Source organism: Ceratotherium simum, chromosome 2, assembly GCF_057802395.1.
Source record: "Ceratotherium simum simum isolate JZ-2026a chromosome 2, ASM5780239v1, whole genome shotgun sequence".
NCBI classification, from domain to species: domain Eukaryota; kingdom Metazoa; phylum Chordata; class Mammalia; order Perissodactyla; family Rhinocerotidae; genus Ceratotherium; species Ceratotherium simum.
The window spans coordinates 17,909,047-18,052,248 of NC_141901.1; the positions used below are offsets into that span (position 1 = coordinate 17,909,047).

The 143,202-nt window shown below is 38.2% G+C and overlaps 2 protein-coding genes across 3 annotated transcripts; one reads left to right on the forward strand and one right to left on the reverse strand.

The window, feature by feature from the left end:
- Nucleotides 1-18,286: 18,286 nt before the first annotated feature.
- Nucleotides 18,287-77,478, forward strand: DHX9 (DExH-box helicase 9). 2 transcript variants are annotated; one of them, XM_004424951.3, is made up of 28 exons: nucleotides 18,287-18,430; nucleotides 21,137-21,269; nucleotides 21,931-22,071; nucleotides 37,408-37,522; nucleotides 38,391-38,503; nucleotides 39,099-39,247; nucleotides 41,616-41,662; nucleotides 43,790-43,926; nucleotides 44,227-44,316; nucleotides 44,413-44,574; nucleotides 44,717-44,794; nucleotides 45,351-45,542; nucleotides 48,501-48,642; nucleotides 49,090-49,172; nucleotides 53,144-53,300; nucleotides 55,430-55,530; nucleotides 56,849-57,062; nucleotides 57,511-57,605; nucleotides 64,661-64,734; nucleotides 66,203-66,355; nucleotides 68,307-68,467; nucleotides 69,290-69,401; nucleotides 70,010-70,171; nucleotides 70,286-70,413; nucleotides 72,939-73,168; nucleotides 73,330-73,445; nucleotides 74,180-74,380; nucleotides 76,851-77,478. In XM_004424951.3, the coding sequence occupies exons 2-28, from the start codon at nucleotides 21,159-21,161 to the stop codon at nucleotides 77,227-77,229; spliced, it is 3,843 nt and encodes a 1,280-aa protein (XP_004425008.1). In that variant the 5' UTR covers nucleotides 18,287-18,430; nucleotides 21,137-21,158; the 3' UTR covers nucleotides 77,230-77,478. The 2 variants fall into 2 exon arrangements, with proteins under 2 accessions (XP_004425008.1, XP_004425009.1); XM_004424952.3 differs by lacking the exons at nucleotides 18,287-18,430; nucleotides 21,137-21,269; nucleotides 21,931-22,071; ... (1 more) ...; nucleotides 38,391-38,503; nucleotides 39,099-39,247 and adding an exon at nucleotides 40,642-40,777.
- A 7,306-nt stretch (nucleotides 77,479-84,784) lies between these two features.
- Nucleotides 84,785-131,653, reverse strand: SHCBP1L (SHC binding and spindle associated 1 like). The gene is made up of 10 exons (XM_004424950.2): nucleotides 131,218-131,653; nucleotides 129,256-129,405; nucleotides 117,241-117,455; nucleotides 115,886-115,972; nucleotides 115,589-115,807; nucleotides 105,800-105,905; nucleotides 88,395-88,548; nucleotides 86,739-86,989; nucleotides 85,908-86,030; nucleotides 84,785-85,036 (listed from the first exon to the last, which is right to left on the reverse strand). Exons 1-10 carry the CDS (start codon nucleotides 131,623-131,625, stop codon nucleotides 84,785-84,787), a joined length of 1,965 nt encoding a protein of 654 aa, XP_004425007.2. The 5' UTR covers nucleotides 131,626-131,653.
- Between the last annotated feature and the right edge of the window lie 11,549 nt (nucleotides 131,654-143,202).

Genomic DNA, 143,202 nt, shown 5'->3' on the forward strand with positions numbered 1-143,202 from the left:
GGAATTCCCTTCATAAATGCCAGGGTCCCAGGTTTGAGCCACATGTTGGGTAAGGCCCTGTTGGCACAGCAGTGTTTGCAAATGCCAACCTTTGGTGTGAGGAACACCCCTCCTCCCACCCATTAGCAAGCAACAAACATTATCTTAGAGGTGCTGGAAGTGGGCTCCCACTAGTGGGCAAGCACATCAGCATCTCAGAGTGATCTATAGTCCAAGTTCAATTTGGCCCCTTTATAGGTTACCCTGCATCAGGTAGAAGGAGGTGGTACAATTACCACGTACAACATCCCTGGGAATCCTTGGACTGGGCTGAATCGAAGTGATCAACCTCAGGGCTTGAGTGAACAGGCACATCTAAAGCATCTCTCACTGAGAGCTGCAAATAATACTCGTAAGCCTAGGTAGTCTTCAGGTTGCAGTTGCTATCTGGACTCCCCGGAACGTTGGTCCAATTAGTATTGTCCTTTTCCTAAGGAAATAGCCTCAACCAGCTTTGATGTCTGAATTTGAGCAGCCCTCCAGAATCATTCCACCGAGTATCCTTCACCTTTTGGTCTTGCAGTTGTCTATACAGAACTGCACCTGTCTGTAGGTCTTCCACTGGGATCATTCGGTATGGTCAGAAGAAAGTGATGAAGGATGGGGGTGCAAGAGAAGAGAGACCAACTTCCATGAGGTAGTAAGGGAGGGCTTCTCTGAGCCCATTAGAGTTAATCTGAGATTAGAAAGCTGAGAAGGAGTCAGGCAGGTGAAGAGTGGCAGAGGATGCATTCCAGGTAGGATGCACAGATTTGACAATTTCAAGGCACAGAAGAGTCTGGAGTTTGAAGAACTGAACAGGAGCCAGTGGACCAGAGTTCAGACACCAAGGAAAGAATAGGAAGGAAAGAGTTTAAAGGGTTTGAAAGGAGACAGGTCCTATAAGGCCTTGTAAGTCAGAGGAGCATTAAACTAAAGGTGTTTTTCTGGCTATAACTTTATTTTTAGTGTAAAATAACTATAAGCCCCACAAAAGACTGAAAAATTGGTAAAGGAAATGGTGCAGAAGGAAGAAAAGAAAGTTTACAATAAGGCTTTATAGCATTATAGTTCATGTACAAACTATATTGTTACAAATTGTTGTTTATTATTTATATAAACTTGTTTTGTGGAAAAATTGATATATTTTTCTATCTGAAATTTTTAGTTTTCTTGAGGTTGGATAATATGCATCATAATTTTTCTGCTTAAAATTAAGGAAAATATTTTTTACTTTAGTTGCTTTTCATTTAGCAGTAGGGTTTTCAGGAGTGAATTAAACATATTATTTAAGGATAGGTATACTTATATTCTGCACCAGATAATTCTAGTATCTAAAACATTTACAGGTATGATTCTGCTGTCTTTTTTTTTTATGCTGGTTCTCAATCCTGGTACTTTACTTTGGATCCTCACATTTTGTGATTTTTAAATTTGAGATTATGTTCAATGGAACCTTATCTGTTGGAATTATTTGAAGTCTGGATGGAAGATGCATTCTACCAAGGAGGATATGGTTTTAATTCATCCAAGTGATTTATCCCTGCTAACTAGTGACCACTTGAAAGTAATTGACTTGGGATTTTGGGGGGTATCACAGGAAGTGAATCTTTTTTTCCCTCTACCCAGCATCTAGTTTGTAACAGACAAGTTTTGCTAATATGCTCTTCTTCTGGGTTTGTTTTCTGTTGTTGTTATTTTTGGTTTGTTTTTCTTGTTGTTTTATTGTTGCTATTGTTCACTTTTCACTGAAGATGTAAGGCATTCTGGCTGTATGTGTGGGTCGTCTCAGCGCCTGCATTCTGGGCACCCTCCAGGCTTTGTCTCCTCTCTTCTAAGCCCCATGCAGCTTTTAGTAAAAGGAAGCTCAAGTTCATCAGGGATCAGCAGACTCTTTCAGGGTAAGTGCTTAAATCAGGGTTCCCTTGCCCCTTTGGATGCATTTATTCACTTCACGTTTGTCTACCTTTAAGGCATTTTCTTTCTTGGCAGCACAGCAATGCATTTTTTTATTGTATTCAACATTTTTATTATTTTTAAGTGGCATTATTTAGGGCATCACCATTTTTTTTCAAGCTTTTGGAATCTTTTGCTTTAGATGCCTCTTTTAAATACAGCAAATTTATATTTTGCTGTGTGTTCCAATCTGACAGTCATTTTCTCTTAATAGGTAAGTGTATCCCATTTACCTTTATTAAAAGTTTTTCTAAAGTAGTTCGTGAAAATACAGTACATTCTATACTAGTATCCAATAGAAAATTACAAATTCTGAATATGTGAGACTATTTAATTAACACTGAAAAAAGGCAAAATCCCATTACCTTATAGAAATGTATTAGTATCAGTGAGAGCTGGTATAAAGCAGGCAACAAAATGCTCAAATATACAAATGCATGGGGAAATAAAGCCCCACACCATAACACGGGAACCATAACAGAAATGTAAATATCATGTTTCAACGACTCTATAAGTAAGAAGCAAGCCAAATTGTGACGTTAAACCAATTCCTATAGAATAAAGGCAGAGAAAGCAAATATAACTGTAAAAGTAGAACAAAGCAAGTAGTAAAATCCAATGAACTTGAATAAATTTCTATACAGGTAGCCATAGAACTTGCAGATAAACAAATGATTTAATAGAAACTGGTACAATGGATGTAGAAAAATAATACATGTGAATGACTTCCAATGTCATGCTTGCTTGTGAAAAAAAAAAAGCAAATATTCACTGATATATATGCACAGCAAGCCATAAAAAAAAGTAAGAATTCTATTAGAAATGGCATTTCAGTGAATACCATAACTATATAACAAGGAAGAAAATAATTTTAGAGGTATCAGATATGTTTTATTCTTCATCCTCAAAATCTAGACAATCATTTCTGCTGGGATCCGGGTTATATGCTTCATCTGTGACATTCATCACATTAAGAGTCATCAGTCCTTTAAATCTAAGCCATTATCAGTATAATTATTAATTCTACTTTTTAGAAATGGTTTAACTTTTCTGCTGTTTTAAAGTATTGTATTTGGTGTGTCTAGGTACTTTTAGGCCCCTTCCTTATTTTCTCCATCTCTCTATTGTTTGCTCAGTTAGTGGGCACCCACAATTCCACTCAACAGCATCTTTCTCTGGGTCTACAGCAGTAATTGTGAACTTAACGTTAGATCAAAGCCTCCCTGGCTTTTGAGCCGTGGGTTACTGTCGTAACACATTTAAAACTAAATCTTGGAAGAATAATCCCAATTCTATCTCTGATCAGCTTTGTGTTTTGTGGCTTGTTCTTTTGTAAACAAAATTATGCCTAGTGGGTGAAATGTGTATTCTTACTGGGGTGTTCTGGGTTGGTACCTTTTGTCCCTAAAGGGTGGCACATCACACTTTGTGCTCTAGGACATACTGATCAGTGCAGCTCACCCTGGATCCCTTATCTATATACTTCTTGCCACTTTGGGGGAGGAAGACAAATCCTCTACCCACTCTAGGTCCTTCTGGCTGGTCTATGAATTAAATTGACATGAGACAGAATAACAGGAGAAAATCAAACAAAGCTTTATAACATGTATACATAGGAGAGACCCAGGAAAAACTGGGTAACTCAGCAAAATGGCTGAGGTTGTCAGCTTAAATAGCATCTTCAGCTAAAGACAAAGGAGGGTGTTGGAGGTAATGGTTTGGGAATTCATAGGGGAGGAAGGCAATTCACATGGAAATGGAAAAGCAAATGTTTGGTAAACAGAACTTTGATAAGAATGGGCTTAGCCAGGACCCTCCCAGTCTATCGATACCCAGAGGTATCTATGGTGATGGCCTGTCCTGGGGACAAGCCTTGTATCTTAAATTTCTTTTAGGCAGTTAGGGGGGAGATCAAAGTTTCTTTCAGAATCTTTTGTTCTTGAAAATAAGGCAAAGAGATATTTTGGGGTGGCCAGTTGTGATCCCCCATACCACTCTTGCTCTTGGTGGGGTCTCAGCCTTTCAACCATAGATGAACACAACGTAATTTTCAGGTGCTGTGGGGTTTTTTATTTTTTTAGAAAAAAAGTTTTAAATATGGTGTATGCTGGGTATTGAACTTTACATGCTTATTTATTTATTCTTTATAATTGCTTTCTGATGTAGGTAATGATATTTCATCCAGTCTAAGATGCTATTGATTGTAAGACATCATTATTTTATATACCTCTGAGAAAGAAACAAAAAACACTGATAAAGTATGACATGCCATCTCATTCCAGAGATATAAAAAGTTTCTAAAAATGTCTTTTAGAAGTGATACAATACAGCATCTACCCATTTTTAAAATGAAGTAACTGCAGCAAAGAGAAGTTAAATATCTTAATCAAGGTCACACATGGTCTGTGGCAGAGCCAGAGTATGAATCTTTTTTTTAATTTTATTTATTATTTTGTGTGTGTGTGTGAGGAAGATTAGCCCTGAGCTAACATCCATGCCAATCCTCCTCTTTTTTTGCTGAGGAAGATTGGCCCTGGGCTAACATCCGTGCCCATCTTCCTCCACTTTACATGGGACACTGCCGCAGCATGGCCCGACAAACGGTGCATGGGTGCACGCCCAGGATCTGAACCCGGGCCGCCAACAGAGGAGTGTGCACACTTAACTGCTACGCCACGAGGCAAGCCCCAGAGTATGCATCTTAACTGGATGACACCAGACTATATTTTACATCGAGAATCTTAAAACCATATCTCCACTTTTAACAATACCTCTTAGCCAGTGTTATCCCTAAGATTCAAGCCCAAGGACCTACTGATGTAGTGGAGAGTTGGGTTCAGTAGAGTATGAAATGGCGAACAGTATAACATGGTTGTATGGGAGGCAGGGCTGCCTTGTGGTTATAAGGATGACCTCAGATCCAGGCTGTGTGGGTTCAAGTCCCAGCTCCACCATTTACCAGCTGTGTGACCTACAGTACGTTATTTAACTTCTCAACTCTTCAGTTATCTTATCTATAACATGAAAATTATGTCTACCTCCTGGGGTTATTGTGAGGATTACACAAAGTAATACATATAAAGTTTGTAGAAGAGTGGCACATCATAAGCACAGTGAATATTACTTATTAGTTTTTGTAGCTATCCAAGGCATTCAGTATGTGTTCTTTATACAACAGAGAGAAACATTATATCACTGCTAAACCTTATAACTGAGAGCTGACAAAATAAAGTTGGAAATGATACTAAACCTAAGGCAAGAACTGAAATGGAAATTTTCATTTATTACTACCAGCGTGGTAATAATAAATGGCACTCCAGGTTAGAGTGTCACCCTTATATTTTTCCCTAGGTTGGGAATTTTTGATTCTGCTTCCATCTAACAGTAGAGGGTAGGGAATGAAAAATATCTGTGGGCTCTTGAATGACCCATGTGTGATTATTTGGAATAGTAACTAATATGAGAGAATGATACCGGCCCTAATATCAGTTCACCTACATTTTTTTTTTATAATTTTATTATTTTTCCCCCAAAGCCCCAGTAGATAGTTGTATGTCATAGTTGCATAGCCTTCTAGTTGCTGTATGTGGGACGCGGCCTCAGCATGGCCGGAGAAGCGGTGCGTCGGTGCACGCCCGGGATCCGAACCCGGGCCGCCAGCAGCAGAGCGCGTGCACTTAACCGCTAAGCCACGGGGCCGGCCCTCAGTTCCCCTACGTTAAACTCAGCATATATGGGGTTAAAACCAAAAGCAACCATTCCCTTTCCCTGCTTACTCCTCACCTTCCTGGTACCAGCATCCACCATCCATTATGGAGGCAGACAACCAAGGACACACACCTGTGGATTCCCTTATGTCACCATCCCCCTCCCTGCAAGCAGCCTCACAAGGCTGAACACAGGCTGGTGGGAAGGTACCAACCAGCAAGGCCACATGCTCCCCCTCCCTACAAGCAGCTGCATTCCTCACAACCTTTAAAAACCCTTGCCTCCCTTCTTTTGAGAAGAATTTGAGGGCTTGCTCTCATCTCCCCGCTGACATAACCTGAAATAAACCCATTTCCTTGCCACAAGCCTGGCAATCCAGTTTTTACTTTGGCCCCTCTTGTGTGATGGGTAAAGAGAACCTGTGTTTGTGGCCAGTAACAAGAATGCTTTTTGCTAAGTGATTTTAGAGGAACAGCAGGTCAAAGAGGCATAGATAAGATAAGGGAAAACAGTGAGTCACCATCATTGAAAGATTTGGAGTATTTATGTGTATATGGGGTAGGGAGGTTTGTGATGTGACTTTTTGTACTAAAAATGTTACTCTTGAAGTAGTGTGATGAGTAGATTGGAAGACAGAGACTAGGAACAGGCAAACCATTTGGTGGTCTATTGCAATAGGTAGCCAATGGTGAAGCTCTAAACTAAGTAAGTGGCAGCAGGATGGAGAGGAGAGAATGAAATGAAAGATACTTAAAAAGAAGAATTGACAGAATCCAGATATAGAGGATACTTGTATTTGTCATTTATTCTGTGTAACAAATCACCCCCAAATTTAGCAGCTTAAAACTGCAAACATTTGTTAACTCACACAATTTCTGAGGGTGAGGAATCCAGGAGCAGCATAACTGGGTGGTTCTGGCTCAAGGTTGCAGTCAAGCTTCACTCACTTCAAGGTCCAACTGGGGCTGGAGAATCTGCTTCTAGGTTCCCTTACACAGTTGTGGGCAGGCCTCAGTTCCTTGTGGCTGTTGGCCAGAGGCTTCAGTTTTTTGGCACACCATGGCACCTTGCTTCCCCTGGAAAGAAAGATCCAAGAAAGTGAGCGAGAGAGAGACAGAGAGAGCATGAGCGAGCCAGAGCCCAAAATAGAAGCCACAGTCTTTTAAAGCAATCTCAGAAATGACCTGCCATCCCCTTCTGTATGCTATTAATTAGTCAAAAAGATCAACTCTAGTACTATGTAGGATGGGACTACACAGGGTATGAATTTTAGATAGCAGAGATCATTGTTGGCTATCTGAAAGGTTGCCTACCACAATAATGAAGGAATCAGGATTGAAACGCAAGAATCAAAGCCTGTGGGACATCATGTAGGGAGGGCCACCAAGCATTTACACATGTTGGTCTGAAGCGCAAAAGAAGGTTTGGGTAGGAGATAGAGGTTTAGGAGATATCAACATATAGATGGTAGTTGAAACCATGGGAAGAATAAGATTGTCCAGTAGAGTGTATATAGAGTGCTAAGAAGGGAACCTGGGCATGACTGGCATTTGGAGTACATAAAAAGGAAGTTGCATAGGCATTTGGAGTGCGTGTGGAGGAAGTTGGGTGGGAGTCTGAGATGAAGTATTCAGAGACATGGGAGCAGAGCTGTGCTCAGAGGAACTCCAAAAGCCTCAAATGTGAGGGCCAATGGTGCTCTGAGAGCATTTGCTTCGGGAGTCTCATCCTTGAAGGACAATTTAAAGCTCAGAGGGAAACAGGCAGTTGTCAAGGGTCCCCAGCCTCAAAGGACCAAGGGTCTTCTAACTACCACTGAAGGCCTCTTTGAAGTGTGGAAAGCCCTGAAACTGATACCGGCTCAAAACAAGGTTGACATAAGGGAAGCCATGTTGTAGAAAAGAAACCATATTGTAACTTTGAATGACCTCTGATTAACTAGCACAGACATGCTCTGTGGATTTTATGGCCCCTCCCAGCTGCAATAAGTCTATAACTTTGTTCTTTTGAGTTCCTTAGGAATGTGATGACCCCTGGGCAGAGAATCTATGCTGATAGCCATCATCAAGGGCAACTGAAAGATAGGGCATTGCTCCGGTCTCTGATGCATATCCAGTAAAACAAAAGACTATCAGGAAGTAAGACCACATGTCTGCCTCCACTGGGAGATCAGATGGATGCCCCCACCCGGAGACCAGCCCCCTATATAACTAGCCTGTAGTCTTTGTTCTGTAAGATGGTTCTTTCTTACATGACTTGGCCATCTTCCCTCTTGCTAGCAAGCTGTAATAAAAAGTCCTTTCTCTCCTGCCACTTTGCCTCTTGACTGTTGGCATGTCTTGCGGCAGGCAGGTGAACCCCCTTTGAGTGGTAAAGAACCTCAGCAGTGGGGTACCACATGAGGTGCCACTCCCAACCACCCCACCACAGGCTGAGCCCCAGGCTCAGGAGGCAGGCTCAAGGCAGCTCAGAAGCAGCACAACTCACCATCAGGCTTCCCAGGCTTCAGGGCAGGATGCTGGAAGACCAGTATCCATCCACCCCTGATTTAGGGGAAGGAATGACTCAACCCAAAGGAGCTGAAGGACCTGCCCAGACCAAGGCCAGTGGTGAGCTGGTAAATGGTTAACAGCCGGCTCTGGCAGAGGATGGGGGAAGAAGGCCCAGATTTATAGCATTTATAGCATTTAGACCAGTTTCCATGGTCTAAATATTCCCACCATGATGATTTCAAACTACAACATGACATCAGCTGGCTCACAAACTTCCTGGAAATTGAACAGTTGGCTCTCAGGAGTGTGACACTAATATTTTTCTTTATATATTATTGTATCATTTAAATTTTTTGCAATCATATTTATGCATTGTTAACTTAAAAATAAGTAAATTATTTTTTAAATAAAAAGGCATATTAGCCAACCAATCACACCCTATGACCCAGGCTGACTCTCCCTAGGGAGGTGACATCTGATTCATCTGGACCAATAGGAGTGACCATACTGTTCAGTAGCAGATACCCAAAGTCTTGCACCCTAGGACTGGGGTTACATTCCTGATAAAGCACAGTTCCTGGGCTGTCAAACAGTGGTACCTGCCACATTCCAGGCAGTAGGCCCACTGAGAGACCACTTTCAGGAATCACAGCCTGTGTCCCTTCTCCTAATCCCTTTCTGCAAGTGTCTTCATGCACTCCTGTCCTCACCCTTTTTAGCCTTCCAACAGGAAAACCATCATTTGCTCTCTGGTCAATGGACCATTAACTAGCCACTTAAAACTTAGCATTGTAAAATTTGTTTACTCTTCTTAAGAGCAAATAGGACCACAGTCTTTTTAACTTTTTTTTTCCCCCAAAGCTCCAGTAGATAGTTCTGTGTCATAGTTGCACATCCTTCTAGTTACTGTATGTGGGACGCGGCCTCAGCATGGCCGGAGAAGCGGTGTGTCAGTGCGTGCCCGGGATCCGAACCCGGGCCTCCAGTAGCGGAGCGTGCACTCTTAACCGCTAAGCCGCGGGGCCGGCCCAGGACCACAGTCTTTTTAATGTTCTACCATTCTCGCAAGAATGTGACCTACAGAAATGTGAGATAAACTGGTGTTGTGTTAAGGCACTAAGTTTGTAGTAATTTGTTATGTAGCAATAGAAAACTAATATAGCCACTTAGAGACTATTTTGTGGAAATGGTGCATTCAATCTACATTTTGTTTTTCTTCAGTCTTTGAATTTCTTCTTCAAAAGGTTGCCCAAGGTCTTTTAGGTTCTTTCAAATCATGATCAGGAGACTCAACTATCTCTAAGCCCTCCTCATTGATGATAGAATTAAGGGCCACAGAGCTGGGATCCTTTTTTAATAAAATTATTGAATATTGCTTTGATGGAATCCCAATACTGCAAGCAATTCAAAGGGCTGTGGCTTCCCCCATTGCAAAAACAAAAGCCAAAAAAACAAAAAACAGAGGGACCAAAGACCTAACCAAGAATGTTCGTATCAGCTCTATTCATATTAGCCAAAACTAGAAACAACTCAAATGTCCATCAACAGGAGAATGGATAAACAAATTGTGGAATATTCATAAAATGGAGTACTATATAGCAGTGAAAAAAAGTATTGCTACATTTAACAACATCTCAAAAATACTGTTGAGGGCCCGCCCTGTGGCTTAGCAGTTAAGTGCGCACGCTCCACTACTGGCGGCCCGGGTTCGGATCCTGGGCACGCACTAGCGTACCGCTTCTCCAGCCATGCTGAGGCCACGTCCCATGTACAGCAGCTAGAAGGATGTGCAACTATGACATACAACTATCTACTGGGGCTTTAGGGAAAAAAAAAAAGACGAAGATTGGTAATAGATGTTAGCTCAGAGCTAGTCTTCCTCAGCAAAAACAGGAGGATTAGCACGGATGCTAGCTCAGGGCTGATCTTCCTCACACACACACACACAAAAAAACACTCTTGAGTGAAATAAGCCAGATACAAGACAGTACATACTACACAATTCTGCTTTTATGAAGTTCAAGAACAGGCAAAAGTAATCTATTGTGATACAAGTCAGAATAGTAGTTACCTCTGGGAAGGGACACAAGATAACTTTCTGGATGACGGAAATGGTCAATATCTGGATCTGGGTGGAAGTTCCATTGGTGTACACATAGGAACAAAATTGGAGGGCTGGACACTTAAGGGTTCATCTTTACATATGTCAATTCTACTTCAATTAAAAAAATATAGAAGAGACTAGAATTAATTGAATCAATTACATGTGAAAATTTTGAGGTAGTTCCTTCAGTTTAATCTGCATAGAGTTGAAAACATGGTGATCTGCCCCAACAAGTTTACCCCCTCAAGGGAGGTCCGGAAAGACCCATGCTTGTGCCCCGCAGTCAGGAGAATCAAGACCTTTCTTACAGGGCCCTGACTGAAAATGGATCAGAAGGAATGAAATCAACTGTGGCCACCAGCTCTGCTTCCATTGGAGGAGTTAGGATCACATGGAGAAATAATAGCCATTTATCCCCCACCATCACTTCCTCCCAAATATCCAGTTATTTGGGCCCCAGACCTTTCCCTATTAAGAGCTTAGGCTTGTTGAAATAAATTTCTAGGCCCATGGAGCCCCTCCTGTCCAGGGTGCCATGTCAGCAAACCAAAACTCAAACCAAAACTTAGATAACTTTCGCTTCCCTGTAAATGCTCAGCTTGACCAGAATCAAAGTATAGCCAGTCAGCTAATCCCAAGTGGCAAGCTGACTCTGGCCTCTACACTTACTTCCTTGTTCCTTATTTTTTTTATGTGAGGAAGATCAACCCTGAGCTAACATCCGTGCTAATCCTCCTCTTTTTGCTGAGGAAGACTGGCTCTGATCTAACAGCTATTGCCAATCCTCCTCCTTTTTTCTTTCCCCAAAGCCCCAGTAGATAGTTGTATGTCATAGTTGCACATCCTTCTAGTTGCTGTATGTGGGACGCAGCCTCAGCATGGCCGGAGAAGTGGTGCATCGGTGCGTGCCCGGGATCCGAACCCTGGGGTGCCAGTAGCAGAGCGCATGCACTTAACCGCTAAGCCACGGGGCCGGCCCCTTTGTTCCTTATTCTTTATCCTATAAAAGCTTCCTGCCTTCCACCCCATTTTGCAGTTCTCCGAGTAGAGACTGTTCACTTCATGAAGTGTTAAAGTTTATCACCTAAATTCTCTCCTTTAATCACTTTCTTAACAGGCTTTTATCACAGAGATTTGCTTTGGCCTTTGTAGGGTTTCCCTTGGAGCTGTCATCTTTAATTGATAATATTTGGACCAGCTTCTTGATCTACTCTGCTGGGAAGGTCATGGTGCTAAAAGGCACCTTGAGAACAGACACACTGTTCCTTTTCAAGCTTTATCCCGCCCTACATGACTTGTTACCATTTTTCCTCCTTACACAGGGAAGTAAGAGCCTGGAATGCTCCTCTTCTGATGTTCACATGGCTGGCTTCTTGTCTGCCATTCAGATCTTCGCTTAAATATTACCTTCTCAGAGAGGATTTCCGTGACCATCTAGTGTAAAACAGCCACCCAAATTCTGTCCCAGCATTATATTTAATCCTCTGCATAGCACTTATTACCAGTGAATATTTTACTTGCTTCTTTGTTATTGTTTGTCTTCCTACTAACATGCAAGCTCTTTTTGAATCTGTGGCTTTATGTCTTCCATAAGTTTTGCAAAATATCTCTTCAAATATTGCTTTTGCTCCCTTCAATCTCTCTTCTACTTCTGAAACTCTAATTACATGGACATTAGACCTTTTCACCATGTTTCAGTCATGTTTTGGTTCTTTTATGTACTTATCATTTGTTTTTCTCTGCAAGGTCAATCTGGATCTTTTCTATTGATCTATTTCTGATACCAGCTCAGGACAAGGTTGACATGAGGGAAGCCATTGTAGAAAAGAAACCCTAGGGCCAGCCCCATGGCTTAGCGGTTAAGTGCGAGTGCTCCGCTACTGGCGGCCCGGGTTCAGATCCCGGGCACACACCGATGCACCGCTTCTCCAGCCATGCTGAGGCCTCGTCCCACATACAGCAACTAGAAAGGTGTGCAACTATGACATGCCACTATCCACTGGGGCTTGGGGGGACAAAGAAGGAGGAGGATTGGCAATGGATGTTAGCTCAGGGCCAGTCTTCCTCAGCAAAAAGAGGAGGATTAGCATGGATGTTAGCTCAGGGCTGATCTTCCTCACTCACAAAAAAAAAAAAAAGAAAGGAAACCCTATTGTAACTTTGAATGACCTCTGACAAACTAGCCCAGCTAGATCTGCACCCTCCAGGAGATCTAACTGCTATGTAGATTTTACGACCTCTGCTTGTGCACGTACCTCCCAGCTGCGATAAGGTGATAACTTTGTTCTTTTGAGTTCCTTAGGAATATGATAACCCCCAGGCAGAGAGTCTATGCTGATAGCCATCATCAATGACAACTGAAAGATCAGGGTATATGGCTTTACTCCAGTCTCTGATGCATATCCAGTAAAACAAAAGACTATCAGGAACTAAGACCAGATGTCTGCCTCCACCCCACCCGGAGACCAGCCCCCTATATAACTAGCCTGTAGTCTTTGTTCTGTAAGATGGTTCTTTCGGACATGAGTTGGCCATCTTCCCTCTCGCTAGCAAGCTGTAATAAGAAGTCCTTTTTCTCCTACCACCTTGCTTGCCTCTTGACTATCGGCATGTGTTGCAATGGGCAGACGAACGCCCTTTCTGGGCGGTAACATTTCCAATTGACTAATCCTCTTTTCTGCTATGTACAATCTACTAGTAAACTCATTAATTGAGTTTTGAATTTCAGTTATTGTATTTTCACTTCTAAAGTTTCTATTTGATTTTTTCATTTATTCCAGCTCTCTGTAAAATATCTCCAATGTTTTCATCTATTTTCTTGAACATATTAATCATAATTCTTATAAAGTCTGATCAGTTCAATGTCTCAATCATTTATGGGTCTTTTTCTGTTATATTTTTTCCTCTTGGTTTTCAGTCATTTGGCCTGTCTCCTGGCTTGCCTGGAGATTTTTTTAAATGAATGTGGGAGATTCTATAAATAAATTGAGAGGTTGTAGATCATTTTATCTTCCTTTTCTGGCAGGAAGAGTAAGGTAGAGCACTTTGATCCAATCAGGAAATGAGATGATTCAAGGCTGGGGTTCATTTTCCTGACTTTGTCCTTCTCCTTAGAATGTAGCTCTCAGGCCGGCCCCGTGGCTTAGCAGTTAAGTGCGTGCGCTCCGCTGCTGGCAGCGTGGGTTCGGATCCCGGGCGCGCACCGATGTGCTGCTTCTCTGGCCATGCTGAGGCCGCGTCCCACAGACAGCAACTAGAAGGATGTGCAGCTATGACATACAACTATATACTGGGGTTTGGGGGAATGAATGAATGAATGAATGAATGAATAAATAAATAAATAAATAAAATTATAGAATGTAGCTCTGCCGGGAGGAGGGGGGCGGGCGGGTCTCGGCTGAAAGCCTGCAGTGTTTGCCACTCCTCTCTTCCTTGGTGGACTCCAGGTTTGTCTCTCCAGTACCATGAGACTGCTGAGAGCTCTGCTTTTCAGCCTCTCAGCCGTTGTTTTCTACTTGGCGTCTTGATCTCTTGGCCCAGGCAACTTGGGAATCAGCAAATGCTTCCAAGTGAGAAGTGACACAAAATCTCTGCTGCTGCTGCTTCCTCAGGATTTTGGCCCCTCACATATATTAGCTTCCATGATTGCTTTCTAATGCTTCAAACAGCTGTTTTCTTTTGATTTTTTTCTTCCTTCAGAGTGTTTGATAAAAGCTACTCTATCACGGAAGTCTCTAAGAGCAATCTCCATGAGAAAAGGATCTCATCTGTCTTGTTTACGGCTGTTTCCTCTAGAACAGTGCCTAGTACAAAAAAAATGCTTTCAATAAATATTTCTTTTAATTAATGTAAGTAGGAATTAGACCATATGTCTGTCCTTGACATCCTTATCATTTACAATCTTCCACATCTATCTGAGGGAGTCTAGAATTGTTGAAATCTCCTTTTTTAAATAATTCCTCAGTCCCATTCCTCTCCCCCTGTGATAGACATCCATTCTGATGTGTTTAATGTGATCTTTTACAATTTTTTATGCAAAATATGTATTGCTGTTTTTTATTTATATAAATGCTGTTATATAACTTATTTTGTTCCTTATTCTTTTCATTTATCCCTGTGTCTTTAAGGTTTGTGTATATCTAATTCATTTCTTCTGCTGCATTGGATTCCATGGTTAACATCCACTACATTTTATCTGTCTAGGGAGGAGCACCCAAATTGCTGCTCCCTGCCAACTCAAGCAATGCTGTAATAAACATATCTTACTGTTCTCTTTTGGACTTACATGAGAATTTCTTTGATATAGATCTCAATAATATATATATAGGTGTATATATATATCTCCAAGAGCAGACTTGTTTGATTTTACCCACCCACACAATTTGTTTGACTAGTATCAGATTTCTCTCCAGAATGGCTGTACCAGTCTACTTTTTTACCAGCTGCGTGTGGTGAATCTTATATCCCCACATCACCACCAACATTTGACATTATTCACTTTTCTAATTTTTGCCAATCTAATGGGCATGTGGTGATATCTGACTGCTGTTTTAAATGCATTTCTCTTGTTACTAATGCTTCTGAGCACCTTGAATATGCTTAGTGACTTTTTGGTTTCCCTCTTCTGAAAACTGCTGCTTCATGGCCTTTGCCCATTTTTCTGTGAGGATTGCTACATTTTTCTTGTTGATTTGAAGGAGTTCCTTGAATAGTTTAGAATAGTTAATCATCTCTTGACAACCTTAAACATCATGAATATCTTCCCCAACTCTTTCAACTATCTATTAACTTCATTCATGGTGTCTTTTATTGAGCTGATAGCCTTAATTTTTTTGTTTTTGTTTTTTTATGACGAAGATTAGCCCTGTGCTAACATCTGCCAATCCTCCTGTTTTTTTTGCTGAGGAAGACTGACCCTGGGCTAACATCCATGCCCATCTTCCTCCACTTTATATGGGAGGCCGCCACAGCATGGCTTGCCAAGTGGTGCGTCGGTGCACGCCTGGGATCCGAACTGGTGAACCCCGGGCCACCGCAGCGGAGCGCACGCACTTAATGGCTTGCGCCACCAGGCCGGCCCCTAGCCTTAATTTTAATATAATCCATGCCTTTAGTTTTTTTGCCTTACAGTTTGTACCTTTGAACTTTCCTTTAAGGGGATATTTTTTTTTTTTTTTTTTTTAAAGATTTTATTTATTTTATTTTTTCCCCCCAAAGCCCCAGTGGATATTTGTATGTCGTAGCTGCACATCCTTCTAGTTGCTGTATGCGGGACTCGGCCTCAGGATGAACGGAGAAGTGGTGCCTCGATGCGCACCCGGGATCCGAACCCGGGCCACCAGCATCGCAGCGCGCGCACTTAACCACCAAGCCACAGGGCCGGCCCTAAGGGGATATTTTTTATAGATATTTCCCATCATCCTGTCTGACATCCAGGTTCCGTGGATGCACTGGTAAGAGCACCAGAAGAGTCTGGCCCACAGGATCACTTGGACTGGATACCTTCCTGGAATGCAAAGAGCACCCACCTTCTCTCTGTCTCTAAATTTTACCTTTCTCTCTACCCTGAAATTTCACTTCTTTTGTCTTTTTATATCTTCTTAATGTAAACCTACCAATTTTAACCTAATTTATTCTGGGTTTGGAAGTGAAAAGAATGTAATGATTCAAGAAGAATCCTGAATACGTGGACTTCAGCCTATTCAGCAGTATAGGCAACTTCCTAAGAGTCTGAAGTCAAGCCATCCAAGCTGTCAGGAAGTCTCTGTGAATCTTTTTTAAAAAGAAAAAACTTCATCCCTGCCTGGGTACAACATTGTATATGCTAGTACAAGAGTGATGAAGGGCACAAGTGTCATTGGTGTTCACAAGCCTCTGAGTGGGCTCAAACTTCACCAGCACTGGCCTCCTCAAGACATCATGACCTTGCTTACAGCCTAGTTCTGGCATCAGGTTTTCTTAATCCATTCCTCCTCTCCAACTCTTTGTGTATTTGAGAAACAGAGGAAGAGTGATGAGTCAAAACATTCTCTTTCATTTCTCATCATCCATTTCAACCATAAGTGTCGGTTATAACCATCCCATCCTCCTTGCCAGAAACTTGGCCTCAGTCTGTTGGATTGGCAGAAGTAAGAAATGACATGAGAAACTTTGCCAGTTTTTTTCCCCATACAATCTACAGATTAAGATATATCTTTATAACCTTTATTTTCTACCAAACTCAGGAACTAAGTCATTTCTAGCCAAGAAGGTAAATGTGAAATGTTAAGTAACCCATTTGAAACAGACCTTTCATTATTTGATCTTTATGAGTGATCTGTAGCCTCAGTTCCACATTCTCAGGTAGGAAGAATGTTACTTATTTCCTTATCAAGCTTAAAAAAATTCCCACACTGCTCTGTCTTGCTTTACTAACCTCTGTAGTTTTCTAGATAGTCATATACTAGGAACAGTTAATAGTTGGATTGAAATCTGTCAACTTTCTGTATTTCTGGAGCATGTTTTGAAGCTTCATCTGCAAATGTTAAGGAAGATCTTAGAGGTGCTAGTTGCCTGGGGCAACCTACAAAGGTAATGCCAATCCCCTGGGGACTGTAGGTCTCAGGTGCAAGGCCTAAATTAAGAACCAAATCGGGCCAGCCCGGTGGCGCAAGCCGTTAAGTGCTCGCCCTCTGCTGTGGGGGGCCCGGGGTTCGCTGGTTTGGATCCCGGGTGTGCACCAACGCACTACCTGGCAAGCCATGCTGTGGCGGCCTCCCATATAAAGTGGAGGAAGATGGGCACGGATGTTAGCCCAGGGCCAGTCTTCCTCAGCAAAACAAAAAAGAGGAGGATTGGCAGATGTTAGCACAGGGCTGATCTTCCTAACACACAAAAAAGAACCAAATCAATAATAAAATTTTCCTTAATCCTTGGAAGGTAAAGATCCACCTCTGAATATTTTATTTACACTTAATATGCTGACACTTTTGCTGTGTTCATTACCTACTACAAAACACTTGCAATCCATTTATGCTAGTTGAGTGTCTCTTATCATAAATAACTCAGGTATCTGCTGCTTTGATTACCCTGGTAGGTACGAAATAAATAAAAGATAAAGGTCTTTCCCTCAAATGATTTTACTTTTAATTGAAGAGAGCAAACACATAAAGAAAATAAAAGAATGGGTAAATTATAAACTGTTTGATTGTAAGAGCAACCAAGTTAAAGGGATTGATTACTGTGAGCAAGAGTTAAGAAAAAACGTAATGAAAGAGGTGAAAAATAAGGATGGATAGTATGATGGGCCCACATAATGGGACAACCAGTATCTGGAACAAACCCAACTTGAACTATTTTGTATTGTTGCCTTCATGGGAAGAACTAGAGTTAAAAAATTTAACAGTGACTGCTATATAATAGTTAAGGATACAAAGTATTCCAAAGACTGAAGACAAAAAGCTATCCAATTTAAGCAAAAACAACCCTGCAGGTTTTACCCATTTATTAAACTAGTTTTTCCCAGGCACTTAGGATGTGCCAAGCACTGCGGTGAGTGGCCCGAGCTAGCCAGTCAGGGTTCCTGCCTTCACTGAGCTTATTTCTCTTTCAGGAGACTTTCGCGTTGGAGTATCTCAGTCACTACAATAACAATACCTATTGAACGCCAATCATGTGCCACGTCTTGCGCTAAGCCCCCTTCATATGCCGACTCATTTAATCATCTCAACAACCCTGTGAAGATAGCACCTAAGATTTCCAGTTCTGGCTTCAAAGGACCTCATCTACCAGAGGCCCCCTTAAGCGAAACATTTTGCAGCATCAAAATGCTACAGGTCCCCAACTCCCCAAAATGTTTAAAGGCAGCTAGCTCACTACAAGAAGAAGCGGGACTGGGGCGCGGCGGGCTAAGCTCCGCGGACCTCCCAGGCGACGGGACGCGACCCGCGGTGAGGTTGCTGCGGCCCCGCCCCTCCCTCCGGGCGCCCTCTGGCCCAGCCTCGCGCTCTGCGCATGCGTACGTGCACTGACCCCGCCCCTCTGGCGCCGCCATCGGAGCCATTTCGCCGCCGCTTCCATGCAAGTTGCGGTGCGCGTGCTGGGTGTTGGTGAGGAAGGCCGGCGTCACGGGCGGTCGTGAGAGAGCTGTGTTCTCCGGCACCGGGAAGCGGAGGTCGGTAGGAGAAAGACGTCTTTGCCACCCGTTGGGGCGGCGTGGAGCCTCGCGGCTCTGCAGCCGGGCTTTGTTGCGGAGCACGGGCGGCGGCGGCGGCGGCGGCGGCGGCGGCGGGTGGGGGAAGGGGGAGCCGCCCGGCCGGTTCCCGGATTGCGGGTCGTGTGCTGCTCGCCGCGCCGCTGGGGGCCGCGTTGTGGCCCCCAGTCCTTCGCCCGGCGATTCCCAGTCCTGTCTCCGAAGCAGCCCGACCCTACTTCCTCCTGCGGCCAGCGCGCGGCGGTGGCGCTGTCGCCGTCGCCGCTGAGTGAAAGGGGGTGAATGGTCTGGTGGTGAGCCCGCCGTGACGCCGACGCGCCCAGGGCCCTTCATTCATTCATTCAGGCCGTAAATACTGGGCGCTGCCCCGCAGGCGCTGTGGGAAGAGCAGTGCACACGTTAGGCGGGGGCCCTGCCCTTCCCTCGCCGAGGTTGTGGTCGTGGTGGGGGTGGGGGCTGTAGGAGAACAAATGTCTGCAGGTTTCGGTGAAGAGAGAGGAATTACGGCGTGTAAAGGGAGAGAGCTACTTTAGGTGGGATGGAAAGGGAAGGCGTTTTGGAAGAGGTCGACCTTTGAGCTGGTATCTCGGCCTTGAGACCGAGAATGGCGTCAGCCGTAAAGATGCGGAGGAAAAGGTGAACTGCAGGGGCAGAAGGGATTAGTTAGCGCTTAAAGGCAGGGATTGGAAAGAAGCTGAAAGAAGGCCATGTGACTGGAGTGTGGTGAGGATTTAAGAGAAGAACGGATTTTAGGGTGGCTAGAGTAGAAACGGGGGCGTCATTTAGGACGTGATTGCAGTACTCCGGTGTGCAGTAGCGGTGGCAGGGGAGATGGAGAGAAGCGAATGGATTAGAGATATGTTTTGGAGGCAGAATTGCGTAGTAGATCAGGAGTCGGATTATCTGGTTTGGAATTCTGGGTCCCCCACTTAGAGCTCTGTCTTTTGGGCAAGTTATTCTTTGTCTCAGTTTACCTGTCTGTAAAAAGGGGATGATGATAATGCGTATCTATACACTTGTTGTAAGGGTTAAGTAAAATAGTTCATGTAGATGATCCTCAGGATTCTTACTGTCTGGTACACAGAAAGGGCTCCACAAGGGATAGCTATGGAGGATCTTGAAGGAGTGGATGACTTCCAGATTGTGACATGAGTGGATGGTCGTGCCATTTAAGGAGATGGGAACACTGGGATTAGGGGGAGGAAGAACAGGTTTGGGAGGAAATTTAAAATTCTGTTTTGACTGAGATGCCAAATTAGCATTCAACTGGGTATGTTAGTGCTGCAGTTGGATGAACTTGATTTTTTAAAAAATGTTTTTGCTGAGAAAGATAAGCCCTGAGCTAACATCTGTTGCCAGTCTTCCTTTTTTTGTTTGTTTTTGTTTTATTTTGGTGAAGAAGATTGGCCTTGAGCTAACATCTGCTGCCAGTCTTCCTCTTTTTGCTTGAGGAAGATTGTCCCTGAACTGACATCTGTGCCAGTCTTCCTCTGTTTTGTATATGGGACACTACCACAGTAGGTCCACGCCAGGGACCTGAACCACTGAACTATGCCATGGGCCAGCGCCTAGATAAACTTGATTTTGAAATTTGAAGAGAAAAGACTGAATTTTCAATATATATCAGTTTGGGCATCATTAGCATATACTTGATACTGAATATTACAGAGTTAGATGAAACTACCTAGGGAGGAAGGAATTAGATAGTGTAGTCCTTCATATTTCATGTTACTCATTCACCCTGAGGGCTTGTTTTTTGAATTAATTATTCAGGAGTGGAGTTTATAGATAGGCATCTTCAGCTTTCCATAGCTTTTCAGTTAATAGGATGTCCCCAGGATTAGCCTCTGGCTGCAGAATAAACTTATTAACAAGTTTATACTAGGGTCCAGGTTGATGACATTAGACTTTGGTGCTAACAAAATACACTAAACATTAACAGAAGACCAAAGTTTAATGTTAGTAATGGGGTTTCTTCTCACAGCAAACCAAATTCATAGCATATTTTCATTGGTTCTAAATTTGGTCTCAGGTATCTTGTAAATTAGACTCAGATTTTAGATTCATAGGCACCATGTCTTTTGGTATCTAATAAACTGGAGTAGAGGGAGAGTGCCAACTTGGCACTCTGAATTTGAATTTAGGCCTCCACAGTGAGTGACTTGGAAAAGTTACTTAAACTTTCTATGCCCTAGTTTCTACCTCTGTAAAAGATGATGATAGTATCTACCATGTAATGTTGTCTTCCATCTTTGTGAGAATTAAGTGAATTAAGACACGTAAGATGCCTATTGTAAAAAAAAATATATATATATATGGGGGAGTACATTACGTCAAATATTTTTTAAGAAAAGATAAAAATCACTCATAGTCACCCAAAGATAACCATTTTGGGGCATATTTCTTTCCAGTCTTGATTTATGCATATATACTTGTTACATAGTTCAGATCTTACAGTTTTGTAGCCTGCTCCTCCTTGTAATGTGTCATGAACTTTCCAATCATGTCTTTAAAATTTCCTCATAGGTGATTTTAATAGCAGCACGATAGAATATCCTGTACTTAACCTGGATTTTCAGTAAATCTCACTTATTGTTTATTTCCAGATTGGTAATTTCCAATATTTGCTCTTATAAATAATGCTGTTTTTAACTATTGTTTTCTTAGGTCTGAAGAAGATATTTGAAACATGGGTGATGTTAAAAATTTTCTGTATGCCTGGTGTGGCAAAAGGAAGATGACCCCATCCTATGAAATTAGAGCAGTGGGGAACAAAAACAGGCAGAAATTCATGTGTGAGGTACTAAAGAATACAGTTTACATTTATGTGATTTTTGAGGCTTATTTTGGTGTTAAAAGAACAATGTTTTCTATTTGGAAATGTTAATGCGTTGCATGTTGGAGAATGTTCTTTATTGTGACTTGCCTGCTATTCTGGTTCATTATAAATCATTTTCATGTGAGCATTACTTTTAGAACAATCTGATAGGTGGATTATTCTAATTAGAACATGCATCTTCCTCAGCTTCTATGGTACCAGTAGTGCATGGTAGAAAAGTTGGATCAGCTGTTTGCTGTTTTACTAACTCCTGTAGAAAGTGGAGCAGTTCTTGATTGCTTCAAGTCAAAGTGTTTAAAATAAATACAGATGGAGAGCTTGTTCTTGGATCTTATAAAATTCCATTTTAATGTGGAACATTCTGTTACATGAGAAGAGACTATCTGAGCCACATAAGTTAATGCTCTTGTTTTTGGATTAGTTTATCAATGGACAACACAATTCAAGCATTTTCATAAGAAAGCCCATGAATTCTCTTAGGTGTGTTATTTTCAGCCTGTTTATAGAGTCTGTCTGCAACAGTTAACTGTTATCCCTTAATGGACTGTTGAATTATGAGGTTTTTAAATCCCAGGATTACCCAGATCGATCTCTTAATACATGTTTTTCTTGACTGTTAAAGGTTCGAGTGGAAGGATATAATTACACTGGCATGGGCAATTCCACCAATAAAAAAGATGCACAGAGCAATGCTGCCAGAGACTTTGTTAACTATTTGGTTCGAATAAATGAAGTAAAGAGTGAAGAAGTCCCAGCTGTTGGGGTAAGTACTTATGGCCAAGCACTTGAGATGTATGTTATAAAGTTATCCCAACCCACTATGTATGGAGACCCAGGGTAATAATTTTTCAGTGTTGTTATCAAATATATTAATGTGTTGCTTAGTGAACCTTGGCATCTTGTTTTCTTGGAGCACTAGGATGAGTTCCTGAAGATTTGGATTTCATTCTTATAATGTAGTGGACTTGTAGGCTTGGGAAATACCTTTAATCTGTGTGTCTCATGGTTTTGTATGTTTCATTCATTCATAAACTGATTTTTCAGAGTCTGTTGTGTTCTGTGTACTTCCAAAGATAACATTTTAAGTAGAGTATAAAAGTCAGTAACATTTTAAGACACAGTGTTTGCTCCCACTGACACATATATCAGAGAGAAAATAGTACTTCGTGCAGTGGAACATCATTATTGTGTTTTTGATATCCTGATTATTTTAATTATATTATGTAAGTATGCAACAAAGACCCCTCTCTAGTACTGTTTTTAAGAAATAAGTTTTGTTTCTCATTTAATTAAAAAATGAAAATTTGAATTTTCAGAAAAATAGAAGGATTGTCATTATAAAAAAAGATTTACATTATGATTTAAGTAAATCCCCTAGGTAACTTAAATGAAAGATTCAGTTTTTATAAAACCCTTAGGAAGAATATCTCTGTCAATTTTAACAATTTATTTTCACTGAGTTTTTGTATTCTGACTTGTTTATAAAGGTAAAAATATGTTTTATGGGCATACATTGGAAATATTGCAGGTTCAGTTCCAGACCACCCCAAGAAAGCGAATATCAAAATAAAGCAAGTCACTGGGGTCAGCCCAGTGGTGTAGTTTTCAGGTTCACACACTCGACTTTGGTGGGCCAGCGTTTGTGGGTTCGGATCCCAGGCACGGACCTACACAAGACTTATCAAGCCATGCTGTGGTGGTGTCCCACATACAAAAAATAGAGGAAGATGGGCACAGATGTTAGCTGCATGGCAAGAGGAAGATTGGCAACAGGTGTTAGCTCAAGGCCAATCTTCCTCACCAAAAAAAAAAAGTCACACGAATTTTTTGGTTTCTCAGTGCATATAAATGTTACGTGTACACTGTACTATAGTCTAAGTGTGCAATAGCATTATGTCTTTAAAAACAATGTAAATACCTTAATTAGAAAAAACTTTATTGCTAACAAATGCTAACCATCATCTGAGCCTTCAGCAAGTCATAATCTTTTTGCTGGTGGAGGGTCTTGTGGAAAAAAAAAAAGCAGTATCTGTGAAGTGCAATAGAATAAGGTACGCCTATATTTTCTTCCGTTGCTTTGACCCAGAAGTCAAAAGACTTACTTTCTAGTATATTGTACCACTAGAAAATTATAGGATTTTAATTATGTTGGTTTGCCCATCTATAAAGTGAAAGGATTGGACAAGATGATCTTAAGATTCTTTCTGGCTATGAAAAGAATGTTGCAAATATCTTTCAAATATTTGAAACCATTGGCATTTGCCCTGTCTGTTATGACCTATTCAGTATTTTTTAGCCTCTTCCTCTCTCTTGTAGTATAGGTCTGCTGTTGGCAAATTCTCTTTCATTTTCTTTTGTGTGAAAATGTTTTTATTTTACCTTTTTTTTTTTTGAATATTTTCACTGGGTATAGAATTCTGGGTTGCCAGTTTCCTTCTCAGCACTTTAAAGGTAGTGTTCCATTATTACTTCCATTATTGTCTGATGAGAAGTCAACTGTAATCAAATCATATTCAGCTGTAAGTGATGTGGTGTTTTCTTTGGTTGCTTTTGTTTTTTTCTTGTCTTTGGGGGCCAGCCCTGTGGCTTGGTGGTTAAGTGTGCGCGCTGCGATGCTGGTGGCCCGGGTTCGGATCCCGGGTGCGCATCGAGGCACCGCTTCTCCGTTCATCCTGAGGCCGAGTCCCACATACAGCAACTAGAAGGATGTGCAGCTACGACATACAACTATCCACTGGGGCTTTGGGGGGGAAAAATAAATAAAATCTTGTCTTTGGTTTCCAGCAGTTTGGCTATAATGTGACTACGTGTGGTTTTCTTTATTTTCTTTCTGCTTGGAGTTTGCTAAGATTCTTGAATCTGTAAATTTATGTCTTTCACAGATTTGGGAAACTTAGGCTATTTTTTCAGCCTTATTTTTTCTCTTCTCATTCTGGGATTTGTGTGTTAACATATATGTTAAACCTCTTGATATTATCCCAAAGGTCCCTGAGGCTCTCTTCTTTTTTTCCTGCTTTCTCTCTGTTCTTCAGATTTGGTGATTTCTATTGATTATCTTCAAGTTCACTGATTGTTTTCTCTGTCAACTCCATTTGCTGTTAAGTCTATCCAGTGAATTTTTTATTTCAGATTCTGTGTTTTTCATTTCTAGAATTTTTAGCTTTTTTTTTTCCAGATTTTATCTCTCTGGTGGCATTTCTTACCTTTCATTCATTGTAAGCATGTGCTCACAATGTGAATGTGAATTTCCTATGTTATTGATCATAGTTATAATAGCTGCTTTAAAATCCTTGACTACCAGTTCTAACATTTGGGCCATCTCAGGGTTAGGCTCTATTGATTGTATTTTCTCTTGAGATTAGAGCACCTTTTCCTCTGTGTGTAAAGTAATTTTGGTTTATATCCTGAGCATTGTAGAGCATTTATATCCTGTATCTTGTAGAGACTCTAAATAATGTTATATTTCTTCAAAAAGTATTGCTTTTGTTGTTGTGTTGTCTAGCAATTAATTTGGTTGGACTCAAACTGCAAACACTATCTTTTGAGTAACAGCTCATATCTCACTTCTGTTTTCTGATCCTTTGCTAGCTGGCTTGGAGTCTGTGCTGTATACGTGTAGTTCAGGGGTTAGCCAGAGATTTGGGCAGAGTTTATACATAGAACTTGAGGTTCCTCCTTTCCTTTACAGGATTCCCTCCTCACTTTCGTGCAGCTTTGGTTTTCCCAAACTCATACTCTCTGATTCTTCAGGCCAGAAAGACTGGGTTTTCTGTTGGAGATTTACCTACCTCACGTGGTTTCCCTCAAGCTAAAAGCCATGATAAACAGGAATTACACTCTTGCTATTCCTTGCTTTCTCGTTTCAAGTTCCCTCCAGAATCTGCCAGCTTTTGTTTACTTTTTAGTGCCTGCGTATAGTTGTGGGGGTCTTCGGGGGGTGGGGTTTGTATTTTTTTCCCTAGAGTTCATGTTGTTATTTGCAGGAGCATCGTCTAGTAGGAGCTTGCTTGGCCATGCCAGAAACAATACCGTATTGTCTTTTTCTTATTAGCATTTTAACATGTTCAGATCTTTCCCATTAAATGCTGTACCTATGCATTTCCTCACTTCCTCTATTCCAGCTACACTGACCTCCTTACAGTTCCTCAAATATGCCAGCACCTTTCTGCCTCAAGATTTTTGTACTTAACTATTTTTTTTGCCTTGAGTGCTCTCCCACAGACATCCTATCTATCTGTCTATATCTGTATATATCTCTCTATCTCTATCTCTTATCTCTATCTATCTATTTTGTGAGGAAGATCAGCCCTAAGCTAACATCCGTTGCCAGTCCTCCGCTTTTTCCTGAGGAAGATTGGCCCTGGGCTAACATCCCTGCCCACTTTCCTCTAGTTTATACGGGACGCCACCACAGTATGGCTTGACAAGCAGTGTGTCCGTCCGCACCTGGGATCTGAACCTGCGAACCCGGGTGCACCGAAGCAGAGCACACTAACTTAACCGCTTCGCCACCAGGCCGGCCCAAGACATCCTATTTAAAATTGCATATCCACTGCTACCCTCACCCTGGTACTTCTTATTTCCTTTACTGTTTCATTTTTCTCCATAGCACTAATTAACTTCTAATCCAGTGCTTCTCAGTTGGAGATGATTGTGTCCACCAGGGATGTTTGGCAGTGTGTGGAGACGTTTTTGTTGTTAAAACTGGAAGAGGTGGGGGGCCGGCCCCGTGGCTTAGTGGTTAAGTGCGCACGCTCCGCTGCTGGCGGCCCGGGTTTGGATCCCGGGCCTGCATCGACACACCGCTTCTCTGGCCATGCTGAGGCCGCATCCCACATACAGCAACTAGAAGGATGTGCAGCTATGACATACAACTATCTACTGGGGCTTTGAGGGGAAAAATAAATAAATAAATAAAATCTAAAAAAAAAAAAAAAAAACTGGAAGAGGTGGTGGTGACACTGACATCTAGTAGGTAGAGGCTAGGATGCTGCTAAACATCCTACAATGCACAAGACAGCTTCTTACAACAAAGAATTATCCAGCCCAAGGTGTCAGTTGTATTGAGATTGAAAAACCCTCTTCTAACCTAATTTTTTCCCCTTGATCCTCATATTTCATGAGAGCAGGGATTTTTGTCTTTTTTTAGTTCATTGCTGTGTCCCCAGCATCTAGACTAGATCCTGGTTTATATAGCAGGCACTTAAATGTTTTTTGGTTGAATGAATGAACAATAAATGGATGTATTTGGGAAGAAATATTACAAGCCAATCTCTATTTTTAGCTACCATCTTTATCTCACCTCTCCATCTCTGCCAAACTCTTCCTCATATCACTTACTTCATCTAGCACTTGGCCTTTCACTCCACAAATTGCACCTGCCATAAGTGACCTGCTTCTAAATGCAGAGGATACTTTTAAAAATTTTTATGGTGGATAATTTTAAATGTGTATAAAAGTAAGAATACTATCATGAACCCCAATGTTCCTGTAGTCTGATTGTAACACTTTTCAACATGACCAATTATGATGATTCATCTCTAGTCTCTATCTACCTTCTTCCTTCTAGATTATTTTGAAGCAAATCCCAGACACCCTATCATTTATCTGTTTCTATGTCAGTTAGTTCTCTAAAAGATAACCCTTTTTAAAAGCATAGTAATTCCATTATCAAACCTAAAAAAAATTAAGAATACTTAATGTCCTCAACTATCTCTCAGGGAGAGAGAAATTTCCCCTCCTACCACTCGTGAGTTCTTGTGGCTAGACTAATAATGAAATTGACGTATGACCAGATTAGCAAGAGAAAAGCCAGTATAATGTGCACGTATGGGAGATCATAAAAAGGATGTTCCAAGAGTGAACAAAGCAGGCAGTTTATATGTCTTCTTACACAGAGAAACAATAAATTTGTGAGGAATTGACAGGACAAAGAAACTTAGGTTTAGGGTATGTAATTAGTGAGGAAATTAAGCAGTTTTAGGCTTGCAGTAGTAAATTAGTAAAAGTAACCCAAAGTTTGTTTATATAGGCTTCTTGGCCCTGAATTCCCTAGCTCTGGTGATAAGGAGGTAGGTGGGATGCAGGGAGAGCACCTTTAACATGGGAGATTTATTTCCTGTATTCAGAGAGACAGAGAAGGGTCAGAGTGCCCTTCTTGTACTGGCTATTTCTCAAGTGACTTTAATTCGAAATAATCAATATGCCATTGTGGAATATTTTGGGGTGGCCAGTTCTGGGCTTGGCTCCAACATATCCAATTAGTATTCAGATTTTCCTGTTTGTTTCACAAATGCATTTTTTAGTTTGTTTAAATCATGCTCCAAGTGATGTCCGTATACTGCAATTGATTGATCTCTTATCTTTTAATTACTAGATTCCCTCTCCCTCTTTCTTTCTCTCTCATTTTTCTTTACAGTTTGTTGATGAAAGCACATCATTTATTCTTTGGTTTCCCACAGTTTGGATTTTACAGATTATATCACTATGGCATCATAAAACATGTTTCTCTGCCTCTCTATTTCCCATAATTGGTAGTTAGATCTAGGGTCTTGATCAGATTCAGATTTGATTGGAGTGCAGGAGCAGGAACAAGAAATCTCACCAAAGGTGGTGTTCTGTACTTCCATTAGGAGGAGGCACATAATTTTGTGATGTTAGCAGCCATTGATGATCACTGTGTAGATTTATTATTTCATTAGCAGATTCCTTTGATTTTTAGCTGGAATACTTTTATCACATTAAACCTTTCCATATCAATAATTTAGTCACCCTGAGGTATACTTTATACAGGAAAAGCAAGATAAGTCTTTGATTCTTTCCCTTTATTTAACAATTTAAAAAAATAATAAATTGGTTCCTAGCACCCTCCCAAGGTCATCAACTAGTTTTTTTTTTTTTTTCAGAATCATTAGGAACTCATTGATTCAAATATGTAATGTATTTTAATTCATTCATTATTTTCTTATTGATGTTTAAGTTGTCTCAGTTTTGGCTAGAGCTTTAAGTTGTCTCATTTTGGCTTCAGATTGATTCCTGAGTTTTTTTAACTTTACCCCATGGTCTTTGATCACTTTCTTGCTTTCTGGTATACCGTGTATTTGGCTTAGCTTGAATTTTCCTATCTCAGACCTGGAATCAGCCATTTCTTGGGAGGCCTTGTTCTTTTCACTGGGGTTGGTTTTTAGAGGCCACAGACTGAGTCTTAGGAGTTAACTGCTGAATTGGTCATTGTTTTAGCCTTTTCAGTATACAGAGCTCTGGAAAAATTTTTCCTTGACGAGATATGTTTTGAGTTCAAACTGATGCTTCCAGTTTAAATTCTGGAGTATGGAACTTTTGCTTAACTTCAGTGTACATCTGTATGTCCTTTTTTCCTCAAACCAAAAACCGTGGTTCCTTCCAGTGCCCCAACATAATTACTTTGTTGCTTTATTCAACAACATAGACATAGCAGTCTCACACTATAAATTCCAGTACTACTATCAATAATATGTTTACTGAAAAGTTTAAAAATTTTTTGCAATTTTTTTCATATTTAGGGTATATTCCACTGCAGACATACAATTAAATTACTGCGCTTTAAAGTTTAAGATAATTCCTCTTTGTGATTACACCATGATCTCTATACTCAGGTTCATTTGTTTATTTTGCTTTTGATTTTTTAGGAGTCACCTTTTTAAAATTGGATAATTATATAAAATATTTACTTAATTTTGACATTAAATCTACAAAATAAGTATATTTAGAAAAGTCTGGCCTCTATCCCTGCCTCCTCCATCTTTTTCCCCATCTTCCAGTTTTTTGTTTTTTAATTTTTGCTCAACCTTCCTTTTTCTAATTATAAGCAAATAATATATATGTATTAATATCCTTTACCCCAACTCTCATTTATTATACTAACACTATCTTATTATACACCTTTTTCTTTTTCTCCACCTGCCTGTTTTTCACTTCCGTAGTACCATAGTTTATTCAGCTAGCTTCTATTGGACATTTGTTTCTTTGTTTTTTTCCTATCTTTTTACTATTACAAATAGTGCTGAAATGAATAGCCTTATGCATATGTATTTTTGTTTGTCTTTGGGAGAGATTGCTTGAAATAGGATTGCTGGGTCAAAGGATACATGCATAGGTGATTTTGCAAGCTATTAGCATTTCTCTCTCCATAGGAGTTGTATTGTTTTTCGTTTTCACCAACAGTGGTTCTCAACAGGGGTGATTTTGCCTTCCCAGGGGCATTTGGCAATGTATGGATGTGTTTTTGATTCTCAGGACTTGAGAGGGAGGAGGTGTGCTGCTGGCATCTAGTGGGTAGAAGCCAGGGTTGCTGCTAAACAGCTAGGATGTTCAGAACAGTCCTCCACAACAATTAACTGGCCAAAATGTCAGTAGTGTCAAAGTAGAGAAACCTTGGTCTACAACCTCACCACGGGTGTATTTTTGTCAATCTGTGGGAGATATCTTAGTGTACCTTTAATTCGCCTTTTTTTTTTTTTTTTAAAGATTTTATTTATTTATTTATTTTCCCCCCAAAGCCCCAGTAGATAGTTGTATGTCATAGCTGCACATCCTTCTAGTTGCTGTATGTGGGACGCGGCCTCAGCATGGCTGGTGCGTCAGTGCGCGCCCGGGATCCGAACCCGGGCCGCCAGCAGCGGAGACCGCTAAGCCACAGGGCCCTTGCCTTTCTTTTATTATGAGTGAAGTTGAAGATCTTTTGGCATTTAAGGACCATTTGCATTTTTTTTTCAATGAACTGATTCCTTTATCTTACCCATTTTTCTGTTGGATTCTTAGTTGTTTTCAAGTTATTTGCATATTAGTGTGATATTAACCATTTTTCTGTGTGATATGTTACAAATATTTTTTTTCCCAATTTGTCCTTCTTTATATCTTTATTTTTGTTTGTGATGTTTTCTACCATACCAAAAAAATGTTCTTAATGTAAATTGAACACCCTCCCTTTTTATTTTTTTCACCTAATCCGTGTTCCAGCTTTATTGTTCACATCCTCCATCTCAAGACACTCTTCCTTTGTTTTTTCTAGCACCCAATTTTTTGATTATCTTCCTGTCTCTCTGACTGTTCCTTAATTTTGTTTTTCATCTTCCCTTCACTTAGTAGGGTTTGGTCCTATACCCTTAAGTATAAGTTTTCCATAGCATAATTATCCCATCCTTTGTTCAGACTACTCTGTGAACTTGGCATTCTATCAGGTATTCGTACTTGTATCCTTTCTATAATAAATGCATCAGTTCTGGACTTTTACTTAGACTAAACCATAATTAATCTTTTATTATTACTTGATGGGGAGCTGTATATTTCTTCATCTTGAACAAGACCTTTGGTCTCAATAGATCTACTTTAAACAAACTAACAGGCATTCAAAAAAAGTGACTACAGTGAGAAATCATGACACTTCCCTATACAACTTTTCTCCTTTTTTAAACTTAGATTTTTAAATTATGTATAGTAAGCTGTTTTTCTGGCCTTGCTTCCTTCTATTAGATGAAAACATTTTTGGTTTTTGATGGAGATTTTGTTTGATTGATTCATAGGAACAATATGCCCTTTGAAACAGGGAACCTATTTTGTCACCTGTGTTGGGCGGGGGGGTTGGTCACATCATTCTGTCAGTAAGTGTATGTTGAATACTACGAATTCTTAATGTAATATTGCAAGATTACCAGGATACTTGAGCCATTTTAGATTTAGTGTATCACTATATCAACAGATTTACCAGTTTTGGTAGTCTTTTTAAAAAAATTATTTGGTAATTTAAGAGATAAAAAGTGATTGTTTTAAAATGCATTTCTTTTTTTTGTGAGGAAGATTAGCCCTGGGCTACCATCCGTGCCCATCTTCCTCTACTTTATATGGGTTGCTGCCACAGTGTGGCTTGATAAGTGATGCGTCAGTCTGTGCCTGGGATCCGAACCTGCAAACCTCAGGCCATTGAAGCGGAGTGCACGAACTTTACTACTACGCCACTGTGCTGGCCCCTAATATGCATTTCTTTAGTTAATAATTGAAACACTTGTAAATGTTAACTATTTCTAATTTCCTCCTTTGAATTGTCTATTCTTCACTTACCAGTAGTTCGTGTTGTACTATGTATATCTAGAATTAAAAGAACATCAATTTTACAGCATTTAATATATGTTCATTGCAGAAATTTTGGGAAACATAAAGATTATAAAGAAGACAACATAAATGAACTGTAATATTGCCAGTGTTACTAAAATCTATTATTATTATTTAAATGTTTAAATATTTAAATGTGTATATTTTTTTTAATTTTATTTATTTATTTATTTTTCCCCCGAAGCCCCAGTAGATAGTTGTATGTCATAGCTCCACATCCTTCTGGTTGCTGTATGTGGGACACGGCCTCAGCATGGCCAGAGGAGCAGTGCGTCGGTGCGCGCCCGGGATCTGAACCTGGGCCGCCAGCAGCGGAGCGTGTGCACTTAACCGCTAAGCCACGGGGCTGGCCCTAAATGTGTATTTTAATGTGGTAGAATGCATATTACATATATGTTTGGTAACCTGCTTTTTTTTAAACATAAAATTTTCTCATGTCATTATACTTTCTTCCTTAGGCAAAGGCAAGGGTATGCACTATGACACACTTGTTTTTTTGCTGAGGAAGATTCACCTTGAGCTAACATCTGTGCCAGTCTTCCTCTGCTTTGTATGTGGGTCGCTGCTACAGCATGGCTGACAAGTGGTGTAGGTCTGCTCCCAGGATCCAAACTCATGAACCTGGGCTCCCGAGGCAGAGTGCATGGAACTTTGACCACTCGGCCACGGGGCCAGCCCCCAGTGACACAATTTTGATACCCTCTTTCCCTCCACCTTAATCTTAATTGATCAAGAAATGTAAAAAAAGAAGTCCTCCCTGTCTTGGTCAGTTTGGGCTGGTGTAACAAAGCACTGTAGACTGGGTGACGTATAAACAACAGAAACTTATTTCTCATACTTCTGGAGGCTAGGAAGTATAGGATCAACGTTCTGGCAAATTCTGTGTCTGGTGAGGGCCTGCTTCCTACTTCATACAGGCTGTCTTCTCACTATATCCTCACATGGCAGGAAAATCCAGAGAGCTCTCTGTGGTCTTTTTTTATAAGGGCACTAATCCTACTCATGAAGCCTCTACCCTCATGACCTAATCACCTCCCAAAGGCCTCACCTCCTAATCGTATCACATTGGAGGTTAGGATTTCAATATATGAATTTTGGGGAGACATAAGTATTCAATTCGTAGCACTTCTCATCACAGGAAAATAGAAAGTTGCCTACTTCCTCAAGTCTTGAGGAAGAAATTTTTTCTTAAGTTGACGTAGATAGAGAGTGAGGTAGAGCGGAATTGTGGCCCTAGGGTGGGCAAAGTGGTGGAAAGAGGAAAAGTAAGCATTGTGGTACCAGTGCTGCCCACTGTTTTTTTCCTGGGACCTGGCTATTAGGGCTCTCCCCAGCGTAGGCTGTACTTTGCCTCCACAGCCCTACCCTTGGAGGAGCACTATGCCTCAAGCTATCTGCTATCTGTATAAAACAAAGAAAGACTGAAAATAAAGACATGAATAAAGCTATACCAGGCAGATGAAGTACAAAAAAAAAGTAGTAGTAGGAATATTAATATCAAAATAAACTTTAAGGAAGAAAGCAGAAAAGACATCAGTTTGCAATGTACCAATCCACCTAGCATTAGCAATACTAATGTATATATTGGCAACCCTAAAATGGTAATGTGAGAAAGTAGCACAGGGACCAAAAAATCCTAAACATTTGGAATTTTGAACACTTGGTTCCAAATGAAAATTAAAAATTAGAATTACAGGGGCCGGCCCCGTGGCTTAGCGGTTAAGTGCGTGCGCTCCGCTGCCGGCGGCCCGGGTTCGGATCCCGGGTGCGCACTGAGGCACCACTCCTCCAGCCATGCTGAGGCCGCGTCCCACATACAGCAACTAGAAGGATGTGCAGCTATGACAGACAACTATGTACTGGGGCTTTGGGGGAAAAATAAATAAATAAAATCTTAAAAAAAAAAAAAAAAAAAAAAATTAGAATTACAGACTATTAAGATAACAGTGTCAGTCAAAACTTGGGAGGGCTGGAGGAATAGTCATTTATTCAAAGGCCTGTCAAACGCCTTTGTTATTACACAAGAAATAGTTTTTTAAATGAGTGAATTGGTAAGTTTCAACTCAGGAAAATAGAACAGATAAGACAGGAAGAAATTAATAAAGATAAAATCAGAAATTGCTGAATTAGGAGAAAAAGTAAAAGTGATAAGTAAAAATTTTTGTGTGTGTGAGGAAGATCAGCCTTGAGCTAACATCCGTGCCAACCCTCCTCTTTTTGCTGAGGAAGACTGGCCCTGGGCTAACATCTGTGCCCATCTTCCTCTACTTTATATGGGACGCCGCCACAGCATGGCTTGACAAGCAGTGCGTCGCGGCGCGTCTGGGATCCGAACCTGGGCCGCCAGCAGCGGAACGCATGCACTTAACTGCTACACCACGGGGCCAGCCCAATAAGTAAAAATTTTAAATGCTCTTTGTAAAAGATAAACAAAATGGTCCATCCCAAGTCTAATTAAGAAAAAAGTAAATGCTGTAGATTCACATTCCTCTATCAGAAATCCATGTGGTTAGATGAGTTTGAGAATGCAGAATTTTTCATATTTTAGAAAAGTAATATGCACATACCGTATCTTGTATGACACCTCCGGCACATCTGAGACAGACCCCTGTAATCAGACTTTCTCACTACATCACGTTAATGAATTTATAAGAGAAAAAATGTCTACTCAGTGGTCAACTTAATAGAGGTTTAAAAATAGCATTTGATGTTAGCTCAGAGCTGGTCTTCCTCAGCAAAAAGAGGAGGATTGGCATGCATGTTAGCTCAGGGCTGATCTTCCTCACAAAAAATAAATAAATAAAAATAGCATTTGATAAAATTAAACACGTATTACAAATAAAGTACTAAGGAAATGGAGTAGAAAAATACGTTCTTGACATATAAAAGGTATCATCTAAGAATAATAGTAAACACTTATAAAATTGAGTCCTAGAGCAGTGCTGCTCAAAGTGTTACAGTTTGTGAGGAGTTAAGTACAGAAATGAGCAAGCATTTAGAAACACTTACGGTATTGTGACAGCAATTTTACATTTGTTGAATCTAATAATTAGAAAACATGGGCTTGTATTTTGAATGTCTTTCATATTTCTAGCAATTCATTTTTGGTATAGTTTACAAAAATATTGTTCCCAATGGATTAGGGAAAAAAAGCTCAAGCTAGTTCTTCATCGCAGATAGTTTGAGATGCACTGCCCTAGGGGAATTTCTGTAAGGTTAAGAGAAGACCAAGGTGTCTACTATCACCAATGTGATGCAATAAATAAAAAGGTATAAGAGGCATATGTAATAGAAGAAGAGAAAGAAATGAGGTGTAGGGCCGGCCCCCTGGCTTAGCGGTTGAGTGTGCGCGCTCCGCTGCCAGCGGCCCGGGTTCGGATCCGGGCGCGCACCGACGCACCACTTCTCTGGCCATGCTGAGGCCGCGTCCCACGTACAGCAACTAGAAGGATGTGCAGCTATGACATACAACTATCTACTGGGGCTTTGGGGGAAAAAATAAAAAATTAAAAAAAAAAAAGGTGTAAGTATTATAAAGAATTGGAAAAAAATCCTATTCACTATAGTAGTAAAAATGATAACTTAAGAATATGTAGTTTGTGGGAACTGTAAGGAAAACGCAACAGATTTTTACTGAAGGATAATGTCGAGAACTCTCGAGTCTGAGATTTTACCATACTTGGAAGCTAACAGTTCAGCCTGCCACAGTTTCATAGATGCTGGCGGAAGACACAAGACTTCTGAGTCAGGACAAAGGGTGTTATTACTCATGGGATAGCAGGCAGCATGAGCTTCGTGTTTGCATCGGTTCCCACTTGTCCCCAGATTCTTGGGGACAGAGTGAAGCAGGTCCAGGTGGATGCTGAGGGCACAGTGGGTTTGTATCACAGCTGAGGTACTTTGACCTTAGGAAACCCCTAGTCTTAAAAAGCGGCTGCTGGCAAACCTGCCACCTGTCTTCATTATCCTCCTTAGGAAACAGATCTGCCTCCTGCTTGGAGGAAGATATTCTCTCTGTCTTCCAAGGTAATTTGCTATTTAAACCTCCTTGAAAAGATGGTCAAACAAGACTTGGAGAAACACAAGGTATCCATGGAGAATTGTCTCAGCAGATAGAAGACTTGATGAAATATAGAGCCATGCTATGTTTCTGGGTGAGACGTCTTATTATAAGATGTCAGTGAGTTCATAAGGAAGTCAGTTCTCCCTGAGTAAATTATATAAATTTAACATATTTCATAAATTAGATTAAAAAGTTAATTAGGAAAAATCATTACTGAAGAATAGCCAAGAAGAATTTGAAAAAGTTAAAAGTACTAGCCAATCCTACCACATATTAATAAAGAATTTTAATTATTTTAAGATTATAGTAACTAAATTTGCGTAATACTAGCTCCAAAATGAAAAACATAGGTGTTAGAAAATAATATAGAACATGTCTCAGGATAGTAAAGGCCATTTTATGGAGGATGTCGCAGGCAGAAAAGGACAAAAATTATTTGTAGCTTGTATAACAAAGAGTGAATATCACTGAAATGTTAAATTCTTAGAAATTAATGAGAACAGTGAATGTCCACAGAGAATAATGGGCAAAGAAAATTTAAGTCAAAATAAATAGGTTGCTATAATAAAAAACAAAACTAATATTGATAAAGATGTAACATGCATGCTATAATTGCCAGAATTGGAGAGGATGTGAGGAAATAGATTCTCATATATAGTGCTGGTACAAGTATGGAAGTCAGCAACCTTTCTGTAGAGCACTAATGTGCTGTTTAAAGTGTTCATGCCTTTTAATCCAGGAATTTCACTTTTATGAATTTTTCCTAAAAGAAATAAGCCAAAGTACAAGGAGTTTATGGCAGCGTGGTTTTATAAGTTAAGATCGACTACAATCTAAGTGTCCATCAACTTGGTATTGCTTGAGTTTTATATAGTACATCCATACAATGGAGTAGTAAGTCATTAACATTCACATAGAGCAATATTTAAAGAAGTAGATGATGTACGAAAAATATTTTACATTTGTTTTGAAACTCGATGTTGCCTCTCTCTGGAAATCTGTTCTCCCAGAATCTCTCTCGGTTGGCTCCTCCCTTGCTTCATATCTCTTCTCAAATGTCACCTTATGAGTGCAGCTTTCCCTGTTCACTTTATTTAAACAGTGCTCTCTTGTGGTCCTTATTTTTCTTTTCTGCTTTATTTTCTCTATAGTATTGTATCATACTTGACGTATTATGTATGTATTTATTGTCTAGCTCTAGAGGAATATAGAATTAGAATATAGCTCTGTAAATACAGAACATTTGTCTGTTTTGTTCATTGTTTTATCCTCAGAACCCAGAACAATGTCTACCGTGTAAAAGGCTCCTATCATACTTCTTGAATGTTGAGTATATGTATAAAGATATTAAGTGGAAAAAGTAAATCAACTGTACAGCATAAACTGATCCCCTTTTTTTGTGTGTGTGTGAGGAAGATCAGCCCTGAGCTAACATCTGCCATACCTCCTCTTTTTGCTGAGGAAGACTGGCCCTGGGCTAAGATCCATGCCCATCTTCCTCCACTTTATATGGGACGCCTCCACAGCATGGCCTGACAAGTGGTGCGTCAGTGCACGCCCGGGATCCAAATGGGCGAACCCCGGGCCGCCGCAGCGAGTGCACGCACTTAACCGCTTGCGCCACCGGGCCAGCCCCCGATCCCATTTTTTGTGGAAAATTATATTTGTGTACATTATATATATAATCTCCAGATGGAAAATTATGAATAATTTTTGCTACCCTTATTCGTTTCTGCCTGAAATGAGAATGTAATATTTTGTAATCACTGAAAACAAAAATGTTAATATGGGGAGAGGAGAGTTGACATGAGGGCCTCTTAAATATAAAATAATTTGCTAGTCCCTGTGAAGGCGAAATTAGTGACACTGCCTTGACTTTTCCTCTTGCAGGTAGCACCTCCTGCATCCCCACTTACTGATACACCTGACACCACAGCAAATACTGGCGGAGGTTTAACAACAACCATGGGAGGACCCCTTCCTCCACATCTGGCTATCAAGGCAGGTAAGGGACGTGAATGTTCCGTATGACTGAGAATAAGGTATACACCATCTTGCTTGGTCATCATCTCTCTTTCTCACCTGGATAGAAAGAAATAACTACAGTAAACTCGTAATGTTGAGAGAATCCAAGCCCTTCATAAATTTGCAGATACCACCAGATCATTTAATTTCTCTTATAAAGTGTGAGACAGCTTAAATCTTTGCTGTTGTTAGCTTTTACTAATTTTTGATGTTTGAGATCAGGATCAACTCGAATGTTGGCCAAATTACTTTAAATCTCAGATCTGGTATTTATGAAATGAGAATAACAGTAGTATTTACTTTATAAGATTGTTGTGAGGAGTAATTTTTTTAAAAAGCATGTAATAAACGTGTAGGGTTTATTAAATGTTAGAAGAGGGATTAGAGTTAATAGTCAATATTAACTACTGTTTTTATTTGTTCTGCTGTCTCATTCATCACTTTCTTACACCTTTTCAGCCTCTTATTTCCATCACCAGCACTGGCAGTTAGCTTACTTTCAGGGTCATATTTAGCAAAGAAATAATTTTATCATTTAATCATTTATTACATATGTAACAAATGAAACGTAAAGCTACATTGATAATGTATGCTGGATTGTCAATCACTTATGACCATTACTAGTTGCTTTCTCCTGCCTAGCAGCCTTGAAATTAGCAATTTAGACCTATGCTTCAGTCATGTAACACTTTTCAAGTAAGTCATGGAGATTTTGGGCCCATTTCATTGAAACCTTGAATTTCTAATTTTGAAGTCCCAAAACCCAAATTAGGAATATTCTTTAAAATATTTAAGATCTTCTTACAGTTTGATTCTTCAAGAAAACAAGCATTTTCTTTCCTTAATAGAAAATAATTCTGGAGTTGGGGCCTCTGGCTATGGTGCTCCTGGGCCCACCTGGGATCGAGGAGCCAACTTGAAGGATTATTACTCAAGAAAGGAAGAGCAAGAAGTACAAGCGGTAAGGTTATCACCCTATGTTCAACTCCAGGAATGTGATTTAGGACTTAGTGCACAGCAAGATTTAAAATATTCGCAACTTAGTAATTCGGTGATTGCTTTAAGTGGTTGAGACTGCTTGTACATAGAAGACACCATAAACCTAAGCTAACCGTTACATCTAGTCACTAGCTTTGCCTGTGAAATAAAACAGTGTTTTTCCTGGTGGTAATAATAGGTTTTCTTATCTGCTTTATAGGAAATGTAGTTACCTCAGTAAACCTCATTTCATGAGCACTCATAGTAAAAATGTCTTGATAGAACATCTTACTTTTCCACTTAAGTGTTAAAACCAGTACCAAAAAAATTGTCAAAGGTTTCCCAGGAACAGTTTAAATACAGTACATTAACTAATAGCTTGTTTATACAATAGGGCCATCAGATACAGTATAAACTAATTCTGGCTCGGTTTTCACTAGGATTAGAAACTATTAAAAACAGCTTTTGCATTATAAAGGATGGTACAAAGAAGGTATTGTTATAAATTTCTGTGCTTTAAATATGCATAACTAAACTAAAAATAGTGTAGCCAAATGTAATTGTCATTGATTCAACAGACTCTAGAGTCAGAAGAAGTGGATTTAAATGCTGGGCTTCATGGAAACTGGACCTTGGAAAATGCTAAGGCTCGTCTGAACCAGTATTTCCAAAAAGAAAAGATCCAAGGAGAATATAAGTACACCCAAGTGGGTCCTGATCACAACAGGTTTGCTTGTTTCACTCTTTGCCTTCTGTAGTAACTTAGGGTTGTTTTGTGTATTCATTGTTCTATTTTTGTACATGTTATCTGGTTCAGTTTGTGGATTAGCAACAAATTGTGAAGAGAAGATATATACTTTGCACAAGAAAATTTGTCATTGATTTGTAATGTGCGGTTTACTATGGTTTCATTTATGAGTGTGATTTTAGCTGTGTAAGAAGTTCTGCAAAAATCTGCTGTTTTGTGTTGCTAGACTTTTAAGGTTCTCATTTGAATTGGAGAGGCAAAAATCAGCCACAAGTGGTGATTTATCCATAATTAACTTAAAAATCAGCCTGAGGTGGTGAGTTTATTCACTGTGATATTGTTAGAGGCAGTTATAATGATTATTTCTTTAATGGGTCAAGTTAGACACAAGTTCCAGAGTCTGAGAGGTAGATTGCATTGCATCTAGATCCAAATTTCCCTTCAGCTTTAAAAGTTGCTCTCGAGAGTCCTGTTGTTGGAGTTTTAAGGGCTTATAAAGCTGAAGGATAGCCTCAGTCTGTGAGTTCAATTAGCCTACTTTTATTCTGTTAAATCTATAAACTGAACATAAAGGGAGGTCGTTGTAGCAGTGACAGTATGTTTCTCAGCCTGCTTGCTGTTCTTCCTGAGAGCGTTCCAAGGTGTAGTAGTTATTACTCCCAGGAAGGCTCATATGGATTAGACTCTACTGGGGGCACTATATTTTTATTGGAAGGGAGGGAAAGTTATAATGGAATTCTTGATGATTTAATTTGCTGTCCTCATATGAAATAAATTATTAAAAATACATTATAAGTATTTTCCTTGAAAATCAGAGTATTTCTTGGGTGCATCTGACAGCCCTAAAATAATGAATACTGTAGTAAAACTTGGACACTGTGGTCAAAATGATATTCAGAGCATGGTTCCCTCTGCTGCCAACTGTTCAATCCTGAATTCTCAAATACTTAATTCTGATGTCAGACTTTTAAAAACCTTCACAGGTTTTAAAGAAAAGATAACATTTATTGATGATTTTACTAATATTTTGTCCTTCTGAACTGATTGGGCTTAGTAGCTCTTGGTGACCTTAAGAGCTGTTAGATAAGTGTGGCTGAAGCTTGTTGTTGTAAACATTTTTTGTTATCAGTATCTTATCATTGATATTTGATACAAACAATTGAAGAATTCAGGATATGACGATGAGGGAGGCAAAAGACAGTTGGGGGAGCTAGGACAGCATTGCTCCTTGCATGTCTTTTATTTAAAGGCATAACAGACAGCGACACCAGAGGTCTGTGTTCATACACACATGTGCTGCTGCTTAGGCTGAACTAAGCAATCACATGGGAAACTATTGTAAACTGATTTCTGGTGTCGCTGTTCCCCCTAGGTGGTGGAGAATGAGATTGAGTGCTGACTTTAAGCCTGGCTGAGAAACATACTGGCATCGGTGTCATTAATGAAAGGGTGGATGTTGTTCCCCTGAAAGCCAGTGGCCTTTGACCCCTGAAGCCGCTGTGCCTGAAGGTCAGTTCACAAGAGGTATAGGAAGGAGTCTTAACATTTATTTTTTTCTTAAGCCTCACCTCCTTTTGTTCACAGCACAAAGTCCAGATCAGAATGTGCCTAAGTGGTAGAAGGGTCAGAAAGCGTAGTTTTCAAAGTGCGATTTGTCCCTTGTTAAAACCTGAATTTCATTCTCTGGAATCTGCTAGCAATTTTACTTAGAATTTTCAAAAATATTTTGTTCTCCAGCACCTGAATTAAATAGATGTGATATAAGTAAACTAAATTTTTTGTTATCAAGGGCTGCTTCCAACTGCAGGCAGATACCAGCCCCCTGCCTCAGGAGCCACTGATATATGCATAGTGTTTGTGTGTCCATGTGTATGTGTGCATGCATGCATATATTTAGCTTAGCTTAACAGATTGAAGTTATTAGTGGGTGGCCCGTTCAAAGGAATCTTAAAATAATCACACCTATAATTTAAAGAGTTTGGGGCCTGTTTTAATTTTCTCCCCAAGCTAAGTGGAAAATTCCTCTTCATTGAATATATTCTAGCTATTCGACTGCAACCCTTGGAATAAGAGTGAGAGTAAGTAAATATAGAATCTAAAACCCTAACATTTTCTTTTCATAAACAAGTGGCTCATCAACTTTGATTATAGCTGTCTTGTGCCATGTCCATTATATAAAGTTTACTTCAATACTTCATTTGTTCTAGGATTGAACAGAAATAAATGTTTACAATGGTTTTTTACTGTGATTTACCTAAGCAGTTGGAAACCTGCCTGATTTGGGAGTCCTGGATTTAGTAATTTCTAACAGTGACACTCCTAACATTGTTTGTATATGTTGTTACAGGAGCTTTATTGCAGAAATGACCATTTATATCAAGCAGCTGGGCAGAAGTAAGTGTTACTGCTTCTGTGATATTCTGAGTCTTGTGTAGTGGAATAATATTCACATTAAAGTCTTGAGCCACATATACGTAAGCTTTATGAATTGAAAGAGTACATGGTAGGAGGTGGTATCTAGGGTATTTTGGAATATTAGTAATTATATGAATTACAAGGCCCAGTTTCCCAGTTTGCATGTGAGAAGAAGATCATGCTAGTATTATATTTCAAAGGGTGAGAGATGGTAGGCTACTTAGGAGTCTGCTAGTGTCAAAGAACTTTAAAACATCTTTTTATCTTTCTGCATAAAAGTGTACTTTCAGTTTGTTCAGGTATAACTAGCTAGGTGAAATTTAGAAAGGAGTAAATCAGATGATGGGTTAGAAAGGAGTAAATCAGATGATGGGATTAGAAGCCTAAAGACAAATGTATAGCATTTAAGAGTCATATAGTCAAGAAGAAAAGATGAGAAAGTTACCCTGAGGAAACACTTTATTCCTTAAGGAATAGATGGGAGTTATTCATAAAGGAAATAAGAAAGCAAAGATCTGTTGCATGTATTCTTTATTCTTAGAGAATAGGTTTAAAGCAGGCAGTGTGCTATGCTTGAAAGTAAGGAACTAGCCCTGTGTACCTGGTTTTGTTACTAACAAAGTTTTATGACTTTGAATAAATCACACCTTACATTGCTGGGACTCAATCTGCAAATTGAGAGGAATGGCCTAAGATTCTTTCCGGCTTGAGAATTCTGCAGCTAACACTAATGATTTAAATTTAGTATATGCAAGACTTTCCTGATAGAATCAAACCTTTGAATGAATCGTCAGGAGATGATGATGAATTTTTATCCTAGACTGTTTTTTGTTTTTGGTGAGGAAGATAGGACCTGAGCTAACATCTGTTGCCAATCTTCCTCTTTTTGCTTGAGGAAGAGTGGCCGTGAGCTAAGATCTGTGCCCATCTTCCTCTGTTTTGTATGTGGGTCACCGCCACACATGACTTGATGAGCAGTGTGTAGGTCTGGGCCCAGGATCCGAACCTGCAAACCCCAGGTCCCCAAAGCGGAGTGGGAACTTAACCGCTATGCCACCAGGCTGGCCCTATCCTAGACTTTAAAAATAAGTTATTTTGAATGGGTGAAATGTTAAGAGGATAAAGGCAGTCTAACTTCTGGCAGCCCGTTGATCTGACCATCAGAATTAATTTGACTAGGTTGGCTAGTTATGTAGGAATGTATCTGTGCCCCTTCCTTGCTTTATGTCATCTCTCCTAAAGCTGAATGATATTGGAGGAGAGGAATATAGCATTTTCTTTAAGGATGTGAGTAAGTACTAGATTCAATCTAATGCCAGGATCAGCTATAACCCTTTCTCTGGGCCAACTACAGCCCACTAACTACAGCCCACTACCTGTTTTATAAAAAAGTTTTATTGCAACACCACTACATTCATTTATGTCAGGGGATAGCAAACTTTTGTAAAAGGCCAGATCATAAATATTTTAAGCTTTGCAGGTCATGTATATCACTCATTGTTATTTTTGTCTTATTTTTACAACTCTTTAAAAACATAAAAACCATTTTTAGTTCCTGGGCCTGTAGTTTGTCAAACCCTAGTTTAAGTATTGTCTATAGATGCTTTCACACTTGAAAGGCGGAGTTGAGTAGTTGTGACAGTGACCAAATGGCCTGCAAAGCCTAAAATATTTATTATCTGACCCTTTATAGAATAAAATTGCCAACTCCTGGTCTGGATAATTACTTTGGACCCATTTTCACTCTTTGATTGTTTTGCTTTTTGACCCTTTGCTTTTCAAAAGTTAAACTATGTTTTCTTCTCCTGTTTTAATGCCAAATTATATTAATAATGACAGCTTTGTGAATTAGGTTATTTGCTTTTATGATGATGATTTGGATGTGTCTTAGTATTAGCCTATAATAAAGATGGTTGGTTATTTACTTGATGAACTTATGGAATTGCCTTTGGTTTGCAGTTAGAATGAAAAAGAATTTTAGAACCTATGGCATACTCTATTTTAGGACGGCTTTTGTGCCTAAGCCCCTAGTTGCTTATGAGAAGATGTTTCTTTACTCAGACGATTTATCCTTCTGTCTTCGGTAATTCTGACGTTAAATTATAGGGATTTTTGCACGTGAACATGGATCAAATAAAAAACTGGCAGCACAATCCTGTGCTCTATCGCTTGTCAGACAACTCTACCATCTTGGAGTGATTGAAGCTTACTCTGGACTTACAAAGAAGAAAGAAGGAGAAACAGTGAGTGTTTAAACTTAGTAGCCCAAGGAGATATTGTAAGATTCAAGTATTTGGCTAAAGTTTAATTTACAGTCTTAGGAATCTTACCTCAAGAAATGGAAATGGCGTGATTCTGTGTCCATAGTGGGTAATGAGTAAATAATCGTTGAAGTAATTCTTTCACAAAAGGGAAGTGACTCAGTGTTGGCTTTAGGAATAGTATAGACCTAGTGCTGACTGTATATTCTTAAGCCTGCCATAGTAGATGTGAGTAGCTCATATGTATGTTACGTGCTTTTCATGGCCATCCTTTCTCTGTAGGTGGAGCCTTACAGAGTTAACCTCTCTCAGGATTTAGAGCAACAGCTGCAAAACATCATTCAAGAGCTAAATCTTGAGATCGTGCCACCAGTAAGCATACAGCTATTTAGTTCACCTTTGTATAGAATTTCTCTAGTCAGACAAGCAACCAGTTTTGCTTTTTTTCTTTTTCTTATTTTTTAATAGCCTGATGATCCTTCTATGCCCGTTGTACTCAACCTTGGCAAATTGGCTCACTTTGAGCCAGCTCAGCGACAAAACCAAGTGGGTGTGGTTCCTTGGTCACCTCCACAGTCCAACTGGAATCCTTGGACTAGCAGCAACATTGATGAGGGGCCCCTGGCTTATGTGAGTGCAGCATTGTTTTTGAGATCAGACTCTTGTGTTTTACTTGTGAATATACTTCGTTAGGATGTCTAGATAAAAAATGGATTCAGTTTGAAGCTGAGTTACGTGCTTTTGTTTGACTGTTGCCTTCCCATTTTTACAGGCTACTCCAGAACAAATAAGCATGGACCTCAAGAATGAATTGATGTACCAGCTGGAACAGGATCATGATTTGCAAGCAGTAAGTCTGTGAAGTATTTAGACATAGGGTGCCCACAGCCTCAGAACTTTCTAGGTATGGGCAAAAGGACAGTGAATAATATATTTTGCCCTTTCTAGGAAGGAAGATCAAAGATAAATATTTACCAAACTGCTAATCCTAGTTACCTCTGAGGGTAGTTGTTGTGAGGTAAGGGCCTGTGATTCTTAGTTACTATAAGTGGAGAGATTTGTGGTAATAACTCTCTTTTTTTTGGTGTTTTTCAGTATTTTCTGAATAAAGCAACATTAAAATGTTAGAGGAAAGGGAATGTATATGGAATGGTGAGGGAGAACGGAGGCAAATAAGGGTGTGGACAAGGCCACAAGATAGATTCTTCAGAAATTTAGTGAAAAGAGGCAGTTCTATTAGAGATAAAAATATGTGTATTCTTTTATGAAAAAGTATATTTTGAGTACTAAGCCACTGAAAAGGAATAAGTTTCTACAGAGATAGCAAATTTTTTTAGGATTAAGGCAGTTGCTTCTCATGTATATATTGGGAGAAATTTGACTGAGGTGTAACTTTTCTAATATAGATCTTGCAGGAGAGAGAGTTACTGCCTGTGAAGAAATTTGAAAGTGAAATCCTGGAAACAATTAGTCAAAATTCAGTTGTCATTATCCGAGGCGCTACTGGATGTGGTAAAACCACGCAGGTTCCCCAGTTTATTCTAGACGACTTTATCCAGAATGACCGAGCAGCAGAGTGTAATATAGTAGTAACTCAGGTAAGTACCAAACTGACTTAACGAGATGTGTTTCTGGTGTGGATAGAGTCTGAGAGGTGGAAATACCTGGAAGCCACTATAGAATAGTTAAGCCATGTGTAAAAAGACGGCTGTGCAGGTATAGATAGACGTTTTACCAGTGAGCCTTGCTTTGTATTTATTCACTGTGGGACAATATGTAAGACAGTTATTGAAACACAGAAGATCAAGGGAAAAGGGATAAATTATTCAAGGGATAAGTAGATCCACTTCTTCATAGGCTATCAAGTGGCATGCAGTCAGAGAGGTGTTTAAACATTTATTAGTAGTCTTTTACATTAAGCAGTGTTCTCCCAAACAAAATGCGTCTCCTGCGAATATTTATAATGAGCTAAGAATTGTCATGAGAATTAGAAGATTACTTTTTAATTGCTTTTTTTCTGACTGTAAAAGTAGTATATATCCACTGGGAAAAAATTAGAAAATAGAGTAAATTTTAAAAGAAGTGAAAGCCTGCTCAAGATTCCACCATCCAGAAGTAATCATTTTTACTTTTGTTCTTTATCCTTTCAGACTTTATTGTATATGTGCTACATGTACAGCATCTTAACCTGTCCCCCTTATGTAAACATATTGTGGTATTAGAGCAACAGTATAATTATTTAGTGACTTCATAATTTTCCATTTTTATGCTTATACCTTTATTTTATTCTTAAATGATGAATTGTTTCTAATATTTTGGTATTACATTTGCTGGGATGAACATACTTGTACATATATCTTTATACACTTGTTTGATTATTTCATTGGAATAAATTCCTAGATGTGGAAGTTTTGGGTCAAAGGGTATGCGTATTTTAACTTTTATACACTTTGCCATACTCCCCTCAGGAAAAAATCACACTGATCTCCAGTCGAATCAATTATGAATAAAAGAAGTATTTCTCTTTAGTATGTGTTTTAAATATTTTTGTCTGTTTACAGTCAGGGCTGTTGAGGAAGCTAGAAGCTGCTAAGTCAGAGAAGCATACAAAATATGGAAAGGAGATGGCAGGGTCTTTTCTTTCTTTGCTGTTTGAGTCTTGATATTGATGTTTTCTGTACATACTCAAGGAAATTTGGCTAATGTGGTTTCTGAAGGTGGTTGTTTTAGCACTTTAACTCTTAAATTTTAACAACTTCTATCATGGATGGCTTCCTTGAGTCTCTTAAGACAGTTGTGTTTGGGGGGAAGTGGAGTTAAGAACTACAGTAGGTACTGCTTAGGGAATGTGCCATCTCCTGTCCATATTTCTTTTAGAAGCCTGGAAACTACGAAGACCTGAAAGTAGCCCCAAGGTGATAAAAACAACCCCTTAGTACCCAGTGCATTATGAATACACCTCAGAAGAGTCCAATATCCTAATAAATTTGAAATTCTTCTAGAAGCCAGTTATTTAGTAGAAATGTTGAAAACTGTAGGAAAGACAAAAGTGGAGAAAGGGGACAATAGTAGTATTGAGCATTTACCTGTTGTTTATAGAATGCAAAGAACTTCTTGAAAGGGTCCAGAAAACTTTGTATTTTCTACCTTTAGTGGAATATCATTTTCACATTCTGACATAAGTATGTAGCAGAACTCTTCTCTTGATGGACAAATACAGAGCTCAGTCCTTCGTGTAACACTTTTATTCAGGATTAGTGAGGTGCAGAGTACTTATCGGTAGTGGTCAGTAAAAGCTAGCATAGTTCAGCAAGTCAAGGCACATAAACCAGACAATATAAGCTCGGGGAAATTCAACACAGTATGTTCAAGAAGGCATCTTTTAATCCCTTATTTTTGTGGATAGGCTAAATATGAACTAGGTGATTGTGCACTTATCTCTGTTTGTTACCCCATATCCTAAGGGACTCTTATTTTAGGGATATAGAAATTAATAAGTCATATTTTGTATTAATTCAAAGGATATTGATAGCTCTAGTGAAGTTATTGAGTTTTTGGTTTTTTGGTTTTTTTTTTTTTAAGATTGTATCAGCCTCTGATTTCCTAAATAGTCATGTCACAGCTTGGAATATCATCATATAGGTACTTAAGTAACTAGGAAACGCAGAAAAAGTTTTTTCAAGCAAGGAACTAAAATACAACCTGGCTTTAGGAACCTTTTGACAAAATCAAATCCGAGGCAGCTTAGAGGCGTTCAGTCTTTATAAATCTGCATGTCCCCACATAGCTGTATCTTTAGGACATCATAATAGCTGTAGTATCCATGAGGTAAATATTGTTTTGTGTATTTAGAAGATAGGGAACACTTCAGAAAAGTTTTCAGAAAAATCAAGGTCCAACACTTATAGCATTGGCTTTAGGGTTCAGCATATTTATTGCTGGAAACAGTAATATACACTCAGTTTTTCTTGCTGTGTAAGCTCATCAAAGACAAGAGTGATCTTATTTCCTGTCTCTAGCACCTTCTGTGGCACCTGATGCAAATATGCAATGAATGCTTACTTTATGAGTTAATAAGTGAATGAAAGGTGGCTGCAGTAGATATGGCGAAGAAGGAAATTGTTCACCTTCCTAATACCCATGTTATCTCAGTTAAATAATTTTCTAAACGTGCGCCTTTACTGTGGTAGGCGGTTACAAGAACAAGCTCTTTGCGCATGCTCTGCTGCCTTCCCTACTGGAAAATCACTCTGCATATCATTAAGAGTTTGGGCCAATGGTGAAGGAATTTTATTTTCTATAAAAACCTTGAAATCACTTTATATACAAAATGAAAAACAGCATTTTTTAAGTGTCATAGAGTTAAGTGGTAACTTTTTTTGTCCCAATTTTTTTTTTTAATAAATTTCGGAGCTTCCCAAGGATATCATCACTATTGGTTCTGTTGTTCACTGAGTTGGCAATGGGACAGATTTACTACTGTAATTTAATAACCCTGATAAAGTGTAACTGTAATTTTGTAGCTTTTAAATCACTTTTCTTTTTTCTTGTCTCAGCCCAGGAGAATCAGTGCAGTTTCTGTGGCAGAGCGAGTTGCATACGAGAGAGGAGAAGAGCCTGGGAAAAGCTGTGGCTATAGTGTTCGATTTGAGTCTGTACTTCCCCGCCCTCATGCCAGTATAATGTTTTGTACTGTAGGTCAGTAATGTGTTTTATTTTGGTCTTTCATTTGGGGTTCGTATTGTGTTGTTTGTGAAGAAAACTTAAAAGCAACACAAAATTGCTCGAAACCAAGGAGCCAGTCTCAGAATTCTTAAGTAGAACTTTTGGCAGTTTTTTTCTTTATGGAGATTATGATGTACCTGCTGCCGGCTGTAGCTTAGAGAAAATGAAATAGCTTGGGTTACTAGAGTTATATCTTTGAGTACTCTATTCATTAAACAAATGTGTTTCAGAGTATGCTATCACCTTTTTAATAATTTAAATATACAAGTGATTCTTTCTTTCCCAAAATGATGCTTGGGGTTATATTAGTTGAAGCACAGTTGATTGTTAGAAATTTGTTTCTTTGCACTTTTCTATGCCTCTCTGCTTTAATCAAAATAGAAACTCATCTCCAGTTGTTGCTCTGATTTTCTTTTCAAGGTGTGCTCCTAAGAAAATTAGAAGCAGGCATTCGAGGAATCAGTCATGTAATTGTAGATGAAATACACGAAAGAGACATAAATGTAAGTAACTCGAGCATTATAGTAAGGTACTAATGCTAGTATTCTGTACAACGAGAAATCAAAGTAGAATCTTTGCTTTATTTCAGTTTTCCCCATGCTTACATTTTCTGTGAAAACCATGAACTTCAGTCACTTAAGATGTTGGACACCTTGTTTTTAGCAAGGCCATTGAACCTTTTTTTCCTTCGTTAAACTCACAGAATTCTAAAAGCAAAGACCTCTTATTGTGAAGTAAATATAATTGCAGTGCTCGTAAGAACTAGCACTGAGCATTAGGCATAATTCAGCAACTGAACTAATGATTTATGACTAAATAGAACATGGAATTTTAATAATGAGTTTTTCTTTGAACTGTGGTTTTTCTGTGATAACTTTTATAATTTAAAAACTTAATATAATTAATAATGTCTTTTTTGGACATTTGCAGCTCTAATCTTGTTAGATGTTAATGATAATCATGCCAAAATTAGGAAGAAACTAGAATTTCATACCCTTCCTTCTTTTGTTCCTTGGCAAAACTTGTATAGAATTAACTTATCATATAATTGTATAATCCAAACAGGGGTGTCATTGGATGGACAGTATGTCATTCAAACTGTCACCAAGCTGCTATTGCTTAAAACATTCATCCAAGCACCTCCTCTTTAGAAAATACTTTTATAGCCATTGTTGTTAATCATCTTTAGTTTTGGCAAAACTTTAACCTTTATGATTGAACTAAAGCAAGGAAGAAAGTTTGGATGGTTTATCAGACTTTTTAAATCTGAAATCTTAACTATTCAGTAGGATAAAATTTTTGCTGTTTTTGTCATTCAAAATCTCTTGAACAATTTACGGTTTGTTTGGTTTTTTTTTCCCTAATTAACTTAATCGAATACTCAGTATTGTCTTACTAGCATGGTAACATACCAATGTTCTTAGAGTTTAAATGATTCTAAATCATACTGAAAACATAATGGATTATCATTGCAATTTTCCTGAGAAAAATTAAGTGGTTTTGGTCGACTTTCTGTGAAAAACTGTCAAGTCTATATTAATATACCATTCACAGGGAAAAATGCCTTTGCAGAAACTTTTTATGTTCTCTTTCAGATGAACCTTATCTAAATTTGTCACTTTATGGGGAAAACTGAAAAGAACTTGCAGACCAATTATTATAAGACATAGGAGAATAGGAAAATTTAACAATGTGGCTGAATAAAAGGTTAATACACAAAAGTCAGTTGCATTGACCATATTATGAACAAACAGCTGAAAACAACTAGAAAGATACCAGTGCAGTAGTCACATAGTGTCAAGTTACCTAAGAATAAATCCAACAAAAAGACATGCATGGGCCGGCCCCGTGGCTTAGCGGTTAAGTGCATGCGCTCTGCTGCTGGCGGCCCAGGGTCGGATCCCGGGCGCGCACCGACGCACCACTTCTCCCGCCATGCTGAGGCCGCGTCCCACATACAGCAACTAGAAGGATGTGCAGCTGTGACATACAACTATCTACTGGGGCTTTGGGGGAAAAATAAATAAAATTATAAAAAAAAAAAAAAAAAAAAGACATGCATGATTTATATAGGAAGAATATAACTTCATTACAAAACACCAAAAAAGACTGGATCATAATCATGGCCAGGAGTACTTAAGATCATATAGATGTCAGTTGTTGCCTGGTTGATCCACAGTTTGAATGCAATCCTAATCGAATTCCCAGCAGCTTTTCACAGAATAGGCTGATTATAAATACTTACAGGGAAGATTTATGGCCAAAAATAACCAGGACTTCTGAATAAGAGCAGAATGGAAGGTCTTGCTTTACAGACATCAGGACTTAAATTTGAAGCTGTAATAATTGAGATAGCATGGGTTGACAGTTAGACCAATGAAGTAATACAGAGTGTAGAAATAGATTGTGTGTTGTGTGCAGCTTTGGTCTAAGAGAGTTGATGGCATGTCAGATCAGTGGAAAAGAGAATGGACTATTTAATAAATGGAGCTGGGAACAAATGGTCAACCATAAGGAAATAGCTGAAATTGGATCCTTACTTTATAACCAAATACAAAAATCAACTCCGATGGTTAAAGATTTAAATGCCAAAGCAGTTTTGAAATTCTTGAATATTTGAAGATCTACTCAAGTAAACATCTAGACAGTACTATCCAATAGAAATATAATGTAAGCCATATATGTAATTTTTAATTTTCTAGTAACATTTTAAAAGATGAAAAGAAACAGGTGAAATTAACTCACTGTATCTACATATTTTCAACATGTAGTCAATATAAAAAAATATATTGAGATATTTTATATTCTCCTTTTCATATTAAGTCTTTAAAACATGGTTTGTATTTTACACTTACAGCACATCTCAACTCAGATTAAGCACATTTCATGTGCTCAGTTAGCTCCATGTGGCCGATGGCTATGTACTGGGTAGCATAGTTCTAGATCTTCTGGAAGGGTTTCTTAAAACATGAAATGCACTAAACATGAAATAAAAGACCAATATATTCGTCTATATTATAATTAAGAGTCTTTGTTTATTCGAAAGATACTTTAAGGAAAACTACAAGCAGAAGATTCCAATGTAGCCAACAAAATTTTATTATAGCAATATATAAACACCTCCTACAAATCAGTAAGAAAAGTACAGATGACTCAATAGAAAAATAAGCCAAAAATACAAACAGGCGTTTTGCAAAAGAAGAAACATACTTAGCTAGTAAACATGAGGTGATGTTCAGTCTCTTTGGTTAATAGGAAAGTACAGATCAAGACCATAATAAGCTACTTACTACTCTATATCAGCTACTTACTACTCTATATCAGTTTGATTAATAAAATTTAAGTGGTGATGCCAAGTGTTGGAGAATATGAGAATTAGCAGGATCTCTTATTCACTGCTCTTGGTGGATGAATTGATGAAACTACTTAGGAAAATAGTTTAGTATTATCTCCTGAAGTTCAGCATTTATATACCCTTTAACTCTGTAGTTCCATACCCACACTTACCCATAGAAACTTGCATATGTCCAGCAGAAGATGTGAACAAAATATTCATAGTAGCAAATGTTCACAATAATAAAATCCTGGAAACAACTCAGATACCTGCAGTATCTACCTGCGGTAGGTACCACCAGATACCTATTGGTGAATTAGTTGTTATATTCACACATTGAGGTATTAAACAGTCGTCAGAATAATTGTAGTAACACATATGTGGATGAATCTTAGCAGTGCTGTAGTATGTGAAAAAGGAAATCCCAAAAGATTACATAAAATATTATGTGTTCCCATAAAGTTAAGAATAAATAAATTTAAAAACATATTTCTCCATATATATATATTTTTTTTAGGTATCTATATACATGGAGGAAAGCTATATGAAAAGGAATAATAAAAGATTCAGGATGGTTTTGTCGTCTGGTTGAAGGAGGCAGAGAGTGATGGGCCAGAGGATCACACAGCCAAAGTTTTGCCCGAGTTTTAGCTTTTATGTTGTTTGGTGGGTTAATGGATACTTCACATTATTAAATAACAAATGTTTTGGCTGTTACTTTGTTTGAATGAACCAAATAGGACCTTTTCAGCATTTGAAAGATTAGCTTTATGGGTGATTAGATAACTGATTTTTGGCTCATCATGGCTTTCCCCTTTTCCCTAAAGTTTATGCCTACAAATATAAATTTCACTGAAAATTTTGAGATTAAGTCTTTGCTCTCATTGTTTTTTTTCTCTTCCCTTCCGTACCTGAACAGCACTCATTTCTAATCCCCACAGCTATTAGACTACAACTGTTTTTAAAAATACTTTTACTGCATCCCACTGTAACCCTTTATCTTACGCTTCTACAAGCCACCTAAGGAACTGAATTTCACTGATAAGAGATGGGTGTATAACACAAGAAATCTTTTAGGTCTATCTCATTAGCACGAACTTTTTATGCAATTTTTTTTTCCATTTCTGTTTGTTTTAATAGACAGACTTCCTTTTGGTAGTGTTGCGTGATGTGGTTCAGGCTTATCCTGAAGTTCGCATTGTTCTCATGTCTGCTACTATTGATACCAGCATGTTCTGTGAATATTTCTTCAATTGCCCCATCATTGAAGTTTTTGGGAGGACTTACCCAGTTCAAGGTAAATACTGTGGGGGTCAGGTGGGAGACTGAACATCTTTTGTGCAGTAGTGTTGGAATTTTCTTAATTCTGGAGATTGGAGTAATAGTTTAAAGGATATTTAAAATACAGGCCAAGTTAGAGTATCAGATGCATCATAGCATCTTGGGGTTTTAGTCGAGCAGTAGTGAGTAAGATCTGAGGAGGGAGAACAAGTTGCATTCACCGCTTGAGGAGTTTGCATATCCAATAAATTTCCTGGCCTTTACTTACAGCCAAACTTAACTTTTAAAATTATATACAGTTAACTGTAAATCAATATAGCCTATAGAGTTCATGGGAAATACTGTTAACAGTTTAAGCAGCCAGAGTTAAATGAACAAGAGAATCCTTAGAGCCAGAGCAAGCAGATTTTGAAATGAGATTAAAGTGAGTGTTTCAAGGTCAAGTATTTTTGATAGTTAAGAGCTTCTTTACTTTCTTCAGAAGTTTTTATCATCACCATTTTCTAGGATAGTCATCTAGTAGCTTAGTTAAAAAAATGAATTGTGGCATAGTCTGAGGGCATGAAAATAAGCTAAAAAATTTGCAGTGCAGGTATGAAAAGATGAATAGGTATGTCAGGGTACTAATTTTTGAAATTCAAAAGTAAGGATAGCTCTGAGAAGCCAATGCAGTTGTATCTCCCAAGGGTACAGGTTAAGAATTCTAAAACTGCTTTACATGTATACTGGAATTGAAAAATAAGTAAATGGATGGCAGGTGGTGGGAGCCAGGTTTACAAGTTGGAATGAGAGGTTACAGGTAAGTAAGAGGGAAGGCTTGAATGAACCATGTGGTACTGGATTATAGTTGGAGACATCAGTAAGAATTCATGTTTAGATACAAATAGATTGATACAGAAGATGATATAGAGATGTATGGATACATGGGTTAGTATACATACATATTTCCCGGCTCTGTCTGCTGAGCAGGCCCAGAAGCAATGACATCCCAGTAGCAGGGAACATACTCAACACCCACATCTTGTTTCCAATACCATTCTCCAATTAAAGGAACCAGTTGTCCTTGGAGAAATGGCTGATTCTAAGGCTAAGGCAGGGAATATACAAGATGAGCCTGGAACATCTTGTAGTGCCAAGAAAGTAAGGAAGTGCTTTAAAAACACGTGCACACAATAATGGGAACAAAGGGACATAGGAGCCAACCTGAAAGTTCTTAATGGTAAGCTGGAATAGTTGAAGCAAAAAAATAACATAGTATTGGATTATAACCCTAAGTATAAAATAAAAATACCCATGAATCTATATGGTGGTTGAATAGATAAATGGGTAAAGAAAGACATCTCTCATACAGAAGTATTCTAAAAAACTTAAGTAGATGAAGACTCTTCCTCTACCTCAAAAAATGTGAGGCTCAACTCCCTATTCTTTGAGTGTGCTGTCCTTAATACTTCCAAAGAGTAGAGGATGGAAAGAGGGAAATAAGAGTAACATTACGGTGGAGTAACAACAAGCGGGTAATCAAGTTTAACATCATCAGTGGTGAGTCATGTTGATAGTATACACCCTTGATATAATGTGATGAGAATGGCACTTTGGGGCACTTAGGGTACAGAGGGGGGAAGTGTTTGGATTATGAGACACTTCTGGACCCATCAGAGAACCTCAGGAGCATAATTGATCAGCAGATGTTCCAACCTTTGCCCTGAGGTCCTTCTTGAGAGTAATAACTAAAAGGAAACCATTTTATGTGTACACCCTGACAGAGGAAGGATGGACTGTGGTATGTTATTGTATTGACATTATTTCTTTCCACATGTAACTTCCACACCATGGGAATGTACAACATAGTGCATGTGCACAATAGGCATTCCATAGATGTTTGATTGAATATTGTATATAGAGGCTAGCCTGACTGGCTTTGTGGGAACATGTATAAGATACCTCACCCACCTTCAAGGTCCAAGAGATGGGAATTCTGAGTTTGATTGGGGAAAGAAGCTGTTGCCACTGGAATTTCTTGGCAGTTGTGAAGAATCAGATTGAAGGGTATTAAGGCAATTTTGAATTATGAAGTAGAAAGTGAGTTTTAAAGACTGCTCTGTTCTGAAAGTTGATAGTACTTACGTGACTGGATTGTCCTGGCAGAATACTTTTTGGAAGACTGTATTCAGATGACCCACTTTGTTCCTCCACCAAAGGACAAGAAGAAGAAGGATAAGGATGATGATTGTGGTGAGGATGATGATGTAAGTGAATTTCATGAAGAACTTTCATTTTGGGCAAATTATTGTAGAGAAGAGAATGATTTTAGTAAAAACGTGCAGTGAGTTAGTGTTATAAAAAACTTTTTAAAGAACTGGCACTATAACTGACTTTGAATTAATTGATGTATTTCACTCCAAAGAATTCCACATTCAGTGACAAGCTCTTTTCATACTGTGAGTTAAATCATCTCTGGCATAAAGATCAAAAGAAAGAGAAGAGGAAAGAGGAAGATGGTTAAAGGCCACACGTGGCTGGAGATAACTCCGTTTTATAAGACTTTGCTACTCAAAGAGTTTTCCATGGGCCACAGCACCCTTGAAACTGGTAAAAGGGAAAATGTTGTGCCCCACCCCAGATCTCCTGTCCGTGTGTGCAGTAGAGTTGAACAAGCAGCAGCTGTAGTCCTGGATGAGAGACTCAGATGGAGAGTATTAGAACTAGAGAGTGAGGAGGGATTTCCTAAGAAGAAACAGGAAAGAAAAGTGACACTTATTTTGTAGTGCTTGAGAATCGGACCGATGATAAGATAAAAATGCATCTTAAATCTGGAAATTTGAATGGAATGAATACTGTAAGACAGCGAGCAATGTAAAATTTGATAGAAAACAACCTGGGGTTGGGTATTTTTAATCAGAAGACTTAAGGATGTAAACAAATAGCAAATTAGAAAGTTTGTCAGGGGAAAAGAAGACCAATTTTAACAACTTTGTTTCTCGTTACTGAAGACTTCGTTTGTCATTGCTTGTAAGGCAGACTTTTTGGAAAATACAAACCACGTTATTTCAGAAATAGGTGAAAATGATCAGATACCCTGCCTGCAGGACACTCATTTAAGAATTAAAGGACTTCATATTTGGTATGAGATGAGTCTGGAAATTACACAGGGAAGCATTGTGTATAGATAAAGGAATTATATGGTAATTGATAGGATCCTAGGAGCAGTTCATTTGTCAGTAAAGAAAATATTTTTGAAAAATCAAGAGTTCATAGTCATAAGAGGTAAATATGTTAGGTAGAAGGAGGCTTTAGATGTTTCAGAGTCAAATTTAAGAGTTTGTGCTTGAATTTTAGTTGTGTTCTAGAGGAAATATTGGTCAATGGAAAAATTTAGTATGTCACCATGTGGTGGGCTCTGCATTTTTGGTAATTAAATTTCTTCTATCTGCCAGATACGACTAATCAGATAAAATTAATCAAGACATTAGGTGTCATTTGAATGTTAAGAACAAATCTAAGAGACTTACCTCATGAGCTGTAGTAATTGAGACAATCCAAAATATGTCTCCCTATTATTTGCAGGCAAATTGCAACCTGATCTGTGGTGATGAATATGGTCCTGAAACAAAGATGAGCATGGCTCAGTTGAATGAAAAGGAAACTCCTTTTGAACTCATCGAGGCTCTACTTAAGTACATTGAGACCCTTAATGTTCCTGGAGCTGTGTTGGTTTTTCTGCCTGGCTGGAATTTGATTTATACTATGCAGAAGCATTTGGAAATGAATCCACATTTTGGTATGAGTCTTTGAATTCTCATATATTTGAGAGTGAAAAATGAATATTTTTGCTTGTGCTCTAGCCAGTATGTGAAAACAAAATTAGTGTTGTGTCAGTTTTTGAATAAAAATATGCATAACGTAGGGGCCGGCCCAGTGGCGTAGTGGTTAAGTTTGTGTACTCTGCTTCGGTGGCCTGGGGTTCACAGGTTTGGATCCTGGGTGCAGACCTACACACTGCTTATCAAGCCATGCCGTGGCAGGCATCCCACTTATAAAGTAGAGGAAAATGGACACGGATGTTAGGCCAGAGCCAATCTGCAGCAAAAAGAGGAGATTAGCAGCAGATGTTAGCTGAGAGCTAGTCTCCCTCACCAAAAAAAAAGGAAAAAAAAAATACGTGTAATGTAGAGCAGTTTTAAACTAGGCTCCTGTTTTTAGACCTTAACCTTTTTGTATTGTTACAGGAAGCCATAGGTATCAGATTCTACCTCTGCATTCTCAGATTCCTCGAGAGGAACAGCGCAAAGTATTTGATCCAGTACCAGGTGGAGTAACCAAGGTACGTGATAATAAACATTACAGTTATAGGGTTAGAAGTGACATAAGTATTAAACAAATGTTACAGGCCTTCAAAGAGCTATCAGAAAAAATTGTAATTCATCTAAAGTGAGGAAAAAAGGGTCTTCTCTTCCTGAGTTTAGTAGGTTTTTCATTATCCAGTCAATGGACGAGTGATTTTTTTTTAAGACTTGTAATTCTTTTTTTTTTTTTTTAATTTTTTGTTTATTGCAGTAACATTGGTTTATAACATTGTAAAAATTTCAGGTGTACATCATTGTACTTCTATTTCTGCATAGATTACATCATGTTCACCACCAAAATACTAATTACAACCCATCACCACACATATGTACCGAATTATCCCTTTCACCCTCCTCCCTCCCCCCTTCCCCTCTGGTAACCACCAATCCAATCTCTGTCCCTATGTGCTTGTTTATTGTTGTTATTATCTACTACTTAATGAAAGAAATCATACGGTATTTGACCTTCTCCCTCTGACTTATTTCACTTTGCATTATACCCTCAATGTCCATCCACGTTGTCACAAATGGCTGGATTTCATCGTTTCTTATGGCTGAGTAGTATTCCATTGTGTATATATACCACATCTTCTTTATCCATTCATCCCTTGATGGGCACTTAGGTTGCTTCCAAGTCTTGGCTATTGTGAATAACGCTGCAGTGAACACAGGGGTGCATGTACCTTTGCAAATTGGTGTTTTCAAGTTCTTTGGATAAATACCCAACAGTGGAATAGCTGGATCATATGGTAGTTCTATCCTTGCTTTTTTGAGGAATCTCCATACTGTTTTCCATAGTGGCTGCACCAGTTTGCACTCCCACCAGCAGTGTATGAGAGTTCCCTTCTCTCCACATCCTCACCAACACATGTTGTTTCCTGTCTTGTTAATTATAGCCATTCTGACGGGCGTGAGGTGATATCTCATTGTAGTTTTGATTTGCATTTCCCTGATAGTTAGTGATTTTGAACATCTTTTCATGTGTCTGTTGGCCATCTGTATATCTTCTTTGGAGAAATGTCTGTTCAGGTCTTTTGCCCATTTTTTAATTGGGTTGGTAGTTTTGTTGGTGGTGGGATGCATGAGGTCTTTATATATTTTGGAGATTAAGCCCTTATCAGATGTATGGTTTGCAAATATCTTCTCCCAATTGTTAGGTTCTCTTTTGTTTTGTTGATGGTTTCCTTTGCTGTGCAGAAGCTTTTTAGTTTGATGTAGTCCCATTTGTTTATTTTTTCTATTGTTTCTCTTGCCCGGTCAGATGTGGTGTTTGAAAAGATGTTGCTAAGACCGATGTCGAAGAGCGTACTGCTTATGTTTTCTTCTAGAAGTTTCATAGTTTCAGGTCTTACATTCAAATCTTTAATCCATTTGGAGTTAATTTTTGTGTATGGTGTAAGGTAAGGGTCTACTTTCATTTTTTTGCATGTGGCTATCCAGTTTTCCCAACACCATTTGTTGAAGAGACTTTCTTTTCCCCATTGTATGTTCTTGGCTCTTTTGTCAAAGATTAGCTGTCCATAGATGTGTGGGTTTATTTCTGGGCTTTCGATTCTATTCCATTGATCTGTGTGTCTGTTTTTGTGCCAGTACCATGCTGTTTTGGTTACTATAGCTTTGTAGTATATTTTGAAATCAGGGAGTGTGATACCTCCAGCTTTGTTCTTTTTCTCAGGATTCCTTTAGCTATTCGGGTCTTTTGTTGTTCCATATAAATTTTAGGATTCTTTGTTCTATTTCTGTGAAAAATGTTGTTGGAACTTTGATAGGGATTGCATTGAATCTATAGATGGCTTTAGGAAGTATGGACATCTTAACTATGTTAATTCTTCCAATCCAAGAGCACGGAATATCTTTCCATTTCTTTGTGTCTTCTTCAATTTCTTTCAGAAATGTTTTATAGTTTTCGGTGTACAGATCTTTCACCTCTTTGGTTAAGTTTATTCCTAGGTATTTTATTCTTTTTGTTGCAATTGTAAATGGGATGATATTCTTAATTTCTCTTTCTGCTACTTCGTTGTTAGTGTACAGAAATGCAACTGATTTTTGTATGTTGATTTTGTATCCTGCAACTTTACCATATTCGTTTATTACTTCTAAAAGTTTTCTGGTGGATTCTTTAGGGTTTTCTATATATAAAATCATGTCATCTGCAAATAGTGACAGTTTCACTTCTTCCTTTCCAATTTGGATCCCTTTTCTTTCTTTCTCTTGCCTGATTGCTCTGGCTAGGACTTCCAATACTATGTTAAATAGGAGTGGTGACAGTGGGCATCCTTGTCTGGTTCCTGTTCTTAGAGGGATAGCTTTCAGTTTTTCACCATTGAGGATGATATTAGCTGTGGGTTTCTCATATATGGTCTTTATTATGTTGAGGTACTTTCCTTCTGTACCCATTTTATTCAGAGTTTTTATCATAAATGGATGCTGGATCTTGTCAAATGCTTTCTCTGCATCTATTGAGATGATCATGTGATTTTTGTTCTTCATTTTATTAATGTGGTGTATTACGTTGATTTATTTGCGAATGTTAAACCATCCCTGCATCCCTGGAATAAATCCCACTTGATCATGGTGTATAATCTTTTTAACGTATTGTTGTATGCGATTTGCTAGTATTTTGTTGAGGATTTTTGCATCGATGTTCATCAGTGATATTGGCCTGTAATTTTCTTTTTTGTGTTGTCCTTGTCTGGTTTTGGTATCAGGGTAATGTCAGCTTCGTAGAATGAGTTAGGAGCTTCCCCCTCCTCAATTTTTGGAAGAGTTTGAGAAGGATAGGTATTAAGTCTTCTTTGAATGTTTGGTAGAATTCACCAGGGAAGCCGTCTGGTCCTGGACTTTTATTTTTGGGGAGGTTTTTGATTACTGTTTCGATCTCCTTACTGGTGATTGGTCTATTCAAATTCTCTACTTCGTCTTGATCCAGTTTTGGAAGGCTGTATGATTCTAAGAATTTATCCATTTCTTCCAGATTGTCGAATTGGTTGGCATATAGCTTTTCATAGTATTCTCTTATAATCTTTTGTATTTCTGAGGTGTCTGTTGTAACCTCTCCTCTTTCATTTCTGATTTTACTTATTTGTGCCTTCTCTCTTTTTTTCTTGGTGAGTCTAGGTAAAGGTTTGTCAATTTTGTTGATCTTTTCAAGGAACCAGCTCTTGGTTTTATTAATTTTTTCTATTGTTTTTTTGGTCTCTATTTCATTAATTTCTGCTCTGATTTTTATTATTTCCCTTCTTCTACTGATTTTGGGCTTTGTTTGTTCTTCTTTTTCCAGTTCCTTTAGGTGCATTGTTAGATTGTTTATTTGAGATTTTTCTTTTTTGTTGAGATAGGCCTGTATCGCTATAAACTTCCCTCTTAGAACTGTTTTTGCTGTATCCCATAAATTCTGGCATGTCGTATTTTCATTTTCATTTGTCTCCAGGTATTTTTTGATTTCTTCTTTCATTTCTTTGTTAACCCAGTCGTTGTTCAGTAGCATTTTGTTTAATCTCCACGTATTTGTGGCTTTTCTGATTTTTTTCCTATAGTTGATTTCTAGTTTCATACCGTTGTGGTCAGAAAAGATGCTTGGTATTATTTCAACCTTCTTAAATTTATGGAGACTTGTTTTGTGGCCTAATATGTGATCAATCCTAGAGAATGTTCCATGTGCATTTGAAAAGAACGTGTATTCTTCGGTTTTTGGATGGAATGCTCTGTATATATCTACTAGGTCCATCTGTTCTAGTGTGTCGTTTAAGGCCAATGTTTCCTTGTTGATCTTCTGTTTGGATGATCTATCCGTTGGTGTAAGTGGAGTGTTAAAGTCCCCTACTGTTATTGTGTTACTGTCTATTTCTGTTTTTATGTCTGTTAATAATTGCTTTATATATTTAGGTGCACCTACATTGGGTGCGTAGATATTTACAAGTGTTATATCCTCTTGTTGGATTGTTCCCTTGATCATTATGTAATGCCCTTCTTTGTCTCTTTTTACAGTTTTTGTTTTAAAGTCTATTTTGTCTGATATAAGTACTGCTACCCCAGCTTTCTTTTCTTTGCCATTTGCGTGGAGTATCTTTTTCCATCCCTTGACTTTCAGTTTGTGAGTGTCTTTAGGTCTGAAGTGTGTCTCTTGTATGCAGCATATATATGGGTCTTGTTTTTTTATCCAGTCAGCCACCCTATGCCTTTTAATTGGAGCATTTAGTCCATTGACGTTTAAAGTAGCTATTGATAAGTATGTACTTACTGCCATTTTTTAACTTTTTTTTTTTTTTTTCCTCAGTGTTGTAGTAGTCCTTCTCTGTTCCTTACTTCTTCTATACAGAATTGATGGTCACTTTAGTTTGACCTCTGTCTGAAAGCTGTACTCTTTAACTCCCCTCCTCCCTCCTTTTATGTTTTTGATATCATATCTAACCTCTTTTTTGTGCATTTGTATCCATTATGTTCTAATCATGGAAATAGATAATTTTTCCTATTTGTGGTCTTCTCTTTTCCCCTTAAATCAGTCCCTTTAACATTTCTTGTAGCACTGGTTTCTTGGTGACAAACTCCTTTAATTTTTGCTTATCTGGGAAAATTTTGATCTCTCCTTCCATTTTGAATGATAACCTTGCTGGGTAGAGTATTCTTGACTGTAAGTTTTTTTCTTTCAGCACTTTAAATATATCATGCCATTCTCTTCTAGCCTGTAAGGTTTCTGCTGAGAAGTCAGCTGATAGCCTTATGGGGTTTCCTTTGTATGTAACTTGACATTCTCTTGCGGCTTTTAGGATTCTCTCTTTATCTGTAATTCTGGACATTTTGATTATGATGTGTCTTGGTGTGGGCCTCTTTGGGTTTATCTTGTTTGGGGCTCTCTGTGCTTCCTGTACCTGGATGTCTGTTTCCTTCCTTAGGTTAGGGAAGTTTTCATCTATTATTTCTTGAAATAGATTTTCTGCCCCCTTGTCTCGCTCTTCTCCTTCCGGGACACCTATAACACAGCTGTTAGTGCGCTTGATGTTGTCCCAGAGGTCCCTTAGACTGTCCTCACTCTTTTTAATTCTTTTCTCTTTTACCTGTTCAGCTTGGGTAATTTCTTCTAGTCTTTCGTCCAGCTCACAGATCCGTTCTTCTGTATCCTCTACTCTTCTTTTGAGTCCCTCTAGTGAATTTTTCATTTCCAGTATTGTATTCTTCATTTCTGATTGGTTCTTTTTTATATCTTCCATTTCTTTGTTGACATTCTCACTGAGTTCATCTATTCTTCTCCCCAGATCAGTGAGCATCCTTAACACTCTTAGTTTGAACTCTCTGTCAGGTAGGTTGCTCATTTCTGTTTCACTTAGTTCCTTTTCTGGGGTTTTGTCCTGTTCCCTTACTTGGAATGTATTCTTTTGCCTCCTCATTTTGCCTCTTTCCCTGTGCTTGTGTCTACGTATTAGGTAGGTCAGCTACGTCTCCTGCTCTTGGATAGGTGACCTTATGTAAGTGATGCCTTAGGAGGTTTCCAGTGTCCTTTCCTCAGTTCTCAATGTTCCAGGGGTGACCCCTATGTGGGCTACGTGTGTCCTTCTGTTGTGGCCTGTTAGCTCTCCCTATAGGCGCCCAGGGAGGCCAAGTTATGCTCCTGGCCAGCTGTTGTAATGCTCAGCTGTTTGTAGTTGTTGTGGGCCCTTCAGTCTCTTTATCAGGTGTGGGGAGCCCCAGCACAGTTGGCTGCAAGTTCTAATACCGCATTTGTGTTGCAGTATTGCTTTTAACTGAGTAGGCCCCCAGCATGGCAGGTTGTTAGGCTCAGGGCCTTACAATTGCTGTAAGCCTCTAGCTTATTAGGTCTCTTGTCAGCTCTCTGAGGATTGCAGCTGGGTGGGGCTGGCCTCAGGCACAGGAGCACCCAATTGTTTCAGGCTTTGGAAGGTGGGGCAAACCTCCTATGTGGGTCTTTGAGAAGCACAAGTCTTCTGCAGCTGACAAGCCCTGTTGCCCACAGGTCCACACACACAGTCAACACAGTCCTGCCCGGTGTGAGCCCCCCGACCCCCAAGCGGACCCAGTCTCTCCACAGCGGGAGCCCCACACACTCCGCCACCACCCCACACTCTCCACCGGCTCCTTGTGCACACCCTGCCCCACTGGAGTCGGCTCAGTTGCCAGGCTGCAGAGAATCCAGTCACCAATCTGTGCGGGCCCACTAGTTGCCTGAGGGCTTGTTGTTGGGTGGGGCCAGTCTCTAGGGTGGGCTGCCTGCCCTGGCTGAGCTGGATTAAATCGGTGCTCTAGCGGGTGGAGCAGACCCTGGGCTAGCAGGCCTCAGGGAGAACTCCAATGGCGTCTGTGTCAGCACGCTCACACCAGGCCACAACAATGGCCGCCGCCAATGTCCCAGTCCCTGGAGAGGTCTCACCCCTCACCGAGATGCACTCAGGGCCTATTAGGTGAGTCTCTTTTCACCCCAGCACTGTGCACCTTTCTTTCTGGTGATTTTAGGATGCTTTCTGGAATGGGTGAGTTTGTGCGCGGGCCCTTTAAGAGCCAGTTTTAGTTTCTTTGTGAACCGGGTTTTCTGGGGGTGCTCCCCAATGCTTTAGTAGCAGGCAAAGTCAGATATTATGCCGCTGGTGTCGATTGTGCTGGGTCCACAAAATGCCCACAACAGGGGCGCTCCCCGGCTCAGGGCCCCGCGCCTCCAGGGAGGCTGCGTACCTGTGATCTGCTCCCGGCGGCCGTGAAGCTGGCGGCTTGTGAAGGCGGCGTTTTTCTCTCCAGAAGGGAGTCTCTGCCTCTTCTACCCCAGTTAGGATTGTCCGTTGTTGCAGGAGTTCCTCTTATCCAGTTTTCAGTTCTGTCTCACGGGTAATTTTTCCACGAGTAGTTGTAAATTGGCTGTGTCCACGGGAGGAGGTGAGTTCAGAGTCTGCCTACGCTGCCATCTTGACTCCGCCTCCAAGACTTGTAATTCTCTTGTCAGTTGTTACATAAGCAAATCAGTCCTTTCAAGTACATAATAGGAAAATATTTTTTGAAATTGTAATTTTTCTTTATCATTTCTTCACAGGTTATTTTGTCCACAAATATTGCTGAGACAAGCATTACCATAAATGATGTTGTTTATGTCATTGACTCCTGCAAGTAAGTACCCAAGAAACCTATTTGCCTAGAATAAACCTTCAGAATGTTCCATGTAATACCTAGTATCAGTTAACAGGATCAAAAACACCTTGTTTTTAAGCTCCTGTGTTCATATATCTTCAAAATTACTGTGCAACTGTATTTATTGGGTAATAGGCTAATTGATAATAATTCTTGGTATTGATCATCACAGATCTCTTATCATGGTAGAAAGTGACAAAGCTTGACTCTGACTTTTGGTTGCTTCCCACTGCTCTTGTCTGCTGGTGTTTTGCTCGTTGGGTGTTTCCATTGATCACTTCCATACAATAGCATGTATAAAGATGACCAATATTTAGCTCGTGACAAATATCCAACTGTAGGTCACTCATTTAACAATTAAAAGACTTCATATTTGCTATGAGATGAGCCTGAGAAATATACAGGGAGACACTGTGTATAGGTAAAGTAATTATATGGTAATTGATACACAGAGGGGGCAAAAAAGTCAAAACTTTTTTGTTCTACCTGGCCAGCTGGTGTCCCATGTCTTCTCTATATATAGCCCGTCAGCCTATCCGGGCAATTGAAAAAGATTAGCCAATGCCCACTTTAGAGAATGATGAATAGCTTGCAGGTCTTTTGTGCCATTCCCAGTCGTTTAGTGCCAGCTGCCTATGTGTAACATTGAAGGATTCTGAGGTTGCTTAGGGGTTCAAAAGGACCACAGGGACACCACTTGGTGAGATCATCAGAAGTGCCACATATTCCAGTTCAGTACATAATCTTTAGATCATAGATAGCCTAAAAGTTAAACTTAACTTTGGAATAGAGTTGACTTGAATAATTATTAGTTACTTGCATGTATATGCCAGGTCCTATGTAAATGCTTTACATTCATTAATTCATTTAAAGTTTGTACATAAAACCCTTTGAGGGGCCGGCCTGGTAGCGTAGTGGTCAAGTTCGCACACTCCACTTCCACGGCCCGAGGTTTGCAGGTTCAGATCCCAGGCGTGGACCTGTGCACTGCTTATCAAGCCATGCTGTGGCGGCATCCCATATATAAAAATAGAAGAAGATGAGCACAGATGTTAGCTCAGGGCCAATCTTCCTCAGCAAAAAAGAGGAAGATTGGCAAGAGATGTTAGCTCATGGCCAATCTCCCTCACCAAAAAGAAAAAAAACCCTGTGAGATAGGTAATAGGGTTATACTCATTTTCAGATGAGGAAAGTGAGGCACAGCAAGGTTAGTAACTTGGGCACGATCATCCAGCTGGTAAGTGTAAGTGGCACATGTGTGTTATATAGCCTTTTAGTAGGTTGACACTAGGAGAGTCTTGAGTCAAATTCTTATTGGTGCTCTTCACAAATAGACATCACAAGTAGGCATGGCTATCTGGAAAGCATCTACCACTTAGTGGAAGTGTAATAGTTATGTATTAGTAGTACATATGAGTCTTAGAATGTACCACCCTTTCCTATTTAGGCAGAAGGTGAAGCTGTTCACTGCTCACAACAATATGACCAACTATGCTACAGTATGGGCATCCAAAACAAACCTTGAGCAGCGGAAAGGAAGAGCTGGCCGCGTGCGGCCTGGGTTCTGTTTCCACCTCTGTAGCCGAGCTCGTTTTGAGAGGTAAGAGTAATTCTTGAATAAAGATTTTTTTTCTTGAATAAAGATTTTTTTTAACGCTTTATATATCCCTTCTCTCTCTCTCTTCCCTGCCATGAACTTAATGAACTCAGTACTTAAATGCCTCTACTTAAGTATATTGGAGGAAACAGCTTGGATGATGAGATTGTAGTAGGAATGAAAAGAAATCAGAAATAGTCAATGGTGGCGTGTTTGATACCAGTTTACTGTTTACTAATAACCTTTTAAAAGGAGGCTATATGGACATTATTTTGGCTCCACATAGCTTTATCACTTGGGGCTTACTGATATTTATGGAATGGTTAACTTTCTCAAAATACGTTGAAATAATAATACTTTTGTGTTTATAGAATATTTCTTTTTTCACTGTTAGCACATCGCCTGTCTCATATGATTCTTCTTATGTGCCTGAGAAATAGAGGGCATTATTTGGATAAGGAAGCTAAAGCTTAAGGAGCTTAGCTGACTTCTCCAGGACTGAAATCCAAGTCTGTTAATGCCTTGTCCATTTCCGTTTATACTACAGAGCCTTTTTGGGAATGTTTGTGGATGGAACCTATTGGTTAAAAAATCCTTCTCTCTGAATTATAGATTTAAGATGTGCACTTAATTGTGTGTTTCTAGAGATCCATGTAGTGTACATTAGCTTTAACCAGTTGATAATAAAGGTAGTTAGGGGTTTTGTGTGTGTGTGTTTATCATAATAAAGAATTGTGGGACAGACCAGCTTAGGTGACCAGATGTATATAATGCACTGAAAAAAAAATCAAAGAAGCTTTGATTTGCTTTTATACTGGTAACATGGTTCCCTCCCTAGTAATTATAAATGTGGGTTTATATGAGCATCAGAAGTTAACTCAAGAGACAGGCTGTGACATTTGGAAGATATCTAGTTCTTTTTAAAGGTTAGATTGTCCCTTGAACTGAAGAAACAAGTACTGTACTCTGTTTAACATCTTAGAGTAAAACCACCTAGTAATTAGTAATGGCCTGAACAGACCCGTAATAAGGGATTTTTGTTCTTTTCTCTGTAGGGTGAGGAGTAGATATGCTATATGCATTTATGTAAACCTGATTTAAGCTGATCTAAGTCTTGCCAGCAGTGTTGGAACCACCTGAAAATGGTTCCCATGAATGTTAATCATGAATAGTTTCTAGAGAATAAGTCTGAATTAGAAATGTAGAGACCTGGATTTTAATGCTATTTGTGCCTAATATATTGCATAACCTTAAACATTTACACTCTTTAGGCCTCTGTTTCTCTGTTCTATAAAATGAGCTTAAGTTACTTAGCCTTTCTGTGTCTGTTTCCTCAGCTGAAAAAGGAAGATAGTGTAATACCTAACCCGTATGATTTGTTTAAGAGTTAAATGAGTTAATAATGTAAAATACTGAAAACAATGCTTAACACTTAGTAAGCTCTCAGTAAATGTTAGCTATCATCGTTGTTGATGTTAATTTATAATAGTAACTTTTATTATTAAAATTTTAAAGGGATGATCTGTAAGATCCTTTTCAGTGGCACTAAATTTATATGGACCAGGAAGGGGCAGGGAGGAGGTTGTGGGGAAATGTTAGTATTAGCCCACATCTCTCACAAAGGGTCTTGCTACCGTTTTTAACCTGTGTTTGTCATCAGGCAGTACCTGCAGCAGCCGTAGTTGGGAGTAATAACATTAGAGATTTTGGATAATTTTTTCATCCTCCTTCATTCAGCTGAAAATGCCATCAAGCTATAAGTGTAAAGTCGTAAGCCACTACTGAACCAGTTGAGAGAGAGAGTCTTTGTAGTAAGTGTAAAATGTTCTTTGATAATTGTAAAAGGATGAAGGACAGACATCCTTTATATCTCTGATTATCTCTCTGCAAAGATTTTATTAAACGAACATGTATACACAGAGATGATGGATATTTTATACTTGTTTTCTCTTAGACTCGAAACCCACATGACGCCAGAGATGTTCCGAACACCATTGCATGAAATTGCTTTGAGCATAAAACTTCTGCGTCTGGGAGGGATTGGCCAATTCCTGGCCAAGGCAATTGAACCTCCACCTTTGGATGCTGTGATTGAAGCAGAGCACACTCTTAGAGGTACCTACAAATACAGACATACCTAACACATATTAATTATACCATCTGTCTTGTCCTGGCAAATAACCCTTAACAAATGAATCAAGAAGAAGGTACAGTCCACAGGGCTGTGATAACAGGGCTTCCAAAGTTGCCTTATGTACTTACTATGGTCAGTATTATAAAATGAACAACATGAGGTAAGAAAGTGATAATGTGAGTCTTATTCTGGAAAGAAATGGAGAAAAGGCAGGATGTCATCTCTTAACCAATACATAACGATCAGAACATGAATTCCTCATGATACAGTATTTTATGTTCATCTCATAGAACATCTATTTATGTTTTCTAGTCACACTTGTTATAGAAGCAGTGTAGTATAGTAGGAAAAAATAACGGCATTGGTGCCAGGGGGGTCTGAATTTGAGTTTTGAATCTAGTACTCATCTGCTATGTGAGCTTCAGGCTTTTGTTCTCCAGATTTCTTTTCTTTCTTTCTAAAAGTTATCAATAGATAGTATCAGACTTATTATGGCATGTAGGTACTTGTGCTGCTATTATTACTGTATTTATAGACTTCTCATGGACTATATTCAGCTTTACAACCTGCGGGGCCTAATTCTAGTACCTTCTTGATGTTAGGTGCTCCAGGATTTGGTGTTTTTCTATTTTTGAGTGAAGAGAGTTGTTGGCTCTGGGCATGGTGCTGGCAGTTGGCTGGACGAATAATGAAAACTTAAGTACACTGCCCTAACTTTAATCTATAAAGAAATGTTACGTCTTTGCCTAGGTTAAAGGGATGTTCGTTACCATTTCTGCTCACAAAGAAATATCTCCCCACAGAGCTTGATGCATTAGATGCCAATGATGAATTGACTCCTCTGGGACGAATCCTGGCTAAACTCCCCATTGAGCCTCGTTTTGGCAAAATGATGATAATGGGGTGTATTTTCTAGTAAGTGCTTTGTTTTATTGCTGATAGTTAAATGGTAGAACCACTTCATGAAATCTTACTCCCTGCCCCATAAAAACAGGATGGGGTCAGATACAAGAAAAAATTAAATATTCTTAAGTAGAGAAGTGGCATACTTTAGCTACTGAGAAAAGTATGAACTGAGAAGAACAAACCGTTCCAGTAGATGGACACCTGGGCCCAACTTGTTGGGGGGAAAAGCATAGGTTTCTCAAAAGAGAAGTACAGTTCCTTTCAGGAAGTTAGGTAGTTGTCCTTGAAAGAGAAATAGCATTAGGAAAACAAGTATATTTTATTAGAAAGTTTTGAAGATTAAGACATTTGGTAAGATGGGGAAGAGAGAATAGGAAAGGAAAAATATAATACTTTAATTTATGGTAAATATTCATCCATTAATATCAGAGCTCATTATTTATTTTTTCCCTTTCTGCTTCTGGAGAGAACAACGGTAAAGTTCTTCGTTAAGCCAGTTTCAGTGCTAATAAAGCAGGATCATAGCCAGTAAAGACTCTGATGCACAGCTGACAGTACTGCTCGAGCTGTTGGAACAACAATGTGATCTAGACGGTATTTTCCTGTCTGTATTTCAGTGTGGGAGATGCTGTCTGTACCATCTCTGCTGCCACCTGCTTTCCAGAGCCTTTCATCAGTGAAGGAAAGCGACTGGGTTATATGCATCGAAATTTTGCTGGAAACAGATTTTCTGATCATGTGGCCCTTTTATCAGTATTCCAAGCTTGGGATGATGCTAGGTATGAGCCTGAAAAAAGAGAGTTGTAAAATTTGGGTGAACTGTGTCTAGTTTCTAATCTGTGTCTAGTTCTCTGGGTTTTGAGACTGACTCTCATCATACCTGTTTATTTTAGAATGGGTGGAGAAGAAGCAGAGATACGTTTCTGTGAGCACAAAAGACTCAATATGGCTACACTAAGAATGACCTGGGAAGCCAAAGTTCAGCTCAAAGAGATTTTGGTTAATTCTGGATTTCCAGAAGGTAAGACTCTCACATTCTTAAGACATATCTGAAGTAACATTTATGTAGTACACACAGTGGACAGTGCAGTGTATTTTAGCTTCAAACTTTGGACCCTATGCCTTTTCTATGTTCCTAGCGATTTCTTAGTTCTTTAAACTATGGAGATAATCAGTTTTTCACATTAATTGTCTTTTTTCTTTTTTTATATAATTTTATTTATTTTTTTTTTCCCCCCAAAGCCCCAGTAGATAGTTGTATGTCATAGCTGCACATCCTTCTAGTTGCTGTATGTGGGACGCGGCTTCCGCATGGCCGGAGAAGTGGTGCGTCGGTGCGTGCCCGGGATCTGAACCCGGGCCGCCAGCAGCGGAGCGCACACACCTAACCGCTAAGCCATGGGGCCGGCCCTTAATTCAGTCTTTTAAAAAAGGAAGCAAAAGGTTAGGATGCTCAAATTGTAATGTAGTACACAGATGATTACTAGATGTTTTAAGAATTGTGCTACTTTGGGGGAGGTTTTTCATTTTTTATTTACTTATTTTTTTTGGTGAGGTAGATTGGCCCTGAGCTAACATCCATTGCCAATTCTCCTCTTTTTGCTTGAGGAAGATTGTTGCTGAGTTAACATCTGTGCCCGTCTTCCTCCACTTTGTATGTGAGATGCTGCCACAGCATGGCTTGACAAGTGGTCTGTAGGTCTGCGCCTGGGATCCTAACCTGTGAACCCTCGGCTGCCGAAGCAGAGCCCACGAACTTAACCACTTACACCACCAGGCCAGCCCTGGGAGGTTTTTTTAAAAATCTCTTTTATTGTGTGAAGAGTACTGATCTAGCTTTTAGCGCTTTCAGAATGAGCAGTTTGTTGAATAACCTCAAATAGTGGTGTGTGAAGTGATTTATCATTATGCCCATCTGTTCATTTTTAGACATGAAGTAAACTATCATGTTAAGTGTGAAGTGGCTTTAATTAAGATTTTAGTGTACGAGGACAGTTACAGAGGACTTTGATATGTGATGTAGAAACGGTAATCCAACTGTGCACTTCTTGTATGAAGTTGAGCTTGTACTTTTCTTCTCTAACTAGATTAAGAGAGACAGAGTTATTTCTTAAAACATTGAAAACTGGAACACATGACCAGAAATAGCTATTTAGTTGAGAGACAGAAGGTAGTTGGGCAAGATGGCAAGTTTTAAAAGGATGTCATCTAAATATAGTAGTCCCCCTTGATTTGAGGAGAGTGCATTCCAAGACCCTCAGTGGATGCCAGAAACCACAGATAGTACTGAACCCTCTATATACTATATCACACATATCTATGGTAAAGCTTAATTTATAAGTTAAGCATAGTAAGAGATTAACAATAACTAATAATAAAATAGAACAGTTATAACAATATACTGTAATAAGAGTTACCATAGATTGTAACAACCTCAGCATACGATTTTTTTTCTAACCTTATTAAGTGAAGAACTTGCACCTTTTCACTTAAAGGAAGCACTTTACGGCTTCTCTGTGGCATATCCGAATTGCCAGCATCACTACCTTTGCGCTTTGAGGCCATTATTAAGTAAAATAAGGGTTACTTGAACACAAGCACTGCCATACCGCAACAATTGATCTGATAACTGTGACAGCTACTAAGTGACTAACAAGTGGGTAGCGTATACAGCATGGATCCGCTGGACAAATGATTCATGTCTCGGGTAGAACAGAGTGGAATGGTGTGAGATTTCATCACGCTACTCAGAAGAGCATGCATTTTAAAACTTATAAATTGTTCATTTCTGGAATTTTCCATTTAATATTTTCAGACTGCTGTTGACCGTGGGTAACAGAAACTGTGGAAAGCAAAACCGTGGATAAGGGGGGACTACTGTAGTTCTCTTCTGTTGTAAATTGACTGAATTAGTATATTTTTATCAAAATCAAAGGAAAGGGGAATAAGGTTTTTTATATGATAGAATCTTCACAGCAGTCCTGAGATGCAGATATTATTACTCCATTTTATAGATGAGGAAACTGACACACAAGTTTAAATTACTTGTCCAAGCTCACTCAGTTAGGAGGTTAGAACTCAGGTTTGTCTTAAAACAAAATGTATGCATACTATTAGCACTTACCATCATACTTGATACTCAAAGCATAGTCTGAGTGAAAACATCAGCCTTCATTCCAGAACAGCTGTTTAAGAACAGCAGATGGAATACTTAGACTGTGGTCTTATCAGGGTAGCTCTTGTTCTGAGAGTGGATGATTAATTGAGGGATTTTTTTTTTTTTTTTTCAAGTAATCATTCCAAGCTTATGTTATGGTTGAGTCTATAAGAGATTACAGACATTTTAGTTTTCTTATTGTGGAGACTCAGCAGAATTTCTCCTTGAACTTAACCTCAGGACAAGAGTCCTGAGAAGAGAGGAAGTTATGCAGGTTATTTGAAAAAAAAAGGTGGGGGAGGAGTTTTTTCCTAATTTTCTTAAATAGTTTACGTGCAATGTGAGCAGTAGCTGGATATCTGATTTTTTTTACCCCATCCTCTTAACAGATTGTTTGTTGACACAAGTGTTTACTAACACTGGACCAGACAATAATTTGGATGTTGTTATCTCTCTCCTGGCCTTTGGTGTGTACCCCAATGTGTGCTATCATAAGGAAAAGAGAAAGATTCTCACCACTGAAGGGCGAAATGCGCTTATCCACAAGTCATCTGTTAATTGTCCTTTTAGCAGCCAAGACATGAAGTACCCATCTCCCTTCTTTGTATTTGGTGAAAAGGTAAGAAAAATTTACATTGAACATCTAAGTTGTCTTTACTTATTAATGTGCAGTGGGAATATGAGTTTTAATTTTCAAAGCATAGTTCATTGTCATTATGTGGCGGTTGACTGTCAATTGGAATGTCAGCTCTTTCTCTTTGCCTCTTTCTCCATCTGCAGATTCGAACCCGGGCCATCTCTGCTAAAGGCATGACCTTAGTCACCCCCCTGCAGCTGCTTCTCTTTGCATCCAAGAAAGTCCAATCTGATGGACAGATTGTGCTTGTAGATGACTGGTATGGATTTTCAGATGTGAACTCCAATCTGAACTCTTAGAATTGAGATGTAATGGATTTCAGCTGCTAATCTAACTTAATTTGTGAAACAAACGTGGCAGAATTTGGGGGCACAAATGAGGTGCTTTGTAACATTGTCTTTTCTTAGAGAGTAGTATATCTTGGTGGTATGGTTCAGACTTGACAGTAAGTCTTAAATCAACCATACCAGTAGAAGCAAATGCATTAGGCACTGGAGCCGTGTCTACCACCGTGAATACTACACTAAGGAATTAGAATCTGATTGGAGCTTGGGTACCTCTGTCGTGTACTCTGTACATTGGTTAGAGACAGGTGGTGAGTGTAGTAAGCACAAATGGAATACAGCTTAGTGAACAGTCAGTAGGCTCAGTCATATTCCTGAAAACTTAAAAAACTTCAACAATCAGAGTCTATTATTTCATTTTTTGTAGGAGCCTGAGTGATCTGTATTGCTAACAGTATTTTGCTTGATGGACTTTGTGGTTTATAACTGCTGCCAGTAGCTAGCAGTGAATTTTAAGTAGTTAGTGTAGATTATTGTTATTCTTCATATCTGTGTTTGCGTAGGTCTGAGGCCGTTACAGTAGTTGGAAGTATTGGTACTTGGTAAGAAGTTAAATTTATTTCATCACTTGCCATGTGTGAAATTGAGAGAGGATAGTCTTTTTCTCTATGTACGCCCTCTCATTTTTTATCATTTTTCTCTATTTTAGGATTAAACTGCAAATATCTCATGAAGCTGCTGCTTGTGTCACTGCTCTCCGGGCAGCCATGGAGGCTCTGGTTGTTGAAGTAACCAAACAGCCTGATATCATCAGCCAGTTGGACCCTGTTAATGAGCATATGTTGAACACAATCCGCCAAATCTCTAGGCCCTCAGCTGCTGGTATCAACCTTATGATTGGCAGTGCACGGTGAGTACCACAATAACTTCTCTTTGAACTAAGCAGAGGACAGTAAGCTTATACTGGCCTAAAATTCCCATAGTTAGTTGATAGAGTCCTTGTTATTTAAGTTAAAATTCTAGACAAACACTGAATATGAAATTTAGTTCTGGTTAACACACTCAGAAAAAAGGATGTTACACTCTTTTGTCTCTGTGTTAATCTATTACATCAGTGCATGTGACAGATAGCAAGGGACCTTAAAAGTACTTACAGAGTCCAGGGTGGGTCACATGACAGGAAATGACAAAGCCCAGACAGTCCTCTTTCCACAGTACTGTTTTGCCATCTCTAAAGAAAAAATGTTGATGAGGGGTTAAATTGCTGCTGCTTCAAATGAAAAGCATCAAGGTTTATCTTAGGGAAATACAAGAATGTGGATGCCATAAAGCAAAGAAGTGTGAAATTTCTCTAAGTTCTTAAAATGTTTTCTTTGTTTTTTTTTCACCTTTTAAATTTCTCTTTGGCCACAGTTTTTTATTTGGAAATATTTAATACCTGCAGAAAAGGCAGAAGAGTGGCCGGCCCAGTGGCGCAAGCAGTTAAGTGCACGCGCTCGGCGCCGGCGGCCCGGGGTTTGCAGGTTCAGATCTCGGGCATGCACTGACGCACTGCTTGTCAAAGCCATGCTGTGGCGGCGTCCCATATAAAGTGGAGGAAGGTGGACGTGGATGTTAGCCCAGGGCCAGTCTCCCTCAGCAAAAAAAAAAAAAAAAAAGGAAGATTGGCATCAGATGTTAGCTCAGGTCTGTTCTTCCTCACAAACAAAAAAAATAAAAGGCAGAAGAATAGTATAGTGAGCACCCATATAGTTTCGTAATGTAGGTTCACTAATTATCAGCATTTTGTGACACTTGCTTTCATGTATATATGACGCACACCTACTTCTTTTGCTTAATCATTTTGTGATTAAGTTGCGGACTCTATGACCTTTACATCAATATACTTCATGTATCTTTTAAGAGCATAGCTACAATTCCACGATCATACCAAAAAAATTGAAGTGTTACAATAACGCTACATAGTATACAAATGTACTAAAAATTTTTCTAATTATTTAAAAATATTCTTTCATCTCCCCATCAAGGATCGCGTGTTGAATTTGGTTATAAACTATTATAATTTTAATACACAGAACTGCTGTGTGCTTTATGGATTCTGGTTTCCCATTTTGTGTATAACTGAGTTACTTTTTTAAATTTATTAGTCAAACACATAGTACTTAATATGTGGCACACACTGTGCTAAGTGCTTTTCTAATATCAAGTAATGTTTACTCTACCTATGATGTAGATCCTTACCCCCTTTAATATGAATAAGGAAACTGGGGACAGAGAAGTTAGGACCCAGAGTCATAGAGCTAGTGAATGGTAGGGTGGAGTCACACTCAGGCAGTATGGCTCCTGAAACAGTGCTCTAATTTATTATGCTACACTGTGGTCCTCCCAGCAAGTCAGATGTATAGAAGAATTATTGAGAAGGAGAATCTTCAAGAACAAAGATAGAAAGTAAGTATCATAGGCAGATAACAATGCAGTGCTCATACTTGTTTAGAAGAGGAGATGTTACTCTTTGCAGGAGGGGTGGTGATCAAGGAGGCTTCACATATAATCTGCTCTGTAAAGGACAAAACTCCAGAAACTAGAAAGGATGGAATAAATACGAGAAGCATTTTAGGATGTAAGGCTGTAATGGTGGCCTGAATTACAGTAGGGAGAATTGAAATGGGGAGAAATAAATAGATGAGACAAGTTTGCAGTAGAATCAATAGGAATTGGTGATGGATTAAAATGGGGGCAGCAGTGCAGTGAAGGAATGAAGGCAGGTCCCAGCCACATGTCCCGACTTGGACAGCTGCTGAATTAGTAGTGCTTGTCTCTAAGAAGAGCTGCATAGAAGGAAGAAGCAGTCTGAGGTGTGTTGAATTGGAGTTGTTGGTGAGACGTGGATTTCTGCAGATTTTCTTTACCCCACATTGTCTTTGTCACATGAAACAGATTTAGGTGTAAACAAATTACCAAAGACAATTTTCACAAACATATTTCAGAGTTAATCCAGGAAAATATTTGGTGATAAAGATCAAGTAATTTATTGCTAGCTCCAGGAGCCTCTTCCTAACAATTATTGCTTTCTTAGAATGCTGTATAGTTGAGCTCAGTGAAAGAGAACTATCTTAAAATTGTAAGGACATACTGCCAAAATTTAAGATCTTTGAGAATGAACCAGAAAGAACTTTAGAAAAACAGATGGTTACATTTGATGCAAGCTCCTGTGTCTGTCTGGAGTAGCAGATTTATTTCATTTCACTTTATATTTGTGCATTTGGTTTCATTCCATTTATGCATTAAATTTTCAAATATGATTAAATATTTATATTTTGTGACTAGTTGAGAAGTATTAAGGAGGCTTTGCTCAAGTGGTGGTTTTGTGCTTTTCCTAGGTATGGAGATGGTCCACGTCCTCCCAAGATGGCCCGATATGACAATGGAAGTGGATATAGAAGGGGAAGTTCTGGTTACGGCAGTGGAGGCTATGGCAGCAGAGGCTATGGAGGTGGCAGAGGCTATGGTGGAAGCGGAGGCTATGGTGGCAGTGGCTATGGTGGTGGCTCCAACACCTATCGGGGAGGCTATGGTGGAGGTGGTGGCGGAGGCTATAGAGGAGGTTCTCAAGGTGGCTATAGAGGTGGCTCGGGAGGAGACTACAGAGGGTCCAGTGGAGGAGGCTACAGAGGATCTGGGGGATTTCAGCGAGGAGGTGGCAGAGGGGGCTATGGGAGTGGCTACTTTGGACAAGGAAGAGGAGGTGGTGGCTATTAAAGCTTGGTTATGTCAGTGCCTGTGCACAGACAGTAAAAAAAAATGCATGCTACCTATTTTCCCGTGTTGTTTATTTGCTGCCAATAAGTAAACCCATTTTCCACCCATTCTGGTTCATTGTAGTTTAAGGAAACCAGGCATATAGATATATTAGTGGTTTTGTTTATATTATGTAAAATATAATGATCTATTATAAAAGTACCACAGTTTGTATTTTTTCTTTGAGTAAAGATTTGCCTTTAAAACTAACTTGATATTTTCTTTGCTTTAGTTTAATACAATGGAAAATTATTTTATTCAGTATTACACTAAATTACAGTGTTCAGTATTACACTGAATACTAGCCATATAGTTAATTGTTGATCTTACACATTAAAATAATTTTACAATGCCAGTTACATCTGTTAGTTTTAAACATCAGAGGAAAAACTGTACTCTTTGTTTCAAAAATATACTAAGTGATATTATTGCTTGTAGTGGTTAGAATAAATAACCTTGGAATGGAATTGTTTTTCTTGCAGTAAATACTGGCCAGTACACAATTCACATGGACCTCTGCACCTGAATAAAACTTTTGACCTAGGGCTGAACATTTCGACTTTTTCCCAAGCTTTGTCTTTGAAAAACCTAACACCAAGGTCAGCATTCTCTTTTCTATGTTAGTTTCCAGTGTAAAAATTAATTTTAAAAAAATTTATTTTAATTAGAATTAAAAATTAATCTACAAAAACGCTTAAATAATGATTATATTTAGGCAAAGAATGAAGGTAAGTGAAGCTTTGCAAGTGCATAGTTTAGATATTTGACAAATAACTCTGTCCACATTAATGTGTATTTCAAAGGATAATTAAACTAGTTTATTTTAGTAGAGATGTTGATACATTTATATCACTTTACAGTTTCCAATGAATTTTCACATATTTCTCATTTGAGGAATAGCACAGTACAATAGAGATTACAAAGGCTTTGGATTAGACAGAACTCGGCTCATATCTCAGAGTGCTGCTGTCTGACACGTGGGTGATCTTGGGCGAGTTATAGGTTGTCTTAGTGTCCTTTTCAAAATCCTCTTCTCATTCTACACGTGTCCTTTACATCACCTTACTGTCACTAAGGTGAAGACTCCTACCTATTTAGACTCTCAAATCCGTATCTCCAACTGAGATTTCCTGAGCATCAAACCATATAAACAGATGCTCACATACATTTCTGCTTAGATATCCCACAGAAATAAAAAACTCAGCACTTGCCAAACTGAGGAAAACCCCCAATTCACTCTGTGCCCTATAATGTTCTCTGTTTAGCTGGATTTGTTTTGTTTTGTTTTTTAATCACAGATAGAAGTTTCAGCTACTTAATTGCCAAAATCATATGTATTACCGCATGTAGTCGGTTTACCTTTCAAAACACCTTCCATTTGTGCTTTTATAAACCAACAGCCTCTGTTCTATGCAGGCTGTCATCAACCTGAATGTACAATGATATCAGCAGCAGCCTCTTAATTGATCTTGCTGCCTGTGGTCCTGCCTGTCTACAATCCATTCTCCACACTGCAGCTAGAGTAAACATCCCCATACAAATCTGATACCACTGTCACCACCCCCGGGCTTAAACCCATGGTTCCTGCTGCCTTCAGGGTAAAGCTGAACTCCCCTCTTACTCCCTCACTCCTACTCTACCCTCAGTACCACTCAGCAGCCATGCTGAACTTCTAGCCTCATCAGGGGACCAGGCTTTCTCTTGCCCTTTGCACATGTTCTGAAAACTCCCATAAGAGGTAGAAATTGGTACTTGACTCATCCCTCCAACAACTTCAACTAGAAATGAGATACCAAAAGATGGCCGAAAATGGCCAAAATAAATGTCAACTTTCATTTTCTAAAGCTTGAAAGAACCACTCAGGCGTAGTTCTAATAATGTGTGGTATTCAGCTAAAAACCTAAGGAAATCCCTATGCAGATTTCTAGAACTCTTTTCTCTATGCAGCCCCTTCCTCTCTGTATTGTTCACAAGTTTTAGCTGCCCTCTCCAAACTTTTAGTCTCTTTCTCTTCAACTCAGTGAGACTGCTGTGCTCTGCTTGGTTCTTTCTTCCTCTGCCATGATCCAGAAAGTGCCTCCACACAGAAAGGGTGATCTTAGGGCTCATCTCATTTGTTCCCCTTATTTTGGGGATCACAGTTGCGTTGCCCCATTGTACAATGTCTGAAAGAGGTTGATTCATACATACATACACATATATACACAATTATACATATCTACATGTGTATATTGTGTATACGTATGTCTACATATGTATATTGTGTGTGTGTATATATTGTTAAGATATATAGTTTGGTTTTCTAGTTGTTTACACTGGGGGCAAGGAATGAAGTAGCAATTAGACTGTCATAGCTGTAAGTAGAAGTCAACTTAAGTCAACTTTAATTGTCAAAGGATCCATTATATTACAACATCCAGAAGTCATTCCTTTGAAGGAATGATCAGACTTATGGAGCAGAATGCTGCATAGAGTGTTACTTTGTGGCATATTAATACCGGAGACATCAGTGTGTTGTCCTCTTTCTCAACCATCCTCCTACAGTCTGCCTAGAACAAAGAATATTTAGTCTAAGGGGTATTGCAGCAGGTGTGAGATGATTGGAAAGTTTTTCCAAAACAAGAGAGCTGATTACATCCCTCTCGTATTCTGAGGTGAAATGAAAGGGGCTGGATGCAGTAAGGGGAGAGAATTTGGGAAGAAAGAATATGTGGAAAGATATAAAGTTGCTGCTCACCACACCCCTCCTCTCACCACACACATACATTGGGGTTTGGGAATATAGTGAGAGTTGGCACTGACAAAATTGAGTCTGTCCTTCTGGAATTTCAGGCAGGGATGAGTGTGGACCTGATTTTGTACCTGTTCTGTGATTGGCAGCTTATATACTTGGCATCTTCACTGTGCACTTCTAAGCTTGAAGGTTGTAGCAGTGACGACCTGAGAGTGATGTGGAAGGGAACTGTAAATTCCCTTTGGGCCCAGAGAGATGCCCAAAAGTTAACGGGGAATAAGCTGATGTGCCAGTTCTAGGAAGTCATGCTGCAGAGCTCTCTGTGTCAAAAGAATATGTTGACATTCATACTGTGTCCTTGAGCAATCAGCTACAACTTGATGGGATCTCCTGTGTTGTGAAGCTGCACATAAAACCCTCTGGACATCACCTATGTCAAAGGAACAGACTAGCAGAACGTGAACAGTGTCAGGGTCAGCACAGACAGCTAGAAAGAGGACACTGACTGTGGCCAAGCACATATTTGAATGCCAGTTTCCCTCTCTCTAAATCTATAAGCAGAATTGGAATGGGAAAATAGTAAAGAACACCAGAAATGGAATTTTGGATTGGACTGGAACTGACGTGTGAGTTTTGATTTTGACTGGAAAAAAGGTTCCTGAATTCTACTGGCTTTACCTGAAAGGTTTAGATTTGAATTGACCAGAAGACAGACAGGAAAGTTATTAAAAGTGTAGTTGTGTACCTTTTATATTTGTGGACCGTCCTATTGTAGTATAGAAGGTTTCTGAATTATTCAGTGGAGAAAATTTACTATTGAATCTTTCAAAGTTGACTGACTGAAGTCACCTGAATTTATCAGACAACTTTGGTTATAATTTAGCTTTTAAGAAAAGAATTACTTCCTGGGAACTAATTAGGGTGACCAACTCTCCCAGTTTCCCCAAAACTCTGTGGTTTCCTGAGACACGGGAAGTGCCAAAACTGGGAAGTCCTGGGCAAACTGGGATGAGTTGGTCACACTACGATTAATCTTAATGGGCGATCTTTCAGGAATTTCCAGACTTTGAAATTGCATATTTCTTTCAAATCTAGAAATAAAAATTTAAAATAAAGGCAAGAAGGGAAATGGCTACACAATCCAATGTTTAATGTTTCTCATCTTAACTGGTAAACCTGTATAATACTTTCATGTTAACCTGTAAAAAGTAAAATATACTTAGTGGTTATTTTTAATACTTTAGTAATTATTTTATTAATTCAAATGATTCAAAATTTATAGCTCTTATTAAAATATTAGGAAGCACAATAGGATTAGGTTAACCTGCTGATCTAAATAAAATGAAATTTTTTGGCATTAGTTATTGTTCAAAGTATTTCCAAATTAACCTAGTATTCTAATGATACCTGGCAATGGCTTCAAAATTTTATTAGTAAATAAATGTTCATCTTTCTTATGCAACTGCAAAATCTGAAAATATCATATGACCAAAAAATATATAAAGGCATGATGTTCAGTATTAAAATATTGAGTTATAAAGTTGCCTGAGTTTTCTACAGCACAAATTAGTGTTCCGTAGAAAAAAACAACACATTTTATTAAAAAACAGCTGTTTTAGGCCTGAATTGAATAATAATAAATAATATGTAAAAGGAAACTTCAGTATTATCTAGTTCAGTGGTTTTATGCTTTTGTGGGCTGAGAAGCTCCTTTGAGAATATGATGAAAGCTATGGACTTGCCACCAAAAGGCATGAACACAAAATTTTTTATTTAACATTTCAGGTAGTTCACAGACTCTTGAAATCTGTCTGTATACTTCAGTTTAAGAACACCTGATTTGATTGAATTACTGAAAGTATATATATGTAGTTTTCTCTTTCACTTTAATAGTTTGGACAGATTAGACCCCTGTCCTCAAATTTATGGCTTTCTGATTATAACTGTTAAATCTATGAGATAACATGCATGCACTTCCCAACTTGAGTATCTCACGAATAATAGCAACTTGTTCCTATAACCACAGCAACTTCTCCACCTTGTGCTGCTGAGGAGTGCCTTTCAGTCCTTGGGTTGGTAACCACCTGCTGCTTTCACTGCTTCTGCTTCCTAGACTGACAAGAGGCTCTAGCATTGTAGTTCCCCTTCTGCTCTTCAACTCAGGCTCTACCCTAGCTGCTGCTGGCATGGCAGTGGAGCACAGGAAATCTCCACTCCCGCTGCTAGTCCCTTACAAAGAGGGGTTCTAATTCATCCCTTTTCATTCCACACCAAGGCCACTTTTTCTAATCTTGATTTGTCCAGTCTTCACCTCCTGAATCCTATCCTTTCCATCCCACCAGCTGTGATGAAATGTCCTTAAAAGTCCTGGATTGTAGTACTTCAGTCTTTTGCATAGGCAGAGAGACCCATTAGTAGCATTCTTTTAAAACTACTTAGCAGTTACTACTTGTGATGTGATGGTTACTAAGACCCCGTGCCTGTACTCCAAGAAATTTACAGTCTAGTAGGAAAGTCAGTATATGCACAAAAGGGAAGGGCAGAGCAGAAATATGGAACCATCTTTCCTTTAGGTTCTACGTTAGAATCTCTTTTAAATGTATCCAAGCTATGCATTGGATAGTTGGTCCTAGTGGCGGAAACTCTTCTTAAATCCTGTTTGGGTAGTGGAATTAGGATTTGTCTTCCCTTGACCTAGAAAATTGGTTAAGATAGGTGGTAGACAGAATAATGGTCCCCCCCAGAGATGTCCACATCCTAATCCCCGGAACCTGTAAATACATATCTTAGATGGCAAAAGGGACTTTGCAGATGTGATTAAAGTTAAGGACCTTGAGATGGGGAAATTAGCCTGGATTATCCAGGTGGGCTCAATCTAATTATGAGTCCTTAAAAGTGGAAGGGAGAGGCAGGAGAAATTCAAAGCAGGAAAGGTACTCGATTGTTGCTGGCTTTGAAGATGTAGGAAGGAGGCCATAACCCAAGGAATGCAGTTGGTCTCTAGAAGCTGGGAACAGCTCTCAGCTGACAACCGTCAAGGAAATGGATCTCTCTCCTACAAAGGCAAGGAACTGAATTCTACCAACAACCCAGATGGGCAAGGAAACAAATCCCCTAGAGCATCCAGAAAGAAACAAAACCCTATCTATCAACAGCTTGACTTTAGCCCAGTGGGACCTATGTCAAACTTCAACCTACAGAACTGTAAGATAATCTAAGTTGGTGTTTAAGCTTCTAAATTTGTGGTAATTTGTTATGATAGAGGGAAAAGGGGGTGGGATGGTAAAAGAGGGAGGAAAAACTTGATGAAAAATCAAATTTTTAGAAAATCTTAAAAATGCTTTGTGCATGGCTTAGGGATATGAGAATATAAACTATTCTGAAGTGGGCCTGGGGAAAGAGAAATAGGTTAGAAACCAATGGCAGCAAGAGAAAGGAGGCAGATGACCAATGAAGGAGAAGTTTGCTCACCCAAGGCTGTTGCTTTTTTGGCTCACTCTCAAAAGACCCTATTTTTGTCCATCACCTACTCTTCCTGAAGCCAAAAACAGGGAGGTGGGGGGAAAGGATTGGAAAGGAAAATCCCCACTTACAGCTCATTGAATTCATTATAGAAAAATTGTTCTTGTTAAGGCCTGCATGGACATTACCTGGAATTATCTTTTACGTCATCCAGCTAACAAGACCTTATGTAAAAAAAAAAGACAAACACTGAAGAACAACCACGCCTTATTCAGCTCAGCTTCAAGAGATTCTCCATGGTAACACAGGGTCACCTTTGCTAGGTTACAGATAACATGAAGCAAAAGTCACATTGAGGAAGGAAAAGTTTGTGTTTAAGCCTGAGTGCTTATTTCCTTTTATATACTCAAGATAAGTTCTGCTATGTGAAAAAAAACCATTAGTTGTATCTTAGACTTGAACCCGTATTTTAGTGGACACATGGCCATCCAATTTAAAGATTATATTTCCTAGCTTCACTTGCAGTTAGGTGTAGCTATGTGATTAGATTCTAGCTGGAGGGAGGCATGAAAGTTGAAATAACATGTGCAACTTTGTAGAAGGGTCCTATCCCTTCTCTTTGGCTAGAATTTGGACATAATGGCTTGAGCAACAATGCTATCTTGGACCATGCGGTGACTTTGAATGGAAACCATACAATGGTAAAACAAGGTGGAAGAAGCTTGAGTTTCTAATACGGAGCACCTACCTACCAGCCCTACACGGAGTACCAAATGAAACATCTACTAGCCCTATAGAGTACCTCTGGGCTTCTTGAATATGAGGGAAAAATACATTTCTATATTGTTTACCTCTCAATTTGGATTTCCTCGTTTGCTGCAGATGGACCTAATCCTATATAATACAGTGCTATCTTAGCTTGTTCAAGTTACTGGCACAGATAAAATGAATCAGGAATTGGCTGTCAACTTACTTTTTTTCTGTTCTCTAAACAGAACACCTAATGCTTCTTTATTGGACTAAGTATTAAAAACAATGTGTAAAACCGCATTTGTTTTTGGAATTAAGTGATGGTGGTACCATATACTAAAAAGATACTAAATACCACTGAATTATATACTTTAAAGGGTGATTTTTATAGTGTGTGAATTATATCTCAAAATTGTTATTAAAAAACATGTTAATGAATCATTCAGTGAAAGCATTAAAGTGTTTATTTTTTCATTAAATAACTTGAATTTAATTAAAACTACCATTTCTTTGGGATATGAGAATTATTTATTAAATATCTGAAATATAAAACTTATAAATCCAGATGCTTTAACTTGTGATTATTCTGATATCCCCCTTTAAGTTTGCTTCTATTTTATTATTATTCATTTCCAGATTCAGATTTTGCATTACTTTGGAGAGCATATTATTGTCTTTTTTATCTCCTGAAGCAGCTCCTTTGTTGAGGGTTTCTTCTTCTACAATAAAGAACCGTTCAGTTGGTTGAATAATGCTTACTCCATAGCCATTGTTGTTGTAAATATGATTATTAGTCATCTTCAATTTGGGTGCTGGAAGAACCTGTTAAATTATTCAAGGAAATTAGTTTTTCAATAATTTCTATAAAAATAAAATATGAACTAATGAGCATGTCATTAACTGTAGAACTTATTCTTGAGTTTATACATTTCTTTAAAACAACTGAATCTCAGTTTTGAATAGTGTTACTTTCCTCACACTGATTTATTTTATATTAACTACAAAAATGTTTAATAAAAGAAATATTAATTGAATTTTCAATTTTATCAGTTACTGATGAACATAACTGATTCTAGATGGGCATATAGCAATATCTCATGAAGCTGACTTTTAATATAACATGATAAATATGAAGATAAATAATTTCAGATAATGAAAATGATAAACATGAAAATAATTTCAAATAATAATATATAAACTAGAGTTCTAGGGAAAAACTTCATTAACTACATATGTCTAGAGAGGGCCCTAGAAAGGTAGAATTTATAGAAGAAAGGAATGGGAAGGCATTTCACTTCTAAGTTATTGCTATTGTCTTAATTGGCTAGCTTAAATTATTTTACAAAGTTTGAAAGTAACACTTAAATAATATATTATTCTCTTAATTTGCTTTACTTTCTAAAATGTATTACAGATCTGCTCAATGGAAAAATTAAAACATTTTTATAAGAGCAAAACTTATCCACTTTCTCATATTCAAAGTTATTTGCTAAGAATTTAAGTTGAAATTATAAAATTATAAGACTAAACTTGGTTCCTATCAGCCATCATTTAAACTATATTTTAATTATTTGTACTATTTTCCAAATCAGATAACATTTAGACTAAATTTTAAGACTAAAACTAATATTTTAGTATCTTTGTAATAAATATAGCTCTTACAATGATTCTATATTAAGAAATAGGAGAATACCTTCATATTAACTCCACCTAAGGTGCTTTCTGAACTGTTGCTGGTTCTGAGGTTATTACAATGATGAATTTCATTCCTTTCCAAAATGGCTATGCTCCCAGGATACAGTTCAACACCAGCACCCTGTAAATTAAAAGCAAAACAGTCTACAAAACACACACATACCTCTCTTAAAATTTTCTTTACATTTGAAAACTGTAATTCTTTATTAGCACTCTGAACACACTAAGTTATATGAAAATACATGATAGTGAATGCAACAATTTATTGTACAGCTATTTAAAAATGTTGAAAATTAATAATATCTGTGTTAGAAAATCATTAGGCCTAGAAGGAAAGCTGAAGTCATATAGTCCATTACACTGCTCTCCCACCCAAAGGAAGTCTCTAGAAGGGAGTCAAAAATCTCTTTAGGCAGTTCTTTTCAATAGTTTATAAAAACTTACTTGTACAAACTCAAAAATCCCTCATAATGCTGCTAAAGTCTATTTGCTCATTTCGGTAGAAATTAAGAAAAAGTCATTCTGTAAAAAGATCCTCTTATTTTTCTGCTTCCTTTAATCTTTTTTCTTATTCAATTTTCCAGTCCTTTAATGATCTTTTTGATTGTTATCTGAAGACTCAAGCTCCTTTGGACTTAGGCAGTCCATTTTTCCTAAGTGTACTATCACACTCTTGTACTTGCCCTCATTTTGTTTATTTTTGTCAGTTTCTAAGCTTAATTATAATTCAATTCAAAGATGAATTAACTGTTACCCTTTGTTTGCATATTAAGATCACTCAAAGTTATCTATCGTCATATAAAGCTGTAGTTTTTATAAAATGAAGTACCTGGGCACCAGTTATCTCACTGTCTGTAATTGTCAAAGCAGCCCCTGTAAGAACACACACTCCTGTTCCTTCACATTTTAATATACAGTTTTCTAGAGTCAAGTGACCAGACTCCACCACCACAATACCATCAACAGTCCCTTGTTGTATCAAAGATAGATGCATTAGTTTCACATTATCAGCTTTGGACACCACAAAACTGTCACGACAAGCTTCAGAAGTAATGATAATTTCCTCTCTCTTTCCAACTCCTGATTAATAGGGACAAAAATACATAATTATGTCAGTAACCCCAGAGTTTAAAGCCCTTTAGTCATTCAATAATACTGTTTTTCTTTTCACATATTTTAATAAGTAATATATGTAATTATTCAGTTAACTAATTAGATACTTAACTATAACGTAATCTTTCATCCTTATTTTGATGTCACGATGGAAGAATCTGGGTTCATTAATTCAACAGACTCATTCCACTATGTATTTCCCTAAATTATATAATCAGCAGTCATCTACAAAATGTCTAAGATATAAAAAGTATCTTCCCATAATCTGGTTTCAGAGCCATAATAAATTACCATAACTAAGAAAGACTAGCAGAGCCCCCTGAATTAGGTTACAAGATTAATGTAATCATAGCCATAATTTTGCTCTAGAGTAGTAAAAGTAATCATCTAAATTTATCATCAATTTAAAAATAAGGGGTTTGAGCTTCAAGAAGGCTACAAATTTTTAAAATTACAAATATGATCCTTGTTACCCATATAGTTCAGCAAAATACTACTGATTACAGTCATGAAAATTTTGCTCAATTTTGAATTGACAGGCCAAGTTTAAGTCACCTGTTCTGTTCTTTTAGCCAGACAGTAGGACTACCCTTATTACTTCAAGGTAAAAGGGCAGAATTAAAGTTACTAAATATCTTCAGAACCTAAAAGAAATTTAGTAAACTCTGCTTTTCTACTTCTATTTTAGCAAATTTGCATGTGAATTAATCTTTTTTTAGAAAATGCTGAGTATATTTTAATATAGCCTTTCTTTTGGGTTTTCCTACTAAAGTGATATGAAGAGCAGTGGAGATAGCTGAGAAACAAGTAGTTGGAGTAAAAATATAGATGGAGCTAATAGGGAATATTATGAACTGGTTTTTTGGTTTTCTCCTGGTTTTGATCATTTATTTAGAATCTGTGCTTGTGCTGCATTATCATGGGGAAGAAGTAGCATCATGGATTGATTTGCTCTGGTACAGTATGTCCAAATGAGGTCACAGGTAATATGAACAGGTGAGAAAATGTTATGTAAAGGGCACATACGGGGGCTGGCCCCGTGGCTTAGCGGTTAAGTGCGCGCGCTCCACTGCTGGCGGCCTGGGTTCAGATCCCGGGCGTGCACTGAGGCACCGCTTCTCCAGCCATGCTGAGGCCGCGTCCCACATACAGCAACTAGAAGGATGTGCAGCTATGACATACAACTATCTACTGGGGCTTTGGGGGGAAAAAATAAATAAAATCTTAAAAAAAAAAAAAAAAAAGCACATATGGGATTTTTTATGAAACAAATTCTGTTCTGATTTCTAATAATTTGATTAACCATGTTTATAATATACAATTTGTCCAGTATACACAGCTATAAAAAGACTGCAGAGGATGCCCTGCTAACCCTTTATAATGATGTCATCAGTCAACAGAGCAAGATTTACAGCTTGATATTCTCCTGGAAAAATAACTACTGTATCTCCACTATAACAGCTATCCAAAGCCAAATCCAAATCATCATGCTGTTGGAGAAGTGTGTCTGAAGATAAGTCCTTTACCTGAAAAGAAGAAATAAAACAGTTATTCCTTCAACAATAGGTTAAACTGAAATAGGTCATTTTAATCAGTTAACTTGTTGGTAATGTGCTTTTTCCAAAGACTTACCTTCCACAGGTAATACACTATAAATACCGTATATATTTATGTTCTTTGATCAAAGTATCAGTCCATTAAGGGAATGATGAAATGAGATTTTCTTTACGATCACCAATAATTTTACAGCTATTAAATACTGTGTGCCAGAAGTCATATTTTGAACTTTACATATTACCTCTTAAGCCTCACAACAGTTCTTTGAGGTAAAGTACTATCTGTTTATAAGGTTAAGGAAATTGAAATTGAGTAAGATTAAATGATTTGCCCAAGGACACAGTGGTGGTGAAGCTAAGCTTTAGATCGAGGTCTTTATGACACCAGATCTTTTTCTAATATACTACTTTTCTTTAACTCAGATTGACCCTACAATTTTGGTAAATCAACAACATGTTATATATTAAACATTCTAGAACTAAAAACAAAAAGTACTAGGAATTTGCACTGGGAGTGAAAAAGTGGAGAGAAGTTCATTATTAGTGCCATGAAGAGTGAGGAACTTTAAAAATAAAATTTAGAAAATAAAAATATATTCTGAAAAAAATGCCTTACTCTTTTATCCTAATAGAAATGGCATTATCATTCATATATCTTTTTTCTTATTATAAAATTTGCACGTGTTATAAAAAAACAGAAAATAAAAGCATAACGAAAATGGAAATTTCAACCTATAAATTTTTACCTAAGTAAAATCTATTTATATAGATATTTCCTTCTAGTGTTTTTCACCTGCATATATTCATTTATTCATAATACTAATATATCATACATGTATATGGTTTTTGAATCCTGATTTTTCATTATATCACATTTCCCCAGCTCTTGGAAATATTTTTTCAAAGCCTAATTTTTAATGGTTACATAATCATCATATGGATGTATCATAATTTATAATTAAATTATGATTAATTTCTAACTCTTATTTAGATGGTTTACAAATTGCCAAAATTATGAAAATACTACAAAAAATAAATCCTTATGCACATCTCTAGTTCTTTCTTTAGGATAAATTACTAGATAGGGAATTAGGGAGTCAAAGGTATAAAACATTTTAAGCCTCCTGGGTACATCCGGCCAATGTCCCCTCCAGAAAAGTTTAACCAATTAAAACTTGGTTTGAGACTCATTTTGCTGCAAACTCATCAGCATGGGGTATCTTTTAAATTTATAAAATATTTCCCGCTTTAATAGGCAAAATCCTCACTGCCTCATTTTAATTTCCATTCCTTTGATGAGCAAGAGTGAGTGAACATTTTTTTCCAGATATATATGCAACTTTTATAATCCTCACTAGATCAGCAAACCACTACATTGATTTGTGCAGCCATTGCATATTACAATCTCTAAATACTGTGGAGGCAGACAGTACAAGGATTACCTCTGTAAATAAATAATTTTGAAGAACTCTAGAATTTGTCTCATATTTTTCTTATTCATTGAAACAGGAAACAGGAGAGAAAAAAAGTTTGATGGGGGAAGATAAGGAGTTAATTTTGGTGCCAGTTAATTTGAGGTACCAGTGGAGTTGCTAAGTAGAGGTATCCAGTAGACTATGGATACAAGGGTCTAGAATATAGGACTGAGATCTGACTAGGCATCGAGATCTTGGCATTATTTACTTATATGATAATTCGAGCATAGGAATGGATGAGATTACCTACAAGAATGTGTAAAGAGGGAAAGATAGGACCCTTGGACAGAACACTGAGGAATAACATTTAAAGGATAGGCAGAAACAAAAGAAGATCTCACAAAGAAAGCTGAGGAATAACCAAAGAGGTGGTAAGAAGATCAGAAGACTAAGATGTCATGAAAGGAGGAAGGAGTTGATAATGTCAAATGCTGCTGAAAGATTAAACGAGATGGTAATCCCTAAGTTGTGCTCACTGCATTTTGCCACAGCTTTGTCCCATATGGCCATAAGAGCATTTTCACTGGTATTCTGGAGGCAGAAACCAGATCATAGTGAGTAGAGGCATGAATGTGAAAGAAGTAGAGACAAATGCAGACAAATATTTCAAGAAGTTTTGCTCTGCAAGGGAAGAAATAGATATGAAGTATTTAGGGTAAATATTATTTTGTTATTTAAGCTAGAACAGAATTGACTGTCTCAATGTGTTCAGGAAGGAGAGAGTAGAGAGGAAGATACAAGAAAGAGGTGACATCATGGAAATGGTGGAGTAAAGAGCTCTAAGAATTGGTTCTTCCACTGAAGCAAACATTAAGTTGGCAAAAAATGACAGAATCAACTTTTTTGGAATGCTGGAATCTAATCAAACATAGTAACCAAGGGAATGCTTAATGAAAAGGCTGTTAAAAATCAGTAAGAAAGCGTTGTGGTGTTTTTGCTTACCTGCCTACCATCCCCCATTCTCCAGCTTGGCAGCAGCTGTGAAGATAACCCATGTTTCTCGTGTGGCTTGCTAGTGCTGGGGTGGGTGTGGGGTGGGGGCAGTAGGACCTTATTCTCAAAAAATTGTGGTTGTGCATTTTGATCTGTCTGATGGTCAGTATCTCAGAGGAGGGACTGGCAAAGAAGCTGACCTTTGTTTCTCCCCTCTCAGGATGGAGCAGCTTTGCAGGCACGATCTGATGAAAGCGTTTAAAGACATACACTACCCATAACTGCCTGGGGCAAAGGACCAAGAAAGGGGCAAGGAAAAGCCTGCAAGGGAGGAGGCTGAGGAGGAAGATTCTTGGGGGAATAAGGGCTACCCCATATACTGAGGAATCTACAGTGAAATGCACATGCCCAGGGCTGGGTGCATGCTCAGAAGAGATGTGAAAGGACCCTAGGCTTGTGAGTCCAGCTGATCACTAGACCCTGTGCAAGGAGGTGGTGAAAGCTAAGGCAGAGTTGTAGGCTGAATGGCTTAGCTTTGAAGGAGGGCCTCAGTGCAGAGCTAATCTGCAAAACCAGAGTTTTTTTTTCTTTTTAGCTGCAAGTGATTAAGGAGATCTCTGTCAGGTCACTGGCCACTGCTGAGATAACATAATAGAGACTTCAGCAGCCACACACAAAAAGGAATATAGCCTTTACAAAATAGTTTGGAAAATTCACTAAACATGGACAACTGCAGTCCTCAACAGTCAATAAAGCAAACCTTGGGGATGGGGTAGAATCCAATTTCCAGAGTTACCACATTATAATATTCAAAATACCCAGTTTTCAACAAAAAATTACAAGACATACAAAGAAACAGGAATCTATGGCCCATTCACAGAGAAAAAAGATATTGACAGAAACCATCCCTGAGGAAGCCCAGAAAAGACTTTGGACTGACCAGACAAAGATTTAAAATCAACTGTCTTAAATATGCTCAAAAAGCTAAAGGAAACCATGGACAAAGTACTAAAGGAAGCAAGAGAATAATGTATGGACAAATAGAGAATATCAATAAAGAGAGAAAAATTATAAAAAGGAACCAAATAGAAATCCTATAGCTGAAAAATATAATAGCTGAAATGAAAAACTCACTAGAGAGGTTTGACATCAGATTTGAGCAGGCAGAAAATAGAATCAACAAACTTGAAGACAGGACAATTGAAATTATCCAGTTTGAGGAGCAGAAAGAAAAAACCATGAAGAAAAATGAACAAACTTGAAGGGACCAGTGGTACACCGTCAAGCATACCAGTGAAATCCACACCAACACACATTTATAATCAGATGGTTGAAAGCCAAAACAAAGAGAGTCTTGAAAGCAGCAAGAGAGAAGCAATCAATATGTACAAGGAATGGGTAGTAAGATTAACAGCTGATTTCTAAACAGAAACCATGGAATTCAGGAAGCAGTGGGATGGCATATTTTTAAAGTGCTGAAAGGAAAAAACTCAACCAAAAATTCTGTATCTAGCAAAACCATTCTTCAAAAATGAAGAATTAAGACATTCTCAGATAAACAAAGGCTGGATCTTCCCTACAAGAAATGCTAAAGGGAGTCCTTCAGACTGAAGGAAAAGGACACTAGATAGTAACTCAAAGCCATACGAAGAAATAAAGAACTCTAGTAAAGCTAACTACATGGGTAAATATAAAGCCAGTATTATTGTAATCTTGGTTTGTAACTCCTCTTTTTGTTTCCTATATGATTTAAAAGAGCAATGCATATAACGATAATTAAAAATCCATGTTAATGGGCAATGTATAAAGATGTAATTTGTGGGGATAGCAACATAAAGGGGGGATGGAGCTGTACAAGAGCAGAGTATTTATATGCTATTAAAGCAAAGTTGGTATCAATTCAAACTAGATGTTATAAATTTAGGATATTGTAATCTTCATGGTAACCACTAAGAATATGACTAAGAAATATACAGAAAGGAAATGAGGATGAATCAAACAATACACTAGAAAAAAAGCATCAAGCACAAAAGAATATGACATATAGAAAACAACTAGCAAAATGGCAAAAGTAAGTCCTTCCTTATCAGTAATCATTTCAAATGTAAGTAGATTAAGATCACCAATTAAAAGACAGAGACTGGTAGAATGGATAAAGAAACATAATCCAACTATGTGATGTCTACGAAGGACTCATTTTAGATCCAAAGACACAAATCAATAGTGAAAAGACGAAAAAAATATTCCATACAAATAGTAACCAAAAGAGAATTGGAGTGACTATACTAATATTAGACAAAATAGACTTTAAGTCAAAAATTGTTACCAGGGACAAAGAAGGACATTATATATTGAAAAAAATTTTTAATTCATCAAGAAGATATAATTATAATAAGCATATATGCACCAAACAATGAAGCCCCAAAGTATATGAAGCAAACATTAACAGAATTGAAGGGAGAAACAGACAATTCTACATACTAGTTGGAGACTTCCATACTCCTCTTTCAATAATGACTAGAACATGTAGTCATTCTTCTAAACAGAAGATCAATAAGGAAATAGAGTACTTGAACAACACTATAAACCAGCTAGACCTACCCTAACACACACATATAAACCTAAATACATATACAGAACCCAACACAGAGGGATACACATGCTTTTTAAGTGCACATGGAACATTCTCCAGGATACACCATATGTTAAGCCACAAAACAAGTCTCAATAAATTTACCACAGTGGAATTAAGTTAGAAATTAGTAAAACCAGGAAAAGTGGAAAATTTGTAAATATGTAGAAATTAAACAACACACTCTTAAATAACCAATGGTTCAAAGAAGAAAACCCAAGGAAAATAAGAAAATGCTTTGAGATGAATGAAAATGAAAACACAACATACCGAAACTTATTGGATGCTAAAAGCAGAGTTCCAGAGTGAAATTTACAGCAATAAACACCTACATTAAAAAAGAAAGATTTCAGGGGCCAGCCCGGTGGCATAGTGGTTAAGATCGCGCTCTCTGCTTTGGCGGTCCAGGGTTTGTGGGTTCGGATCCCGGGCACAGAGTTATGCACTGCTCATCAAGCCATGCTATGGCAGGCATCCCACATACAAAATAGAGGAGGATGGGCATAGATGTTAGCTCAGGGTTTATCTTCCTCACACACACAAAAAATTTCATATCAACAATTTAACTTTATATCTTAAAGAACTAGAAAAAGAACAAACTAAACCCACAGCCAGCAGAAGAAAAGAAATTATAAAGATTAAAGAAGAGATAAATGAAGTGGAGAACAGAAAAACAATAGAATTAATGAAGTCAAAAGTTGATTCTTTGAAAAGATCAACAAAACTGACAAACCTTTAGCTAAACTAAGAAAAAAGGGAGAAGGAGCAAAAAACTAAAATAAGAAATGAAAATGGGGGGATTACTACTAACTTTACAGAAATAAAAAGGATTATAAGAGGATATGATGAACAACTGTAAACCAACAAATGCACCAATTTCATACCAACAAAGATAAGTGGACAAATTCCTAGAAATACACAAATTACCAAAACTGACTCAAGAAGAAACAGAAAATCTGAACAGACCTATAACAAGTAAAGAGATTGAATCAGTAATCAGAAACCTCCCAACAAAGAAAACTCTAGGACTAGACGGCTTCATTTGTAAATCCTACCAAACATTTAAAGAAAAATTAACACCAATCCTTCTCAAATTCTTCCAAAAAATAGGAGAGGAGAATAACTCCTAACTCCTTCTATGAGGCCATCATTCTCTGATAAGAAAGCTGGATAAAGAAAACTACAGACCAATATCTCTTATGAATATAAATGCAAAAGTCCTCAACAAATTCTAGCAAACCAAACCCAACAATATTAAAAGAGTTATACACCATGACCAAGTGGGATTTATCCCAGGAATTCAAGGTTAGTTTAACATAAAAAATCAATGTAATACATTACAGAAATAGAATGAAGGGGAAAAACACATACATGATCATCTCAGTTGATGCAAAAAAAGCATTTTACAAAAATTCAATACCTTTTCATCATTAAAAAATACAAATTAGGAATAGAAAGGAATTTCCTCAACATGATAAAGGGAATTTATTAAAAAACAGCTAATATCATACTCAATTGTGAAAGACTTTGAAAACTTTCTCCCTGTATTAGTTTCCTAGGGCTGCCATAACAACATTCCACAGACTGGGTTAGCTAAACAACAGAAATTTTTTTCTCACAGTTCTGGATGTTCCAAATCCAAGATCAAGGTGCTGGTAAGTTAGGTTTCTTTTGAGGCCTCTCTCCTTGGCTTGCAGATGGCCACCTTCTTGCTGCCTCTTCACATGGTTGTCCTTCTGTGCACATGCCCCCCTGGTATCCCTGTTCAAATTTCCTCATCTTATAAGGACACCAGTCAGATTAGGTTAGGACCCACCATAATGGCCTCATTTTAACTTAATAACTTCTTTAAATACCTTATACCCAAATATATATAGTTACATTCTGAGGTACTGGGGCTTAGGACTTCAACATATGAATTTTGGGGAGGCAAAATTCAGCCTATAATACCCCCTAAGATCAGGAACAAGACAAAGATACCCACTTTTACCACTGCTATTCAACATTGTACTAGCCAGAAGTTCTAGCCAGAGCAACTACGTAAAAAGAAAGAAAAGGCTTCTAGATTGGAAAAGAAGTAAATTATCTCTACTTGCAGACAACATGATTCTGTATATCCTATACATAGAAAATCCCAAAGAATCCAGCAAAAAAGTATTATAGCTAATAAATTCAGCAAAGTTGCATGGTACAAGATCAATATGCAAAAGTCAGTTTTGTTTCTATATACCAGCAATGAGCAATCTGAAAAGGAAATTAAGGAAACAACTCCATTTACAATAGCATCCAAAATAATAAAATATCTAGGAACAATTTTAACCCACATAAAAGGTGAAAGCCTTGGGGCTGGCCCAGTGGTGTAGTGGTTAAGTTTGCATGCTCCACTTCGGTGGCCCGGGGTTCACAGGTTCGGATCCTGGGCGTGGACCTACGCACTGCTTATCAAGCCATGCTGTGGTAGGCATCCTATATATAAAGTAGAGGAAGATGGGCATGGATGTTAGCCCAGGGCGAATCTTCCTCAGCAAAAAGAGGAGGATTGGCAACAGAGGCTACCTCAGGGCTAATCTTCCTAAAAAAAAAAAAAAGTGTGTCAAGGCCATTCCTATAGAATGCTCATTAATCGGATAATGCCAGCTGATGAGAAATGTGTCCCAATCTGCCCCAAGGCTCTGGCCTTGGCATTCACTGCCCCATTTTAAAACTTACTACAAAGCTACAATAAACTGTGATACTGTCATAAGGATAAACATATAGACCAATGGAATAGAACTGAAAGCCCAGAAATAAACCCTCGAACCATGGCCAACTGATTTTCAACAAAGGTGCCAAGACAATTCAAGGGGGAAAGAATAATGGTGTTGGGACAATAATGGTGTTGGGACAATTGGATATTTACATGCAAAAGAATGACACTGGACCCCCACTCACACACCATATGCAAAAATTAACTGAAAATGGATCAATGACCTAAGTATAAGAGCTAAAATCATAAAACTCTTAGAAGAAAACATAAGCGTAAATCTTTATGCACTTGTATTTGGCAACAGATTCTTAGATATGACACCAAAAATAATAAATGGATAATAAAAGAAAAAATAGATAAACTGAACATCATCAAACTTTAAAACTTTTGTGCATCAAAGGACATTATCACGAAAATTAAGAGACAACTATGGAATGGGAGAAAATATTTGCAAAGCATACATTTAATATGAGTATAGTATCCAGAATATATAAAGAATTCATAATCAACAATAAAAAGACAAACATCCCAATTAAAAATGGGCATAAGACTTGAATAGACATTTCTCCAAAGAAGTTATACAAATGGCCAACAAGCACATGAATAGATGCTCAACATCATTAGTCATTAGGGAAATGAAAATCAAAACTACAATGAGATACCACTTCATACCCACTAGGATAACTAAAAACAAAGATATCAACAAGTGTTGATAAGAATGTGGAGAAATCAGAACCCTCATACATTGCTGATGGGAATGTAAAATGGTTCAGTTGCTGTGGAAAACAGTTTAGTGGTTCTTTGAAAAGTTAAACATAGAAGTACCATATTAGCTAGTAATTCTACTCCTCGTTATATACCCAAAAGAATTGAAAGCAGGTAGTCAAACGTTTGTATATGAATGTTCATAGCAATACTATTCACAACTGCCAAAAGGTGTAAACAACTTAAATGTCTATCAACTGATGAATGGATAAACAAATTGTGGTATATACATACAATGGATTATTATTCAGCCATAAAAAGAAATGACATAAGAGAGCAAGAGAAGAAAGGAACAGAGAAGAACTACAAAAACAACTAGAAAACAATTAACAAAATGGCAATAAGTACATACTATCAATAATTACTTTAAATATAAATGGACTAAAAGCTCCAATCAAAAGACATAGGGTGGCTGAATGGATAAAAAAATCAAGATCCATATATATGCTGCCTAAAAGGACTCACTTCAGCTCTAAAGACACACACAGACTGGAAGTGAAGGGATGGAAAAAGATATTCCAGTGCAAATGGAAATGAAAAGAAAGCTGGGGTAAAAATACTTAGACAAAATAGATGTTAAAACAAAGACTGTAAAAAGAGACAAAGGAGCCAGCCCTGATAGCCTAGTGGTTAAGGTTTGGCACGCTCTGCTCCAGCGGTCCAGGTTCAGTTCCCAGGCACAGAACCACACCACTGGTCTGTCTGCTATGGCGGCGGCAGCTAACACAGAAGAACTAGAAGAACTTACAAGTAGACTATACAACTATGTACTGGGGCTTTAGGGAGGGGGAACAAAAAGATGAAGATTGACATCTGTATGTTAGCTCACGGTGAATCTTTCCCAGCAAAAAACAGAGAAAGAAGAACATTACATAATGATAAAGGGATTAATCCAACAAGAGGATATAACACTTATAAATATCTATGCACCCCACATAAGAGCACCTAAATACATAAAGCAAATATTAACAGACTTAAAGGGAGAAACTGACAGTAATGCAATAATAGCAGGGCACTTCAACACTCCACTTACATCAATGGATAGATCATCCAGACAGAAAATCAACAAGGAAACATTGGCCTTAAACAACACATTAGACCAGATGGACTTAATAGATATATACAGACCACTCCATCCCAAAACAGCAGAATACACATTCTTTTCAAGTGCACATGGAACATTCTCCAGGATAGATCACATATCAGAACACAAAACAAGTCTCAATAAATTTAAGAAGATTGAAATTATATCAAGCATTTTTTCCAACCATAATAGTATGAAACTAGAAATCACTTACAAGAAGAAAACCAGAAAAAACACAAACACATGGAGACTAAACAACATGCTACTAAACAACCAATGGATCAATAAAGAAATCAAAGAGGAAATCAAAAACTACCTTGAGACAAATGAAAATGGAAACACCATGTTCCAAAATCTACAGGAAGCAGCAAAAGCAATTCTAAGAGGAAAGTTTATAGCCATACAGGCCTACCTCAAAAAGCAAAAAAATCTCAAATAAATAATCTAACTTTACACCTAAAGGAACTAGAAAAAGAACAAACAAAGCTCAAAGTTATTAAAACAGAGGAAATAAATATTAGAGTGGAAATAAATAGAGACCATAAAAAAATACAAAAGATCAATAAAACTAAGAGTTGGTTCTTGGAAAAGATAAACAAAATTGATAAACCTTTAGTCAGACTCATCAAGAAAAAAAAGAGAGAGGGCCCAAATAAATAAAATCAAAAATGAAAAAGAAGTTACAACTGGCACCACAGAAATACAAAGGATCATAAGAGATTACTATGAACAATTATATGCCAACAAATTGGACAACCTAGAAGAAAGGGATAAATTCTTAGAAACATACAATCTTCCAAGACTTAATCAGGAAGAAATAGAAAATCTAAACAAACCAATTACTAGTAATGAAATTGAATCAGTAATCAAAAAATCACAACAAACAAAAGTCTAGGATCAGACAGCTTCACAGGTGAATTCTACCAAACATTTAAAGAAGAGTTTTACCTATCCAAACTATTCCAAAAAAAAAGTGAAGAGGAAGGAATGCTTCCAAACTCATTCTATAGGGCCAGCATTACCTTGTTACTGAGACCAGACAAGGACACTACAAAAAAAGAAAATTACAGGCCAATATCCTTGATGAACATAGATGCAAAAATCCTCAACAACACATTAGCAAATTGAATTCAACAATACATTAAAAGGATCATATACCATGATCAAGTGGGATTTATCCCAAGGATGCAAGGATGGTTCAGTATCCACAAATCAATCAATGTGATACACAACTTTAACAAAATGAAGAATAAAAATCATATGATCATCTCAATAGATGCAGAAAAAGCATTTGACAAAATTTAACATCCATTTATGATGAAAACGCTCAACAAAATGGGTATAGAGGGAACATACCTCAATATAATAGAGGCCATTTATGACCACCCCACAGCTAACATCATATTCAAGAGTGAAAAGCTGAAAGCATTTCCTTGAAGATCAGGAACAAGACAGGGATGCCCAGTCTTGCCACTTTTATTCAACATAACATTGGAAGTCCTAGCCATAGCAATCCAGAAAGAAAAAGCAATAAAACACATCCAAATTGGAAAGGAAGAAGTAAAACTGTCACTATTTGCAGATGACATGATACTATATATAGAAAACCTAAAGACGCCACCAGAAAACTATTAAAACTAATAAATGAATTCAGTAAAGTTGCAGGACATAAAATTAATATACAGAAATTGGTTGCATTTCTATACACTGATAATGAGCTATCAGAAAGAGAAATTAAAAAAACAATTCCATTTACAATTGCATCACAAAGAATAAAATACCCAGGAATAAATTTAACCAAGGAGGTGAAAGACCTGTACTCTGAAAACCATAAGACATTGACAAAAGAAACTGAAGAAGACACAAATAAATGGAAAGATATACGACGCTCATGGACTAGAAGAATTAATATTGTTAAAATGTCCATACTACCCAAAGCAATCTACAGATTAAATGTAATCCCCATCAAAATACCAATGGCATTTTTCACAGACCTAGAACAAAGAACCCTAAAATTTGTATGGAACCACAAAAGACCCCGAATAGCCAAAGCAATCTTGGAAAGAAGAACTAAGCTGGAGGCATCATGCTTCCTGATTTCAAACTACATTACAAAGCTATAGTAATCAAAACAGTATGGTACTGACACAAAAACAGACACATAGATCAATGGAACAGAATAGAGAGCCCAGAAATAAACTCACACTTATACGATCAATTAATCTACAACAAAGGAGGCAAGAATATACAAAAAGGCAGTCTCTTCAAATAAATTGTGTTGGGAAAACTGAACAGCTATATGCAAAAGAATGAAACTGAACCACTTTCTTACACTATATATAAAAATAAACTCAAAATGGATTAAAGACTTAAATGTAAGACCTGAAACCATAAAATTCCTAGAAGAAAACATAGGCAGTAAGCTCTTTGACATCAGTCTCAGCAATATTTTTCGGATCTGAGTCCTCAGGCAAAAGCAACAAAAGCAAAAATAAACGGGACTACATCAAACTAAAAAGCTTTTGGACAGCAAAAGAAACAATCAACAAAACAAAAAGGCAACCTACTGAATGGGAGAAGATATTTGCAAATGATATATCCAATAAGGGGTTAATATCCAAAATATATAAAGAACTCATGCAATTCCATATCAAAAAAACAATCCAATTAAAAAATGGGCAGAGGATCTGAACAGACATTTTTCCAAAGAAAACATACAGATGGCCAACAGACACATGAAAAGATGCTCAACATCACTAATCATCAGGGAAATGCAAATCAAAACCACAATGAGATATCACCTCACACCTGTCAGAATGGCTATTATCAAAAAGACAACAAATTACAAGTGTTGGCAAGGATGTAGAGAAAAGGGAATCCTTGTACACTGTTGGTGGGATGTAAACTGGTGCAGCCACTAGGGAAAACAATATGGAGGTTCCTCAAAAAATTAAAAATAGAGCTACCATATCATCAGCAATTCCACTCCTGGTATTTATCTGAAGAAAATGAAAACATTAATTCAAAGAGATATATGTGCCCCTATGTTCACTGCAGCATTATTTACAATAGCTACAATATGAAAGCAACCTAAGTGTCCATCTGTAGATGAATGGATAAAGAAGATATATACCTATATACAGAATGGAATATTAGTTAGTCATAAAAAAGAATGAAATCTTGCCACTTGCAACAACATGGATGGACCTAGAGGGTATTATGCTAAGTGAAATAAGTCAGATGGAGAAAGATTTCACTTATATGTGGAATCTAAAAAACAAAACAAATGAACAAACAAAACAAAACAGAAACAAACTCATAGATACAAAGAACAAACTGGTGGTTGCCAGAGGGGAGCGGGGTATGGGCGTGGGTGAAAAAGTGAAGGGGATTAAGAAGCACAAACTTCCAGTTATAAAATATATAAGTCATTGGGATGTAATGTACAGCATAGAGAGTACAGTCAATAATATTGTAATAACTTTGTATGGTAACAGATGGTTACTAGACTTGTGATCATTTCATAATGTATATAAATGTCGAATCACTATGTTGTACAGCTGAAATTAATATAATATTGTATGTCAACTATGCTTCAATAAAAAAACGACATACTGATATATGCTCCAATGTGAATGAACCTCAAAAACAGCATGCTAAGTGAAAGAAGCCAGACACAAAAGGTCACATATTGTATCATTCCATTTATATGAAATATCCAGAATAGGTAAATCTATAAAGACAGAAAGGAGATTGGTAATTGTCAGGGGCTGGGGGAAAGAGGAAATGGGATTAACAGCTTAAAATGGATGTGGGATTTTATTTTAGGGTGATGAAAATGCTTTGGGACTAGACAGAGGTGGTGGTTGCTCAACATTGTGAATATACTAAATATCTCTGAACTGTTCACTCTAAAATGGTTAATTTTATGTAAATTTATCTCAATAAAAAAAGTAAAAAAAAGATACAAGAAAGAGAAGGAATAACCAAGAGCACATTGTCTCTGAGGCGTCAGCGGCAGAATCAGTAGTACAGATTGAAGGGAATTGATTAAATTCTTCTTTGTACTTGGTATATTTTAAGTCACAGTTATCACACCTTTTGTAGCATTACAAAATTCTAAATTTAACAATTTAGATATTTGACAACAATGATGAATACATTATTGGGATATGAATAGCACAATAGTAATAATAATAGCAGTTAACACTTTTGTGGTAGGCACTTTGCTAAAAGAGTTATATAAATTATTTCACTTAAGCCTAATGACTCTACAGGATAGACTTCATTACTCCTTTTTACAGATCAGAAAATAAGAGAAACTATGTAACATTTAATTTCATACAAGTATTAAGAAGCAAAACTGTGAATCAAACCCAGGTTATTATTAAAAGCCTATAGTCTTCACCACTACACTACCCTGTCTCCAGACAGAGAAGAGACCAGCTGTGATGAACAATGGGGATACCACTGTTTCTCCTAGATCTGGAACTAACTAATAACTAACATTTAACTTTAGTGTAGGTACTGAAACAAGTACTTATCTTTGCCAGGAATGATTCAGAAGCCAGAGTGGGTCTAAACCTAAAGATAGCTATTGCAATTTGAGAACTTGGGGCATAAGAGAGGAGATAAGCAGTGATATTTAATTTGGTTGACTAGAAGGATATTTAGGACATTAACTGAATAGAGAATACAGAAGGACTAGGGATGGGTTGTGTACAAAAAGATAATAATTTCAAATTTAGAACTGTTGTATGTTAGTAAGACATCCAGGTAAAGATGCTTAGAAGGACATGTTGGTCAGCAAAGTAAGAAAGGAAAGAGAAAAGGGGATAAATTTACTGAAAAACCACTGGGTGCCAGGCACTGCTAGGTATTTTATACATAACATCTCATTTAATCCTCAAAAAACCCTTTAAGGTAGTAGTAGTGGTGGTGGTAGTGATGGTGGTAGTAATAGTAGTAAACATTTATTGAGTACTTAGTAGGTACTGGGCATATTCTAAGCATATTACAAATATGAACTCATTTACTCTTCACAACTCTATAAATAAGGAACATAGTATTATCCCCCTTTTACACATGAGGAGCTAAAAGCACAGATGGGTAAATAACGTTGAAAATCACATAACTAGTAAGAGGCAAAGACAGAATCTAAAACGGTATACAGTTTTTATCTCTTTTTGAAGCACTCTGCAAATAAGGAAACTGAGGTTCAGAGGTTAGGCAGCTTGCCCTAGATTAAATAGTTCTTAAGTGGTCTCAGACAGGCTATTTATATACTGGGCTATCTGACTACAAAGTCCATGTCTTTTAACTACACTACTTGTGAAGTTCACCAACATAAAGATGATGGGCATGGATAAAACCATTTTTTTTTTTTTAAAGATTTTTATTTATTTATTTTTTCCCCCCAAAGCCCCAGTAGATAGCTGTGTGTCATAGCTGCACATCCTTCTAGTTGCTGTATGTGGGACGCGGCCTCAGCATGGCCGGAGAAGCAGCGCGTCAGTGTGAGCCCGGGATCCGAACCCGGGTCGCCAGCAGTGGAGCGCGCTCACTCAACCACCAAGCCACGGGGCCGGCCCGATAAAACCATTTTAAGGAGAGAATATAGAGCAGGAAGAACAGTGAGTAAAGAATCTTCAAAGTTGAGAAAGTTGTTAAAGGCTATGTACACAGCCATGACTACTATCAAATTAAAATATTTTGTCAACCTTAAAGGTAAATATAAAATCAAAGATCTAAGCAAAGTGAAATTGATGATGCTGCCTTCTCAGAGTAGTCTTCCTCTTATTATCCCGGCCTCCAAAGTTCATGGATATTTACTTATAAATAATGAAGACAGAGTTGCAAAGTACTGGATAAAAATCAAAGAAATTTCTCACCGTCACATAGAAAAATAAAGCCAAAAATAAAAATAAAACAAGGCTGGAGATAAAAACAAAATCCTTACTCTTTACAAAGATGTTCACAAAGATAATTGGTAGAATAATTAATGTCATTGAATAATTTGATCCAATAAGCAATTAAAAGGAAAATTAAACTTTGATGAAAATAATAAAAATGGGTAGGACAGCTGACAAGACCAGTCTAATAAGCCAGCTTTACCTCTCTCCACTCTCCTCTTAGGTGTTAAACACCTTCCTTGCAGGACTTCTTTCAGTTCCTCCTAAATACCATACTCTCTTGTCAAGCATACACTCATTTACTAATTCAACAAAATCTGTTGGGCACCTACCCTGTGTCAAGCATCACGCTAGGTGATTGGATGAACAGTAAACATACACCCCTTGTTCTCAAGAAGCTCATATTCTAGTAAAAGACACAGAAGATCAATAGATAGCCAGAAAAAGTATTAAATAGTCATGATAAGGAAAAGTGCAAGGTGCTATGGGAATATATAGCAGTCTAATGTATTGTGGAGGGCTGAGAAAGCCTTTTTCTGTGGAAATGATATTTAAATTGAGAGCTGAAGGATGTGCAGCAGCTCTGCGAAACAATATGGTATACACCAGGATGTGGTGTTAGTGTGGGGGAAAAGTGGGTATATGAAGGGGATTAGGGATGCGATTAGGATAACTCTCAGAAAATTGTAATTAGCAGCTGGGTGGATGGTGGTGCCATTTACTGGAACAAAAAACTCCAGAATACAAACAGGTCAATGGATAGGATCATGAATTTAATTGTGGGCATTTGAGTTGAAGTACTTGTGAGATAATCAAGTGATGATGAGCACTTAGACTTATGGGTTTGGACATATAGACAGTTGGACATAAAAGTTTGGAGCTCAAAAAAATCTGGACTGTGGACATACATTTTACATTATCAGTACCTATAATCAAAGTCATGGGAAGAGATTAGGTAAATCAGTTAGGGATAATACAGTGAAGAAAAAAGATAAATACCAAGCACAGAAGGAGAAAAAAAGGCAACTAGAGAAAATGAAAACCAGGAAAGTATAGTAACAGAAGACAACGAAAAAGAATATTCCAAGGAGAGAACTGTGAAACACTACTGAGAGGTCGAGATGGAAATATTTACTCTTTGACTTAGAACATTTTTCCCTCTTGGCTGGTTCAATTTATACTCATCTTTCAGGTTTCAGGTGAATTATTTCTTCCAGCCAGCATTGTCAGAATTCCTAATTCTGGTTTATGTACCTGTCCTATGTGCACTTTGTACATACTCCTATCATAGCATTTATCATTCTGTGTTGTAAATGTAATTGCCTATTTACTCGTCCACATATCCACCATAATTCAAACTTGTCAAATGTATAAAGAAGGAAGACTGTGGGTCTGGTTCAAAATTGTATCTCCCTCAAATGCAATCTTGCTCATATTTGTCTCCCATCCTTCCCATAGCTACTAGCATAGTGCCTGGCAACAAGGTTAGTATTCAGTAAATAGTTGTTGACATTTATTTAATTAGTACCTATTATATGCCAATCACTGAGATGGATGTAATGGAGGAAATAAGACGTTAATGTTAGACAAGAATCCCACCTTCAAAAAGCTTCTTTTCTGATTATATGAAGTGAAAACTTAAATGAACAAATAAGAAAAAAGTGTATTTCTTACCATATCAGGAGTCATCACTTTTGCTACAATATGTGTGATAGTCTTTCCAAAGTCTCTTTTTCCTTTCCTACGCCTCAGAATTCTTGGGAAAAAAGGTCCATGAACTCTAGAGTTGAAACATTTATTTATGATGAAATTAACAGGGAAGACTCAACTATACTTACTTAGAAAATAACAACTTGGTACTAAGCATCTTTGAGAAGTAGGTTTCACTAATTTTAAGCTCCTTGACAGCAATAAGCAACTTGAGAGCAATGGAATGATAAAAAATCTTTTAGATAATTGAGTAGTTAAACCCTTGAAATCTAAAATCTTTTCATTTTAATGCTTTGTACCTGGAAATCTGCATGCAACCCACTACAATCATAATCCACTGAATTATAGATTCAACACAAAGAACAAGTGGGTTACTTTTGTGATACTGAGGCATAAGAATGTTTTTGGACATGCCTTTTAGATACTATGTTCAATTAACAGATTGTTTTGTTTCAAAGGATATGGTCTCCAGAGATGTAGTTGGCTGCTGGCCTCCCAGCAGAACAATTCTAGCTTCTCTCTCAGTTGTTTTTTTTATTGTTTGCTGTTCAGCATTTCTAATTAATTCCATTCTTTCTCTTCTTTCTGCTTTTCTTTACAGTTCCTGTTTCCTATCTCATAATTATTTCAGTGTATCGAAAGAAAAAAATTTGAGTGTAACTTTTGTCATTACTGTCAGCCGAAAGGGACACTCCTTTTCCAGTAGATATAGATTTACCAGTAATCTCCTTAGGTGTAATCTTTTGGGTTCTCTGCAGTACTTTATTGCTTGACGCTAATGGGATGTAGCTTTAGTACTAATCTTTTTCAGTTTTATTTCAATTATCTAATATTTTGTGAAGCTTAAAATTTCAGGAAGCTGTTTCTAAGAATTTGCCATGCAAGTTATTAAAGTTTGAATTCCAACATACTAGCAATGTCCTCCAAAGAGAAAGTTTCATTTAACATTGCAAAGTCAAACCCAATCAGCATTTTTATACCTATTTAAGCAAGTGGTTTTGATCTTGAGAAAGAGAATGACTCATACCTTTTTTCACTATATACCTGATTACTAGCTGCTCAAAGAGTAAAGCATCCTACGTTCAGGAAATACAGTAGTTTATCATGCAATCCTAGTTTTAAAATCAAAGGTATATTTAAGTGATTTTTAAAATCAGATTTATTAAGGTATAATTTACATAACAGTCATTTTAAGTGAACCACTTCATGAGGTTTTACAAATGTATACACCCATTTAACTCAGTCACAATAATCAAGATCTAGAACATTCCCATCACACTGGTGTGTTCCTTCATGCCTCTTTGCAGTCAGTCCTCCACACCCACTCCCAAGCACCACTGATCCACCTTCTGATGTAGATTTCCCTTTCTTGGAATTTTTAGATGGAATTTTAAAGTGGAATAATATACTATGTACTCTTTCGTGTCTGGCTATTTTCACTCAGCCTATTTTGAGATCCATCATATTATTTTGTGTATTAGCAATTTGTTTCTTTATATTGCTGAGCAGTATTTTATTATAGGGTTTTCTATAATAGAAGACCATGTCATCTGCAAATGGAGATAATTTTACTTCTTCCTTTCCAATCTGGATTTTTCTTTTTCTTGCCTATTGCTCTGGCTAGAACCTCTAGTACAATTTGAATAGAAGTGGCAAGAGTAAACATCCTTGTCTTGTTCCTGATCTTGAGAGAAACATCCATTCTTTCACCACTAAGTATGATGTTAGTTACAGGTTTTTCATAGATGGCCTTAAACAGGTTGAGGAAGATCCCTTCTATTCCAACTTTTTTGAGAACTTTTATCATGAAAGAGTATTGAATTTTATCAATGCTTTTTCTGTGTCTACTGAGATGATCATGTGGCTTTTGTTTTTTATTCTATTAACATGTGCATTACATTGATTGATTTTCATGTTAAACCAACCTTGCATGCCTGGGATAAATCCCACTTGGTCATAGTATCTGGTCCTCTTTATATGTTGCTAGACTCAGTTTGTTAGTATACTATTGAGATTGTTGTATCTGTATTCATAAGGGATATTATTTTGTAGTTTTCTTTTCTTTTGATGTCTTTGTATGGTTTTGGTATCAGGGTAATAGTGGCCTCATAGAATGCGTTACGGAAGTGTTCCCTTCTCTTCTACTATTTGGAAGAGTCTGTAAAGAATTGGTGTTAATTCTTCTTTAAATGTTTGGTAGAATTCACTAGTGAAGACATCTGGTCCTTGGCTTTTCTTTGTGGGAAGCTTTTGTGTTTTTTGCTGAGGCAGATTCACCCTGAGCTAACATCTGCTGCCAATGTTCCTTTTTTTTTTTTTTTTTTGGTACGTGAGCCACTGCCACAGCATGGCCACTGACAGACGAGTGGTGTAGGTCTGCACGTGGGAACTGAACCCGGGCCACTGAAGTGAAGCGTGCCGAAATTAACCACTAGACCACCGGGGCTGGCCCACGGGTAGTTTTTTAATTAGCTTGCTAATTCAATCTCCTTACTTGCTATAGGTCCATTCAGATTTTCTGTTTCTACTTGAGTCAGTTTGGGTAGATTGTGTCTTTCTTGGAATTTGTCCATTTGATCTAGGTTATCTAATTTGTTGGCATATAATTGCTCACAGTATTCCTTAAAAATAATCCTTTTTATTTCTATTCAGGTTTTTATGTGGATAGAAGTTTGCAACTTAGTTGGGTAAATACTAACTAGGAGCACAACTGCTGGGTCCTATGGTTAGACTACATATAGCTTTTAAGAATCTGCCAAACTGTCTTCCAAAGAGCCTGTACTATTTTACATTCCCATCAACAATGAATGAGAGTTCCTTTTGCTCTACATCCTTGTCGGCAATTGCTATTGTCAATTTTTTGGATTTTAGCCATTCTAATAAGTATGTAATGGTTTCTCGTTGCTTTAATTTGCAATTCCTTAATGACCAATAATGTTGAGCATCTTTTTATATGCTTATTTACCATCTGTATATCTTCCTTGGTGAGGTGTCTCTTCAGATCCTTCGCCCATTTTTAATTGGGTTGTTACTTATGAATGAATTGTAAGAGATCTCTGTATATCTTAGATACAGTCTTATCAGATATGTGTTTTTCAAATATCTTCTCCAAATCTATGGCTTGTCTTTTCATTACCAGTGTCTTTCACAGAGCAGAAGTTTTTAATTTTAATAAAGTCCAATTTATCATTTTTTTCTCTTATGGATCATACTTTTGGTGTTATATCTAAAAACTCATTGCCAAACCCAAGGTCACCTAGGTTTTCTCCTGTATTTTATTCTAGAAGTCTTACAGTTTTATTTTACTTTAGGTCTGTGTGTCACTTTGAGTTAATTTTTGTGAAAAGTGTAAGGTCTGTGTCTAGGTTCATGTTGTTGCATATGGATGTTCAATTATTCTAGCACCATTTGCTGAAAATAATATTCTTTCTCCATTGAATTTCCTTTGCTCCTTTGTCAAAGATCAGTCAACTATATTTGTGGGGGTCTGTTTATGCACTCTCTGTTCTGTTCCATTCCATTGATCTTTGTGTCTATTCTTTCACCAATACCATGCTTTCTTGATTGCTGCAGTTTTACAGGAAGCCTTAAAATTGGGTAGAATGAGTACTCCCACTTTATTCTTCTTCAGTACTGTGTTGCTATTCCAGGCTTTTTGCCTTTCTATCTGAATTTTAGAAATAGTCAGTATCTACAAACTAGCTTGCTGGGATTTTCATCAGGATTGCACTGAATCTATAGATCAAGTTGGGAGGAACTGACATCTTAACAATATTGAGTCTTCCAACCCATGAACACAGAATATTTATTTACATTTCCTTTTTTTTCTGTCTTCATAGTTTTGTAGTTTTCCACATATAGATCCTGTACATATTTTGTTAGATTTATATCTAAGTATTTCATTTTTTTGGCTCTATTGTAAATGATATTTTTTAAAATTTCAAATTGTTTGTTGCTGGTATATAAGGAAGCAGTTGACTTTTGAATATCAACCTTGGATCCTGTGAACTTGCTATACTTAATTATCAGTTCCAGTGTTTTTTGCTGTTGTTGTTGACTTCTATATAGACAATGATGTCACCTGCAAAAAATTTTATTTCTTCTTTCACAATCTGTATAACTTTTATTTCCATTTCTTGTCCTATTGCACTATCTAGGACTTCCAGTATGATGTTGAATAGAAGTGATGAGAGAAAATATCCTTGACTTATTCCTGATCTTAGGGGGAAAGCATCCAGTTTCTCACCATTAAATATGACGTTAGGGGGCCGGCCTGGTGGCGCAGTGGTTAAGTGCGCATGCTCTGCTGCAGCAGCCCGAGGGTTCATGGGTTCGGATCCCAGGCGCGCACCACCGCACCGCTTGTCAAGCCGTGCTGTGGTGGTGTACCACCGCACCGCTTGTCAAGCCGTGCTGTGGCGGCATCCCATATAAAGTAGAGGAAGATGGGCACAGATGTTAGCCCAGGGCCAATCTTCCTCAGCAAAACAATAAGAGGAGGATTGGCATCAGATGTTAGCCCTGGCTGATCTTCCTCACAAAAAAAAAAAATGATGTTAGCTTTAGGTTTTTTGTAGATGTTATCAATTTGAGGAATTCTCCTCTATTCCTATTATTATTATTATTGCTTGATCTGTCAATTATTGAAAAAGGGATGCTTAAGTTTCCCACTATAATAGTGGATTTGTCTATTTGTCCTTGCACTTCCATCAGCGTTTACCTCACATATTTTGATGTTCTGTTGTTGGGTTACTACACATATGTCTTCTTGGAGAACTGAACCCTCTATCATTATGCAATACCCCTATTTATCCCTGTTAATTTTACTGGTTCTGAAAGCCTACTTTGTCTGAAATTAATATAGCTACTCCAACTTTTTAATTGTTGTGTTAGCACGAAGTATCTTCTTTAACCCTTTAATATTTCTTAGCCTTCATATTTAAAGTGGGTTTCTCAGAGGCAGCTCTGATGGCCTAGTAGTTAAAGTTCAGCGCTCACCACTTCAGCAGCCCAGGTTTGCTTCCCAGTCATGGAACCACACCACCTGTCTGTCAGTTGCCATGCTGTGGTGGCGGCTCACATAGAACTAGAACGACTTACAACTAGCACATACAACTATGTACGGGACTTTGGGGAGCAAAAACCTAAAAATAAATAAAGTGGGTTTCTTATAGATGACATATAGTTGGATCTTGTCTTTTTATCTACTTTGACAATCTCTATCTTTTGATTTATATATTTAGACCATCACATTTAAAGTAATTATTGATATAGTTGAATTAATATCTACCATAATTGTATCTGTTTCCTATTTGTTGCACTTATTCTTTATTTTTCCCTCCTTTTCTGCCTCCTCTAACTTTAGTTGAGCATTTCTTTATTCCATTTTATCTACATCCTTAACATATCAATTATTTAAAAAAATTTTTTTAGTGTTTGCCCTATAGACTGCAATACACATTTTTAACTAATCTAAGTCCACCTTCAAATAACACTATACTACTTCATGTGCAGTGCAGGTATCTTTTAACAGAGTAGTCCCAATCTCCGCTCCCACCCTTTATGATATTACTGTCACTTATTTCACCAATCCATAAACTATTATCATCTAATACCATCATAACTATTACTTTAAATAGTTACCTTTTAGACCAATTGAGAATATGAAAAATCAAAGATTTTATTTTACCTTCATTTATTCCTTCTCCAAAGCTCTCCCTTATACATAGATCTGAGCTTCTGACCTATAACATTTTTCCTCTCCCTAAAGCACTTCTTTTAACCTTTCTTACAGGGCCAGGTTATTGGTGACAAATTCTCTCCTTTTCTTTTTCTTTCTTTCCTTTTTTTTTTTTTTTTGTCAGAGAAAGCTATTTCCTCTTCACTTTTGAAGGATAATTTCACCGGATATAGAATTCTAGGTTGGCCGTTCTTTCTTTCAACACTTTGAATATTTCACTCCAGTCTCATCTTGTTTGCATGGTTTCTTATAAGAAATCCATTGTAATTCTTATTCTTGTTCACTTATAGGTAAGGTGTTCCCCCAGCTTCTTTCAAGATTTTTTCTTTATCTGTGGTTTTCTTCAGCTTGAATATGATATGCCTAGGTATAGATTTTTTGGTATTTATCCTGCTTGGAGTTCTCTGAGCTTCCAGGATCTGTGGTTTGGTGCCTGCATTTAATTTTGGAAAATTTTCACCATTATTAATTCAAATATTTCTTCTACTGCATTTGCTCTTTCTCTTCTGGTATTCCAATTACACAATGCTCCACACTTTGAAACGGTCCCACAGTTTCTGGGTGTTTTGTTTTGTTTTTTTCATTCTTTTTAGTCTTTGCATTTCAGTTTGAGAAGATTCTATTGACATATCCTCAAGCTCACTGATTCTTTCCTCAGTTGTGTCCTATTGGTAGCCCAACAAAGGTATTCTTCAATTCTATTTACAGTGTTTTTTATTTATAGCATTTTCTTTTAATTAATTCTTAGAGTTTCCATCTGCTGCTTACATTATCCATCTGTTCTTGCATGTTGTGTACTTTTTTCCATTAGAGCCATTAACATATTAATCAGAGTTATTTTAAATTCCCCATCTGATTAATTCCAAAATGATACCTGAGTCTGGTTCTGATGCTTGCTTTCCCTCTTCAGATTTACTTTTTTCTTGCCTTTTAGCATGTCTTATGATTTTTTGTTGAAAGCCAGGCATGATGTATTGGCTAATAGGAACTGAGGTAAATAGGTTTTTAATGTGAGGTTTTAGATTATTCTGGCCAGGAGGTGGGCTGTGTTTAATGTTTGCTGTAGCTGTAGGTGTCAGGGGCTTCAGAAAATTCCATACTTTTGTCTCTTCTGTTGTCTTTGGGCTTCCTTCAAGTCTCCTCTTTAGACAGCCTGTGTCTTGAAGTTTCTTTAGCTATAATCCAGTTGTTAAACTGGAGCTCCATTGGTGTAGTTGTAAGGTACAGTGGAGAGGAAGTGTTCTACAGTCTTATGATTAAATATTAGTCTTTCAGTAGGTCTATGTCGCTGGACTGTGACCTTCACAAGTGTTCCTTAGTCCCCCTCTCTCCCCTGACAGGAAGCCTAGAGGGGGCTGGAGTCAGAGAGATGCCCTTCTTCTAGGTGGGAAAAGGCTCTGGTAAAGTCTTTTCCCCTGGAGAATGGGGATTATGGAGAATGCTCTGGGATGTATTTCACAACAGTTACTTTCCCCATCTCCCTGCCAGAATCATAATAGGATCTTTTTTGGCTCTTCACCTGAGAACCTTATGAGGTTCCTGGAGATAAAAACCCACAAAGGTGTGAGGTCTCTCTAAGAACTGCAGCCCCTCATGAGTTTCTCACTCTCATACTTTTCCACACTCAGACTCCAGCAATTTATCAAAATTACCATTTAAGTGTTATTACAGTTTATGGCTGTAGCAGGTTCTTTCCAGGTGAGCTGATCTTGGCTGTGACTCTTGGAATTTACCTATCTTTCCAGATTTCAGGGTGGCAGTTTTCCCTGTGATCTGAGTTCTCTGATTGGTCCAAGAAAGACATTTTCAGTTTGTTCAGCTTTTTTCTTGTTGTAAGGGTGGGAGTGATAACTCATAAGCTCTTTACATGTCAGAGCTGAATCTGGAAATCCTCAGTTCTTTTTTATAGTTTCCATTTCTCTGTGTACTTATTAACAACATATTTTCCTTTAATTTTGTAATCATGTTTTCCTTTAATTTGTTGAACATATTTATAATAACTGTTTTGAAGTCTTTGCATGATAAATCCAACATCTGGACCCACTCAAAATCAGATTCTATTAACTGCCTTTTTTCATGAGTATGGATCTAATTTTCTGGTTTCTTTGCAAGTCTATTAATTTCTGGTTGAATGCTGAAGATTTTGCATAATATATTCTAGTAATTCTGAATTGTGTTATGTTCTTCTGAGGACTGTTAGTCTTGTATTCTAAAAGACAATTAACTTGCCTGGCCTCAAAATGCAAAATGTTTCCCTTGAGGTATGTAGCAGCTGACATCTCTGCTCAGTTCTCTCAACTTCCATGCTTCAACTTCATGGTTCCTTTCTTAGCATAGTTCACAGATTTCTCTCACCCATCAATGCTAGCATAGTTTAGTGGTCAGCCAAGGATCTGGACAGAGTTATGATCAGATTTTGGATCTCGTACTTTCAGCATATCCCACTTAAATTTCTAGCTGCTCTGCCAGTCCTGAACTCTGTCCTTTGTCACCTTGAAACAGTAAGCGTGCAATTTTTTGCTGCCAGAGCTACAAGAATTGGTGATCACCTTCAGACCAAAAACCCACAAATTCCCATTTCCTACCCATTCTAGGGATAAATTCATTTCAAGGATAAACTTTTCTGGTTTCTGCCAGACTCAAATGCTTTGAGTCATTTCACAGTGCTTTCAAATAGCTGAATACTTTTAATATATTTTGTCCAGATTTAAAATTGTTATTTATGGAAGGGTTTGACCAATTAACTCACTCCACCACTCCTGGAACTAGATTCTCTGTGATTATAACTTTTAAGATGAGAGAACTCTGTGATGCCCTATGCCATTAGAATCTAAAGTCTAGTGATGATAATCTGTACTCAAATCCAACTTTTATTGAATCTGGATTTGTAGATAAATGGATTTCAGAAATGTTATCTATATTGATTTCCAAAAGTAATCCCAAAGTATATTGATCCCAATAACAATGAAATATCAGAAATAGGCACTAGTATAGGATTCTCAGTGATTAAAGAAATAGGTCAAATTTGAAAGAAAATAGAAAAAGAAAAGATTTAGGCTAACAGTTATTTGTTAGACAAGTAAAATATGGCTCAGAATTCCTAAGGCAAAGAATGAGTAAAGGTAGAACACAAAGGAGGACACAAACAATTTAGCGTGAAATAGTCAGAAGTCCTCTGGCTCCCTTCAAGATTTTCCATTAATTTTGGGACCATGAGCAAGAATTCCTGTTTCCCCTCTATTTAAAACAAAGACAGAAATATATACTTTTACTGCACAGTAATGTAAAAATATTTTAATACATTTTGAAGTATTCTGGAGAATGATGCTGGTTAAATCATTACTATATGGTTTTATTTACCATCAAAAACAACTTATCAACTTATGTTGATTAGAAAAGCAGAAATTATGAGGCAGCCAAATTAGTCAACTCTCTCTTTACTTTGCATATTATATGTGGAGGAGGTCTACCTCCTCTTTTCTCATGCTTTGGTCAAAACAAGAAGGTAAAGATGAAAGATAAGGAGAGGACTAGATTTGTGAGAATTTTTATTAAAAAAATGATTTCAGTGAATTCAGCTAATATAAAAATAATTTTTCAATACTGGCAATTGCATCTTGTGTTCATCTCATAAATTGGACATATAATTTTTTTTTTTTGAGTAAGGAAGATTGGCCCTGAGTTAACATCTGCTCCCAATCTTCCTCTTTTTGCTGAGGAAGATTGGCCCTGAGCTAATACCTATGCCCATCTTCCTTTATTTTGTATGTGGGACACTGCCACAGCATGGCTTGATAAGCAGTGCGTAGGTCTGTGCCTGGGATCCGAACCTGCGAACCCTAGGCCACTGAAGCAGAGCATGTGAACTTACCCACTACGCCACTGAGCCAGCCCCTGGACATCTAATTATATTTATAATTTATTTCAATCAGGGTAACATATGACAAGTTAAGTATATGATAAAAGAATGACCATGTAATCTTTTTGTTTCCATTTAAAATAGAGCAAATTACCGGAGGCGTAAATCTTCCCACATTTTCAATAATCCACAGAGCATTACTATCTCATAGTATTTCTTCCAGCATTCAACAGCCTCTGCTGCAGATGGATCTTCTTTAATATTGCTCTGATACTCAATGAGCTCTACACGCTTGTTTTTATATTTCTCCAAAGTTTTTTTGAAACGTTGTGCAATAGGACCAGGTATTGTTCCATCTTGTATATCACACCACCTGAAAAGTATCAATATAGTTATAATGTTTATCTTATATAATGTACTGAATAAGTTTTTAACTTATTCTTATACTTACAAATTAATTCTTTCTTCAATTAAAGCAGCATAAGTCTCACAACTTTCTTCATCATCCCAGTCTCGCCAAAGAAAATCATAAAAAAACCTATGATAAATCAAATTAAGATGAAAGTGATCAGAAACAGTATCATGCAGAGAATTATAAAGACATTCTGATGTCAGAATTCTTTACATGAATATTAATTCCTAAGAAAAATATTTTTAAATAACCTTTCAGTGAACTAATATTAAAGGTAAAACTTTAAAAATTAGATGATCTTGGGGCCGGCTTGGTGGCACAAGTGGTTAAGTGCGCACGCTCTGCTGCAGCAGCCCAGGGTGTGCCGGTTTGGATCCCGGGCGTGCACCGATGCAACGCTTGTGAAGCCATGCTGTGGCGGCGTCTCATATAAAGTGGAGGAAGATGGGTGTGGATGTTAGCCCAGAGCCAGTCTTCCTCAGCAAAAAGAGGAGGATTGGCAAATGTTAGCTCAGGGCCGATCTTCCTCACCAAAAAAAAAAAAAAATTAGATGATCTGGATTTTATTTGAGGTTACTACAGATAAGATAATGTTTCGTGAAGTGGGACTGTAAAATTCAGGTTCCAAATTTCATAGATTTTGGCTATGATTTTGTTCACCAAAGAAATAATACTTAATATTATAATTAAATTTGTATATTGATGGAGGAAGTATTAGAAAAACAAAAATGTGCCCCAAAACATTCTGCATTATGGTTTTGGATAGCTTCTCTCAAATTGTATCAACTTGTAAGAAGCAATCACAGTATGGATGATGACTTTTTTTTTTTTAATTTTATTTATTTATTTTTTTCCCCCCAAAGCCCCAGTAGATAGTTGTATGTCATAGCTGCACATCCTTTTAGTTGCTGTATGTGGGACTCGGCCTCAGCATGGCCAGAGAAGCGGTGCCTTGGTGCGCGCCCGGGATCCGAACCCGGGCCGCCAGCAGCAGAGCGCGCACACTTAACCGCCAAGCCACGGGGCCAGCCCATGATGGCTTATTTCTAATGCCCTTAAATGTGAAAAATGAAATCTAATATATTTAAGATGCTTAAATATAAACAGAATTTAATGTTACTTATCTCTAGAACTTTTTTTAATTCAACAAATTTTTAATTTGTAAAATGCAAGATGAAAAAACGGTAAACTTTTCATTGCACACATATAATTCTTTTGCAAAAGAATGCTTAAAAGAATTACAAATATGTTCATTAAAAATGGACAAATTGAATTCAGCAGTAAAAATTAAATCAATAAATATTTATAAAGTGCTTGTATGAACAAAACTTACATATTAAATTAACTTTTTGAATATGATAATTTTAACTCTCAAAAGTAAAAAGCTCTAATACCTTACAACTTCCAAGGCCAAAGCAATATCATGTATATCAGAATCTTGTCCTTCAACAGGGTACACTTCCAAGAGAGGCACACTATGCTCAAGTTCTTCCAAAATCTCATCAACCAAATCCCTCGGAATATTTGCAATATTAGAAGAAAAGGGCTCAACAACAGAAACAGTAACTTTGAAACAAGACGATAAGCTTTGGCGTGGTTTACAAGTTACCTAAGATAAATATTATAAAATTTGTAATGACAAATGAAAGAGTACCACAAGGATTTTTTTCTCATATATAAGCTACTTATAAAATTTCTTCTTTTAAATTTTTTATGACTTCTCTAACAACTTACAGAATATAGGTCAATATGAAATAAAATTCAACATAATTCTTCAAACGCTACTTCTTAAACACATTAGTTTTTAAGGTTCATGAGAGGAATCGCGTATCTCCTACATTATTTATTTTTAAGTTTGAGGTGCCAGACTTTTGGATTTTATAGAACAGCAGTATTTAAAAAAAATTTTTGGACTAATTTTGCCATGAAAGTATGTTTTAAAAAATCCTACTATCTATATTATGTAGTTTGTAAAAGAAAGGCTATTCAAATACCAAAAAAAGTAAAAAGGACACAAAGAGTAAAGTCCTTAGGTTGAATAAATTTAGCCTCATAGACAACAAACTATATTGTGTTTAGTTGTCTCATTTCATCATAATATAGTGATGACCTCCAGCACTTGTCTGAAAATCAGTGCTTGAGAACCACAGAGTCGACAGTACTGTTTTAAAAATTAATAAATTCTATTAAATATTAACACAAAATTAAAAATTAACAGAAGTTGGCAAAAGGGTACAAACTTTCAGTTATAAGATGAATGAGGTCTGAAGATCTAATGTATAACATAATGACTACAGTTGATAATGTATTGTATAATTGAAATTTGCTAAGGGAGAACTTAAACGTTCTCACCAAGAAATAAAGGGGAAATATGTGAGGTGATGGGTGTGTTAATTAACTCAATGAGAGGAAATCTTTTCACAATGTATATCAAATCATCACATTGTATACTTTAAATATCTTACAATTTTACTTATCAATTATACCTTAATAAAGCTGAAAAAAATTAACACTTCCAATAATCAATTTTGAAAAATTTCAAGTACATGTCCAATAAAATTGTTTATTTTTATTTACCTAATAGAGCTATTTACCTAAAGCTACTTATAGCAGCTTTATTCATAACTGCCAAAACTTGGAAGCAACAAAGATGCCCTTTATAGGTAATGGATAGATAAACTGTGGTACATCCAGACAATGGAATATTATTCAGCACCATAAAGAAATGAGCCATCAGCTATGAAAAGACATGGAGGAATCTTAAATGCATATTACTAAGTGAAAGAAGTCAATCTGAAGAGGCTACACACTATATGATTTCAACTATATGACATTCTGGAAAAGACAAAACTATGGAGACAGTAAAAAGATGAGTGGTTGCCAGAGGTTGGATGGGGTGAATAGGTGGAGAACAGAGGCTTTTCAGGGCAGTGAAAATACTCTATTGGATATATGTCATTATACATTTTGTCCAAACCCACAGAATGTACAACATCAAGAGTGAAACCTAATGTAAATTATGGACTTCGAGTGATTATGATGTGTCAGTGTTCAAGGTTCATCAATTGTAAAAAACGTACCACTCTGGTAGGGGATGTTGATAAGGGGGAGGCTATGGATGTGTGGGGGCATGGGGTATATGAGAAATCTCTATACTGTTCTCATAATTATGCTGTGAACCTAAAAATGCTCTTAAAAAATAAAGTGTTTAAAAAAACAATATTATATATTAATATACATAACATATATATAACATAATATATATTAATATATATTAAATATTTAATATAACTTACTAAATTTTAACAATTACACAAACATTTCCAATAATCAATTTTGTAAAATTTCAAGTACATGTCTAATAAAAGTCTTCATTTTTAGGTAAAGTTAGGTAAAGAAACATATTTTAAATATCAGTAAGTCTTACAGCATCAATATATGTGACAATAATCATTTAAATATAGGAAATATCTTCAAATCACTAACCAAACTTTGAGTACAAATTTTATAATCAATTTAATTCTATTTTTCAAATAAGTGGGAAAAATAGAATAACAATTTAAAACTGGGTGTTTGAATATAAGTGATCTGCAATCCATATTAGTGACAGAACAAAAATATATTTCCAAAAAATAAGTATAAAATTTGATAGATGGGGCCAGCCCGGCCCCATTTTTTTCTTTTTCAAAAAAAAAAAAAAAATTTGATAGAACCATATACTTTAAATATTTTAGTTTGGATTTTTAAAATCGGTATTATACATGCATATAGTTTAGAATCAAATGGCTGTACTAGGTTTGTTATGAAAACAGAATTCTTTTTTTTTTTTTCTTTTGGTGAGGAAGATTGGCCCTGAGCAAACATCTGTTGCCGATCTTCCTCTTTTTGCTTGAGGAACATTGTCACCCAGCTAATATCTGTGCTAATCTTCCTCTATTTTGTATGTGGGATGCCACCACAGCATGGCTTGATGAGCAGTGTATAGGTCTGTGCCCGGGATCTGAACCCACGCACCCCAGGCCACTGAAGCGGAGCGCATGAACTTTACCACTACACCACTGGGCTGGCCCCTGAAAACAGAATTCCTAAAAATCTCCCACCACCCTCTAATTCCTGCTCCTTAGACGCAACCACTTTTAATTCTTTTAGCTGATTGTTTTCACACGTACCTCTTTATTTTTAAATAATATTCTTATATTGCCACTTACAGTTTTGTTTTGTTTTAGTTTTTGGCATAATATATTGACTTCCCACTCTGAAAGATAAGAATTTAGTTGTCTCTTTCATTTTTCCCATCCCCATCATATATACCCACACTCTCCTGATCCTCTGTCCACCACTAAGGTTATATCTTAGTGTTCAGCATTTACCCTAATATGTTTCAAAATGCCATTCACAGGTGAGCCATATAGTGTAAGCTGATTAAATTTCCTTTCCTGAACAAACTTTTGTTTTCTCAGGAGTCAGTAATCGTATTGCTTTTCATTTGCTCAATTTTCTAGGTGCCTTTCAATAATTTAACTCTAAATTTCCTGAGTTGTGTAAACCTTTCAATAAGTTCAAATATAAGAGGTTGTGTTTAAAATGAAATATGTTTCATTTTCCTGAAGCATTCTTTTCCAGAGTTCTCTGACTAGTTCCAATCTGAACTGGTTCTCTATGCTTGCTACATATATAGCTGTTGTCTCTTCACCATCATTCTGGGAATTCTCTTTGCTTTTCTCTTATATATTTTGGATCTGATGTCTTCATATTTCTTTATTTACTTCCTTAACTGAAGATGACATCCATTAACTTCCCAAGATGGATATATGAGACATACTTTTGAGATCTTAAATATTTGAAAATATCTTTTTTTCTACTCTCTTCTACTTAACTGATAGTGTGACTGGGTATACAATTCTAGGTTAGGATATCACGTTTCTTGAAAATGTATTTTCATAGCCTTTTCAGTTAAGAATTACCATTGAGAAGTCCGATGCTATTCTGCCTCTTGATCATTTATATGAACCTATTGTTTTTCTCTTCAAAATCTTGCTCACCCTTCTCTTTGGCCCTGGCATTCTCTAATTTCACTATGTGCTGGACAATCAGTGGGCCCTTTCAATCTAGAAATTCATGTCCTTTGGTTCTGGGAAACTTGCACAATTTAACAATTTGCTTCCCCCTAGTTATGTTCTTATTTTCTCCTCCTCCCTATCCTCCTTCTCCTCTTCCCCTCCTCCCCCTCCTTTTCTCTCTCTGGAACATTTATTTGGATGTTGGACCTGATCCCCTAATTCCTCTCCTCTCTTTCCTTTCCATTTCTTAGTTCTGTAGCTCTACTTGATTGGAGATTTGCTCAACTGTGTTTTCCAATGCTTCTAATCCTTCTATTTAGCTTTTCATTTCTGCTATCATATTTTTAATTTCCAAAAGCTCTCTTTCTTTCTTGGAATTTACCCATCATATAGGTTCCAGTTCTTGTTTCATGGATGCTTTCTTCATCTTTCTTTTTCTTTCTGAGAAAATTAACAGGTTTTTAAATATACATCTACATTTTTTTCTTCTATCATCTCTGTTTCTTCCAAATGTCTTCTTTTCCGCTATTTTAATTTTTTTTGTGTGTGTGAGGAAGATCAGCTCTGACCTAACATCTGTGCCAATTCTCCTCTTTTTGCTGAGGAAGACAAGCCCTGAGCTAACACCTATTGCCAATCCTCCTCCTTTTTTTTCCATTTTTATGCCCAAAGCCCCAGTAGATAGTTGTATGTCACAGCTGCACATCCTTCTAGTTGCTGCATGTGGGATGCCGCCCCAGCATGGCCGGACAAGTGGTGCGTTGGTGCGAACCCAGGATCCGAACCCAGGCCGCCAGTAAGGGAACGTGCGCACCTAACCACTAAGCCACGGGGCCAGCCCCTTAACCACTGTTTTGATATTAGAGTTTCCACAAATGTCTGGTGACCCTTGGCTGTCTGCTCATATTTAAGAGTGGAACACTAAAAAGGTGATTGCAAGGTCTGTGTATATGGGTGGAACAAGTCTACTGTGGACTTCACTGTAAGATGGTCTACCCAGGCTCTTTCCATGGGAACTCCACATACCAGTATCTTTAGGTCTTTTCTTTTGAGCTGATCATAGAAAAGTCTTCCAACTCTCATGCCTGGAGGAATATGCTTAGGTGCCTGTGTTCTAAAAGCAGAGTCAAGGTAGAAGACAGAGGATCCTAACATTCAGTACCAGTAAACTTTCACTTATTGTCTTCTTCTCAAGGGGATACTGCCATCCTTAACCATGCTCCTCAAACCAGCTTCTGAAATCTGTATGTTTATGTCTTTTGCCAAATTTGGAAAATTTCAGCCATTATTTCTTCAAATATTTTTTCAGCCTCACCTTCTCTCCTTCTGGGACTCTAAAGACATGAATGTTAAGTATTTTGTTATAGTCCAACATGTCCCTGAGGCTCTGTTCATTCTTTTTTTCAGTCTCATTTTCTTTTTTTTTTTATAATTTTATTTATTTATTTTTCCCCCAAAGCCCCAGTAGATAGTTGTATGTCATAGCTGCACATCCTTCTAGTTGCTGTACGTGGGATGCGGCCTCAGCATGGCCGGAGAAGCGGTGCGTTGGTGTGCGCCCGGGATCCGAACCCAGGCCGCCGGTAGCGGAGCGTGCACACTTAACCGCTAAGCCACAGGGCCGGCCCTCAGTCTCATTTTCTCTCTGGTGTTCAATCAGGTAATTTCTACTTTTCTGTCTTCAAATTCAGTGATTGTTTCCTCTGACTTGATTCTGCTGTTGAGTGCATCCACTGAGTTTTTTATTTCAGTCATTGTATTTTTTTTTAATCCTAAAACCTTGGTTTTTCTTTGTATCTTTCATTTATTTGCAGACACTCTATTTCTTTGCTGATACTTTCTATTTTTTTATTTGTTTCACATGCATTCATAATTGCTCACTGATGCATTTTGACAATGGCTGCTTTAAAATCCTTGTCAGATAATTCTAACATCTGTCATCTCAGTATTGGAGTATCTCATTCAAGTTGAGATCTTCCTGGTTCTTAGAAGTGATTGATAAGTCATAACAGGCAATGTTCTATTGACACCTGGACATTTTGAGTATTATGAGATTCTTGATCTTATTTAAATCTTTTATAAATCAACCCTCTTCTGACACCAATCTGGCACAGACAGGGGGTTGCCACCTTGTTACTGCCAGATAAGGACCGAAGTCCAGATTCTTCACTCAGCACTCAGCCTCTGTTGATTCTTGGGGGGCGGGGGGCACCAGTATTTCTTCATTACTGCTGTCCAGGGTTGGGAGTTCAGGTTCCCCATTAGGCCTCCACTGATACCACCCTGGCTGAGAGAGAGAGAGGAGCACCTCATTACTGCTCCCCACATTGTTTCCACTAACATTGTGCAGTGGTGGTGAAAGTTCTCTTTCTCTGCTAGACCTTTTCTGACACCACCCCTACAGGGAGTGGAAGGAGTCTCTCCTTACTAGGTGGGGGTGGTAGTCTAGGCTTCCCCCATGTAGTCTACATTAACACCATGGGAGTTGCGGGAAGTTTCTTATCACCCAGCTCCCCATTTTCTTCCCACTAGGTCTTCTCTAACACCACTCTGGCAGTGGGGTTAGTGTGCCTTGTTATAACTTGGCAAAGGTGGAAGTCAGGCTCTTCACTTGTCTTTTCCTGCAGTGGGGAGGGAGGGGCAGCAGGTTTTTCCTGTGGTGTTGGCTGCCCCTTTCCTGGTCCTTTGGCTAGAGAAAGCATGCTTTTGAGGGGACTTTTTTTTTCTTTTTTTTTGGTCTACACCCATTGGTGTTTCCATATTGCCAGCTCCTCTGGTACCCAGTCTAGGAGATATGAAGCAAAGCCCAGGGAACTCACCATCATGTTATTCCTTGGATCACAAGGTCTGTAGCCAATCTGCCTTCTCTCCACCTTTCAGAGTCTTCTTATGTTTGTTTTCTATATATAATCCAGGGTTTTTAGTTGTATTTGGTAGGAGGAATAGGGAAAAGTATTTCTACTCCATCTTCCTGGAAAAGGAAGTCCCTGTTTCTCAAATAGTTTTCAAGCAATTATTTTTTCTTAGCTCCATCTTTAACCCCATTTCCAGAGTTCTAAGTACAGTCAATTCCTGAGCCTTTGGCAGTGTAAATCAAGATTTTTTTTGGCTTTCCTTACTACAAACTTGGAGTTCAACTTTCTTGGCTGTACTAAGTCAGTTGCCACTTATTTATCTGTTTTACACCTTCTAAATTTTGTTGCTATTGCCTCCTTTCCCATCTCTTGTCCTCAGGTACCTTTATAAAAAATTCCTTTGCTGTCATTTGGTGGAGGACTTTGGGGACAAAGAGCAGATCCTACAAGTTTTCAGAGAGAAAAAAATATATAGGTATTATCAAAGGATCAATGATATTGGCTCCTCAACCAGCAACACTGGCAGCTTGAAGACAATGAAATAGTATTTTCCAAATTCTGGGCATGAAACTGAACCCAGAATTCATGTACCCATTCAATCTATCAAATAAATATGACACTACCATAAAGATATTTTTAAGCACACAAGATTGCAATAATTTTATCTGCTTTTTGCCCTTGCCCATGAAGCTATTAGGATAAGGTCCCTGGCCAAAATGAGAGGATAAACTAAGAAAAAAGAAAGACAGGAATTCTGGGAAATTCTGCATAAGAGAATGGTGAAAGGAATTCCTAGGATAATGATGGAGGGAGATCCTAAAAGGACAGCTATCTAGCAGGTCTAGAGATCACTAATCTAGATTGTAGATCAGAGGATGCAAGAGATACTTCTTTAAGAAGACAAAACTGATAGACGTTTGAATATGGTGAGAAGATTTACATAATTGGAGGAAAGTTTTGGGATAAACGAGTGACAAAATGAAACACAATGAAAAAACAAGGTTATTAACTCTAGGGAAAATTTTTTAAACGTCTAGGAAAGGAAAATTAACCATAGTATACTAAATAGTTTATCTATCTATGAAGTGAATATTATCTATGAAGGTAAACACTGAGTATTTGATCAAATCAGAATTATTATTTAAGCATTTTGAGAGGATGGGAGCACGTGGAAAATATGGGCATGAGGTAGAACAATGAATGCTAGTGGTGATGATATAAAGAAGAGCTAAATCCCCATTTTCCATAGTGGGAGCCTATATGTAAAACCTAAAATAGAGAAATCAAGAAGTAGCAATATGAGCATGACACTTGGAGATAGGGAATTAATACTACAATAATTAATTAAACTGGTTGAAATTGGCTGCACCTGGAAAATATAAGCAATGGCAGCAAGGGTGGATAGAGGTTGGGTGACTGCATCGTTTCAGAACAAAAGTGGTAAATCTACTGTCTCTAAAAACTATGTGCATGTTTACCATTGATAAAACCAAGAAAACATTTAACAACAAATGGGTAGACAGAAGGTAAGGAAACTGAGACATTTAATATAAACTACTATTTTGGAGGCCTTTACAATGAAATAAAGGAGAGAGACAGAGTAGCAGATAGAGGGAAGAGAAGGGTCCCAAGGAATGTGAATTTAAATGCCTCTCCTGGGCAGGCCCCGTGGCTTAGTGGTTAAGTGCGCACGCTCCACTACTGGCAGCCCGGGTTTGGATCCTGGGCGCACACCGACGCACCACTCCTCCAGCCATGCTGAGGCCGTGTCCCACGTGCAGCAACTAGAAAGATGTGCAACTGTGACATACAACTATCTACTGGGGCTTTGGGGGGGGGAGGAGGGGGCTGGCCCCATGGCTTAGCGGTTAAGTGCATGCGCTCCGCTACTGGTGGCCCGGGTTCGGATCCCAGGCGCGCACCGACACACCGCTTCTCCGGCCACGCTGAGACCGCGTCCCACATACAGCAACTAGAAGGATGTGCAAATGTGATGTACAACTATCTACTGGGGCTTTGGGGGGGAAAAAAAAAAGGAGGAGGATTGGCAATAGATGTTAGCTCTGAGCCAGTCTTCCTCAGCAAAAAGAGGAGGACTAGCATGGATGTTAGCTCAGGGCTGATCTTCCTCACAAAAAAAAAAAAAGGGAGGAAGATTGGCAATAGATGTTAGCTCAGAACCGGTCTTCCTCAGCAAAAAGAGGAGGATTAGCATGGATGTTAGCCCAGGGCTGATCTTCCTCACAAAATAAATAAATAAATAAAATAAATGCCTTTCCTAATTTGTTCAGAAAGCAAGTTACAGAACAGGCTTTAAAACCAAGAAGTCTATTACTGGAGTTGGGAGTATGTGGAAATAGCCATGATGCAAGATGTGAATGTTGAGAGCAGCTCAAAGTGACTATTTCGCTCTTTAAAACTATGATATAGTAGAATCAGATAAATAACTAGTTTCCAGAATCCACTGAGAGTTCCCTAAACATCTCCAAATTAAAGATTCTCTAAGCCTGATCAAAGGATATATACAAAATTCTAAAGGATGTTGACAAAAAAGTGGGAACAGGTATTGACAAAAAAGCTTATTGACGGGGGCTGGCCCCGTGGCTTAGTGGTTAAGTGTGCGCACTCCGCTACAGGCGGCCTGGGTTCGGATCCCGGGCGCGCATCGACGTGCCGCTTGTCCAGCCATGCTGAGGTGGCGTCCCTCATACAGCAACTAGAGGGATGTGCAACTATGACATACAACTATCTACTGGGGCTTTGGGGAGAAAAGGGGGAAAAAAAAAAAGGAGCAGGACTGACAACAGATGTTAGCTCAGAGCTGGTCTTCCTCACAAAAAAAGCTTATTGATGGCGACTAGCTAAGCTCTTTGTACTAATTTTTTGCTGGAGAAATAACTGGCTGTTTGTTTAAGGTCAACATCAGCTTTATTGAGATACAACTGACATATAATGAGTGAACTATTTTAAAATTTTTTTGTGTGTGTGAGGAGATCAGCCCTGTGCTAACATCTGCCAATCCTCTTTTTTTTTTGCTGAGGAAGACTGGCCTTGGGCTAACATCTAGGCCCATCTTCCTCTACTTTATATGGGACGTCGCCACAGTATGGTTTGACAAGCGGTGCGTCGGTGCGCACCCGGGATCTGAACTGGCAAACCCCCGGGCCGCAGCAGCGGAGCGCGCGCACTTAATCGCTTGCGCCACCAGGCCGGCTCCTTAAAATTTTTAATATATTTAGCCAAATTAGTTTCAGCAGAGGTTACAAAAATTAATTAATTTCTTAACTTCTGGACCACTCTGTAACCAAGATTAAGAATATGCTAGATTTCCTTCCAGTCAAATATTATGTTTCCAAGTATTTTTTTGTTTGTTGTTGTATGAATCTGTAGGAGGCAGAATAATGGCCCTCAAAGCTGTCCACGCCCTAATCCTTGGAACCTGTGAATATATTACTATATATGGCAAAAGGGACTTTGCAGATGTCATTAAGGTTAAGGAGTTGAGATATGGAAGTTATCCTGGATTACCCAGTTGGGCCCATTCTAATCATGAGTCTTTCAAAAGGGAAGCACCTTTCCAGCCTGCAGAGAACCAGAGAGATACAGTCTGAGAAGAACTTTGAAGATGGAATAAGGGGGCCACAAGTTATAGAATGCAGGCAGCTTACAGAGGCTGGAAAAGGCAAGGAAAAAGATTCTCCCCTAGAGCCTCTGGAAAGGAATGCAGCTCTGCCTACACCTTGATTTTAGCCCAATTAGGCCCATGTCAGATTTCTTTCCTACAGAATTGTAAGATAATAAATTTATATTGTTTAAGGCAAACAATTATACCCACCAAACAAAATATACCCACCAAATTTGTAGAAATTTATTGCAGCAGTAATAGAAAATATAGTATCTAAAGAAAAAGACAGAGATTGAGGTCCACAGGAATAATTATTGTGACTTCAGAACAACAAGCATTATATAGCACTGTTGATACTTCAGTCTAAGTAAGACTAAAGAAGCAGAGGCAGACAAAACAACAAAGTCTGAATTGTGCAGCACTACCTTAAGAGGTCCCAAGAACTAGTCTCACAGCCACATAATTCAAATTAGAATGCGCCAAAATACTATTCTGCTTTTTCCTCTGTTCTCCCTTTTCTTAGCTTTATAATGTTTAAAGGACATTAGCAGCCCCTTGCAATTTCTAAAGCAATCTAATTATCTGTAATCTTGCTTGTTGTTTTTGGAATAAGGAAGAGAGCAAATAATCAATGTATTGCATGTAAAACCTTAAAACCTGATGGAACTTTTAGATAAACTAACCCAGTGACTTGCCATGTAACTTTAGGAATCTTAAAAGGTTTTATGGAGTGTAGGGGCTATCATGAGGTGTTGAGAGAGAAGCCAAGCAATTGCTAGGATACCACCCCTCATTTCAATTAGAAATGTTCTGCTCTAATGTGTTGTGTATGTTGGGTTTTCACATAAAACTTGACTGAAAAAAACCCCTAAAGTTATACTGCTAAAAAAAATAAACTGTTAAAGACACTGATATAGTCCACCTTCTCTCATTTTATCCACACGAAAGAAGTCCAGAGACGTTATGAAAGTTCCAGGCAAAAGGTACTCAAAATCTGAGGTTGAGCAAACCTCAAAGAAACACTAAAAATAGAGTATCATTGAAAAATTAATCCCAAGACTCTTTCAAATTCCTTTGTAGTCTGTATGATTGAAAATATGCTGTCCTTTATCTATAAAACTACCACTCACTTACTTTTCCATAGAACATAGAACTGAATGGTTTGCAGGTAGTGTGCAATGTATTGAGTTTGAAACACAAGTTTTTCTTGTGACCAAAACTACAGATTTGAAATATCTACCTGAGGCAGGGATACCATTTGTGATTGCAAATATTAATTTCTATACAAGGATAATTGACCTGTAAGGGAATCAAATTTATGACACCAAATATGCCAAATATTTAACCTACAAACCTAAAAAAGCAAAATCTTAAATGAAGGCTTGGAAGCTGATGTATTATACTAAAAGGGTACTTCTCATGGGAAAAAATTTCAGATTTTACCAATAGCTTTCTGACCCATTTTTTTTCTTTCCTAATCTAACTAAACTTCATAATTTAGATAAATGAAGATTAAAAGGAAGTGATGAAAAAAGAAGGCCCAAGTTTGTTAAAGCTTAAATTACTAATTTTTAAGAAATGTACTTTTGTTATTTTTATATTATTTGAGCAATTGAAACTAGGCTAATAAATATTGTCTGATACTACTAGAGGCCACTTAATGATAACTGTTTACAAGTAAATGGGTGCTAATATCCCCCCTTACCTTCTTTTTACACTATTAATTTGCTTAGAAACTTAAAATAGACATAAACCTTTGTCAACTTCTGTTTAAGTATCAAAGCTCCAAATTAATAAGGTCATATTTTGGTCTTTAAAAAAACTGATAATTTCACTCAAAAGAACAAAGATCAGGTAAAAATTATTTACCTCAACCAGTATACCAACAAAAGGGATAGAAGCTTCTTCATATTTCACAAAGAATAACTCAGGATTAGTCTTCCAGACTCCAAGCCATTTGTCTTTCAACTTTAATTTTTCTGACAGGTATTTACTCATAGCCTCATCAGCATCTTCCGCCTAGCATGAGGAAAAAAAATATAATATATGTATAAATATATGAAATTATAGATTTATATATAAATATTTTTATTGATTTCTATTTAAATATAGAACCAATATACTCTTAAATAATGAAAAATCTGGAAAATAATAGGTTTTCACTGAATCTATATTTAATGGAAAACATTAAAAAATTAAAGTTTAAAAGAGATCTATTCACTCAAGAGTAATTCAGAGATGAGACATCTACTTATGTGTTTTAAGTAATTTGTTTTACTAATCAACTGAGCAGAAATAACTGTAATTATACATATAAAAACAGTGTAATCGTCATATTAAAAAACACAGTAATTGTGGGGACGGCCAAGTGGCATAGTGGTTAAGTGGGTGCACTTCGCTTCAGCAGCCCAGGTCTGCAGGTTTGGATCCCTGGCATGGACCTACACCGCTCATCAAGCCATGCCGTGGTGGTGACCCACGTACAAAATAGAGCTAACATCTGTGCCAATCTTCCTCACCAAAAAAAAACCAAACACAAAACATAGTAATTACTTTTTCTGAACTTTAAAGATGTAATGACCTAACTATTTAAAACAAATTCAGTACATAAAAATTCAAAATAGCACTCCATTTCATAAAACAAATGAGTATATTAAGCATTCAATAAATACTTGCCCATTTGATTTTTTAAATTTAAATTCAGCTACCTGAGGGATAATTAATAACCTAAGCTATTATGAAACTCAGTCATTAGACCCTATCTGATTAATGATACAATAATTTGTAGAAACGTTTTCAATCACCTTTCTGAAATTTCACCTTTTCCAACCCTCAATATCAGATATAAGTTGGTCATTAATACTGTCCTAGTTTTATGGTAACAATGTTTTTAAAAATAAAATCTTCTTCTGATTATAAAATATGGTTAACCTACAGAAAATCCAAAAAACAGGAAATATGAGGAAAACAAAAACCACCCCTAATCCTGGCTGCCAGAATGACCATTTTGATATTTTGGTGTATTTCCCTCCAGTCTTTTTTCTATGCATATATTCATCCATACATATGAATCATATGTTTTATTTTGTCTTCTGATTTTTTTTACTTAACATTATAGCATATCTATAGTTCTTGAAAACTTAATTTTTATAGCTGCACTGGTTTCCATTATATGAAGCCACCACAAGCTTTTTACTGCCCCCACAGTTGGAAATTTAGTTTCTAATTTTTAATTTTTTGTAAATATCACTGCAGTGAATATCCTCGTACAAACATTCTTCTGCCATAACTTTTTAAAAAACAAAATAGATTCGATGCATACAATATTTGCTCTATTCAGTGTTACCAGGTACGCATCTTCTATACAAAACACATCATGCCACATCCTAGACTGACGTCTGGGAACCATTCTTAAAGTGTAAACATTTTTAGTACTGTAAGGTAAAAGTCAAGTCTAAGTAATCTTATTCTTATGTTTGGACACAAATTGTTAAATGAAAAACCTAAGATGTATAGCTGCGTGTTGGTAAAGCCTATCTATCTTCATCTTTTAGGAGCTCTCAGAAAACACTATCAGAGCTGTCCCCATAACTGACACATGTTCTATTTGACGGAAAATCTCGTTGAAACTCCTTTAGGACAGGGCCTGGGTACCTCTAATAAGGTGGAAGCCCTATAAAAGTTGAGTAAATTTAGTTTTTTGAAATGCAGGTTTTCTTAGTGCCCTTTGTACCTCCCTCACCCTAAGAGGAAGAGCCGAATGCCCCCCCGATGACTCCCCCACCAAGGGCCCTGTGCTGGATTCGGCCCGTTTTCTCTCGTTTTCCTCACCTTACAGCCCTGCAGCAACTCGTCGCAGTACAGCGCCACACTCTCCTTCCGCCACATGCCCCGCATGGGGGACACGCAGACCGGGGGCAGCGGCTGCGCCTCCCCTTCATCCTCCTCGGGCACTGAGAGAAGGGGCTCCTCGTCCTCCTCCTCGGCCCGCTCTCCGGGGCCCTCGGCCTGAGAGACGGGCAGGAGCTGGAGCCGCCGCCGGGCCGCCTCGCGGCCCGCTCTCCCCTTCACGGGGCGAGGGGAGGCCATCACCGACCGCACCGGGGGCGCGGCGCTCTTCAGGGCCCCCGCCTCCACCGCGCCCCCGGTGGGCGCGGAGACAACCTTCTCGCCTCGCCTGCCGGGGCTGAGGGTTCGGAGTGAGCCCTCAGGCACCGGAGCCCTGGACCCCGACGCCATCTCCGCAGCGCCCCGACGGCCAGCGACGGCCGTTAGCCACGCTTCCCGCCCTGAGCCGCGTCGGCCAATCGGTGAGCTGCGCCCTCGGAGCCCGCAACGAGCGCGGCGGCTCGAGCAGCTGCCCGCCGCGGTTGGGGGAGGAGTCGGGGGATGGGGCGTTGAGGGGGGTTCCGAGTGTTGCGGGGTCGGGACGTTGTGGGGCGGGGCTCGGGGCGGGGCGTTGCGGGGCGTGCGCACGGGCTGAGGGCAGGGGCGGGATGGAGTGTGCGGAGGTCAGTGCGATGCCCCCACTAGGGGGTGCGCACACCCAGGGCGCGCTTTCTAAGCCCACCCTTCTCCCTTTAGAACCACCCAGCGACAGAATTCTCTCCTTAGGGTCCTCCTACGTTTTCAGGGTGACTGGGAGTCGCCCTCCAGGTCATCACTACCAGATGCGCCACCTACCGCCCACACAGGCGTATCTGCACAAACACAGCCTGAAAGAAAATTTATTTTTACACTGGGAGGCGACGGTAACTGGAACCCTGTGATTATTAGCAGAGGGAACTCTAGTGACAAATGCAGTGACCTAGATTTTCCCCAACCTGTTCACATGGTTCCCAAAATAAAATTTCCTTTACATTTTAAACAAGATACTGGCTTTCTGCCAAGAAGGATAGGTTAGTCTATTTTCATTTTTCTGTTGTGCTGCTCAAAATTCTCATATAAAAGATTACATTATGTAACAAACTGGACGCACATTTCCAGCTGGGAGTAATGTGTGCAAACTATGAACACTTTCACAGTAAAAGTCTGCTCAAGATAATACATTTTGGAGAACAGAGACCACTCGTTTCTGTTATTTTGCCATTGAATGTTCATTGAGCCAATTGGAATAACTTTTGTTTACAGTCTAGCTGTGAAGCACTGGGGCTGACGGCTCCCACGGAGAAGAACAGCATTGGGAAAACACCTGCCTTCCCTCACACTCGTCTGGAAGGACACTGTGTTAACTTTGGAGAGTATTTTGAGGAAAATATTAGTATGAATATCGTGTTACTATAGTTCAGGGAATAATTACAACATTCGTCATGTTTTGACTCTAAGTTTATTCCTTTTGTCAGGAATCCTGGACTTTGTTTAAAACGATACCTAACTACAGATGTCACTCACCAAAAGTAAAATCTATTAGTCTAGCATTTCTTCCAAAAGCTTGTTTTTTAATAAATTGTGATTTTTTTATTCTTAGGTTCAGAATAATAAGGACCACTTGTCCTAATCAAAAGTTCAAAAACAACAGCCCTCCTCAAAAAAAAAAAAAAAAAAGTCCAAACAAATATTTGTTAGGACCCTGCTATGTGCCAGGCAATGCATAGATACCAGAGTCATAGAAGTAAAAGACAAAATTCCTATCCTCATAATCCTAGTGAAGGGTGCAGATGGGTCAATAGATGGTAGTGTTTGGTAAAGACCATGATGAAAAAAAAAAAAAATATATATATATATATATATACACACATACACACTTTAATCCACATTGTAGGAAAAAAATGACCTTTCTTCCCAGAAGAAGTGATACTTAAGCTTAGACTTGATTATGAAAGCAATATCTGTTCCCTGAGCCAATGTGGACAGTACAGAAAAGCATAAGAAAGAAGAAAATTTAAATCAGCTGTACTTCCAATGCCTGGCAATAACTATGTACTCTTAGATTCTAGAATATTTTCTTTCAATGTTTTTTCCCATCACATTACTATAAAGTTTAGATCATATTAACTTTTTAATTTTGTTTTTTATTTAGGATATCATAAGAATTTTCTTATCATTATGAATTATTTAAACATTTTCAATAGCTGCATATAATTTTTTATGGATGTAATGTCCATAAACCTATACTTTCAGATGTTTGGGTTACATTAATTTTTATAATAATAAATATGCCATTTTTGATATCTTTGTGCATAAGTTTTTATCTATATTTCAGGTTTTTCCCCTCAGGGAAAAGTGAGATTCCTGAATCAGGATGTGTAAACATTTTAAGGCTCTCAGTATTGCCAAATTCTTTCCCAAAAAGGATGTTTTAATTTCTACTTCAGTTAGCAGATAAAATTCCCAGATGGCTGAGTTATGAAATAGAAGTAGGCTATAGGCACCCAAGGCAGCAGTAGAATGGGGGATGGAGTAGGGTCAACATTCCAGGCAGAGTGAGTCATTAGTGGTTTTACAGAGAGGTAAAGGAACTTGGTCTAGGTAGCTTGGTATGGCTGGAATAGAGGGGGCAAACTGGGACAAAACCTCAGGTTGGAAAGACAAGCAAAAGCCATAGCCCAAAGGGTCATGTATATTATGTATATAAAGGGTTGAATTCTAGCCATACTGATAAACTCTCCCTTATCTAACTTTATATTCCACTCTCTGATCCAGCACCCTCAGTATCCATTCCCATATAAACTTTCCCAGCTCCTGCCAGTTCATGTTGGTTACTCCTTCAATGTCCTCATCCTCCCTTAGCCAACCCAGTACTTCTCTGGCTGGATTATGTTGTGTCTTAACCCTATTCGTTGGACTGGTGGCCAGGAGGGAATATGGAGTAGATCCTCAGGAGAGGTGCATGTAGTCTTCCAAGGCAGAAGCCTATGCATCATCTCCAAGCACGGTGGGACTTTAGCCTTTAATGGGGAGAAGTGAGCTCAGAGGGTTCAGGGGAATCTGGGCATTCAATATTTTCAAATGTATCAACCGAGATGTCCCCATCCCAAGTCTTAGGATCTCACTCCTTCCCAACCAGAGCCTGACTTCAGTTTAGCAATCCTGCTCCAGCTGAGAACTCAACTTTCCCTGGAACTCCATTACTCTTATTGGAGCTCAGTTCACCTAGAGCTCAGTTTTTTCTGTCCTTCAGCAGGAAATGAGTCTTTTCATGTGCTGCAATGGAGGCCTTCTGGCTTTGACACTTCACTTTGAGTTGGTGATTAATCACCTCAGCCTTTCTTTATCTTAGTGGCCAGTGATTAGATAAGACTCAGTAAGAGCCATTTGATTCCATAGTCCTTATAATTACCACTTTCACCAAACTTCTCAAACTCCTGATATTGCATTCTCTTCCCTTTCACCCACAGTGAAAGTTTGAACAATTGTGCCTGCGTAGCGTGCTAGGAGGTATCTGTATTCCACTGACGAGGTATCTGTATTCCACTGACATTCCGTGATAGTGTCCTCAGTGACAGCTGGCTAGAAGGTGATCCAGCTCCAAAACATCATTTTATACTCTGCTTCCCTACTAATTGTCTCAGGTTGGGTCTCCTGGGAAACAGGATCTGAGGCAATGATTTGCATAAAGAGAATTTGGGGGGAGTGCTTTTGAGAACAACATCTGTAAGGGAAGGAGGGGAGCGAGAATAGGCATAGACAGCTATTGAACTGTGGTGCATTTATAACACAGTCCTCAGCCATTCCTATTGGAAGCTCTGGACTGGGATGACCCTTTAGAGTTGAGGCAAAGGGTGGGCCATTGTATCTCTGCATCTTCCAGATATTGGATGTCTGTCCATAGAGAGAGGGCATCACCTTGATGTGGCATCTCCCTTTGTAAGAAACTGTGAAACTGTCTTCCAAAGGGGCTATACCATTTTGCATTCCCACCAGCAATGAAGGAGAGTTCCTGTTGCTTCAGATCCTCACCAGCATTTGGTGTTGTCAGTGTTCTGAATTTTGGCCATTCTTGTAGATGTGTAGTGGTGGCAGCTCCCTTTGGCAGAGGGCAACTCTCAGAGAGGGATTCAGATATGAGTCTTCAGCAGCCAACACTTCCAGCAGCTGGGAGAATGAATGTCTTGGTCCTAAAAGAGGGGTTGGGGCAGCTCATCACAGCATCCACTACATGTAGTTATCAGAACCGGGACATAAGATAGAATAGAACTCTATAAAAGTGGACTGAATGCTGACTCATCTGAGCCACGGGCCTAGAAGGCAGCATTAGTACCAGCACTTGAGATTATTGTCTGGAGGTCCATCATCTTAGGTCAGTCACCATTCCTAGGTATTGGAAAATTAGGCAACCACATTAGACTACATAGTATTAGATACCCTCTCCCTAAGGCTGGGACTCAAGTGGTTTAAGGAATGGAGACATGCAAAGGACTTGAAAAGTTTGAACGTCCGTGTAGCTGATCTCATTGGACTCCTGTCTTTGAGCTTTCTTTTCCTCCAGTGCTTTCTCTCAATTCATTTCTTTGCCAAAGTTATATTGTATAATAAATAGTCAAGAGCATGTACTCTGGCCAGGCTGCCTGGGTTCAGTGGCTTGGCTACGATGTAAAGGTAAGTTCTCCTCCTCTCTATGGCCTTGGTTTCCTTGCCCATAAAATGGGACTTAAATAACAGTTTGTGGTAACAAGATTATGTATCCTTCGTGTTGAGCTGTTTAACGTAGTGCCTGAGGCACTCCCCATCAACCCCAAATCAGTCTGTGCTTTCTCGCAGCAGATAAAACAATTCTCACATTTGATTAGTGATCCTAACTAGCAGGTCTTGGGTGTTAAAATGAGGCTACCTCTATTCTATACCTTGGGCGGCGGGGGGACTCATTTCACCTCTTTTTGCTTGGAAGCTTTTCCTTGAATTGGCTCTTCCTTGCCATTGATGCATGTGATTGACAGTTGACTGGGGCCCCAGGTGGACGGGGCAGGATGCTTTTGGGCTTCTGGGGGCACTAGGGCTCAGGCCTGCCTAAGAGGGACGGGAGAGTCCATGGTTCCTGCGTACATGGGCTGGTTTCCACATTGGGTTTTGTGGCTAACACCTCCTGGTCTTGTCTTGTTTCTCACAAGGACCTTGAAGGAGATGCTTGGCTATGGCAGAATTGAATTTGAGAAATCTAAGGTCCTATATGTCTTTCTTTATCTCTTGTCCCCAGGGATACCAGTAGCCATTGTCCTGCCTTGCTTATGCTGCTTTCTTCACCTGGAATGCCCTTCCTGCTTGTTTCCACCTGTCAAAATTCTTCTAGGCCAGGTTCCAGTACATGTCCCTCATCAGAACTAACCTTTCTCTCCTCTGTGCTCTCAGAGTAGTTTCTGCACAGAATTATAATATACTGATAACACTTCATGTGCAGGGACAACAACATTCATATTTTTTATCCCTTGAGAATTGCACCACTATAGGAGTACAATAAATGTTTTTTCCAACTTCTGAGTTGAAATGTTTATCTGTCCTTCTCCATCCCTAGATTGTTACCTCCTTGATGCCCAGGATCAAGTTCTACTTATCTTTATGTCCACTGCAGAACTTATTTAGCATAGAGCCCTCCCATTGCTGGCTCTCAGTGCATTTGTCCTGAATTCTATAGATTAATGTGAATATTCATACGCTGTTTTTCTCTTTGGGTTGGGCTATCTGGGGATAAAACAGCCTGGATTAAATCCACAGGCTTTCTCCGATATACACATGATCTAAATTACTAGAGCTTATTTAAAAAGTAGAACCCATTATTTTCTATCAGAAAAATATTTCTGATCAAAACTTTCCTCCTAGGTGACTGTGAGCAGACAGTCGGCTTGTCAGTTCTTTCAACCCCGCAGTCCCTGACCATTAACTCTTCAAGATCTTTTATCTTTTTTGCTCTTAGAGGGAAAAAACAATGCACTGATGAGTAAAAACAATTGGCCCTAGGCAAAACAAAGACTAGGTAAGGCCCACTGACACTTCAGAGATCCACCCAGACTCCGAGTTTCCTTGATATTGCATTATTATCTAGAGTAGGAAGTTGGGGTCGGTAGCAGAGCTGATCCACTTGGGATAAGTACAGAGATGTAATAGGGGCTGGGATTGGGGGTATAGACTGCAGAGACAGCAGAGACCTGGAGGATTCACCTTCCTTTCCTCCTAGTGATGACTAACCTGACAGTAGGTGAAAAGTTGGCACCAAAATTAAGAACTGAGGGATCCCATGCAGCAAAAGTTTCGGGCTTCTAAAGAGGAGAGAGGAGAACAGTTCACTCATTTTACAGATATGTATTGAGCACTTACTTTGTGCTGGGCATATAGGAAAATACACAAAAATCTCTGAGCTTGCATTCTGGTTGGGGAAAGAGACAATAAAAAGGTTTTTTTTTAAAGTAAAATTCCCAAGAGAAACGAACACATACATCCACACAAAAACTTGTACATGAATGTTCATAGCAGCGTTATTTATAATAGCCAAAAAGTGGAAAGAACCCAAATGTCCATTGCTGATAAACAGAAAAAGAATATGTGGTATATCCATACAATGGAATATTATTTGGCCATTAAAAGGAATGAAGTAATGACACACACTACAGCATGGAAGAACCTTGAAAACATGCTAAATGAACGAAGTCAGTCGCAAAAGCCCACATAACATATGATTCCATTTATATGAAATGTCCAGAAGAGGTAAGTCTGTAGAGACAGGAAGTAAATTAGTGGTTGCCTAGGATTAGGGGTGGTGGGATGGTTTGAGGGGAAATGGGGATTGACTGCTAATGGATCCAGGACTTCTTTCTGGGGTGATGAGAATGTAATATAATTGATTGTAATGATGGTTGTACAACTCTGAGAATATACTAAAAACCATTGAATTGTATGCTCTAAATGGGTGAATTGTTTGATATGTGAATTATACCTCAATTTGAAAAGGTAAAATTTATAATACATTAAACAGTAGTAAGTGCTATGGAGAATGATAAAAATATGGGTGGGAGGCAGAGCAGGAATGGGGGAGTTTGAAGGGTGGAGCTGGGGATACTATTTTATACAGAGTAGGGACGGTAGGTCTCACCCATAGGCGACATTTGAGTAAAGATCTAAAGGAGGCCAAGAGGAAAATCTTGGACTTTGCTGCAAGGGAAGGAAAGTTTTTTCCATCACCCAGTAATTCCCAGAGGGCATTTCAGATGTAAGGAACACAGGTAACACAGGTAAATAGAAGTAACTATAGTTTTAGAAAGTCCGTAATACTACTGACATATTATTTTCATATTTCCCTACATGCTAAGCATTTAAATAAGTCTCACATTGATCAGAAAACCCTAAATGAGTACATCTGGGGATTTAGCCATTTTAGGAGTTTTGTATGGTGGAAATTAGGTTTCTCTTGTTTTGCAAGTGCACACAATAGGATGCTGTGAAATGTAGTTGTATTTTTTTTTCCTTTTGGTGTTCTCAAATTGAACAAATAAGTAACTATTAATAAACACTCCAGTTAGCAATTTATTCCCAAATACTTTAATTTTTCCTCTGAGAACACTAATTTTCCCCTCTTCCTTAACTCTTTGATGCTGACTTTGTAAACAGATACTCTGAATGGTGGGACTATAAGGGACAGCTCTCTTGGAAGCATGTATCTCCTCTTTTTGGCCAGAAGAGGGCACTGGAGAGCTTTTGGGCTGTTTAGGGCCCCCAATCCCAAAGGGCTGGGTGGAGCCTGAAGCATTCCTTTAGCCCAGCCAGTTCCAGCCCTGACTCAGAAGCAGACTGCACACCGCTTTGCTAAGGGACAAGCTCAGACACATTTCTCTAATGTCTAACACTTCTTTAACCTCAAACGTGATGTTCTGCTAAATCTTCCAACTCATAATGTGTGCTAACTCTCTGTTACTTGTTTTATGTTCTGCTTTTGTTTTTAGTTCTTTTAAGATAAATATAGGATTTTAATTTCATTTTACATAAACCACACAAAAGAAAAGAATCACCAGACATGTTTCAGGGCACGTGAATTCCACTAAAGAGAGGCAATACAGGATATTGACAAGGCACAGCCTAAAACCACTGACGATAGCTCCCCTGGTAAAAAGCTAGTGGTCCAAACTTGCCTTAATAACTATCATATGTCTTGCATTTCAATCCTGACAGTAAAAGACACTAAGAATAACAATAGCTAATTAGCCTACATTTTGAAAAATGCGTAGATATCTAACACTAGAGCAAACATATTTAAAATTGATAATGACCAGTGTAAGATAGGCACTCTCAACCACTGTTGATGGAAGTAGAAATTGCTAAAGACTTTTAGGAAGGGAATTTGGCAAAAACTTTCAAAATTTTAAATGTGCTTAGCTTCAACCCAGCAATTCCGTCTTTAGAAATCAGTTGCCCAGAAATGCTTGTGTACGTGCACAAAGATATCATATATAATAATTATAATAATGATGATAATAGCATTTAGCACTTACTACATGTCAGACATAGTTAAAGAACTCTACATATGTTGACTAATTTAAATCTAAAAATAGCCCAGTGATCCGAACTTTATTTATTTTTAAATTTTATTTATTTATTTATTTTTCCCCCAAAGCCCCAGTAGATAGTTGTATGTCATAGTTGCACATCCTTCTAGTTGCTGTATGTGGGACACGGCCTCAGCATGGCCGGAGAAGCGGTGCATCGGTGCGCGCCTGGGATCCAAACCCGGGCCGCCAGCATCGGAGTGCGAGCACTTAACCGCTAAGCCACAGGGCCAGCCCAATCCCAACTTTATTGATGAGCAAGCTGAGGCACAGAGAGGTTAAGTGACAGCTGTGAAGCGGGGAGCCAGGTTTCATATGCAGGCAGTCTGAGTCCCAAGTTCATACTCCTAACCACCATGCTGTGCAGTACAGGGTATTTACTGTAGCATTGTTTGTAATAGTGTAAAACTAGAAACAACTTACATCTATCACTAGTGGAAGAGTTAAATAACCAATGATACATCCATTTTGTCAAAAAGAAGTCAATCTAGATATGCTGACTCAGAAAGAGCCCCAAAGACACATTATAGGGAAATAGGGGAGAGGGAAAAAGCAATTCTCAGAATAATACATATAATATGATCCCATGTATGGTTTTTTAAATTACGTATTTGTGTTTGGACATGTATACAAGCATAGAAAGAGGATGGAAGAAACATCACAGACATTAAACTATATTAGTTGTAACCTTTGGGGAAGAGAGTGGTATTGGGGATGGGGGTAGTTCTAAAAGGGGAATTTCATGTTTACCCTATATAATTCTGTATTACTTAGTGTTTTTTTTTTTAATTAATTAATTAATTTTTTTTGTGAGGAAGATCAGCCCTGAGCTAACATCTGCCAATCCTCCTCTTTTGGATGAGGAAGACTGGTCCTGGGCTAACATCTGTGCCGATCTTCCTCCACTTTATATGGGACGCCACCTCAGCATAGCCTGACAAGCGGTGCCTCAGTGCACGCCCGGGATCCGAACCCAGGCCACCAGCAGCGGAGCGCGGGCACTTAACTGCTATGCCACGGGGCCGGCCCCTATTTAATGTTTTAAAATAAAGTGTATTTATGTACTACAGTAACACCTTTTCAAAGAAAGAAAACGATGTAGTGTAAAAATAGAAGGGAATCTTAGCAAGCAGTCCAGTCATCCCCTTCATATCACTAATGAGGTAACCAAGGTGTTGAGAAGTAAAATGGAGTGTGCACTGTTCCATGTACAATGGCGGAGTTCAGCTAGAGCCTGCCAGCCTGGCTCCTGCCCCAGGGTTTTTGTGTTACACCATTTCGCCTTTACCCTGGCGAAGCCTCTGAACATAAGCTATGCCCTATCTTAATGGGATTTCACAGTTACATTTTATTTTGGAGATTTGTAATTATGTGGCCTTTAAAAAGTTTTGGAAGGATATATAATGTTAGTCATTCAATCAACAAATATTTATTAAATCAAATAATTAGACATCACTAATTAGATGTAATTGTTATATGCCAGGTACTGTGCTAGGCCCTGGAACTATAATGTTGATCAAGATAAACACAGTTGTTGCCCTCAAGAATTATGGGAAAATGTTCACCACATAACCATGTATGAAAAAACAAAATGTGAAGCTGTATTTGCTAGAAGAAAATGGAAAAAAATGTTAATGGCATTATCTTAAGAGTTTTAGTGGTTCTTTACATATTTCTGTTTTCTTTTTTAAAAAAGCTTTCAATTTGCATGTATTTCTTTCACAATCAGAAAAATTAATTTTAAAGAATCAAATAACAGCTCTTTGTCTAAGTTTTGAAGCATGTTGAATTACATGAAAAGGGAAGAAGGTCATTACACTAGAGGAAATGAATGTTTCCTGGGGAAAAAAAAGGTTTGGGCAAGCTCTTCTATTCCTGACCCTGAACCGTAAGTCTATGTAATTCTGAGAAAAGGCTTCTCAGAGGGCACTGAATGGAGGTGGGAGACACCTTTTGTCACGTTTCTAGGGAACATCAAGCAGTATCTTCAGGGGAAAGAAGCCAGCACAGGCTAGTGGTTTAGCCCTCAGGCTTTGGAGACAGACAGCCCAGCTCAACCCGTTGCTAGCTACGCAAACTTAAGTAATGTATTTTCCTTTCTGAACTCCAGTTTCTCCATCTGTAAATGGGAATAAGAATAGAAATTATGTCACTGCGTGGTTATGAAAATTGAATGAGATCATGTATGTAAAACGTGCAAAACTGTGGTTGGTACATAGTTGTACTTAGCTTATGTTACCTGCTGCTAAGCTCAGCAACAGAAACTAATTCCCTGGCCCCTTACTTCCCTGGCTATCCCCCACCCAACCGCCACACACAGTCAACACACATATAACACACTGAAAAACACAGGCTATACCATAGAGAAAATGTCATTAGTGTTAGTTCAGGCAGTCATACAAATTAGCTCATTTATCAAACAAAGGGACTAGAAATAGAACAACCCTGCCTATTAAAACATAATAATAATAATGATACATTAGAAAAAATTTTTTCACATTATTTTTTAGGCTTCCTCTATGTCCCTAGAAATACGTCTTAATCTTTTACTATATCCATTGCTTCATTTGGCAAATCCCTTAAAAATAACCAATAATGGAAGGACTCAGAAGAAAACTGGTCATATGGTAATGCAAGAAGGCTTAGCCCCGAGTGCCAGGGCTCCCAAATAGGCAAAGGCTTGGGTGCTCCCCTGACATGTGACCAACAGAGCTGTCCAACCTGAGACCACATGGGTTGGACAATGAGGATATCCATGGCACCCACGGTGACTTAACCCGTACTTACTGTCCAGTAGCAGAAGTTTGATGCTTCAGCACTTTGATGCTTTGAAGAACCATTTGTCAAAGACTCTCCTTTTGTGTAATAATGCAGCACCTGCTAGATTTTGAAGGAAAGTATGTAAAACAACTCATTGAACCTACATTGAAATCATAAGACCGTTTTCTAAGACGTAGCCCAATGTCTGAGAGCACTCTTGCAACCATGAAGGAAGCCAGCCTGGCTACAAAGCAAGCACAAAATAAGGACAGAAAGAAGAAAACCAGAGCCCTGATCCAACCTGTGCCTGAAGCTTGGAACCACCTCTGGACTCTTCAATTATATGGTCCAATAAATCACTATGTTTTTTTAAAAAATAACCAGTAATAGATAGTTTATATTGTATATCTTAGTGAAGCAAACAGGTATTTTGTAGAACGAGTGAGTTTCCTATTCTGGTTTTGAGACATAGAACCAAATTTATGGATCATGGACTTAGGCAGAGTCACACCAATGTTCTACCAGTAGTATGTTTGTTCCCTGTCACTATGAATTCCAAATTCTATTTCTTTTGGAATACTTTTTAACT

Excerpts from the sequence above, each read along its gene's own strand:
- DHX9 (XM_004424951.3), top strand. The coding sequence starts at position 21,159 with ATGGGTGATGTTAAAAATTTTCTGTATGCCTGGTGTGGCAAAAGGAAG. Across the intron at positions 37,523-38,390 it reads ACATCTGGCTATCAAGGCAG|AAAATAATTCTGGAGTTGGG; the intron begins GTAAGGGACGTG and ends TTTCCTTAATAG. Across the intron at positions 38,504-39,098 it reads AAGAGCAAGAAGTACAAGCG|ACTCTAGAGTCAGAAGAAGT; the intron begins GTAAGGTTATCA and ends TTGATTCAACAG.
- SHCBP1L (XM_004424950.2), bottom strand. The coding sequence starts at position 131,625 with ATGGCGTCGGGGTCCAGGGCTCCGGTGCCTGAGGGCTCACTCCGAACC. Across the intron at positions 105,906-115,588 it reads TGGGAAGATTTACGCCTCCG|AGTTCATGGACCTTTTTTCC; the intron begins GTAATTTGCTCT and ends TTTCAACTCTAG. Across the intron at positions 85,037-85,907 it reads TAGGTGGAGTTAATATGAAG|GTTCTTCCAGCACCCAAATT; the intron begins GTATTCTCCTAT and ends ATAATTTAACAG.